General features: G+C 42.5%; 1 protein-coding gene and 1 pseudogene across 3 annotated transcripts; one reads left to right on the forward strand and one right to left on the reverse strand.

Annotated features, from left to right (window-relative positions):
• Positions 1 to 4959: 4959 nt before the first annotated feature.
• NPR3 (natriuretic peptide receptor 3) lies at positions 4960 to 69446 on the reverse strand (the record flags this gene model as incomplete). Of its 2 annotated transcripts, none has more annotated exons than XM_082834898.1 (8): positions 68360 to 69446; positions 58933 to 59055; positions 44153 to 44319; positions 15575 to 15710; positions 9878 to 9972; positions 7912 to 8047; positions 6073 to 6157; positions 4960 to 5071 (listed from the first exon to the last, which is right to left on the reverse strand). In XM_082834898.1, exons 1-8 carry the CDS (start codon positions 69114 to 69116, stop codon positions 4960 to 4962), a joined length of 1611 nt encoding a protein of 536 aa, XP_082691024.1. In that variant the 5' UTR covers positions 69117 to 69446. The 2 variants fall into 2 exon arrangements, with proteins under 2 accessions (XP_082691024.1, XP_082691023.1); XM_082834897.1 differs by having other exon boundaries at positions 6073 to 6160.
• On the forward strand, positions 37785 to 38232 carry LOC309959149 (coiled-coil domain-containing protein 167-like; annotated as a pseudogene). The gene has a single exon. The product of its transcript is annotated as a coiled-coil domain-containing protein 167-like (transcript).
• Positions 69447 to 144179: the final 74733 nt, after the last annotated feature.

The following is a 144179-nucleotide window of genomic DNA, read 5'->3' on the forward strand; positions in this document are numbered from 1 at the left end:
ATCCTGTCTCAAAATCCAAATTTTCCTCTTTCTCAACCTTCTCTGAGCAATTATTATGTGCTATGACAGCTTTGTTCTCCTAGCAAATAGAATACACTTTGGTAGCCTATGTTGTGACTTACCCTGGTGAATGGGCCCTTTATTCCTTGCACGTAGAAATTTAGGTCTTTAAACATGTGAATCAAAGCAATGCAGCACTTTAGCTAACTCTTAATTCTGCTTGTTCAAATATGTCCCCTAGGAATCATCCCACACCTGATACATCAAAGAGTTATTGTAATATATGGATTTTTACTTCTGAGACTCAGCTCCCACTGAAACCCTTTCACCGTGTTTGAAGTGGCTTAAAATATGAACATCAACAGCATCAGCTGGTTTAGAATTGCTTTGCCTTTGGTATGAATTCACATTAGTGGTTAATGAGAAATTTGAACAAACTGCAATCCAGCACCTTTCGAAAGTCGATGTAATCCTGGAGTCTAGCTATGGGGCACACCTGCAAGCTCTACATGCTGAAAACCGAAGCCAGGTTTGTTGGAGCATATGCACATCAGAGGCTTGAACTGCCCTGGGAGCGCGTGGTCAAGTTAGGTAAGGGTTCTGATCAAAAGCCAGCTGCATTCTTACAGCCAGCACATGGTCTTCTTTCCCCCCGAGGAAGCATGGAGGTACTCACAAGCTGCTACCTGCATGGCACGATGCTGATGCATCTTTGCAGCCATGGTGGACAGTGGAAAGGGTGTTGGCGGGAGGGGTGGTAAAGATGCTGGCAGCTGGCAACACTACCCTCTTCCGTTTCTTTCGGAAGAGCTTGATCCTGATTCTTCTTGCTGGGTGTGTCCCAAGCTTCTTACTGAAGAGGAACTAAATTATAGGTTATTCTATAGTTCTAAAGATCAACTGAAAAAGAAACAGATTCCTCTGAACAGCGCCACCTCATTCTCTGTGCTTCCGCACTGCCCCCAAAACATACTCCATGTTATTAGTTTCCTTTTTTTCTACTGAAGAAGAAACTCAGCTCGTCTTCAGCTTCCTCATGAAGCACTGAACCACACGGCATAACTAAACCAACCCCATGAAACGTAGACCGAGGGACCTGACTTTGGTTGGTGTTTGGCTTTATGACTGCATCCACTCAGGATCTGAATGCTTTGTGTCCCAAGAAACACAGGTATGTGTTCCTTTCAGTTTATAAACACTCCCTTAATACCAGTGGCATAATATTCTATTTGGTCTCCTAAGAGACTTCCACAAACAGCTACTTTATGCTCACTCACAAGAAGGTGGTCAGCCCACCGGACCTACTCCGAATTCCTGTCTCTGTCTGAATAAGGTCTATACAATGGCCTCACTTTCACGGTCAACGGCAAATCTCACACTCCCAAAATCAGCGGCAAGCAGAAGTAAAGTGGTCAATTAGGGGAGCAAAGGGCACAGGTGCCTTGAATAAGTGAATGATACCAGGAGCATGTGATTAGGGAGAAGTGCTTGACATTCCAAAGCAAAAGACTTTGAATTTACGGAAGAAGAGAAAAGGAGGCATTAACTTTCCCTACCTTTCTCCCCTTCCTCCATTAAATATAGCTTCTGAAGTGTAAAGAACCATTTTAAAGCCTGTGGAACCATGTCTGCGGTTCAGGAAAGGACAAGCTGATGGTTCTTCCAAGAAATGTAGTGTTTACAGGGACTTCATTGTGGAGCCTGTGGCCATTCTGGGGGAAGCTCCACACTCTACACAGAAAGTTCTTCCTGGATAGAAGTGATCACCTAGAGAAAGCTTTTATTTCTGAGTCCAGAAAAGAAAAAATCTAAGATGATGATGATGACCATAAAAACCTATACTTATTTCCAACACCAAGAGTATACACACAAAAAGCATATACTCATTCTGACCTGTATCAATGTCAGCTTATGTTTGGCCAGATAAGAAAATACTGATAAAGTATCCCTTTTGAAATCTGAACGCCCTGGAGTTCAGGATAATAATTTATGAACGATTTAAGAACTAAAGTCCTATTTATTTTACCATATGATATGTGGCTACTGGTGAAGTTGCCCCATGAATAACTAGTTGTCAAACATGTTAGCAGTTAGGAATTTCAATCCCGATTTATAACCTCCAGAAGTCTTAACCCAGGGTAACCTTGGGCCAAACACCTACACTTTTAGCAAAGGTTTCCCAACTTAAGGGAGCTTTAAAAACTTAATAAAGTTTTGTAACTCATGTGACAATTTCAAGGAAGAAAGGATAGCAAACAGACATGTAAATAAACAATCTTAAGAACACTAGAATCACTTTAAGATTGGAAGAGAATGGCATCCAAATATCAGAAACCTTATGATTTGCTCTACCATTTTTTTTTTTTTTTTTTTCAGTACGCGGGCCGCTCACTGTTGTGGCCTCTCCCATTGCGGAGCACAGGCTCCGGACGCGCAGGCTCAGCGGCCATGGCTCACGGGCCCAGCCGCTCCACGGCATGTGGGATCCTCCCGGACCGGGGCACGAACCCGTGTCCCCCGCATCGGCAGGCGGACTCTCAACCACTGCGCCACCAGGGAAGCCCTGCTCTACCATTTTTAAAAGACTAAATTCTCACTTAAAATTTTTAAGATTTTACCTGGGAATATAATATTAAGTTTAGAACTATTCCTCTACCTGAAGTAGAAATAAAAGATATTTGCTTTAAAAAGGTTAGCGTTAACAGTCCCTATATAAATTCTAGAAAGGTTAGAAATGTTTCTACCCAAAGACTGCAGCCAGGTAAGAGTGTTTTTTCCCTATAATAAGCACATAGGCTCAAAATTTTAATGTTTTTTTACAAACACAAGATAATAGAGAATGAGTATCTCTAAAATACATGGAAAACATCACTGAAAAACATAAATGAGAGAGAAATAGTCTCTCAACTCACAAAAGTAAGATGGATGCAACGCTTCCATTCTGTTTTCACGTTGAGTCCTGAGATGTTACACGCGTCACTTTCCTGGATTTTACTTCCCAAACTGTCTTCCTGTGTCAGAATTTCTGGCGCTGGCCTCTCTTGCCTGCTTTTTCCATCCTGTTTTGAATTCAGCACTTTTTCATTTGCACCCAGCATGGAGAACTACAACATAGTCCCTTGAGTTGATCAGAGTTCATTCTTTTATCATGTTCTCCAACTGCCTGCGTTCCATTTTTAAACAATAGAGGGGGAATGTGCCTCACGCAGAAATAATCCATTCACTTTGGCTGAAGTAGGAGTGGCGGACGCCTCCAGGGAAGCAAGCTCAGGCCAACTTCCAGGACATGCGGCTCTCACTCGCCCTGCCTCACCTCCACCATTACCAGTGTGAGCCACAGCCTCCATCACTACCTAGGAATTGCTCCAATTCTGGTATTCCCCTATTTTCTTAAACTGCCCCATTTTCCTCCTATAGATGGTCTTTTAAGACATTAAGACATTAAGATAATTTTTAAAACTATTTTCCGGCTGCTCAAAACATTATTGAGGAAAGACCCTCGTGACGTCATGATAAGATGGTACAGTGATCTGGCAACTTCCCATTCTTCCCTCATTGTCTATTTTCTCCACAAATTATACATGAAAGCGGCAACCTGAGTTTAAACCTATGAGCAGAGTACTAGGCACAAAGTAGAGATTTGGTGTATACTTATTCAACCCTGTCCAAATTCCTCATATCCCTACGCCTGTTACATGGGTTACTAGTGGATGACTGCAAGCCTCTCTGGAGTTTACTAAAAGGGAATATAGTAGCTATTTAGATTCCCTCTTTTAACCAAAATCATCATTGTGAATTTTGGTAAAATGTCATCTATTAAATGTATCGTTTCTGTGCTTACTGTCAAGTTCTAACTCTATAAAGTTCTTCTTGAGAAAAAAGGACTGCCTCCCTTTTATAAAACCTGACTTAATTCTATTAAATTTCATCCTTGGTCTTGACACTCATCACTGGCCAGAACTGGAAGGAGTCTATCCCTAAAACAAGTTGCATTTAAAACAGGTAAATTGATGTATTCCTGTAGAGTCTATAATCTAAGTACATTTCCAGATCTCTGTAATTAAAGCAGCAATTTGTATTGGGCTACAGCCACGGGGAAGAGAAAAGAGAGAGAAAAAGAGAGGCATCTTTCATCATTATTGGTTTGTTGTACACTTTACCCATGCTTTTAAAATAGAAGTGAAATTTAATCTTCAAAATGAAAAAATAGACACATTTTCTAATAGTAAAATATAAGATTAAAATACTTAAAAATAAAGTGTTAGTGTGAAATAGGGCTTTTTTATATTAAAAAATGAAACATCTTAGATTTGCTTTTCTTGTATAAATCCTCTTAACTTATTAATAGTTACAACTTTCCAGAGTAGCTTTTATGAGACGCTGAAGGAGACAGGGGGCAGGGGGGGATTCTTTTTCGAGATATGAAGTCAGGACCTGAATGTATACATCGGACAGAGCAGTTTTCAACTTCAGATCTGTCCACCAGCACTAGAGAAAGGAATGATGTATTTCCTACCTTGAGACTTTTCATTACGTTTTCTTCTTCTTGGGGTTAAATTCTTTTCAAGGATATTCTACTTGTAAAAATTATTTTATTCTAGCTATAAAACATCTCACTTAAGAAAAACACATTTTATAGGCTTGCATAAAATCCCCGCAAAAGCCATCAAGATATGGAGACATCAGACCTTCAAAACATAAATCTGATCATGTGCCCTTGAAATAGTATGAACATTTAACAAAGTGACGTTATATTCTTATATTTGTTTGTCATGAGATGAAAGGCCGGGAGGCATATGGTGATTAATAACAGTTCCTGAGCTTCTAAAGAAATTTTACAACGAAATGACTAACTGCTTAAAAGAATGAGTTTTTCAAGAGCGCCCCTTCTGTTCCATTGATGTTTTTCATCCCATTTATCTCCTTAAAGAATCTCAAGCCAAAAGAATAGGCTTCCTTTTAAGCCACCGAAAAATGGGATCTGATGGAATCTTCCCGTAACTCCCGATGTTTTCCAACGTTGCTTTCTTCTTGCTGGTTTCGCCTCTCAATGGTTATTCTGTATTTCTTCCTGGGTAAAGGGAAAGCGAATGTAGTAATAAAACCTCGCTTGGCTACAAAATACTATGGTTTCTCTTACAAAGAATGCCCTCAAGGGACATCTGGGTTTGGGTTAATAAATGAGAAGTGACACAATATGAAACCCTGGTCAAAGATTAAAGTAGTGTGCCCTAAGGCATTGTGCCCTTATTCAAGGAGGAAAATTGGCCTGCTTTCCCAGACGCCATAGAACAAGTCTTCCCCTTCTTCCCTGGGTGCCTCGTGGGTTAAGTCTTGTCTATTCTGCCACAGAAGCTCTCCCCAGCTCCCAGGATATGCCCTAGATAAAGATCAGATGAAGCGTACAGGAATACAATTGTCCCCACAAAGAGTCACATACACCCGCAGTTACAGTTCCATACAGAAATGAAAAAAATCACGGTCCGCTGACTTAAGAATAAGCCACAAACTCAACCACCAAAGATTGCAGAGGAATGAACAGGTCTCAAGATGCGAAACTATCGGCATCTTGAACACACATAAATATTACAACTTTACAAGACTCGGGGCTTAACCACAGTGGTCACTAAGCATGTGGGTTCTCAAATACTGAGCACAGATGTCCTGAGAGCATAGGCGGCTTGGAGCCACTACGTCCTCTACAGAAGGTGAGCCCAGCACCTGTTTCTAAACTGGAGGAAGCCGGAGACTGGGGAAGTTGATTCTCCCTTTGTCCAGATTCCCTCTCCACTTTCGCATGTGGTGGGCAGTAGGAATGGGGTCAGAATATTTGTAAGCCAAAGACAGCAGTGGCTCTGTGGCCCATAGGGGGAGGCAATAGAAACCTTGACCCACTGCCTGGTATGCTAACCCACTGACCGCCAAACCAGCGTCACACCAAAGGAATGGCTCAGTTCTTCTCACCACATGCTTTTTGGGTAAGAGCAAGATAGGCACAGGTCACAAGGAGGATCGTTCGAAGGCAAGTGGCAAAGGGGAGTGAATTTTAAAACCTTATAAAGTGGTCCTAACCTGAAAAAGTAGAAGGCCATTAGCAAACCAGCTCCTAGTAAGGCTCCCACAACAATTCCTGTCACCGCTGACTCTTCTAGGCCACCTGCTTGAAAAAGAAACAGAGATAATCTGAGTTCATGTTGAGAAATAGCTAGAAATCCCTCATTCTGACGTTTCAGTCATTGAAAATTTTCATTCATTGGAAGGTGTTTCTCAATTTCCCACTTGGGGCAAATTTTCCAATTTTCCTTTCTTTTTGAGAACTATTTTCTAGGGGATCCTGTTCGTTGTTGTGGCAGTGGTGGTTGTGGTTTGGTTTGGGGTTTGAGGGTTTTTTACCAAGTGCAAAGCTTAAAAAGCACTTAAGGGCTTCCCTGGTGGCGCAGTGGTTGAGAGTCCGCCTGCCGATGCAGGGGACACGGGTTCGTGCCCTGGTCTGGGAAGATCCCACATGCCACAGAGCGGCTGGGCCCGTGAGCCATGGCCGCTGAGCCTGTGCGTCCGGAGCCTGTGCTCCGCAACGGGAGAGGCCACAACAGTGAGAGGCCCACGTACCGCAAAAAGAAAAAAAAAAAAAAAAGCACTTAAGAAAATACTAGATGAATGACTGTTACAAAAAAAAAAAAAGTGAGCACAGTGGGAATAAAGCAGGTTCAAGGAGGATTTGAAGAAAACTGGAAACTGAAGTTTTCAGATCTAGCCACACTCTTGAGTTTACAGGCAGAGAAGACAACCATGGAGACCATGGGACTGAGCCGGATCTCCTCATTTTCAGTGTCACTTGGATGGTGACACTTCCAAGTGCTGGAAGATTTGGTGAGAAAATTCGTTGGGTTAATGTTCTGTTTCTAGATGTTCTCTCACCAAAGCCAGAGTTTCATGTCAAAATGTCTTATATAGCTCTGTGGAAATGTAACAGTTTGAAACAATCAAGTTCAGTAGTGTCCCAGTTATTATATAAAAACGATAAATAGCTAGCTTGTGTAGAAAGAGTTTAGGACACAGTGTTATATGCATTCGTATTTAATCCTCAGAGCAGTCCTAAGAGTGGGATACATTTCTTTCATTTTACATATGAGAAAACTGAGGCTTAAAGAAATAGAAGAACACTCCTGGGTTCACAAAACCAGTAAGTGACAACGGTGGGATTCCAAATCCAGGCCCAATAACTCCAGAGACTGTGTTCTTAACATATTTCTGCCTTATGCCTTCCCGTAATTATTGCATATACAAAAATACCTCACAGGTTAAAGACTGTTCCCAAGACATAAGGAGCACACATACATTAGCCTAAAGTGAACAAGTTCCCTGAAAGGTCGATACTCACTTTGCCCTCCCTCAGTAGCTTATCAAAGGGTCTTGCTAAAACAATGATTTCCAACCATTTTCCTACTTTTAAGCTCCTTATGAGACCCTCCACTTGCTTCTATATTTATGACAAGGCTGCTCATAAATAACAGATTTCACACTTATTTGCCAATTTGTAAATTTTCAGGTGCCTAAGGGACACTGGTTCTGAGGGATAAGAGAATAAATACGAACTCTGAAACAAGAGATGAATAAGCGAGTGACATTTAGTATTTGATATTTTAATCCTCCCTAAAAGTGTAAACCTCAAATACTAAGAAATTATAGTACAAGATGTAAAAATAGGGAGATGCCTTCTACCACTTTGGAAAAGGATGGAAGGGAAGAAGGACCTAGAAGCCTCTGCTGAAGGCGGATGCCAGTTTGTGAACTGTTCCCATGGGTTTTATCACATCAGAAACAGGAATCTGCACTTTCAGGGCATGACCCCTGCATTATACTGATACCATAGATGATGAAACACAGAGCGAATTAAGTCTCTAAACTTACATGCTTTGCAAGGAGAGCTGTTTGTGTGCTCCACCATTCTGGTTTCATCTATTCTCAGCTTTAAAGGTCCCCAAGGATATTTGACGTTCGGTCGCATTTCAAAACGACCTTCTTTTCCAAAGTAATCACCAATAACCTATATAAAGGCAAAAAATATATACATATACACACTGAAAGGTCAAAGTTATCTGGTTCCAAAGGAGGCACAGAGTGGGCTCCCCTGTCGTTCACACTGACTACAATGGTGTGTTTCTGAGGACTTTGTAGGTCAAGATTTTCAGGCGCCAACAGCGCTCTTAAGGTGAGCATAATTTATGGAGAGCGGGCTCCCCATGGCAGGGAAGGTGGTTATACAGAAAGCAATAAGCTGGGAAGGCATGGCTTTTCCCTTGCTCACGGGAGAGGGCACTGCTTCTCCCACCTGCCACAGAGCAGCCCACGTGGTCAGCCATCTGTCAGGCCCAAGTTCCTTTCAGGGATGAGTGATGTCAGGACCCATCTTAAGGGTCCCAGGCTAAGTGGGCCTCACACCACTCAGTTAGCTTGGCATATAATTCAAGCATTAAAGAGCGTCTTCAGGAACTTCCCACTTCACCCTCCTCGGGTTGCAAAACTATTCCCCATCCTGACTTCGGGGGTTACATTCTCCTCTCTGATGAATTTACCCTATTTACACCCCACTTCCAAGCTGAACTCCTTTTCAGTTAGCTCCTGTGGCCCCTGAAAAAAATCAGTATTCTTTTATGGGTCAGTTCCAGGTTCACTCTCAGTTTCTGGTTCAACAGCCGTTTCATCAGCTCCCTGAGCCCTGACCTAGAAGTACCTTCGCACCCAGGTTCTCGGGATCCGTTTCCCTCTTGTCTGGGCACCGGCACCCTGCTCCTGAGCGGCCTGTGACACTCCCTCCCCCTCTCTCTCCTGAAGGAGGCCCAGCAAGCTCTCATAGGCCATTTCATGTCAGAATGAAAAGAATTCTAGATAATCACCAAGCTAACAATCACTGGCATGTACTGAGCACATACCAAGTACTTTACACACATGCACTCCTGACTCCTCACCACAACCCTATCTATAATAGACGGTTACTATCCACCTTTTATAGAGGGGGAGACTCGAATATACACGAGACCCAGACCATCGAAGAGTAAAAAACCGTGCAGTAAATGCAGCAAGTGCGGGTCCTGCCGGCTCAGCCCCTCCCACAAAGGCCAAGTACGTGTGGACTGAGAGAAGACAGTCCTTCATGCAGGGTCACAGGAAGTGTGACAGGAGCATCAACTCTGGGTGAGAGCCTTCAGAGAAGCAGAGAGGGAGCCGCATTATGGGACCTGAAACACTGCCTATTCCTATAATCTTTATTTATATATTTATCATGTAAAGTTTATACAGTCCTTTTCTAGGTTCCATTTTATCTGGTGTTTGTGATCATCACGTGAGGTCAGCAAGGGAGAGATTATGATTTCCTCATTACAGCCGAGGAAGCTGAGGCCAAGAGCTTGACACCCCAGGAAGTGTCAGAAACTCCTCTGTGTGTCCAGGGCACCCTTTTCTCTTCGTGATGCTATCCTGAAACTCCATCATCTTTTGAAATACTAATGCATGTCCAGTTTGTACCCACCCCTGCCAAAAACAATTTTTTTTTCAAATTTTTAGGGAGGAAGTAAATACACAATTTCACTTTATGTCTCTCAGCTGATGATGCTGTCCTGTATCTTAGGACTGAGGTGTGATTCTTGGCCACTTGAAAGGTAGGATTTCCCCACTTAGGATAAACGTGGAACCATTTCCTGAAGTCTTCCCTGATACCCTCAACCAGAAGGAAGCCCTCTCTTGGAAACTCCCTGTGTGCAGCTCATTTTTATTTGGAGGCTGCTTTCAGGGCAGCTATTTGGACACCAGGACAAATACATTCCTTGGAATTTCCACAAGCAGAGGAGCGGCTGGGGCAGAAGTCCTGTTTGCTTACCTCCTGGGTGCCCGCTTCCGTGTCGGTCATGGCAATCACGGAGAAATCCCCGTACCGGTCTCCATTGGCATCTATGGACACCTGCCCGGCAATACCTAGAGGATGAGATGGAAAGGACTCCAGCTGGTTACTTAAAATGCCTCTGTCCGCCAACAAAAACAAGAAAATGAATTGACAGGACTTTTTTAAACAAACTCATGCCACAGGGAATCTCATCAAACTCGGAGCATTTTTGTTGGCATTTGAAAAGACATTGTAATTTCATCTGTGTCTGCATTCCTAAATTCTTAACATTTCTCCATTTAAAAATGAAAAGAAAAAGAAACAAATGACCTTCTTTGGGGAATATGTTAAAGAAGAAAAAAAAAAGATTAAGGCTAATCCTGCAAGCAGTATGCTTATCCCAGAGTTTTGTATTAATTTTTTTAAAAAATGCAGAGTGAGAAGTGGAGCTGTAGTACAGTTCCTAGACTTGTCATGGGTTCACGTTATCACTGGGCAAACATTATAAAAGGAAACCCATTCCAGGCCCAGGACTCAGTGAATGTGCTTGCCTGTGGGCTCCTTGGACGCCCAGGAGAGCAAAGGGCCTGCTTTGCAGGTCATGGGAGCCAAGAGCAAAGATGAGCTGGTTTTATCTCACTTGTGTTCATTCATTCATTGTTTTGGGGGTTTTTTGTCTTCCAGTTTAATGGAGATGTAACTGACATATCTCACTGTGTGAGTTTCAAGTGTGCAGCATAAAGGTTTGACTTACAGATACTGTGAAATGAGTTTAACATTCATCATCATATAGATATAGTAAAGTATTCATTGTTTTATCCAGTGATAACTAGGGGCTGAATTTAATGCTGAGGCAAAGATGATCTGGACACAGTGTCTGCTCAAGAGAGAGGCAGCCTAGACAAGGGGTTTATTTTGGTGGCGCTGGAATCGAACTGCGCATCTGAATCCCAGCTGTCACATTTCCTAGCCTATGACCTTGGGCAAGGATTTAGCCCACTGAGCCTCAGTCTCCAGGACTGTAAAAGAGGCATAATAGTAGCTCCCTGCCAAGAGGCTGCTGAAAAGATTAAGTGAGCTGAAACAGGTAAAGTACTTTCAACATGGGTTTAAGAGAAGTCGGTCGTTTCCTTCTTTTGTCATTACTTCTACCGCTATGCCTGGAATCTGGGAGAGGACATTCTGACTGTGCCCACACCACTCAGAAGAGGAGCTGGCACATCTAGTTGGAGACTCCTGGGGGACTCAGTAAAAGAGAGCAGGTCTTTTATAGGAATGTTGGTGAAGCCTCTGATTCAGACAAGCAGCCAGCAGAGTGTGGGAGTGTTCTAGGCAGAAAGGCAGCCCTGTTAGTATTTACAAAGCCACAAAAGCTGAAAGGAATCCAAGGGACGGTGAGGTTTTGGGGGAGGTGGCCCATGTGTATGGAAGGGAACGGTGAGATGTAAAGCTGGAACAGCTGGAACAGGGTGGCCAGAGCATGGAGGGCCTTGAGTGCCACACAGAGGATTTGGATTTACTTTGGTTAGCAATGGTGGCTTACAGCAGCTAATCAATAAAAGCAAATAGGTATATACTATTAGTTGATATTAAATATGTCTATATTGCAATTTTCATTAACTAAGAGAATTTATATGTCAGCCACATTCTAAGTATTTGTTTTCTTTCAATTTAAACTGTGGCAAAGTTCAGTGTAATTCTTAATTGGCACCTCTACTGATGTGGTTCTCTCCGGAAGTAAAATGAATGTCTGGGAAAAGGGATCCCAAGGGAACGCTCCATCCTCTAGTGTGGTTTGGAGAGGGCAAGTATTTGGGTTTACTGTCCTCTGGGTTGCTGTTTGAAGGCCCACTGATTTTTCCAGACTTTGGTCTACTTTGCTGGAAACAGAATGGAGCTACTATTCATCTTGATTTCTTTGTCTTCTTAACATAGACTGATTACAAAGGATACACCTATCTCAAGCTAGCTTATCCTTGACAGTCTATACGACTTTTAAGTAATTAATGTCATTTAAATATATATACATTTATCTCCAAACATATTGGCTGTCTAAAACCATATGCCGTTCTGTTCAGAGGTGTTTATGATGGTGTGTTCTGCTACGTGTTTTGCACAGTATTTTATAAGGCAAGGTGGCCCTAGTAATCCAAGACCTCACTACACTTTAAGCTATTACAATTCTGCCAAGAAATGGGGTGTGAACCCTCAGGTGGCTAATTAGCAAGTGAGACTTCACCTGAGAGTATTGTACATAAGGTGAGATCGTCAGGCTGACAGCAGAATTTTCCTGTACATAAGTAATGAGACTTTTCACCCTCATTTCTATTGGCCTGTAGCGGAGCTCAAGGTTTGAGCCACAGTCCTATTTACCTTGTCACTCTGACCTCTCACACAGAGAGGAAATTCAGCTTCTTCCCAGGCCATTTATTGAAAACCTTGAGATTTGGCCATAGGTTTCACGGTAATGAAATCCAAATCTGTCAAATAATGTCCAGAGTATTTTTCCCTTGACAACTTTATGGTCACTTACAGTGACCATTAAAATTTAAATGGTTTTTAATTTTAGAACAGTTGGGGATTTTTTTATAGTTCTTTTGGGGGCTACCCTCAGATTGATCATTGTTTAGCAAATAAAATGGGCTCTTCAAACAATTCAAGGTCAAAACTTACCTTGGCTTCAATTATCTTTACATTTGGACAAATGAGATTCTGAGTTTAGACTGAACTATACAGTTGATTGTTTTGGGACTCATTTCGTATTGCCTGTGTAGACCCAGCCCTAGAATGGAAGCATCAGGTTGGCCTATGGGAAAATTTAGTCCATGTCCTCTAAAGAAAACTGAGTTCCAGCCATTGTGGGCACCTGCCCTTCCCTTAACAACCTCCCTCAGATGACCACGAGCAAATGAACACATCGTGTAGTGAGGAGTAACTAGGAACAGGATGTGGCCTACCAAGGTCATGTCCACACATGCTGGTTTCTCAGTGCACAGGACACAACTTCTGGGAAATTTGACTCAGTCCTAATATGCCCCCTGACTTATCCTATTTGATTCCAACTCCTCAGCTGAAGCAGTCAGAGGTCGAGCAAAATAATCCTGGAGGCTTATTTTATTCGTTCATGTCCTACAATCTGTCCAAAGTTAAAGCAGATGTCACTCTAGTTTTGAGTAAGATGTGGCATCTACTGAAACCACCAAGGAGAAATGAAATCCACCAAATGTCACCATAGCTGCTGCCCAGACAACTCTCGCTGGAACTTGACCTCTCTGTACCGTCCTACCCTTTCTAATAACCAAGGGCAAGACGAGGCAGTGGAGTGGATGGGAGTCCCAAGGGAAAAAAAACCACGTGCCCCAAATCTAGCCTTGATAAATACATATAGGCATAGCCCCAGTGCATTAAAGGACTCAAAGGACGAGTTGGCATGATGCAGAACTGAAAGGGTCTTTGTCAGTCATCAGCTAGTCCAGCCCCCTTAGTACTGGTGACAAAGAAGAAGCCCAAAGGACTGAGGTCACAGCCAGTGGCTAGGTTGTGGGTTTCCTGACCTCTAGTGAGTGACCTGTATGGCAGCGGTCCTCAGATGCTATCCACCAGCATACTACAGTTTATTTTCCTCAGCCCCCAGAAAGCCCCCATCTAAAAAAGACTCAAGACAGATCCTGACCCTCGACACCCTCTGGTGGCTTTCCATCTCACTCAGGTGGAAACCCAAGGTCCTCAGTGCAGCTTCCGGGCCCACAGGATCTGGCCCCACTACCTCTGACTCTGGCTACGATCACGCTGCGGCTCACATACTGCTGCAGCCACACCGGCCTCCTCGCTCTTACGGGGGCCCTCAGCACTCTCCTGCCAGATACACTCAGGGTCTCTGTGTTTGCTGCTGCCTCTGGGATATTCTCTCCTAAACATCCACATAATTTCTTTCACTACTCTGAGGTCTCTACTCAACCACCGCTTATCAGAAAGACCTTCCCAGACAACTCTATTTAAATTAGCAGTCCTACCACACCCCTCCCATCACTTTCCAGCCCCCTAACCTGCTTTACTTTATAGCCCCTGAAGTGGTATATTTATTCATTTATCGCCAGTTCCCCCTACCACCATGGAAGCTCAGTTGATTGCAGGGGATTTCCCTAGTTCACCGCTGAATCGTCAGCACCTTGACCGGCGTCTGGCACATAGTAAGTGCTCAAGAATATCTGATGAATGAATGAATGAGTGAATCTGAAGTTGATATCCGCAGGGCTCCAGCAGCTGGATCATTCTCATATTGAGTCTCATGTTCATTTTTTTTTCTTTGACTGATGGGGAGGTGAGAGGAAACTAGCACTCCACATGCTGTTACCAAGAATATGGACTGGTAGACCTTTCCAGAAGATATTTGGCAATACCTAATGCACTTTAAAAGGTACCAACATACTTTTGGACCCAGATAGGCCATGACTGAGAATGTTCCCTATTGGATGTACTCACAAAAATTCATCAAGATGTGTAAGATCATAATAGCATTTTGCATAATAGCAAAACCTGTAAACAACTGAAGTGCCCATCAATAAGAGACTGGTGAAAGAAATACTTGTACAGCCAAACAGTGGAAAAATATGGAACCATCATGTAAAAATGTGCTGAATCTATGAGCGCTCATATGGAAAATTCTTCTACTTGACATACAAGTGAAAAAGCTAAGAAGAAGAATGGCATTCATAGTATGGCCCTTTTGTGTAAATTTTTTAGATAAGATATACAAATGCATATGTGCTGGCAGAAGGCATAAAATATTTTTAGGCTGAATCATAGGAAATTGTTAATAGTGATTACACTGGGGACAGGGGACTAGGGTGTGAAGGGAAAACTTTCACTTTTCATTTTGTACATTTTTGTAGCATTCAAATTTTCCAGCCAAGAATGGTCTCATTCTTGTACAATGTTTAAATGTCAACGGAGATTGCTTGAGTGATGAGATGACGAGCCATTTTGTTGTTGTCATTGTTCTTATACTTCTCTGTTCTTAAGCAACAGCTGGTATTCACCATTTTAAAAAATAAAATATAAGCAGAGAGCTCAAATGGACCTGCTTATCATCTCAAACCTCCCAGTTTTGAACAGAGGAATGTATATCTGGGATTATTCCTTTTAAAACTGATCACAGGGCTTCCCTGGTGGCGCAGTGGTTGAGAGTCCGCCTGCCGATGCAGGGGACACGGGTTCGTGCCCCGGTCTGGGAAGATCCCACATGCCGCGGAGCGGCTGAGCCCATGAGCCATGGCCGCTGAGCCTGCGCGTCCGGAGCCTGTGCTCCGCAATGGGAGAGGCCGCAACAGAGAGAGGTCCGCGTACCGCAAAAAAAAAAAAACTGATCACAGAACTCTTCACAAACTGATTATTTGTTGTGAATGAGGGTTGTGATTAATTTTAAGAAGCCTAGAGCTGTCATCTAGTAATCAGGAGACAAGGCACTTCCTATATCAGTGGGACTCTTTCAAAGCACTTTCACAAGCCTTATCTCATTTAATTTTCACAACAAGCCTGTGAAGTGGGTTGATCTTAACTTATTCTCCTTCTTCTACAGCTGAGAAAAGTAAGACACCGGCAAGGTCCCAAGGTTGTAAGAGAGAAAAACAGAACCAGGAAAGAAGCAGCTTGATCAGCTGCGGAGTGTTGTTGCCTTGTAGACTGAAACCTCACCTTCAAATGTTCTGTTCCAAGTCTGCTGGATAATTTTCCCTCCATCCTTCTTACTGTAACCAGCTCTGAGTACTTCATGTAAAGCCAGGACGTAGAGGAGGATGGCATCGTGGAATCCTTCAACAAACATGTTAACCTGGAAAGGAAAGCCCAGCTGGGTGAGCCCAGACCACAAACGACTCACATTCGGGAATAATGTGGGCAAATCCAAGTGGTTAACAAGTTAGACTCGAGGCCCGTAAGCGATGGCAGAGGTGTGCGAAAGAGTAGCTAACAAGACTCATGCCACAATCTTCCTGGCACTGGCTTCATCAGGAAAACCCTTCCCCCGTTTGGGAGTTTGGAGAGCAGACAAGATATTACAGAAGTCAAGAACATTGTACCTGTGGGCCAGGTTAAGTATTCCAGGTGCATCAGCCTTTGCCCATAGATGCCTCTGCACACGTGCCCTCCTTCTTCCCACATCTGCTCTCTACCTCAGGCCAACTAGAGTCCAACCTTCCCCCTGAGGTCTTCTCCATCTTCACCAGCCCCTGTGATCTCCATGCTCTGAATGTAGAGCATGGCTAAAAACACAGTAGGGGTCCATTCATTCATATTCAAATACTACTGAACTCCTAGTAGAGCGCAAAGGGGGCAAAGAGGAACAGACGCTGCCATCTCTGCCTGCCCAGCATTTCTGTCCTCTCCTCTACCAGCATCAACATCTCAGTTTCTCTTTCCAGTTTGTGTTCTGAGTAGTTCCAGGGCATCTGACAACTCCCTACCTCCAGTCCCTGCCAAGCTCCAAGGACAAGAATGGAAACGGGCCATTGGTTTATCTCAGTTGAGTCCTGGCTCAAGTAAGATAGCCCTTGCGCTCAGAAACATACAACTTCATGTGAAATTGGAGAAGTCACTTAATCCTTCTGAGCCTTGTGTCCTTCTATAAGCACCATTTGGCAAGTTCTGATACCACATTTAAACCCACTGTAACGTTCACTGAACATGAACTGAGCAAACACAATCTTGAAACACTTAGTAGCTTACAGATTAGGTATAAGAGTACCCCCAAATTCCAGCCTTCTTCTTTCAGAAGAATAGAATTCCATGCAGCAGAGTGAATTGGGCATCCCACAGACAACCACGGTGAGGCATTGAGAGAGGCATTCCTGCCCCAGTCGTAGAAAGAAACCCCGGAGGAAGAGAGCCACCTGGTTCAAATACACAAACATTCACAGAAGACATGGCTCAACGTCCAGTTCTTCTTGGCCTCATCCCACCCTGAAGGACAATAAGTCCTGTTTGCATCAGAGGAGCGAATATTTCAGAATTGCCAAAGCCTAGTGCCGAGAGGCAGGCTAGAATAATGGTTAAGGAGCCTGGGCTCGCCACCCAGCTCTGCCACTTCCTGGCTGTGCTGTTGCACCACTCTGGGTCTCAGTTTTCCCCATCTGGAAAATGAGGAAAATATTCGTGCCTATCTCAAGGGGTTGCTGTCATGTTTAAGTGAACTAATAGATGTAAAATATGTAAAAGTCAGCACTCCCTGTTAGCTTTTGTTGTTATTGTCTAGAGACAGAGAATTATAAACCTAGGAATCCTGCTTAGCTTCTAATTCCTAATAGCAGTGTTCAAAAAACAAGGGATCTAATTACTAGTACAACATATCTTATTGACCCACTTTACACTTAATGGAAACTAAGCCTCCTTGTTCATGCTTTCATATTCCAAACAGTTCTCTTCCACAAAGTCACGTCCTTAATTCCACCCAACTGCGATGGGTGCAGCCCAAGCTAGTCAATTCCACTGACCCTCTGGGAGAGGCAGAGGACAGAAGAGTATGGTTTACAGGAGACCCCTCACTTAGCTGCTAGACCCAGAGTCTAATCCTGGCCCTGACATGTTAGTTGATCTCTCAAGTCTTCAATATCCTTATCGACTAAATGTGAGTTTAGTATCTACTCATCTCACAGAGCTCTTCTGGGGATTAAATGAACGAGTGCATGTAAAACATCTAACACAGCTCTTGGGACTGTGAAAGCAAATGGTAGACATTAGCTCTTACTGTTAGCCATCAAGTCTCAGAGTCATTATTTTTTTAGGCAAAGCAGAATGGCGTAGAAATAAAATCTACTAGTCAAAGATAATTTTCTGCTGATTGTGCTATGCTAATTCCATTTTCCAGAGGAATATGAAATTTTCACTTAGGCCACGAAGTCATCATGGCTTGAGAAAGCAGCATGCTGATGAGTTAATGAGTTTTAGTGAGTGGACTGTAGCTGTGTAACTTAATCCTCGGGCCACAATAAAAGCTATTTTTTCAAAAGATCAATCTTCCCTTTGATAATTGCATAAAAACCACCCTGCTCCAGAGGGAAGCATCATAGAATCGTGGAATATGGGAAACATAAGATGCCTTTGAAAAGCCCTGGTCCGATCCACTCCTTACTTTGAGAACCTAAAGGCATCACTCACCTGCCATCTCCCTGCATTCTGTAAGTGAGAGTTGTCCCATCTATAGTCCTTGTTCTGAGGGAGTCTAAGACAGCCCCTGCTTAGACTGTGAAGTACCAGCTGCTGGACATCACCTGTCCACCTCTCTCCCTCCTCTTTCTCAAAATCCTAACCCTGGGCCGCCACGCTGCCACTGGCCACCCAAAGCACTGGACACGTGTCCCAGCACCACCCTCTGTCTGGCTCTTGAGCTCCCTTCCTTCTTGATACGCCCTCTGAGCTGCCCCCTCTACAATCGGGATGGGAAGAATAATTATCTGGCTGAAAAACATGAACTTGGATTACTTCTGTCCTAACAGGCTTAATGGTAGAAGAGAATAGATAGGCTCTCAATACCTGCTCGCGTCCAAAAACTCATTTTATCTGGGTTTGCAAATGAAACGCAAAATTTACCTTCTTTCCTCTCAAATTGGCTGAGTGTCTCCCTCTCCTGCCAAAATTAGCAGGAGAGCTGCTGGCCCCCACTGAGGTTCACTCACACCCCAGCCCGCTGCGGGGGACGTTTCATAACACCTACCTCATAGGACCTCAAGCCAGAAGCAAGACCCCAGAGACCGTCTTTTCTCGAGGAGAACATTCTCACATCCACACGTGTTTTTTAATGGGAGGAAAGCCCATTAGCACATTATAGACACTGAAAATTGGAAGTGCCAATTTTTTTAAAAAATGAGGGAGAAAAATAAATCCAGAGTATTAAGTTGCCTTTGGAACACTTTCCGCTGGCCCCCAGGCTGAAAGGAACGAGGTCATCTGGTCCATCCCCCCCCACCCCCCCACCCCTGCCTCTGGCCAGAACAACACTGGGACTTCAAACTCCTGCCTGACAGATCAGGCAGTAGTTACTAAAGGAAGAAAACAGCGTTCCCTCTTCTGACCGACCTGTTCTAGTAGTAAGCCTCATTTCTAGCCAGAAAGCCCTTCCTTACTGTCATTAGCCATGAGTCTTCCTTAAATTCCTAAATGCAGCCATTCCCCTGCTCGATGGCAGAGTTAAGAGAACAAATACAGTTCATGAACCATAGGAGTTTCGTCTCCACCAGACAGCACCGCCGCCCCCCACTGGTGCGTAGATGGACTCCACGCAAGGCAGCTGGTGAAGTCGACCCCCGTGAGGGACCAGCTCCAGGATGATAATGATTTGCGCTGTGCATCAAAGTGTCTCTCGTTCAAACAAGATGGAAATCGTTCACCATCTTCCGCTCATTCTGGGGAGTTTGCCCAGAACAAGGAAGCATGCTCTCCTGTCATTTCGTCTCAGTTCCCTTGATTTTGTCCTCTGGTGCTGGCCAGTGGCAGCTATTCCACATAAAAGAAAGCCATTCTTGCCTTTGGCCTTTCTCCCTGATAGCACCTGTCAGCCACGTCTATTTGTTAGTGTAGTTTCTTCTTAATTCTCTATCATGGGAAAAGCTGAATACAAATCTAGTTCCTTTCCAAAGCGGACTCACAGATACAGAGGACAAACCAGTGGCTACCAGTGGGGAGAGGGAAGGAGGGAGGAGCAATATAGGAATAGGGGATTAAGAGGTACAAACAATTAGGTATAAAATAAGCTACAAAGACACATTGTACAATGTGGGGAATACGGCAAGAATTTTATAATAACTATTAATGGCATATAACCTTTAAAAATCATGAACCACTGTATTGTACACCAGTAATTTATATAATATTGTACATCAGCTATCCTTCAATTAGAAAAAAAAAAGAAATCTAGTTCTTTTTTAACTGAGCATAAAGAGTTGCCGTTCCTGACATGGCTCTTATCTGTGACAGTGAACAGAGTCTTTCTCATTTCTCTTTGGGGAGACAAATTCATAGGTGAATTCCTCAATGCCTGTGCTCCAAACAAGACAGCAGAGAATGCTACATGCCTCAGCTGTTCTTGTAAAGTGAGAGTGGACCACCCGGCAGTAATCTCGCTCCCAGGGTCGTCTGGATACCTGAGAAAGCCTGTAAAGCTCTCAGATGGAGACCAGTGGGAGAAAGCTACCAAAGTTAAGCACAAGGCTAGGCTCTCCCAGGGCTTCGCTCGTGGTGTTCACATGTACTCAAGCATGTCGTGAGGGGGTTCTGTCTTTCTCACCACAAACCAACGGTTCCAAATGCAAATCAGGAGAGCACAGGGTTTGGGGCAGTGTTTCTTAAGAGTCTTTTGAAGAGACATGAGCCTTAACGTCCCCATCAGTTAAAGGGGAGATCAGGGACAAGGACATTTTGATGGCAGGCAGATAAGAGGAGGGATGGTCCAGGACCTGCCTCTCCCTATCACAGCAGAAACATTGGCAGCTTCATCTTCAATTATTAGTAATAAGACCCTGAAAATGAACCTTGTCCTGCCCTCTTAGGCCACTGGAGATGGTAGACACAGAAGAAAGTGGCCTGGCCATGCTGCATGGGGAGGCCGAAGGTTAAAGGACATTATGCATTTGATGAACACTGCACACATGACCTCCATACAATAAAAATATAGATCCTATCTGTTTTCATTCCATTTGCTTTCGAAACATAAAATTTTAAATCTACAATATAGAGTAACAACAGCAGGAACTTCCATAAATCAAGTGATATCACCAATTCTTCAACATCAAAAGAGGGGTTCTCACTCTTACTGGCATACACCCCTCTTCTATACTGGGCCTTCTATACTGCTCTTCTATACTGGGCCTGCCTTCATGGAATTCACACTTGGTCACTTGCTGACTTGTTTTAGCCTTGAGGAAAGTGAAGTTGTACATTTTTACCCTTATCCTAGTAACTCTGAGAAAATGCAAAGGGCAAGCGACTTACCAAGAGTCAGGCAGCAGACCTGGGAGAGAGCCAGGGTCCAGCCCTGTGCTTGGCCGAAGAATTGCCATATCGTCTGGCAGACTTTTTTGGGGTGGGGATGGGCCCTAAGTCGCCCAAATGACTGTCTCCATCCCAGGCTCAGCCCTGCCCCTATAGTAATGCCCTAGACTGGGAAACTAACTTGGGTCTCCTAGCCTAAAGTGTGGCTGCCTGCAAAGAGAAGCAGCATTTTTCCTCTCTCTCATATCCTAAAACAAAATGGATCATTAAACAAAAGCAGCCCCGGGAAGATCATTAAGTCAAGTTCTGACCCCTCAGGTGTCTCCCATGCTACCGCAATCGGCTGCCCTTCTAATGACGGGAACAGCAGCGCAGGCTGCGCGCAGTGCGCGGTGCTGGTGGACGGCATCCACTTACATGAGGCAACCTCAGCCAGGAGAGCCGCCCAGAGAAACGAGGTGGAGGAGAACTCCGTGGAACTGGGCTGCTGGAATTAGTGGGTGTGGAGCGCAAGCATGAGAATGACTTTTTAAAATTCTCCCAGTGCTCATACAGGGAATTCGGTCATCTGATACATGTGCCCTTTGAATGTGTCCCACACACACGTCATATGAGGATGCTTCTCATCACCTATCACTCTTGAAGGCTTAGTTGAGAAATGCACATACCTAATGACATAATCGTCTCTGGCTTTCAGACGAATCAGGTGAGCAATGTCTGTCCTTGGCCTTCATGTCCCACCAGTGCCCGACCAGATGTGCCTCCGGAAAGCCTGGGGACCCGACCCCCACAGACTGCTCTGGACACTTGCTGGCCTTCCTTCCAGGGGTCTATGTTCCTATCGGGCACAATGTCGAGGTGGGTAAACACACACACCAAACGCAAGGGGGAAGGGCCGAGGCAGGCAGCAAGTGTCCCGCTCACTCTGCCAGACGGTGGGGCAGCCCCGAGACTGCAAGTGGGGTGACCAAGCCAGAGTGAGATGGAGACCGGGGGACACAGGGGGACAATTTCTGGCCTCACTCCTTCTGAAAGGCCAAAATCAGAAGAAGCATATAGACTATACTTTATCCACCTTGACGACATCCTTGAAAGCTGAGCCTGAGAACTTCAGACAGCTTTCCTTAAATCTCTTGAGTCACCTGGAGATGTGATTACAAGGAAGAGATAAGCAAAAATCTAGGCTTTGTATCAGGATGACTTTCTTTTTCATTTCTGTCTTGTGTCTTAAAATGAAACCTCTCCTTCTTATTCAAGCAGTTTCAAGGTATGGTGAGGACTGAGTTAAGATCCAGAAGCCCGACTCCCAGTTCAAGCAGCTCTGGTTTATTCACTCACTGTGAACAGTCAGCAGCTTAGTTTTGTTCAATTCTTAAGTCAGAGTTTCCGAAGCTGGATTCCATACAGCAGCAGCATTCCTTAACATGTTAACAGATGGCTCTAGAAATAGCGCTATCATGGTTAAACAGGTTTACAAAATGCTAGATTGAACGAAGTCAAGCAGTTCTCTTTACTTCCAGGTATTAACTATGATATTGAACATCTCCTATATTCTAGGAGCTGAACTTAATAGAATTTAAGTTCTACTGTGTTTAGTCCTTACAAAACCTTCATAGACGGACACTGTTATTATCCTATAAGAGACACTCTGACTAACATCCTAAACAGAAACGAGAGATCTTTGTCGGTGGATGGGGTCAAAACTGCAGAAAATGTTGGGTGGGCAAGTTCTTAAGTAGGGGTCCAAACCAGGCTTGCCTAGTTATGACATCTATCCAACTGGCACATATGTTCAGCCAGCTAAGGTTGTAAAAGAGTTTTGTGCTCTGGTTTCTGCTTCTAACCGGCTAATAGTTGAGGAGTTCTACAAGTTGAGCACGTAGGCTGGAAAGACCAGCGAGGGTCTATAAAAGAGAAGACTAACAATGTACTGGAAGATGAGGGAGGGACAGAACCCGCACCTAGAGACAGAATGAGAGGGCAGAAGATGGAAGAAGAAACGAGGAGAGGGGACATGAGGCAACACACTAACTGTTAAGCAGATATTTAAACCAGCAGCTCAGATCAAGTGAATCAGGATTTCTGACCCATCTGTGAATAAAAAGGCCTATTAATCCTATTAATCCCACTTCTGGGTATATATCTGAAGGAACGGAAGTCAGTGTCTGGAAGAGATACTGCACTCTGTTCATGGCATCTTTTTTCACAATAGCCAAGCTATGGAAACAACTGTGTCCACTGGCAGATGAACGATTAAAGAAAATGTGAGAGAGAGAGAGACACATAGAATTTAGTCATAAAAAAATATGGAAATCCTGCCATTTGTGACAATCTGGAGGGCGTTACGCTAAGTAAAATAAGCCATACAGAGAAAGACAATGCTATATGATCTCACCTGTGTGGAATCTAAAAAAGTCAGATTCATAGAAAAAGAGAGTTGAACGGTGGTTGCCAGAGGCTGGAGAGTGGGAGAAATGGGGAGATGTTGGTAAAAGGGTAAAAACTTTCAGTTATAAGATGAATAAGTTCTGGGGCTCTGATGTACAGCATGGTGACTACTGTTAACAATACTGTATTGTACACATGTAATTTACTAAGAGAGTAAATCTTAAAATGTTCTCACCACCAGAAAATAAAAATAGAAAAGGTAACTATACGAGGTCATGGTGTGTTAACTAACCGTATTGTGGTAATCACTTCACAATGTACACACATAGCAAATCACTATGTCGTACACCTTCAATTTATGTGAATTCATTTGTCAATTATAGCTCATTAAAGATGTGGGAGGAGGAGGGCGGTTGCTTATGGGGGTAGAAACTGATTGGGAAGGGACATGAGGAAACTGCATGTGGTCCTGCAAATCTCCTGTATCTTAACAGGAGTAGTAGTTGCTTGGACATACACGTTTATCAGAGGTGATCAAATAGCACAATCAAGAGCTATGGATTTCATTGTGTATAAATTTTATTAAATAAAATAATAAACTTATCTTTGAGATACATATTAAAATGCTTAAGATGAAACGAGGATGCCTTAGATTTGCTTCAGAATTACTGGCGCCGAGGGGTAAGGGTGGGAAAAAAGTTAGAGATGAAATTAGACTGACTTGGTTAATTATTGAAGCTGAGTGGTGAGGACACAGAGTTTCACATACTGTGCTCTCCATTTTTGTATGTATTTAAAATTTCCCATAATAAACATTTTCTTAATTCCCTAAATGAATATCCCAAGTCCGGAAAATTGTGGAAAACTTTCCACAGTAGCTTCTATAAGAACATATGAAAATACATAATCATAAGGTCAACATTCATGTTTTGTCCAGTCCAGTTCTGTTTTCTATCACTGAACTAAATTCATTTTTAATTTTTAAATGAATAAGTCTTTAAAGGTATTTGTATATCGCCAATATCAACTTTAAAGAATAGGGCCTCACACCAAAAGATCAACACGCTCTGAATCCCATTTGGGATCCAGCATAATGAACTGATCGAAATCATTCTGGAACCCATGTTAAGACAGCCTTTGGAAAATATGCAAGTAATGAGTTTCATATGCTTACTAACTACCAGGAAAAATAGTCATTCCTCGTCATTATCCTGAAAGTATCCCTTCAGGTCTACTGCTTGAGAATTCAGTTAAGTCTTCAGATTTCAAGAAATGCCCCATGGTCTTCACAAGGTTGGATGGTGCAACATTTCAAAGAGATGGATCTTTTTAAGCCTATTTTGTAAGAAAATTGTTTCACTCCCTTGGGCAATTAAAAGATACTCTATTTCTTTCTAAAAACATTTAGGGCTAACATATTCTACTAATGTGAGGAGACTCGTTTCTCTTAAGAAAGTTACCAGAACTATGCAGAGTACTCTAGATGCAGATGTATCATGATTTTGAATCATGGATAGAATGACACTGAGTTTCATAAATATATTGGCCACAATACAAGAGAGACCCTTGGGTACACATCTTAGGGAGCTGCATCATGTTAAGCTCACAGGCATTCTTAGCCTAAAAGAATTACAGAATCACAAGTTTACAACTCGAAGGGAATTTACAGCTCATATAGTCCAACCAGCATATTGTGTAAACGAGAAGCTGAAGCCTGTAATAGTTGCCTGATTCACTCAACGTTGCACAGATAGTAAGAACAGAGCTGCGACTGGAGCTCAAATCTCCTGGCTCCAAATCAGTACCTGCGTCATCAGTGTTGATTTGTCTATCAAGCAAGGCACCTCCTTAAAGACCAAACTCACACCCAAGGATAGAGCATCAATATGAGTTCTCTAACACGTATAAGATTTCCAAGATGTTATATGCACATCAAGAGAGGAAAGAAGAACGAAGAAGTTTGCCCTAGCAAACACATTTTTAATTACCTGTCAGGAAAGTATAATCAAAGGAGGGGGGAGAAAAGGTGATATTGGATACCAGATTGTTTAAGTTAGCTCCAGGTTCCCTTTAAAACAATGTAAATTGACCAAAAGGCTTAATCTGTTTAAGCCCACTGCTCGTAAAGTCAATTCATCATTATTTAAGGATCTGCTATATCTTTTTTAAGAGCTGAGGCACAGAACTTAAAGGGGAAAAATCCTAATCAGAGGCTCTGTTCTCAAAGAACTAAGACGTCAATAATCCTACGTCAAATATCACTGTCATCTGACGCAAGGACCCTCCCTCACTCCCAGGGCATAATGAATGCATTAAGGTTGGCAGTCAGCTCACATTCTTCCTCTCCACCCACATTATTGCATTCGTACTGAACCATTTCAATCTCCCTGTGCATTATCCATTCATTGAACATTGAACATTGAACACTTCATCTCCACTGAACTTCATCAATTCACTCTCATGCACATACCCTAGGCCAAAGCTTCTCAGAACTGTGCACACAGTTCACCTGCAAATCTTGTTCAAATGCAGATTCTGATTCAGCAGGTCTGAGGGATAGAGCACTACACCTCCTCATTTCTACAGTCTCCCAGGTGATGCTGGTGCCACTGGTCCATAGACCACCCTTTGAGTAGCAAAGATCTTATCATCACCCAGAACTGCTCTACTTTCAAAATCCTTGAAAATCTCTTTTTGACTACAGTCTCCTACTTTCTACTTTCTTCTGCATGCAGAATAAGTTCTTTGAACTGGGAGCTCCATCCTCCTTGACTCCCCCTCTAGGCTTGGTCCAGCAGAGCTCAGAATGGAGCAGTTCTGAATGAAAGGATGAGGCAGGTAGACACAGTGTTATTCAGGTAGAGGTGCCAATGGGCAATTGGAACTCGGGGTCTGCCACTCAAAGACAGGCTGGAGTTGGAGATAGAAATTTGTTATCCACATCAAGATGAACATCCCACCCAGGCGAGTGGATGTGCTGCCCAGAAAGTGTTTAGAGAAGAAAAAGGACCAAGGAAAGAATCTGGGAAACACTAATATTTGTGGAGCAAGTGGAAAAGGGGAGTCATGAAAGGAGACCAGGAAAGTCTACAATGTAGGCAGAGAACTTAGACACGGTGGTGTCTTGGCAGTCAAGGGAGGAGCAAATTTCAAAAAAGAGAGACCTTTCCAAACTCCTCCTCTACAAAAATCCCCTCATTCAAGGCAGGTGATTTTGCTCACTATTCCCTAAATGTGTCTACTGCCTCCTTCTTCTAAGCTGGGATTCCCTATATTAGCCTCTCTGAGGAGGCTCTTCTGCACCCACCTCTTCTTACCCATCCTTCAAGAGCCACCCACACAAGTGATGAATTGTCCTCACAAGACACAATGCCTTGCCTGAAGGAGGCGCTCAGTAAGTGTGCAATGGTGGGCATACAGGTTCAATGAACAACCGTCTGCAGGCTTAACTGTATGCCTGGTGATACATAGGGTCAAATGATCAACAAAAACGCATGTGCATCTAGAGGGCGTATGTGCTGTATCTGAAATCTGTTCTACCCAAGAAATTCTTAGACATGGGGCTACCATAAATATACTGCTGAGTATATTTCAGTCACTGCTGAGTTACGAAAAGAGAAAATGGCCCCAAATTGAAATGAATGTAGTTTGTAGAACAACGATGGGCAAATTAGAGTGCCGATCTGATGCAGGACTATTTACTAATGAATGAAATCTCTTTAAGAGCTTTAGGATAGGGTAAAAACAAAGCTGGCTGACTTCAGTGATTTGGTAATTATCCCACATAGAGATAACGGTAAAGGGAATAATACAGGTCCCCAAATTTAGGCCAATTGTTAAATTGTTCATTATACACACACAAATTCTCTGCTCACCTCCTCCCTATCTGTAAACCACAGTCTGTGGGAGCAAGATTTTTAGAACCAGGACTTCCCTGGTGGCGCAGTGGTTAAGAATCCGCCTGCCAATGCAGGGGACATGGGTTCGATCCGTGGTCCGGGAAGATCCCACATGCCTCACAGCAACGAAGCCTCTGCGCCACAACTACTGAGCCTGCGCTCTAGAGCCCGTGAACCACAACTACTGAGCCCGTGTGCCACAACTACTGAAGGCTGTGCGCCTAGAGCCCGTGTTCCGCAACAAGAGAAGCCACCGCGATGAGAAGCCCGCACAATGAAGAGTAGCACCTGCTCGCCGCAACTAGAGAAAGCCTGCGCGCAGCAACGAAGACCCCACGCAGCCAAAAATAAATAAATAAAATTTTTTAAAAAAAGAAGAGAGAGGGACACGGTGGCTGATGCCTCTTGTTTTAAAAAAAGAAAAAAAAAAGATTTTTAGAACCTTATAAAATGAAGCAAGTTCTCTCCAGGGGGGAAATCAGATGATAAAGACTAATCCAAAATAATTTCCTACAGCTTAAGTCACTTTCGAATTTCATAACCAGGAAGGGGTTGAGCCCCCAGCAATATATTATTCTAGTTCCTCCCTTTTAACAATTGGCTGGACCCCAGAAAGGATGCCATTTGACACTGCTGCTGCACACTGCTCACAGGGCCACGGAGATGCTCTGCTCTCTGCAGCTGGGGCTGTTTTCTTCGGACGCTATCAGTCAAAGCGCTTAAGCTTCGAAAACCCCTTTACAATCATTCTTCATAACTTCCAAGAGCAACCTGGTGTGGTTTTCTCCATTTTACAGATTAACGTCTTCGGCACACAAGGTGGTATGCCCCCGGGTCGCCGATTGTTTTAATGCCTATCAATTAACATTTACTGAACCACTACCTTGGGCTCCTCCGCCATACCCACTCACACGGACAGAAGCATCAATGGCCAGGCCTTATGAACCCAACTCTGCCCACGGACTTTCAAAACTGTGGCTGCAGTCAGCATCAAACACCAAGAGTACTCTGTTAGTGCAGCGGCCAACGAAGCCGACGGGGCCCATCGGCCTCCCTCCCCTCTTCCAAGCTGGAAGGCTGAGCACATGGGCACTCCTTTCTGGTTCCTGTCAAATAATGGGAAATGCAGCCATTTTGCTGCTGCTCTATTAGTAAAATGCAAAGCTTCACGTAAGTTTGGAAAGTACCACGCTGCTCTAGCCACAGGGTGGCCCGACTAAATAGATGTTTCCTGAGCAGAGCTCTCTGGCAGGAAGACTAAAGCCTGGCATTTGAAAGACTCACTCATCTCCTCCACGGAACAGAAAAGTATCACCTTTAGGTTTACTTATGTTGTCTTCCTTTTCCATTGAAATGAAATATCCCGGTAAAGCTAATCTACTGAACCCCCAATATCTTTGTGGAAATGAGTTCCTCACCAAGTGGAGAAAGAAGGACGCTGAGGCCCCAGAGCACAGAGATGTTGGAAGGGAGGAGAAAGGCAGAAAAAAGAACTCTGAGCTTTCATCCTCTCCAGTTTTGCCCCATGCTTCTTCACTTATGCTAATGGGTATAACTGTTCGAGCTGATGTATGTTCTTTCTGAAAGCTGAACTGGTAATGCATCTCTAGTCCATATTTTAAGTGATCTGACTCTTGTAGAAAGAATGTGCTTCTGCTGTAAAGAGTTTGGCCAAATGCGTGAAACGCCCTTCTACTCCATTCAGTGACGATACAGGAAGAAAAACAAAGGAAAATAGCTTGGCTTTTGGATTGTGAAACTTATTTCCACACTGCATTGCTGTTTTAGTCACGCGCATTTGAGTACATTGTCACCATTATTGCAAAATAGCTTTCTAACTGAAACTACATCACTGCATATAATGGGAAAAAAAAATGCAGTGATTGTCTTTTGAAAGGTCAAAATGAAGTCTACTGCTTGGAAACTCATTTCCAAGTGGGGAGCTGTGGATTCTCCTTGAACATTTTCCACTTGCACCAGTTCAACAGCATTTTTGCAATTAATAAATCCACACCTGCCAATATGTAGAAATCACAAGTAAATGGATACCTATTTACAATCAAACAAAAATACTTTAGCCAGGAGATTCCCAAGTTGTTTTACTGTTCTAATTTAGCACAACTAAAGCTATTTAAAAGTTACAGAAATAAACAATTTTAAAACATTTTTCCCTTTTATGTCAAGAAAGTGAAATTGATGTATTTTTTTAGATTTCGGTACATTTTTCTTTAAATGTGTTTTGAAAGCCGACTGGTATTTCTTTAGCTAGAAAATAAAAGAATGGCTTTTAAAAAGCCATTCCTCTTGCAGTCCTTATTCTGCCTGATTACATCTTCCTAATAAAACTAATCTTATTAATATGTTGGTATGTGAACACATTACTTTTCTCTTGTTGAAAGCCAACTTGTGGTTTGCTTTGATTCTTTCAAATACAATTAGCAAAGCCCTCCAGTGCCGGAAAGGGCATTTTCATTTGGACAGATTATTCCCTGGCTGACTTTAAAGAAAGGGGGTGAGGGCCCAGGGCAGGGTGGTGTTGGGGGTATTTTCCTATTCTGATGCAGCTCTGGCAGACACAGAAGGCTGCCTGTGCACACCCTCACCAGAAGTGGGGCAAATACTGCTTGCGTCCGCTGCATTTTTTTTTTTTCTCTTTCATTGGTTTTACTGAAGAGCTAACTGAAAATTTTCAGTAAGAGTATCCAGTTCCGGGCTTCCCTGGTGGCGCAGTGGTTGAGAGTCTGCCTGCAGATGCAGGGGGCGCGGGTTCGAGCCCCGGTCCGGGAAGATCCCACATGCCGCGGAGCGGCTGGGCCCGTGAGCCATGGCCGCTGGGCCTGCGCGTCCGGAGCCTGTGCTCCGCAGCGGGAGAGCCCACAGCAGTGAGAGGCCCGCATACCGCCAAAAAAAAAAAAAAAAGAGTATCCAGTTCCAATTAAATGATATTATATAAGACAATAAGGGGGGAAGTGCGCCCGGCCAAGATTTCACTGATGAGCTGATAACTTCTCAACTGGTAACACCTCCCACACTGCATCTGTGGAAAACCAGTGTCAAAACACAAGCTGGATTAGACAGCTTTACTGCTGGGCCTTCCCCTCATTGAAGGAAATGAGAGTGTTGTTTCTCAACATTTTGGACTTTCCAAAATGTAATGCCTGGCCTATCTAAACAATGATTTATTAAACCTTGACTCTTTTCAAATACTGTGGCTAGATAAGATGCAGGCTCCAGGCTCCCATTTCGTTTTCGAGTGTCAGAGGGAAACCTGGGAGGGAGGGATGGCCCAATACACATCCCACCTCCCTAACAATTCTGCTGTGCATCAGACACTGCCGGAATATTTGTTTAATTAGTTAAATTTTCAACTTTTAAATAAGGAGAAAAAACAAGCTATGGGTGGCCTGCTAACCTCAAATGAGCAAATATCCAAGGTTATAAAATCACCTCCTGCTCAGAATACCTGGTTAGAAATAAAAACAGCATTTACCAAATTCTACCCCAAGTCAAGAACAGAGGTCGCATTAAGAAGTATGAAACTGAATTTGAAAGCCAGAGTACCAAGGATGCAGCATTATTTCATTAAAAAAATGGACTCTGCACATTCTCTATAACTAAAACACCTTTCTTTAACAACAACATCAAAAAGCCATCGCTGAGATTAACTGGAGAAATACTTTTTTAAAAAATGCATCTAAACCACTCTTAAAAACCAGGCTCTAATTTTGTGTTTGCAAAACGACACTTGCAGCTGGATCCCTGCAAATGCAAATTGGACGCAGAACATTGCAATTACTTAGTTTGTGTACACAAAGATGAGTTTTGCATATACAAAGGGTTTCAGGCTGCAGAATGGTGACCAGTCTGGAGCTGAAGAAAAGTTGGTCCTTTGTATTTTAAAGCTGGAGTAATGAAAATTTCCAAGAGACTTTTATGATATAATGTTATAAGCAGCAGAATACTTTACTGGAATAAAATTCTCCTAAAATGCAGGTGGGTGGGTTGTGATGATTGTTACATTGTGATTTTTCAATAAAGGGTAAGTAAATTCCATATCCGGATATTGACAATGAAATAACAACATCTAAATTAAGACTAAAGTTAGAAAAACACTTTCAACATATAATAACAGAAACCTGGGAATGGGAAAGCCCCTTGAGGTGGTGGCCCCAATCTTTGGTTTTACAACAGAGGAAGCCCTAAGAAGTAAAGGGACCCAGCCAAGGGCCTTCTCAGCCCAAGTCCAGGGTCAGGAGCGCTGCCTTCTCTCCTACAGCTCCTTTCCCAGCTGGATTGCCTTTGGTTCTAGAATAATGCTGTCTGCAACATTGGAGATTACTAGGGAACAGATCCTCTTCAGAGGAGATGGTCTCTACTACCCAAGGTTGCACTGGAAGGTGACTGAGTCCCATGTTGGAACCCTCTATACAAGTTTATGTCTTCCAATGTTTTCACTTTTTTCTGAAGTATTTTGTTGTACAATAAGAGAGTCCTAAGAGATTCTAGAAAGGGTGCAAAATTGCTACCACTGCATTGTGATAAATTACAAATAACCCACCAGGACACAAACAGGTCCCATTATTTTTATGTAAATATTCCATTTTTTAACCTTAAAACTTAGCTTTTTAAAAAATCCACGTTAAAACCTAAACTTCTACTTACACCGGCACCAGGATTCCTAGATGATATTCCTATACATGTTCCTTTTTCAAATGACACTGGCATAAGAGCTGTATTAGAAGAAACAGTTTAGCCCTGGACACAGAGTAAAATAAAGTCTTCATACACTAGTACGACAAACCTGTAAAAGAACAAGCCTTTTCTTAGTGAGTATATATTATTGTTCATGTGTGTTGCTTCTGTACAACTGCTTTTGAAGAATCACAGAGGGCAGGCATATCTGTGAGGGTAAGAAAGAAAGCACTGAGCTAATAAATCAAGATTAAGTAGCCACTAGAAGAGAAGCTGTAACCAAGTGGGAATTTCTAAAGCAGCAAGAGCATTCTGGACTAAAAGAAATACACTGACCCCCTCTCTCAAACACACACTCTGTCTCTCTCTTCCTCTTCCTTCTTTGCTTTGAATGTAACCAGATCACCACAACCACCACCACCCCAAAAAAATAAAGATGGCGCCACCATCTCTGCATACTTGCCTGGTACTGAGAGACTTCAGTAAGTCACAACCATTGAAACATACATTCCCTGCAAAATCCCCACTAAAATGACAATGAAATTTTTAAGATGTAAGTTTACCAGTTGAAAGAGTACAGGAAGAAAATAGTAGATGAGGAAAGTCAAAAAAAGTTTGGAAGTTGGAAAGGGGTAGGTGACTCAACAGACCTGAGAAACCTAAATCCAAGTGTGCATGGGAGCGTGACAGGGAATTCCAATAAGAAGCAAAGAACTCCAGTCCAGAGGCTGTAACCTGGAGACACTAGTTACCTCTGGAGGCAGGGATGCAGTGGGGTTGGAAATACTGGGATTAGTTGAAAATCTGTACAAGAAGCACTTAAATGTCAGATCCCCCCACCCCCAAGGCTTAAACAGAGAAGAAACTGTCCCTTCCTATCCAGGCAGAAGACAGGAGATTTATTGTCTGAATATGTTGACACAAAGATCCGACTGGGAGGGTACAAGGCACAGCTGGAGATTGGGTGAAGCATAATACTGAAAATTGAGGTGTAGGTGAAAAGTCCTCAATCCTAAAGGTGAGAGTCCTCCCTTCCTAGGCTCCCAGAATGTAGGGCAGGCTTATGACTCTCAAGAAGTTATTTGAAGGAGAATTATTTATTGAAACTGACCAGCCTAAGAGAAACAACCCTCACATAATCATATTTGGGATAACCCTTTGAAAAAGCCAAATTGACATGTTATTACCCTACAATAAAGTCCACCACTAGACAAGTTCCCATGCACATAGAACTTAGATAAGGATTACCAACAGTTTAAGGAAAGCTTATAATATGAAAGAGAAAGAATTCAAAATGAATATGTTTAGAAAGGAATTTGAAAGAAATAGGCAAGCAGGAAGTAAAAGAAAACTTTAAAAAAATCTCAACAAAGATGAAATATCTGCAATTATATGAAGCACCTTTATTATATGTGCCCTTAGAAAGAAAAAATTATGACAGCCCACCAATTATAAAATGAATCTCAACTTTAGATAAGTTAAAATGTGAACGAAGTATATTCTAGAACTGATGAAAGAGTATATTCAGGAAAAGAAGATATTGCATCCAGGAAACAAGGTCAGTGTGTTATTTTTTTAAAAGAGAACAAAAAAGAGGTCTTGTAAATTAAAAATATGATATCAAAAATTAAAAATTCAGTAGACAGGTTGGAAGATAAAGTTGTGGCAATCACAGAAAATAAAAGAAATTGGAAGAGTTGAAAAAATGGGGGAACCCAAGGAGAAACACTTCGAGACACATATTAATCAAACTAAGAAAAATTAAATTCAAAGAAAAAATATTAAAAGCAGCAAGGGAAAAGCAAAAAGTAACATACAAGGGAATCCCCATAAGGTTTTCAGCTGACTTTTCAGCAGAAACTCTGCAGGCCAGAAGGGAGTGGCAGGATATATTCAAAGTAATGAAAGGGGGAAACCTACAACCAAGATTACTCTACCCAGCAAGGATCTCATTCAGATTCAATGGAGAAATCTAAAGCTTTACAAACAAGCAAAAGCTAAGAGAATTCAGCGTCACCAAATCAGCTTTACGACAAATGCTAAAGGAACTTCTCTAGGCGGGAAACACAAAAGAAGAAAAGGACCTTCAAAAAAGCCCATAACAATTAAGAAAATGGTAATAGGAACATACATATCGATAATTACCTTAAATGTAAACAGATTATATGCTCCAACCAAAAGACACAGACTGGCCAAACGGATACAAAAACAAGACCTATATATATGCTGCCTGCAAGAGACCCACTTCAGACCTAGGGACACATACAGGCAAAGTGAGGGGATGGAAAAACATATTCCGTGCAAATGGAAATCAAAAGAAAGCTGGAGTAGCAATACTCATATCAGATAAACTAGACTTTAAAATAAAGACTGTCACAGAGACAAGGAAGGACACTACATAATGATCAAGGGATCCATCCAAGAAGACATAACAATTATAAATATTTATGAACGCAACATAGGAGCACCTCAATACATAAGGCAAATGCTAACAGCCACGAAAGAAGAAATTGACAGTAACACAATAATAGTGGGGGACTTTAACACCTCATTTACACCAATGGACAGATCATCCAGACAGAAAATAAATAAGGAAACACAAGCTTTAAATGACACAATAGACCAGATAGACTTAATTGACATTTATAGGACATTCCATCCCAAAACAGCAGAATACACTTTCTTCTCAAGTGCACACAGAACATTCTCCAGGATAGATCATATCTTGGGTCACAAATGAAGTTTCAGTAAATTTCTCCTCTCTCAGCAGGAGAAAATTGAAATCATATCAAGCATCTTTTCTGACCACAACACTGTGAGATTAGAAATCAATTACAGGAAAAAAAAAACTGTAAAAAAAACACAAACACATAGAGGCTAAACAATATGCTACTAAATAGCCAAGAGATCACTGAAGAAATCAAAGACGAAATCAAAAATTATATACAGACAAATGACAATGAAAACACGATGACCCAAAACCTATGGGGTGCAGCAAAAGCAGTCCTAAGAGGGAAGATTAGAGCAATTCAATCCTACCTCAAGAAACAAGAAAAATCTCAAATAAACAACCTAACCTTACACCTAAAGCAATTAGAGAAAAAGAACAAACAAAACCCAAAGTTAGTAGAAGGAAACAAATCATAAAAATCAGAGCAGAAAATAATGAAATAGAAACAAAGAAAACAATAGCAAAACTCAATGAAACTAAAAGCTGATTCTTCTTATTCTTCAATTTGTTAATATGGTGTATCACATTGATTGATTTGCATATACTGAAGAATCCTTGTACCCCTGTCCTTCAAAACTAAGGTGAAATTCAACAAAGAAGGAGATTTGATATCCAAGAAAAAGAGGATCCAATACAGGAGAGAACTAAAGGTTGATACTGAAGAAAGCAATTACTCTAAACTAGAGCAGGAAGACAAAGGGGGGAAAAAGAAACGTCATTATCCAAAATTTTTGGCTGAGGGAATAAGAATGAAATAGTGAGAATTACATGGAAGCAAATAAAAACCAAGGAAATTACTAACTGCAGAAAAAACAAAAAGCTAGGCAGGAAAAGAAATGTAATCATAGAACACTACATGATTCAGTTGTAAATACATATACATATATATGCATGTCATAATAATAAAAGCTCTATTTTTTTAGCTTCAAATTTTATTTTGTGACTATACCTTTAACTAAAAATTATGTCACAAAATATTGGGAGGATGGGAGGAAAAAGAAGTATTGGTAGAGGAAGAGTGTATAAAGGAGCTAAATCTTTTTCCATTTTACAAAATCACAAAATAATATCAAAATTTTTAATATTCAAAACATCAATATAGATAAGCTATTTTAGAAATATAAAGGGAAACAGCAGAGGCCAATAAAAACGTTAAGGAGGGCTTCCCTCGTGGCGCAGTGGTTGAGAGTCCGCCTGCCGATGCAGGGGACACGGGTTCATGCCCCGGTCCGGGAGGATCCCACATGCCGCGGAGCGGCTGGGCCCGTGAGCCATGGCCGCTGAGCCTGTGCATCCGGAGCCTGTGCTCCGCAACGGGAGAGGCCACAACAGTGAGAGGCCCACGTGCCGCAAAAAAGGAAAAAAAAAAAAAAAAAAAAAAACGTTAATGATTATGGCCTCCAAAGAATGGCAGTCAGGAGTGGAGAAGAGCAAAATGGGAGACTTGTGTTTGCCTTAACTCTCAGAGTATTATGAATTCATATTTAATTCAGTGTGGGTCTTCTTTCATTGTATTCAATCTAAAAAATCATGTATCGTTTTGATTTAAACAACTACAACATCAAGGAAAGAGGGTGAGCTTCACCCAAGGGCAGAGCCAACTGCTAAAGGGCCAGCCAGTGAATGGGTCTCAGAAGTGCCAAACATAATAGGAGAATGGGGCAAAGCCAAGAGTGGGATTTACAGGACCGAGAAGTCAGAGCAGCTGCCAGAGGGGAAAAGAGGTCTCCAACATTGGCTCAGTCTAAACTGAGAAATAGTAGCTGGGACAAAGTTAAGTCTACCTCTTAAAGATCTCATGTGAAAACACTGGTAGTTGTAAAGACTGGACTGACTCCCTAGTTCAGAATGAAGGAATAAATAAATGAATTAGTATCTCTTTCATCTCAGAAATAAAACTAATGGTTTTAGAATATAAGATTAAAAAATGTTAGCGCATTCAGGTGTCTCTTCATTTTCTTCCAGGGGAGTGATTTTTCAATGCAACCCTGCTTGCACAATGTTGTACCCTATCCGTAGGAATAAATAGGGCTTGGGACAGTAACTGGTCAAACGGTATGCTGACTAACTCTGGTCTAGTTCAATGATTCTTACCTTTTTGTGACATGGACCCCATTAAAAATCAGATGAAGGGTGCTGGCCCCTCTCTCCAGAAATATACACATGTGCCCTTACATACAAAATTTTGCACAGAATTGTAAAGAGTTAATGCACCCTAACTTAGGAAACCCTCATCCACTTAAAGAGGTCGTGGAAAGCTGGATGAATTTGGAGGGAGCCTCCTACTAACGAACTAAGTGAACCCACTCCACCGTGTTTGATTTCATTTCTCTAGAAACATGGATATTTTCACACATGTGCCACATTTGGTCTACTGCAAGATAAACTGTCCAGACTTGCGTGAATGCCATCAGTGTGTCAGAGTGCTGACACTGAAGTGAATGATGTTTCCAATCTGTGCTGGCACAGGAATGCAGCTCTTGTAGCCTCCCAGAGCTCATGGCCATGGGTATTTATATACTTGCTCAAGTATTTTTAGGTGATGAAGATCCCACCCAAGATGGGACCAGTACATGGTCCAGGATCATGTTCACAGCCATGGTCCCTGGGGTGCTCAATAAACAGCATCTGCTGATTTAGGAAACGGTGGTTTACACTTCAGAAGAAAACAGGCAAAATAGATCGCTGCAGATGGAGAGGAGACGCAGTCCTAGCCGGACTTTGTCAAGTATGTGAAAGAGTAAAGAGAAACTGATATGTTAAAAGTGTGTGTTTGGGCAGGCAGGGGGCAGGAAAAGGAAGGAAGCACTCCTGCCTGTGCCGCCTGCCGGGCTCGCTTGTAGGGCCTGAGACACTTAATCTTCGGGTCATGGGTTTGCCCCCATATTGGGCACATTGTTGTTAAAAAGGTCAGACTGATGTAGTGGATAAAGAAAGCCACTGACCAGGAGTCAGGGGATGCAACTAATCTTGGCTTGGCCACCACACAGCGCGTTCTAAAACCAAATACCAGTGCTCTAGAATTGGAACAATTCGGTGGCAGAGGCCAAACAGCTCCATCCAGACACCCTGGAGTGAGAGCCACTGCACATGTGGGCGACCCAATATAAACCACCAGAGAGCGTCCAGTAATGACTCCGGGAACCCGGCAAGTAACATGACTAAAAAGAAGCTGGAGGACTTCCCTGGTGGCGCAGTGGTTGAGAGTCCGCCTGCCGATGCAGGGGACACGGGTTCGTGCCCCGGTCCGGGAAGATCCCACATGCCGCGGAGCGTCTGGGCCCGTGAGCCATGGCCGCTGAGCCGGTGCGTCCGGAGCCTGTGCTCCGCAATGGGAGAGGCCACAACAGTGAGAGGCCCGCGTACCGCAAAAAAAAAAAAAAGAAGCTGGAGAATCTGGGCATCGCCCTAGAGATCGATGGGCTGGAGAAGAAGCTGTCACGTCGGAGGGACCTGGAGGCTGTGAACTCCAGGCTCTACGGGGCGGAGCTGGGCTCAGAGGCCAGGAGGTTTCTGGAGAAGGAGAAAAGCAGCCCGATGAACAAAGCCTCCGACTATGAGAAGGAGCTGCAGCTGCTTCGGCAGGAGAACCGGAAAACATGCTGCTGTCGGTGGCCATCTTCCTCCTTCGGACCCTCATCGACGCCTACTGGACCCTGTGAGCCTGAGCTTTCTCCAGTCAGCACAGGCTTCCCCTCAGCGCCGTGGTCACGGCCAAGCAGGCCCGTCAAGCCTCAAGAGGGCCAAGGTACAAGGGCCATTTCTGCCTGACCCAGACATCGCAGCAGGGCTTCCTGTCAGCCCAGCCCCTCTCGCCTCCCATTCCTGCTGTGGGGCTTGAGTCTCCAGAAGGACTTTGTGCTGGCTTAGCCCAAGGGAAAGGCAGTAAAGACCACCCTGGCTGCAAGACAAAACCCCACCAGAGGAGGCTAGACAGACACTTGGCAAGCACTTGTCTGAGCCACGCTGGGAGTCCCACTGATATCTGACGGCCTCTCCAGTGGGGCTTTACTTCTAACTTCAGATTTCTGATGCCGCCCACTAGAAGGTCTTCAGAATCCCCACTGTAAAAACCCATTACTACCCCCCAGTACCATCTCCCACAGTATAAGTGGATCTGAACTCCTGGCTTTGTGTACCTGATAAGGTCTAAGCACAGGACTCTGTCACCACCCAGCATTGTTGTACTGACTGCAATATAGCGGTTACATTTGGAAAAGCCACCTCACCTCCCTGGGCCTCAGTTTTCACCACTGTACAGGAAGGGGCTTGGATTTGATGTCTTCTGGTCCAGTAATAACCCCAAATAATAAGCATAATAATAATAGATTACATTTATCGGCTGCGTCCTATGTGCCGAGCATACAGTAAGGGGGATGCAAGAGTGAACAGAAACAGACATGGTGGCTGCTCTCATGGAACTTACTGTCTGGCAAAAGAGGCCAACGTTAACTTAAAAAAATCCGACACATAGACATGTGGTTACAACCAGAGAGGCATGCTATGATAGAAAGGGGCGGAGTGTGTGAGACTCGTCTGGAGTGTCAGGAAAAAACATCCTAAGAAAGTGGTGTTTGAGTTAACTTCTGAAGGATGAGCAGCGGTGCTGGGGAGAACATTGACATGCAGAAGCCTCATAAACATTGGTTACGTTGGCCTGCAATATGAGAAACAAAAGTAAGAGAAATCATGGCTACCACGTATTGAATATTTACTTAGTGCTTGGCATTGTGTTCAATATTATTTATATACAATGCTTGAGTTCTTTCAGTGACCTTGTCAGTTAAAAATTATTTCTCCCCATTTTAGAGTCAGTAAACTAAGGCACAGTTTCAGAAACATGCTCAAGACCAAAACAGTAAGACGCAGAGCTAGGTCTGTGAAACCCCACGCCTTCACACTTCACCATTAGGCTATACCATCTCCCAATATAATGGGCCCTATTAAAAGATGATGCATCAGAATAGATAAGGTTTCCACCAGGTTCACTAGTAAAAGGACAAATATACTTTTTTTTTTTTTTTTTTTTTTTTTGCGGTTCCCAGGCCTCTCACTGTTGCGGCCTCTCCCATTGCGGAGCACAGGCTCCGGACGCGCAGGCTCAGCGGCCATGGCTCACGGGCCCAGCCGCTCCGTGGCATGTGGAATCTTCCCAGACCGGGGCACGAACCCCTGTCCCCTGCATCGGCAGGCGGACTTTCAACCACTGCGCCACCAGGGAAGCCCGGACAAATATACTTTTAAAAATACTATTATAGTACCCAAAGGAATGGCGGAGACACTGTCATAGATACATGTGGTAATAATGAGACAATTACAGTACATGCAACACCCAGAGCCCCAATGATAGCCCAGCCCTAAGCAATCCTATTTTCCATCGCATCGCACATGTGTACCCGCCCAACTACCCACCAGAGATGAGTGAAACAGGAGTGGACTTCCAACCTAGAGAGCCTAATCTACAGGCTGCCAATAGCCTTTGAGACAACCCAGCATGGAAATCTCCACCAAGGCAAACTTGTACAGGTTCAACCACAATTATATTCTCCAAGATATGAACTGGGAAATCGAGGAGTTTAAGACTTGGTATAGAGAGAGAGCAGAGTTATTCCAGGAGTGCAGAGATTATTAAAGTTAGAAAACTCTAGTAATGAAGGTGGTTCAAAGATACAAATGTCCAATTATAAGATAAATATCAATACGTTCCAGGGATGAGATGTACAGCAAGATGACCATAGTCAACAATACTGTATTGTATATTTGAAAGTTACTAAGATAGTAGATTTTTATAGTTCTCATCACCAGAAAAAAAATTTGTTTGTAACTATGTGAGATGATCAATGTTAACCAAACTTATTGTGATGATCATTTCTCAATATATACAAATATCAAATCCTTATGTTGTACTTACACTTATACAATGTTATATGTCAGTTATATCTCAATAAAACTGGGGTTCAGGGGGAAAAGCCTGGTAATGCAACTCACCACATTATAACAGAATAAAGAAAAAAATCTGATTATTCCAATAGATATAGAAAACGCATTTGATAATATTCAAACACCCCAACCTACACAGGTGATAAAATTCCACAGAACTGAATACCCACACACATGCACATACACACATAAGTACAAACAAAATTGAGGAAATGTGAGTAATATTAGTGCATTGTATCAGTGTCAATATCCTGGTTGTGATCTTATATATAGTTTTCCAAAATGTTACCACTGGGGAAAACTAGGCACTATATACGAGGAATGTCTCCATATTGCATCTTAAAACTGCATGTAAATTTGCACTCATCTCAGTTAAAAAGTCACTTTAAAAAAAGAGAAGGCAAGAGTTGGAGATGAAGGTAGGGAGAAAGAGAGAAGGAGAGAGAGAACAAGAGAGGGGGAGAAAAAAAGCAACATTAATAACAAAATTTGGTAAATTTAAAATATATAATAATAATTTTATTAAAAAATACCATTGCCATTCCATCCTTCTAATGTTTCAGTATAGCCTTATAAAATTTTTTAAGCTCCAAATTTTTGCATCTTGAGAAGATCCCAAGCTTTCCAAAGACGCCAACCACATGCTAATCTGATGACTGTGATACTAGCATACATGACATGGGGTCAAGGATATCATTTAGTTTACAATGCCTACAATCAAAAGCTGTGTCCTGACATAGAGAACAGAAATGTGGTCGCCAAGGGGGAGGGGGGTGGGGGAGGGATGGAGTGGGAGTTTGGGGTTAGCAGATGCAAACTTGTATATATAGGATGGATAAACAACAAGGTCTTACTGTATGGCACAGGGAACTATATTCAATATCCTGTGATAAACCATAATGGAAAAGAACATGAAAAAGAATATATATATGTATAACTGAATCACTTTGCTGTACAGCAGAAATTAACACAACATTGTAAATCAGCTATACTTCAATTAAGAAAAAACCTGTGTCCAGATCCTTTCCTAATCTACATTATGTGAATCTTTATGTTTTCTGTGCTATTTTTGTTTCAGTTATCCTAATAAAGGGTATCATTTTGCCAGAACAGAACCTCACCAACAAATAAAAACAAATAAAAGAGAACTTCCACATCTAATAAAGACTCTTTCCCCAAAACCCCACAGTAAACATCACACTTAAATGGTGATGTGAACAGATATGAAATCTGTTACATGCTGTTCACTTTAAAGTTCCGAACAAGGCAAGGATGCCCACTACCACTACTTATACTCAATACTGTATTGGGATCCTAGCCAGTATCATTAAGTTTTAATTTAATTAATTATACTTAATTTAATAGACAGTGTAATTAAATATCTCTTGATTAAGCATACTTAAAAGAAGAACTGAAAAGAAACAAAACTGTTACTGTTCACAGGTCTTGTGGTTGTTTAGAAAATGCACGGTAAAACTTTAGAATAGAGTCCACCAAAGTTGCTGGATTTGAGATCCAGTAACAAGGACTGAAGAGCTCACGATGGGTGTCACTAACAGAAATTCTAAGTAGACGAGACAACCCATGAGTTGTCTCAACCCATGAGAAGCAGCAAGAATGAGGAAAGAGCTGAGGCTTAGGATGAATGAAGACCACTAAGCCTTGTTACTCCACTCCAGCATCTCCCGCTGCAGGAGATCAAGCTCTAGCCTCCACGAGGCCCCGTATCTCCCTCTTCCGCGATACTCGCCACAACCACCTGTCTAAACTAACCTGATAAACAGCTGCAGTGGTACTCAAAAGAGCACAGCTAAAACACACATAACTACGAAAGACAGAATAACTCATTATGAGGCGCTCCAATTTCTACATTATCATTTTTATTTATGTATAAAATCCGTTTTAATGATCCCACCATCAGAGGGAAGCGATATTGTAATCTACAACTACAAATAATCTCTAAAGCAGCAGTATTGGATTTGGAATGTATTATGGGTCTTTGGAGTAGGTACACCTTCCAGGGAGATTTTGCCTAGACTACCATTAAAATAAGATTTAACATTCTGAACACAGGATAACTAATGACCAAGAAGATGTACCTGATAGTGTAATGGAATGCCAACTTTTGCCCACTAAGTATCATCATGTTGGACGACCTGTACTGAAATACTTGAACTTCAACAACCTTAGGAAAGAGGTTAGACAAAAGGACACCATTTCTGAGTTTTTAAACCAGAAAATTAATATGAACCCAGTAAAGTAAAGTAACATACAGTGGCATAGGTAAAAGACTTGGATGTTTTCAATATTGACACAGGCCACCTCTGGCAGAACTACTGAAGAGAACTACAATGTCCTTTGTGTCCTTTCACATTCCTGAGGCAAAAGATTCGGATGATGACAATACTAGCATAGGTTTCTGCAAACTTGGGCTCTACTTCTTTCATAATTAAGAACACCCTGTCCAACATGACAGCCACTGGCCACCTATTGCTACTGAGCACTTGAACCGAATTAAGATACTCTGTAAGGGTAAAATACACACTGGATTTCAAAGACTTCATACAAGAAAAAAATATATACAATCTCAGTCATAATTTTACATTGATTAAATGTTGAAATGATTTTTTTCTATTTAAGTGAAATAAAATGTATTATTAAAATTAATTTCATCTGTTTTTTTTAACTTTTTCTAATGTGGCTACTAAAAACTTTTTAATTACATTTGTGGCTCACATTACATACCTAGAAGACAGTGTTAATTTAGAAAGTCAAAAGGTATTTTAAATGATACGTGTATAATATATAAATCGCATTTAAGACATTAATACCTGTTTATAAGACACTTTGTATGTCGTTTAGTAGCAAATTCCTATAAAGACAGGCATGATCTTATAACAATAGTACAAAAGAGGCACCATTCGTTGAGTTCCAACTTTTTGACCTGACGGTGCTAAAGACTTCAGCTCTTCTTCAGCTTCATCTGAATGAGGGAGACTGAGGAATCTGCCCCAGATCACACAGCTAGATGTCCCTCTACTTAATCCTGAGCCTGGCCTGAGCTCCTGACTCCAGTCCACTCTTGGAAGAGGCATGAGTAACAACCTCACTAATGGTGTGCGACACTCTGGAATACTTCAGTAGGGAACAGCCTGCAGCAGAAGGAGGCGACAACACGGCCACAAAAGAGAGAAGCAGACTGGCCACGAAGCTAAGACAGATTGCCAAAAGAAGGAGCCTTCTAAAATCCAAAATACCTTCCTCACCAAGCTCTGGAAAAATCAGGCATGCAAAACTTTGGCAATCCTTCATCCGTCTTCTCCCCCAACACGCTCCTAGCAGAATAGGTGATGGAAGTCTCCAGATCTCTGCTCAGCATGACCACAAGTACCCACAGAAAGCAATTTCCCTTCCTTCAGCAGCGGGCAAAGTGTAAGTGAAGCGTGGGGTGATGGCTGCCTGGTGGGGAGGAGGGAGGAGAGCTGGCCAGAAAAAAAAAAAAAAAAAAAAAACACAGGAAGCAACAGTGACATTCAGACGAGAACCTAGGAATGGTTCAGAACAGGACGCTTTATCACACCTGATTTAATTGGAAGACTGTTTTCAGGATGCGAAGGTCTAGACTCATAATCAGGTACTTACGTAATCCTCCTCACTGAGCCCTTGCTTCTCAACAGAACTTTTCACCTCCATGGAAAACTTCTCAAACTCAGGTTTCACTGTCCTCAGTAGAGTGATTGTTTGGAGGGATGAGTACGCCTGCTTAGCTTCAAAGTCGTGTTTGTCTCCTCTCTTCCATGAGCCATCTCCTAGGGAGAAGGAAAAATATTTACAATTCCAAGCCAGTCACCATAAAGGGGCCATTCTCCCTTTTCAACTGCAAAGTGTCTCTACATGTTTCTTTTGGGGGCTGGGGCAGGAGGTATTGTCACAGTTTTGCACTTGGATAGAAAGTGACAATGTCAAGATCCTCAAAGGAGAAGAACACGTGTTCCTTTGAAATGTGAGGAGAAACAAAAGCACTGTTGGGTTCATTGCCTTATAATAACTCTGTAACTAATTTTCAGCCCCCGAGAATTGCAGCACTGCAGGAGTAAGCAGTAGGTCTATTCCTTTCCATTCACACTTAGTTTTTAATATTTTTTAATCAACTGTGGAGGTCAACCAAGATGTTACTGCACTACAGTAAACCCGACACTATGTAGATGTGGAAGGCAGGGATGGCTTCGTACGACAACACGAGTATTATAAAGTTGGTGCTAAAAGGAAAAGGTTTGAGGGCTTCCCTGGTGGCGCAGTGGTTGAGAGTCCGCCTGCCGATGCAGGGGACACGGGTTCGTGCCCTGGTCCGGGAAGATCCCACATGCCGCGGAGCGGCTGGGCCCGTGAGCCATGGCCGCTGAGCGTGCGCGTCCGTAGCCTGTGCTCCGCAACGGGAGAGGCCCCAACAGTGAGAGGCCCGCGTACCGCCAAAAAAAAAAAAAGGTTTGAGATTATTGATATTTCTTGAAATGTTTCTCGAATCTCTTCAGACTGAAAAGTAGCTTAGGTGAACTTGAGGATTTATATCTCTCTAGTGCTGGCAACATCAAAAAGATTATTTATTGGACAAGTCGATCTGTGCATCAATAGTAATAAAATAAAAATTGCTAACATTTATTGAGTGTGTATATATATATGTATATATAATAATAAAAGCTTAGTTATTGAACACTTTATATTTATAAACTCATTTAATCCTCACAAGATCCCGTGACTGTGGGTACAATTATCCTCTCTATTTTACAGATGAGGAAACTGAGGCATTCAGAAGCTGGGTACCCCGCTGCTTCACAGCTCTCCCTTTCACAAAAGCAAAGGCAAATTACATGGATAAGAATAATTCCTCTTCTCCTTATTATTTCATTTTTGAGAAAACATGTGGCTTGCAGGACCCCAAAAGGAAACATGGACCTCTAACTTTTGACCATAATAATAATAATTCTGTGAACTATCATTATGAGTTCTTGAGATCTCTGCAAATACAACAAGGCATTCAACCAGCTGGAGTCCAACATCACAGTCATTTGTTTGCCCTGAGCCCAGAGTCCAGTGCAGATGCCCAGAGCCCAGCGGCTAAGAGAAGATGCTTCTGGAATGTGCAGCCAGGGCTCCATGGCCCTTGCTCTACTCTTACAGAAAAAGTTCAGTTAGGAGCTGGTGGTTTTGGAATTTCTATCATAGCTTAAATCAGACAAACATGGATTAACTGAACTACGTGCAAGTTTCTGTGACAGCCAGCACAGTGGGCACCATAAATGTTTTGAACAGTCTCCACCACTTCAAGAGGGGGATTTAGGGATGGGCATGTAAACACCTGAAGTCATTACAGGGTAACAGTTAGCTTACTATGCGGGGGCGGGCGGTGGTACATGGAAACCACGCAGAGTACAGAGGAAGAGGTAACCAGCTCCAAAGAGGGAAATTTCATGCCAGGAGGAGGCATCAGCCTGGCCCTAAATGTGTGAATAGGATTTTAATAAGAGGAGAAGGGGATGGAAAAGCATGCTTGGCAGAATCTACGGCACGGGCAGAGGTGCAAATGTGTATGACATCCAGTGGGCAGCTGGGAACCTCTGTCTGGAGCATGAGAAAAGGCAGAGACAAAGAATTTGTTTGTGGAGGCATCTGTTTAATCATAATCCTAAAAATAGCAGCCATTTATTAATTGCTTAGTATGTGCCAGGGAGCTGTTAAAAGACAAATAAGACAGAGTCAAGGACAGAATTCATTAAGGGCTCGATCCATTCGCAATGAGCACAAGAGTAAATTTCAAGCCACTGAACAAAACTTGATGAAGTCCTCCTCCTCCACTATGAAACCTCCCAAACCCCAGGGGGGCCACAGCTATGCCAGCACTTGCTCAGAGGGCAAGTGAGCTGTGTGGCACTGTCATCCGCCAGGGCCAACCCCTCTGGGTGCTGAAGACATGGACAACGCAGCCTTCTGTCAAGGGGCCAAATCCATTTGCCAGCAAGACCCCAAATTCTAAGAATGTCCATCTTCAACCCATGAAGGAACCCATTTCTTCTAGGTGTGCAATCCACATGTATTAATTCTTTTTTAATTGACTCGAGGTATCAAGAATCAGCAGGAATGGTGTTTCTTAGGCAATGAGGGTCAGAGTTTCTCGGCTTTGGGTAAGAGAACCCTCCGGGCACAAGAAAGGAAATAACGCTATAGGGTATTATGCTGTGTAATTCACATAGAACTGGAAACAGCAACTATCTTAGTTACTAATATGGAAAAAACTTTTTTTTTTAATCTTGAAAGAAGTGAAATACAGTACAATAAATCTGTCTACCACAATCTAAAAGGTAATGATCTTGGGGTTTCGTTTTCTAGAAAAAAAGAAGGGACTTCCCTGGCGGTCCAGTGGTCAGGGGGCATGGGTTTGAATCCCTGGTCGAGGAACTAAGATCCCACACTACCGTGTGGCACGGCCAAAAAATAAAAACAAACAAAAATTTTAAAAAAGAAAGAAAGAAGAATGGAAACAAAAGTGCTTAGTAAATGTAAGCCAAACTAAATAGGTATCTAGTCACAACCATAACCAATACTATGACTTCCTGCTTCGTGTGTGTTTCTTATTGTACTGTGTCAGTAACCTCTCGGGGCCACTGCACCCTAGGAAAAGCAGAGGTCGGCTTGGCATGATGTCCCATCAGTGGGGACAAGTTTAATTCAGCAGACACTGGGTGCCTCTGGAGATCTACGAGCGGAACAGAAGAATGACATGATCAGACTCATGCCTTGGGAAATAGCAATGGATTAGACTGGGGAGACACTGAGGGTTCACAGCCACAGTAATCCAGGCAAGGGGTTACCAGAGGTTAGATGTGGGAAGTCACACACCCCCAAAAATTGAACATGGCTCTCCGGGTGGTTAGAATTACAGGCATCTTTTCTTTTCTTTTCTTTTTTTATGTGCTTTTCTGACTTTAGCAAATTTTCAGCAGTATATTTACTGCTTTTATAATAAAAAGAGGGAGGGCCCTTGAGAATGAATGCAGAGGGCTGTGCAAGAGGAATCTGAAGACTCTACAAGAGTGAGGGAGTGAACGACAGCCGAGAGGGACGCGCGTCACCAGTGATGCCAGAGGGGAAAAGCAAATGGTTGTCAGAAGAAATAGCAGAGCCAGAGGGAGGAGGAGGGGTTACGTGGACACGGAAATGACAGTGATTTCAGTTAGGGTCATGGTCAATCCAAGGTGACTGACTACAGAGCACCCAAGGGGCAGCACCAGGCTGGGGTTGGAAAGAGGGGTCTGAAGCCAGCAAGAGAAGTGAGGGCTAGAGAGAATGCTGGCTGTCACGTCCATATGTCTTATACTTAGTACCCAGAAGCAGAGGGCGGAGGGTGAGCACACACACTTTGGAGACGCTGTTTTTCGTGGGCAAAGGACTAAAAGGAGACAGAAGAGCTAAGAGAAAGCCCGAAGAATGCTGTGCCACCAAAGCTAAGAAAAACAGGGTTTCCGGAAAGAAATGGACGGAAACAGTACGGCAAGGACTAGAGCTGTATATAGCTCTACTATAGCAGCCACTAGCTCCATGGGTGACTGCTTACATTTCAATTACTGAAGATTAAATAAAATTTCAGTTTCTCACTCGCACTGGCCACATTTTAAATGTGCAATAGTCACATGTGGCCAGTGGCTCCTGTACTGGGCAACACAGTAGGACACAGCCAGCATCATAGAAAGTTCCCCTGGACAGCACTGCTTTAGAGGCATGTAGGCACGGTCTGCACTAAGGCTGATGGCTTTGGTGATGAGAAGGTCAGCGGCGACCTAACACTCTCAGAGGAGTGGTGGGTCTTGTTGTCATACTCTTACAATGGTCCTGAACAAGGGATTAAGACGAGGAGAAAGAAGTCGGCTAATGAGAAGTAGGGCAGAGAAGGTGATGCTTGCGGTTGCTTCAGGAAAAAGGGAAAGTGAATTTGCTTTCTTTGTTTGGTTTGGTTTTAAACATCATGGAGCCCCAAGCTTGCATTTAGAGTGAGAAGGGTACAGAATATTTGTGAAAGAGGAAATAACCTGTTCAGCACCAAGCCCTGTGCTTGGCAATCCTGCGGCCAGGGAGCTGGTGAGAGCCGGCAGTACTGGGATAACTGTGTCATCCTGTAGCTCTCAGTACTTACCGAGGACCCAGCACATAGAAAGCCTTCGGTAAATGTGCGCTGAATGACGGAGCTGAGACATCACAGACTACATCCAGAAAATGATGCCTGGAGTACACCTGGGCTGACTGCAGAGTACGTGGCTCTTGCCCTCTGGAAGCCAATTAAGTGAGACAAAAGGATTGGCCACCCTGCCTCACCCCAACCTCTCCAAATACCCAGGAGTTACCTGCTTGCCTTGAGCGAGGCTGGTCCAGATTCTCCCATCAGTGATAACAGCACCACTTACTGAGCGATGCCATTGTGAATGGCTTTGCCTGGAGCATTTCATTTTTTAATCCTAATGAAAACTCTATGAGGAATATTTAAGTATGATCCCCATCTTACAGATAAGGAAACTGAGGCTCAAGGAGATTAACATGCCCGAAGTCACTTGGTTAATAAGTGGAAGCAGGATTCAAACGCAAGCCAGCGGGCTTCCCTGGTGGCGCAGTGGTTGAGAGTCCACCTGCCGATGCAGGGGACATGGGTTCGTGCCTCGGTCCAGGAAGATCCCGCGTGCCGCGGAGAGGCTGGACCCGTGAGCCATGGCCGCTGAGCCTGCGCGTCCGGAGCCTGTGCTCCGCAACGGGAGAGGCCACAACAGTGAGAGGCCCGCGTACCGCAAAAAAAAAAAAAAAACGCAAGCCAGCCTCCAAACTCCAGTGCGGTGCCTGCTCTTCATTCATCTCATCAAAGTTTGGTGCGTTCTAAGATTTAAAACTTCAAATTCAGTGGAGAACAAGAATGTTAAAAATAAAAGTAACAGAGGAAGAAAGATCAGAGGAAGAAGTGTCTAAACGTGGTATAACAACTCTTACAGTTGAAAGACTGTGTGAGAATTCCTTCTCTTTTCTCATTACCCTAAACTGACTATAACAGGAATATATCACTTTAATAGCAAAATATAAATCCAACCCTTCCCCAGTTTTTCTGCCATTTTTCTACTTTTAGCGAGTCAAGTAATTTATGTGCATGACCAGCCCTGGAATTCTCCCATCCTCACCTTACTGAGTGCCTCTGTGTTCTCAGGAAGTCAGGAAAGCTCTACAATAACCTTACAGTCCCAGACAAGATTGCGCAAATGACTTTCCACCTAACTTACATCCAAAGAACATAATGCCAGCGAATGAAAATGCCAACAGGTGCTATTCAAAACCCTGCAGCGCAATATATATCATCTTCACTCTGGATTTTTTTAAAACCTATCCTTTCAATCTTATTTTCCATCACTTGAATTCCCTCATAATATATTCAGAACTCCTGTAACAATATAATTGGGGCAGATCTGAGAATTTTTCTGAGTGCTCACCAAGACAATCTAATAATCAGTAAATATGGACACGCTATCAATATGTTTTCTTAAAAAACCAATCTCAAGTATTATTTAAAACAGAGCCTTTTTCTAGAACTGGTGTAGACTTTGATGTGAGGAAGCACAGGGAGAAGAGGACGTTGGAGAAATTTTCAGGGTAATATATCCGATTCTTAGAGTATAAAAATCTCAGAGAAAGTCCTTAATGAGCGACAGACACCAGAACCTTGGTCTAGGTCACTGTGCCTGCCATAAGATTCTATTTACTGCTTCTACTCTGAAGAGGAAAAGTGCTTCAGGCTCTGCGGCAAACCTCCCTACATCCATTCTCCCATCCATTCTCTCTGTTACTCCCTTAGTAACAGATTCTTGAATTGATGTGGGGGGTAGCAGTGAGCCGAGCTAAAAGCACACATTTCCTGGCCCCCCTCCCAACCACGGGTAGCAAATGATACGTAAGCGAAAGTTAATGAGTGGGGCTTCCAGAGAGCCCTTCAAACAGAACTGAGTCAACTGAAAAGGATCTCTTTTTGCCTCTCATCTTTCCCCTTCTGTCTTGCCTAGAATTAAGACATAATCCCTGGAATCCTAGCCACTATCTCATGATCTTGAGGATGGATGCCATTCACTAGGATTGAGGGAGTAGAAAACAAGAAGAAGCTTGGGTCCCTGATGACATTATGGAACCATCATTCTGCCCCGGACTGCCCACCTCTGCACTTCTTACAGTTGAGAGAATAAACCTCTACATTTGTTTAAATTACTATAGCTGGAAGTCTTGGTTATTTGCAGGCAGATATAATTCCTAATGCACCCAGGTCCTTAGGATGTACTAGATAAAAGTTGACTAATTTGGTAACAAAAAAATGCATGGCCTAGGGCTTCCCTGGTGGTGCAGTGGTTGAGAGTCCACCTGCCGATGCAGGGGACACAGGTTTGTGCCCCGGTCCGGGAAGATCTCACATGCCACAAAGCGGCTGGGCCCGTGAGCCATGGCCGCTGAGCCTGTGCGTCCGGAGCCTGTGCTCCGCAACGGGAGAGGCCACGACAGTGAGAGGCCCACATACCACAAAAAAAAAAAAAGTATGGCCTAAATCAAGCTATATAACTGCACCACAAGAAAATGTACAAACTTATCACTTTTAAAGTACTATATATGTAATGGTCAAAGTAAACTAAAATTAATAGTAAATATAGTGAACATTTACTAAGCACTCATCATGTTCCAAGAAGTTTTCTGTTTCTCTCACATACACCACCTCAGTTATTACTCAGCCTGATGCCATGAGATAAGTACTATTATTATCATTAGAAGAAACTAAGACTTGCAGGGGAAGGGCAGGGTTATGTCAGTTTGCCAAGAGCTAGTACATGGCACAGACTCTCAGGCAGGCTGACAGCCGAGCGCAAAGCCTAAGCAACCAGGCTGTAAAAGGGAAAAGAAAGGGGATATAATCAGAAAAACCCTGACACCACAGAAATACAAAGGATCATGAGACACTACTGTAAGCAACTGTATGCCAATAAAATGGACAACATGGAAGAAATGGACAATTCTAAGAAAGGTACAATCTCCCAAGACTGAACCAGGAAGAACAGAGATATGACCAGACCAGTCACAAGCACTGAAATTGAAACTGTTATTTAAAAACTCCCAACAAACAAAAGCCCAGGACCTGATGGCTTCACAGGCGAATTCTATCAAACATTTAAAGAAGAGCTAATACCTATCCTTCTGAAACTGTTCCAAAAAATTGCAGGGGAAGGAAAACTCCCAAACTCATTCTATGAGCTCACCATCACCCTGATACCAAAACCAGACAAAAATGTCACAAAAAAAGAAAATTACAGGCCAATATCACTGATGAACATAGATGCAAAAATCCTCAACAAAATACTAGCTATCTGAATCCAACAATACATTAAAAGGATCAGATACCATGATCAAGTGGGATTTATCCCAGGGATGCAAGGATTTTTCAAAATCCACAAATCAATCAGTGTGATACACCACATCAACCAATTGAAGAATAAAAACCATATGAGCATCGCAATAGATGCAGAAAAAGTTTTTGACAAAATCCAGCCCCATTTATGATAAAAACTCTATAGAAAGTGGGTACAGAGGGAATATACCTCAACATAATAAAGGTCATATATGACAAAACTACAGCTAATATCATACTCAATGGAGAAAAGCTGAAAGCATTTCCTCTAAGATCAGGAACAAGACAAGGATGTCCACTCTTGCCTCTTTTATTCAACATAATTTTGGAAGTCCTAGCTATGGCAATCAGAGAAGAAAAAGAAATAAAAGGAATCCAAATTGGAAAAGAAAAGTTAAACTGTCACTGTTTGCAGATGACATGATACTATACGTAGAAAATCCCAAAGATGGTACCAGAAAACTACTAGAGCTCATCAATGAATTTGGTAAAGTTGCAGGTTGCAAAATTAATTAATACACAGAAATCTGTTGCATTCCTATACACTAACAACAAAAGATCAGAAAGAGAAATTCAAGAAACAATCCCACTTACCATCACATCAAAAAGAATAAAATACTTAGGAATAAACCTACCTAAGGTGACAAAAGACCTGAACTCTGAAAACTATAAGATGCTGATGAAAGAAATCAAAGAAGACACAAACAGATGGAAAGATATACCATGTTCTTGGATTGGAAGAATCCATACTGTCAAAATGACGATACTACCCAAGGGGGTCTGCAGATTCAATGCAATCCCTATCAAATTACCAATGGCATTTTTCACAGAATTAGAACAAAAAAATCTTAAAATGTTTATGGAGACACAAAAGACCCTGAACAGCTAAAGCAATCTTGAGAAAGAAAATGGAGCTGGAGGAATCAGGCTTCCTGACTTCAGACTATATTACAATGCTATAGTCATCAAAACAGTATGGTACTGGGCTTCCCTGGTGGCACAGTCGTTAAGAATCTGCCTGCCAATACAGGGGACACGGCTTCGAGCCCTGGTCCGGGAAGATCCCACATACCGTGGAGCAACTAAGCCCATACGCCTCAACTACTGAGCCTGTGCTCTATAGCCTGCAAGTCACAACTACTGAGCCCGTGAGCCTAGAGCCCATGCTCCACAACAAAAGAAGCCACCGTGATCAGAAACCTGCACACTGCAACGAAGAGTAGCCCCAACTCACCGCAACTAGAGAAAGCCCACGCACAGCAACGAAGAACCAATGCAGCCAAAAATAAATAAATTTTTTAAAAAAACAGTATGGTACTGGCACAAAAATAGAAATATAGATCAATGGCATAGGATAGAAAGCCCAGAAATAAACCCACACTCCTATGGTCAATTAATCTACAACAAAGAAGTCAAGACTATACAATGGGGGAAATACAGTCTCTTTAATAAATGGTGCTGGGAAAACTGGACAGCTACATGTAAAAAAAATGAAATTAGAACACTCTTTAACACCATACACAAAAATAAGCTCAAAATGGATTAAAGACCTAAATGTAAGACTGAACACTATAAAACTCTTAGAGAAAACATAGGCAGAACACTCTCTGACATAAACTGCAGCAAGATTTTTTCTGATCTGTCTCCCAGAGTCATGGAAATAAAAACAAAAATAAACAAATGGGACCTAATTTAACTCAAAAGCTTTTGCACAACAAAGGAAACCATAAATAAAACAAAAAGACAACCCACAGATTGGGAGAAAATATTTGCAAATGATGTGACCAACAAGGGATTAGTCTCCAAAATTTACAAACAGCTCAAGTGGCTTAATATCATCAAAACAAACAACCCAATCAAAAAATGGGCAGAAGACCTAAATAGACATTTCTCCAAAGAAGACATATAGATGGCCAAGAGGCACATGAAAAGATGTTCAACATCGCTAATTACTAGAGAAATGCAAATCAAAACTACAGTGAGATATCACCTCACACCAGTCAAAACAGCTATCATCAAAAAATCTACAAACAATAAATGCTGGAGAGTGCGTGAAGAGAAGGGAACCCTCCCACACCGTTGGTGGGAATGTAAATTGGTACAGCCACTGTGGAGAACAGTATGGAGGTTCCTTAAAAAACTAAATATAGGACTACCATATGATCCCTCTATCCCACTCCTGGGCACATATACAGAGAAAAACATGGTCTGAAAGGATACATGCACCCCAATGTTCATTGCAGCACTGTTTACAATAGCCAAGACATGGAAGCAACCTAAATGTCCATCGACAGAGGAATGAATAAAGAAGATATGGCACATATATACAATGGCATATTACTCATTCATTAAAAAGGATGAAATAATACCATTTGCGGCAACATGGATGGACATAGAGATTGTCATACTGAGTGAAGTAAGTCAGACAGAGAAAGAGAAATATCATATGATGTCACTTATAGGCAGAATCTAAAAAGAAATGAAACAGATGAACTTATTTACAAAACAGAAACAGACTCACAGACTTAGAGAACGAACTTATGGTTACCAGAAAGAAAGGGTCGGGGGAAGGGATAGCTACCGAGTTTGGGATTGACATGCACACACCGCTATATTTAAAATGTATAATCAACAAGGACCTACTGTATAGCACAGGGAACTCTGCTCAATATTATGTAACAACCTAAATGGGAAAAGAATTTGAAAAAGAATAGGCACATGTATATGTATAACTGAATCACTTTGCTGTACACCTGAAATTATCACAACATTGTTAATCAACTATACTGCAATATAAAGTAAAAAGTTTTAAAAAATAAAATAAATAAATTTTTAAAAATTTGAAAAAAGAAAAACCAAGGATTTGGTAGATTGTATCAGAGCACATTGTATAACTCCATGCAATTCAGTTTTCAAGAAGCAGAAAAACTGAACTAATGGAAAAATAAGTTTTAAAAAGTTGTCCCAAAAATCACCAACAATAAGTCATACATAATAAAGCCAATAATAAGTCATATACATATGTATATACATATACATGACTTCTTATGCACTCTTATTTTGCACTGAGAAGGATACAGCACCACTATTGTAGTATTCTTGCCAAAAATGTGTAGACTCAACTTATCATTTGAAAACACCAGATAAATCCAAATTGAGAGACATTCTACAAAATAACAGACTTATCCAAAGTGTCAGGTCATAAATAACAAGGAAAGGTTGAAGAACTATCACAGACTGGAGAAGATTAAGAAGACACACAACTGGGCTTCCCTGGTGGCGCAGTGGTTGAGAGTCCGCCTGCCCATGCAGGGGACACGGGTTCGTGCCCCGGTCCGGGAGGATCCCACATGTCGCGGAGCGGCTGGGCCCGTGAGCCATGGCCGCTGAGCCTGCGCGTCCGGAGCCTGTGCTCCACAACGGGAGAGGCCACAGCAGTGAGAGGCCCGCGTACCGCAAAAACAAACAAACAAACAAACAAAAAGAAGACACACAACTAAATAGATTGGATCCTGGAACAGAAAAAGAGCATTCGGAGGAAACGTAGTAAATTTCAAATAAAGCCTGTAGTTTAGTCAGTAGTATTGTACTAATGTTAATTTTCTTATTTTGATAATTGTACTATGCCCATTTAAATTGTTAACATTAGAGGAATCTGGGTAAAAGGTATACACAAACTCTATTTTTTTTAAAGTTCTCTGTACATCTAAAATTATTTCAAAATAGATTTGTTTTTTAATTTTCCAAAAATTACCTCTGAAAAGAAGTTAGGTCCAGATCGAGAGTTGAATTGTTTCAAGGAATATTCTTATGGTATATAAACTGTTCTAGAGCATAAAAACAATGGAAAGTGTCCCAATTAATTTTATAAAGCTAATATTAACCTGATATTAAAATCTGACACTACCACCTGAATGCAAGAAAACTGTCTAATCTCATGAGTATAGATTCAAAAATCGTAAATAAAACACTAAAAAGTTAAAATCAGCAATACATCTAAAAAAATCATGACAAACTATGCTTAATTCCAAGAATACTATAATGGCTCAATACTAGGAAATTTATTAAAAGTACAGATAAAATATATTTGATAACACTCATCACTCACTTCCAATTTTTAAAACCACACTTCATAAACTAAAGAATATTTTAACATCTACTTCTGACAAGATATTAGAAATTAAGTATCACCATTGTTATATAATATTATTCTAGAGGCTATGGCCAATGCAGTAAGAAAAGAAAGATAAATATAACATTCAACTATCAAAATGGAGGCATAACTATTGTTATTATTTGAAAGTGATTAAGAAAATCTATTAGAACAGAGGATTTAATATGTGGAATTCTTGTTTTCTATATAACAACTACAGTTACAAAATGTAATAGGAAAAGATCATGAACATAATAAAAACCAAAAAACATAAAATGTCTAAGAATGAACTCAGCAAGAATGGTGCAGAATTCAAATAAAGAAAACTGAAAAACTCTGCTTATGGACATAAAAAGAAATTCAAATAAATAAAATAATTTAAAGTTAGGGCTTCCCTGGTGGCACAGTGGTTGAGAGTCCGCCTGCCGATGCAGGGGACACGGGTTCGTGCCCCGGTCTGGGAAGATCCCACATGCCGCGGAGCGGCTGGGCCCGTGAGCCAGGTTCGCTGAGCCTGTGCGTCCGGAGCCTGTGCTCCGCAACGGGAGAGGCCACAACAGTGAGAGGCCCGCGTGATGCAAAAATAAAAAAATAAAAAATAAATAAAAGTTAGATGATACAGGGTTGACAGAGATACAGGAAAACAAAATATCTCATACACCATTGCAAAAATGTAAATTGGCAAACCTCTTTAAAGGACAACTTTGGCAATATCTATCAAAATTTAAATGCATGTAACATTTGACCCAGAATTCTACTTCTAGAAGCTTGTCTTACAGATTACACACACATACATACGTGTGTATGTATGTGCACACATGAATGCACATGGCAAGGCAACTCAATATAGCATTGCTCTTACAGCAAAAAGCTGGAAACAACATAAATATTAAAAAACAAAAGACTGATTAAGAAAGATGGCATATCAGCATTATAAAATACTACGTATCCATACTATAGATAGTATGATCATTTTATTGAACATTTTTCATAAATATACAATTTTTAATAAATTAGACAAGACGGACATCTAAATATTATCAATGTACCTTTATCTGCATGGCAGAGTTTCAGTAACTTATTTTCTTCCCTATGCTTTTCTATGTTTCTCAAATTTTCTATAATATTTGTGTATTTTAATGAGCAGGGAAAAGTAACGCAAGCTCTATCCGTGGATGAAAGGAATTCCAGTACCTAATTTGTACTTGCGCACTTACAATATGCATTCACATGCATTGCCTCAAAATGCTATGCTTGCAGTAGCCAACTTGCAAAACTCAGAATAAATTTTTTTCATTTTTCACCAGTCTCTACCACTGTCTCAATGAATTCAATACCGTAACCAATGATGTAATTACATTCTGATCTTGGGTCAAGAAGCAAAACTGCCACTCTGCTTGTGTAAAGATAGGGGGAAAGACAGTGATGGGAGCAAGCAGGGGAAAACTGGGTGTTTATCCTGCAAGCCTCAAATCTTCAATTTTATCCGCTACAGGAAGAGAGGTTACTTTTGCTTCAACAACTTTGCTTTATTCCCGTGAGAAGTATGATTCGTTATGTTTATACACAATGATCTACTGCTTAAGTAAGCCAGGAGCTTATCAGAGCAGGAAACTGAGGCATATGCTTTAAGGTTTAGATCCCATCTAACTATATCTCGACCACGATAACTGAGAAGTGGAGCTCAGCGTGAACATGCTGTTCGTGATACACACACTTACAGTTCCCCTGTAACTGCCAATGTGCAGGACTTGAGAAAATGGTCCATAGCCCTACACTCTTTACTTCAGAGAGAGCCCTAACCACATTTGGGGAAAATGTTTTATACCTGCGATCTTGATGACTTCCTAGAACACCCTCCATCACAGGAACCCTGGAAACTTCCCCAGATCCATTTTAAGGAGTTAAATGCTTTTGATTGTAACTGTTAGTGGCTTCCCAACTTTTTTTTTTTTTTTTTGCAGTCGCTGGCCTCTCACTGTTGTGGCCTCTCCCGTTGCGGAGCACAGGCTCCAGACGCGCAGGCTCAGCGGCCATGGCTCACGGGCCCAGCCGCTCCACGGCACGCGGGATCCTCCCGGACCGGGGCACGAACCCGTGTCCCCTGCATGGGCAGGCGGACTCTCAACCACTGCGCCACCAGGGAAGCCCAAGCTCCCCAACTTTTTATAAGAGAAGCTAAGAGACAGTAATCTGGAAGGAGGAGGGACTGGGAGCAGCACCTTTCAAAATTTTTTACCTCGATTTACAGTAATGGTTATTTTATTTATTTCACATTGTGGCCCATTACAAATACACGTGTAACATGCATAAATATATACACACAAACATGTAATCATATTCCTAAAATAAAAGTTGTATGAAACCATACATATGCTATGTGTGACACACTTTGACATGTTCTATTCTATTACGTTGATGTGTTCGAGTCTATTCCATGCTACTAAAAATTCTGTCCAAATCTCTCTAAAATTACTCCAGCAGTCCATCATGGTGGCAACCCAAAGTTGGAAATGCACTGCAGAGGGGTCCTCAGGGCCTGGATTTATGATCCTTTGGAGTGCTGGAGTGAGCTATGTTCTCCCCAAGTCCCTTGGCATCACAGGTGGTGGTAACTTTTTGCTCTGAGTTCTCAGAGAAGGAAAGCTTGAGACCTTATGAGAAGTGGGAGCGTTCAGAATCACAAATTTCTAAAACCCTATCTATGGAAATCAAATCTACAGAGATGACTCAAGTTATTGGCCCTGTCTCACAATCCCTTTTTGACACCCTGGCAGTGGGAGGGGAAACCGGAGGCAGAGTTACCGTAGGAAGAGCTGTTGAAGAGCTCGATGTTGAAGAAGGCGTAGTCTCCGCTGGTCATCCCGTGCCTGTGCGCCGCCAGCATGATGCCGCGGATGGTGTCGCTGCTCGCACACATGATCACCACTGCAGGGAGGAACAAACAGACGCGTGAAACGCCCCTGCACGGAGGACAGCATCTGATGAGGAACAGGGCACGGCTAAAGTCCTAAAGAATCCTCACAAATTATTCATGAATTACAAAGGGCAGAATAATAGTTTGACAATGGAGAAAGCTATCCATCGCCACCATAACAAAGTGATGGACATCAACATCACCCACCATGGGAGCAGACTCAGGAGTCCCCTGGTGTAACACACCCCGGGCCCCAAACCTCACAGTGGGCGACCTGAATCTAATCAGAAGGAAGGCTCTGCAAACCCAGCTTGGGGGACAGTGTATAGAATAGCGGACCTGCGCCCTTCAAAGTGGTCACTTTCATGAAAAACAAAGATGGCCTGAGGAAATGTTCTAGACTAAAAGAGACTTAGAGAAACAGAAAGCTGACTGCAGTGTGTGGTCCTGGATTGGATCCTGGACCTTAGAAAAATAATAATAAAAGTTTTTCTACAAAGGGCATTATTGAGACAACTGGAGAAATTTGAATAAGGTCTGTAAATTGGATAATAGTATTGTGTTTGTGTTAAAGTTCTTGCTTTTCATAATTCTACTGTGGTTATATGAGTGGATGTCCTTGTTCTTAGGAAACACACACTTCAGTTTTCAGAGGTAAAAGAGCATGATAGCTCTATTTACTCTCAAATGGTTCATAAAAAGATAGTAATATTTGTGCATGTATATGTACATGTGTATATATTTGGAGGGGCAAGGGAGGGAAGGGGGAGATTAGAATGACAAAGCGTACCAGCAGAGCGCTAACCATTGGTGAAAATCTGGGTGAAGGCTATAGGAGGTGCTTTATACGTTCTTACGTCTTTTCCAAACATACACAATTGTTTCAGAATGAATTCCTTTAAAAAAGTACTTCAAATAAATTCCCAGATTTGCCCAATATAAGATAGTGAGGCTTGTCAGCTGCTTTTTATGCTTTTACTCGCACAGTAAACCTACTTTCCTGAGACAGCTTTCATTTGGCGAATCAGAGGATGCAGCAAGCGCTACAGGCTTTCTGCAGTCTGAATGTAGAACCCTTTTTCTCAAGCTGTCTCAACATATATAGGAAATAGTTACCAAGACTCCACGTCCCTCCCCACGTGCTCTCAGTTCACAGCCACACTGTCAGAGCTGAGAGGCTTTAAGCAGCTGCAGAATAGTGTTGTCTGCCACGTAAGAGCTGCAATGGCCTCGAGGCAAGTGGGGACCTGGCCTTCATCCAGTTATTTTGATCACTGTTGATGGCCCCTGGCCCCCAAGACAGTGCCCGCTGTGCTTTTCTGCACACATGGAGGAGAGGAGAAGCCTGGGCGCCATAACCACATTATCGCCATGCGTGCCAGCCCTGCAGGTTGTGTATGTTCTTTGTAAAAGCATGGGTGCTGAAAGATGCAGAACAAACTTCAGGCTGTGCCAAAGCCTCCTTGGCAGCCTGCGCGAAGGGCCAGGCGCTTGCTGACATTTCGTTTACTGCACAGGTTAATTCAGTGTTAGATCATGACTCTGACATTTCTTACGACAAAAGGGCTCAGGCGACAGGCTCAAAGTCTGCAGAACAAGTTTTTAAAACAATACAAAACTCCGTCCGATAGATTTATAACTGTGGGAGTAGGTGTTGTTTGTGCCTGCAAATATAGTTATATATTTGGGATGAATAGTCAGATTTCAAGATGTCTCAGTAAGGAAGCTTTTGAAGAAACTCCTCATTACTCACTGTGATCTAGACACTTGTTTTAGCTCCGATTTGATTCTAGTCCTCTAAATGACAAAAGAGCCAAGGTGTCTCCCAAAACAGCCTGGGCTAAGGCTGGACAAGTTTGAAGAGTGGATTCCAAGGGTGGGCATCACCAGGAGGCTCCCGGAAGCTCTGGCTGACTCTCCACTGGCAGACCTCATCATCTTTTGATCACTTGACCATAGTCCAGAGTCTGGCTCTAAACCTTAAGACACAGAACCTGATTCTGTCAGCACATAAAGAGTAGTCATTGCTTGGGGGAGCAGAGTCCCAATAACCTAACTCAGATATTTTTAGATAATCTGAAGTGAAGATTAATTTCAATGAGGACCACAGTGGTCACAAACACGTTTGTGCCGACATAGACCTGGGAGTGCTCATTGAGGAGCCAAATTATAAGCAGAAGGATGTTAGTGAGGGTGACGTCAGAATCAGGGAGATCAGCTGCAGGGTTCAAGCATCCAAAGGCATCAGGTCTTGATAACCCAAAGCATCCGTCTAAGAGCTACACCTGGCCCAGGCCTGAACAGGCTGTGTCCTCAGGCCAGAGCACAGGCTTCCCCAAGTCCTGGATGGGCTGTGCCCAACACTGGCCTCTCTGTCACTTCTTTTCTATGTTTACAGCCCTGGCCCTTCTCCTTCTCTCTCTTCCCATCACCACCAAGACCAACCCCTTGTGATAGACACATTCTTTCTTTAAATGTCAGTACCTGCTTGGACCAAGCAAGAGTGACACAGAGCAGCACTGAGCCTATCTGAGCAGACTGGAATTATTGTAGATTCCATCTGTTTTGTGTGGACGATGTGGTCCAATTCTGAAAACGAAATCCTAACTCCCATCTTCATGGGTCAGGTATTGTTTTTCTTCCACAAAACAAACCCATAGTGCACATTATCGCCCAGTTTAAGTTGGAGCAAGCATTTAATGACACTGGCCGGGCAGTCAGAATGCAGAGTCCTTCTACATTTGTAGAATGTTCCTTAATCTCTTATGGCTTTTTCATTCATGCCTAATTCAACAGCAAGTATTTTTAGCAACATGCCTCTATACAATCTTTCGGAAGGTTGAAAATAGTTTTCACTGAAATAGCTTTCTCTTCTTACTCATGTTTCATCAGTTTACATAATAACTAATTAAATTGCATACTTATAATAATAAGTACAACTGCTTTAAACAGATTTATGAGAAATGTGCTGGCAAACATGGGAGAAGTATACCGGCTACCAGCGTTCACTGACAGCCAATAAAGTTTATAGAGAAAAGGAGAGCATCAGCTAACGCTGCAAGCTGCTTAAGTGGAGGTCAATTAAAATAATTTCTGCTGCACTTAAGTATATTTAAATATATAAATATTTAAACATATATTAAGTATATTTAAGTATATTAAATAGATATTTAAATATATAAGTACTAACATTTTTGGTCAAATTGTTAAACTTCTAGAAGAGGAAATGATGACGCGATTCCAAGTTTCTGGATAGACTTTTCATCATTCTGCTCTATTTTTTCCCCCTTGCCAAAGAACATGTGATATTCCATGTTACCCTCCACTATCTGTGATATTCCATGTTACCCTCCACTATCTGATTCCCACAATGTCTTCTGTTAAGTGGCTTCTCCCTACTGCAACACGTTCTTGCAATCACTCTAAGAACAGCAGAGAGAAGTACAAAGGGGTGGCTAGAGAAGTCAATTCAGAGACCCCAAAACAATCCAGGAAGCATACCTGAGTTAGGGTGATACCCTTTCCCCCTTTCAGGTTTACATTTGGAGCAACCTCTAACAGAAGGCCACTCTTCATCTCTCCATGTGCCTTCATTTGTCCCTCTCCCCCCATTCCCGTGGGGGAGGAGAAAGAGGGAACTGTCTGATTGCTGAGTCTGGAAAAGACAACTGGGCATACTGCACTCAGCCCTTTCTTCCGTCCTCTTTGGGGTGTGTCTGCTTGCAGAGAGTATACATTATGGGCAACTTTCACCCTGTAGTAAGGGGCGTGTCCTGGAGGGGGGCCTGCAGCGCTACCTGTGATTTAGTGGATGACCCTGCCTAATTATGAGGGGAAGTAATAGCAGGCAGGCCCTTTTGGCAACAGATCTAAACCCATGTTCTCCAATAGGTTATCAATAATAAAAATGACATTTTCATATTCTCCATCTGACTCTTGTATCCATCTTCTATTTAATTCTAAACTTACAAGGGAAAAGAGAGGTTATTCCATGGAAGCAAAACAAGATATGCCATGTACTGCAAATTGAAAATATGACAGCAGAAATTTAAAACTAAAACTCAATAGTAACTGTGGGAGTAGCCAAAGAAACATCTAAGTAAGAGGAACTTTTTTTTAAAAGACAGGTGGTAAATAGGAGAAAAAGGATGAGAAAAACAGAGTCCCAAATCAGAAAGCCTAACATACAAATAAAACAAATTGTAGAAAGAGAGAACAGAGAAAATGAGGGGATATAAGAAATAATTTAAGACATTTTCCCGGAACTAAAAGACATGAGTTTGTGAACGGAAGAGACTTACCCTTCAATACCCTAAAGGGCATACGGCAAAATATGGGCACACAAGTACAATCAAAATGAAATGTTAAAACACTGGGAGAAAAGGGGGATTCTAAAAATTTACAGAAAAAAAAGCAAATAGCAAACAATAGGTCAGAAATCACAATCAAATCAAGATTTCCAATAGCACCACTGGAACGTAAATGACAATTCTTCAAATGTTGAGGAAAAATTATTTCCAACCTGGAATTCTATAGTTATGTATAAGGGTAGGAAGAAGAAATTTCAGTCATGAAAGGTCTCAAACTTTAGCTCTCATCCATCCTTTCTCAGAAAGCTCCTGGAGGATGTGCTCCACCAAAACAAGGCCATAAACCAAGAAATAGGAACACATAGGGATCTAGTTCAAAAGGGAGAGGTGATAGAGTTGCAGAGGATGTGGAAGAAAGAATCCAGAGTGGCAACCATGTGGTATGCTTAGAAAATAACCAAACTGGAGCAACTCAGGAGGCTTAAAATAGAGAATTGGTAGATGATTTAGTTATAAGTTCATAGGAAACTAAGCAAAAATAGACTATATTTTTAACCCCAAGGAAAACAAGTAGGGCAATAAAGAAATATCATTGTAGTAGCTTATATGGCTCAACTACATATAGCATTTAGAAGGTAATAATAATACAGACACTGAATACTGAGCTAACCAAAAAAAAACCTGACACGATCATATTGAAAGGATGACTGGAAGGAAAGCTTGAGTGTGTGGTTAACAGACAGTAGAAGAAAACTAAATCACTATCTTCCCCTGGGATGGCAAGAAATAAGACCTAAACCTGAAAAAAATAAAAAATAATGTTATTTAGAGGTATGAAGTCAAATACCTACAGACATAGCTACAGGAGTTGAAAATAGTTGCCTCTGGGAGGTGAGATATGGGGAGCAGGAGATAGGAAACTCTTACTCCTAGTAAGAGTTGTGTCATTTTCTGACTTTCTAAACTACATAGCTGTATAACTTTCATAAAAATAAAATCTATTATTTAAAAATATATATTTCTCTCTGGCTGTTTTTACTTTACATAAGCAATAGGTTTCATTTGCAAAATAGAGACTGCACCTTTATATTTTTTGTTCACAAAGTTCCATCTACTCCAAAGGCTTTCAGAATTTCTACACTGCAGCCTACAATGCTTCTTTTACCCCCTGCTATGAATTAGTTATTTTACATTTATCATGGGTTCTTTGCTTAAAAACTCTGACCAAACTCTCTGTCATTTACCCCAGCCTAATTCTAAAAATAAATGACTCTTCTACTGATTAAATACTGTTATCACTACAGTTGTTATGCAGGCCAAGAATAATGACATATTAATAACTAAAAAGATAAAACTACAGTTCTTCATACAAAAATGTTGTGTGCACACACTTCTGGCTCTGCATCTTATGAGATGTATAGACAAAACAACTGCTGGCTTTTATTGCTTAAAAAAATATTTCTTTTTAAACTTCCCTTTTTAAAAATAAATTTATCATTGAGTATAGAATATTGAGGGTAGTAGTTGACTTTTTAAAAATAATACATGCTCAGGTGTGTGTATTTTAGTGATATATGTTAGCTAAAAACATGAGAGAAAAAATGTTAATTATTGATTTTGATAGTAAATCCCTAAGAAGAATAAATAATACCCCTCAGTTTTTCATTCTATAGCACACACGTAGCCAAATGAAATTTTAGTTATATTATTATTAGAGATGGTGGCATTATCAGTTTTACCCTTTAAGAGACCAAAACTTTTGGGACTTCCCTGGTGGCACAGTGGTTAAGAATCCGTCTGCCAATGAAAGGGATATGGGTTCAAGCCCTGGTCCGGGAAGATCCCACATGCCGCCGAGCAGCTAAACCCGTGCGCCACAACTACTGACCCTGCGCTCTAGAGCCTGTGTGCCACAACTACTGAAGCCCGTGTGCCTAGAGCCTGTACTCCGCAACAAGAGAAGCCACCACAATGAGAAGCCCGTGAACCCCACAAAGAGTAGCCCCTGCTCCTGCAACTAGAGAAAGCCTGCACACAGCAACAAAGACCCAACACAGCCAAAAACTTGATTAATTTTTGTAAAAAAGAGAGATTAAAACTTTTGTGATCTGATTTTAAAGATGAACTTAAGTCCAAAAAGATGCTAAAAGCATTATCTTCAAAAGGGGGGGGTGACTCTCTAGTTCTATGATATTTAATATGGAATTTTCAAAGACAAAAATAGAGTCAGTTCCATTTTACACTTGAGTGAGCAGAAATCAGAACCACCAAATACCAGTCTGAAGAGGCCCGATTCTCATCCCACCTCCGTTTCACAGAAGAGGAAATTCGGCCTCTGAGAAAGTAAGTGACTTGGGCAGGCCCTGCAGCAGCTGAGTGCAGTCGCCAGATCCAGAGGGTCTGCTTCTCACCCTTGACATGGTCTCGCCTTCCGGTAAAGGAGATTATCACCATATATATAAAATAATTATAACAACTCTAATAAAACCTAGGTTTATTGAGCACTCAGGAAGCATCTGCACTGTTTCAGAGCATTCCTGTAAGATAGCTCATTTGCTCTTCCCAGCATCCCCCCACTTTACCTGAGGAGCCTGAGGTACAGAGGTTTATGGCAGCCCAAGCTCCCTCCCCAGTGAATGCCTCAGCCAGGCCAAGAGCTCTGAAAATTCAAACGCCACTAAATCCTTGTACTGGACCCCTATTTAACCCATTAACCACTTATGGTGAAATAAAGGTGATTAGTAAAACTGAAAGACCCCCAGAGAGAGCTCTGTTATCAAGCAGCTTTCTCTCCTGAGAGTAGGGAATTTCAGGGGAGGGAGGAGGGCTTAGGGGAGAAATTATTTTGTTTCATATTTCTGAACAACTGCCAAGTCACTGTTGGAAATGTATTTTAGAGTAAGAATGGTAACCTTCTCACCTGTAAAACATACCGGTCAGTCAAACAAACTTTCACCGCTAGATTCAAACTTGGGGGGAAAAAAAAGTAAAGAGGCTTGGGAACATCTACGAGGCTTTCGGAATTAAAAAATAATCAGCAGCAAGACTGTAGCCCAATCTCTTTGAAGCCCCCAGACCCACTAGGGCCCTGACGCCCTCCCTACCCTCTGGCTCAGCCACACCCTTGTGAGGCTGAGGGTCCCCCGGTGGCCTCGATCTGCCCTCTTCTGGGCTGACCTCGGCCACGAATCCCAGGCCACGTGCGAGGAGATCACCGCTGGCACTGAGACCTTCAGGGCAGTAGCATCACGGACGCATTGGCAGACCGCGGATCTCGCCCGTAGGGGGACACACCCCCATCCCCAGCCCAAGCTGGGAAGTCTCCAACTCCTAGCTCCAAGCCCTCGAGAGCGAGAGCTGAATAATCAGGTTCGGGGGCTAGAGCAGCCCGAGGTGTGCAGGGGTCTGCCGTAACCTGGGGACTGGGAGTGGGAGAGCAGATGTGGCGTTCTCAGCCTGGCGTGGCGAATCCGCAGCCATTGTATACAAGTGCCCTTTTTCATAATCAGCAAAGCCGGCGCCCCGCCTGCTTGGCTGGCAGGAATTCGGCGCAGACAGCCTGGAGTTCGAACGCTCAAAACTTGGCCGTGCATCCCCACTGTCAACACTTCCCGCCTCCTCGCTCTAAAGAGTGCGTTCACTCCGAGTCCGAAGTAGTCAAACTGGGAAGGGGGATGACCGCAGCGCCATCCTCTTTGGAACCTTTACCCACTCTCACCTGTTGCTGAGGCCCCCTGCCTCCGCTTGTGCTGTCTCCCACGGCCAGCGCCCAGGTGCCCAGCCGTGCCAAGTCGTGGGCTAGCCCCGCGCCCGGCTCGGCCCCTCTCCCCTTCCGTTTCCCCGCGTGGGGTAGTGGGCCCCTCTCCCCTTCCGTCTCCCCGTGTCGGGTAGTGGGGAGCTTTGCTGGGGTTGCACCCCACTGACAATAGAGGCGCGTGCGCGCCGAGCGGGAGCAGGCGGGATTCCCTGAGTGATATGCACCCAAACCTGACATCGGTAAGGAGGGAGCTGCGCTATGCTGGCATCTCCGCCCGCCATCCCGCAGGTCTACTCTGCAGTACAATGAGGCAGCCGCACTGGGGGATTCCGCGATTATATATCCGTGACCTGCCGCTTCTCCTCCCATTCCCTGTAGCCATAGACACTACCCTCAACCTTGAGCTCTTTGGCCAGTTTGGTGGTTATTCAAACTCCCAAAGACCCGCGGATAAAACTTCAAGGGGGCGGGGGCGGGGGGACGTGGAAAGGAGGTTCCGCGCCCGCTTCCCCAGCGCGCGCGCTCTAGCAAAGCCTAGCTGCCGGCGCTTTAGACCGCGATGCCGAACGCGCCGGGGGCAGTGAGTGTCGCCAGAGTCCAGACACTGCGAGGCATTTTTGATGGAAACCACAGAAGCCCGTTCATAAGCGGCTGGAGGGGCCAGGGAAGGAATGAGAAGGGCGATACAATGAGCCTTTAAAAGAAAGCTGGGATCTGTGCGAGGAGCAGCCGGGAAACCCGGAGACCGGAGCGGACCGTGAGGCGGAGCGTCTGCTGTAGAGCGTACACTTCCGCACTCGGAGGGGGCGCACGTCGGCAAAGACCGGGTAACAAATTCCTTCGGCCTCGTCACGCTTTCAGACCCTGGTTGGAGAAGGGCACCCGTAGTGAGCCCCTAACCACAAGCCCGGCGCCGGAGCCAGGGAAGCGAGAAAGAAAAAACCCAGGAGTTTTGACAGCACCTGTTGGACCAGAGCACTAGCGAGTTCCGAGCTCACATGCCCCTCCCCCAGGCTCCACCACCTCCCCGGGACGCTCTGCGTACACCCCACCACAGCCATGGATGATGGTCAAAGGTCGTCGCAGCCAGACAGCGCACAGCCCGGCGAGTCCAAGCTCACGCGCCCTCCCCGGGTCCTCAGTGCCGCAGCGGGTAGTGGGGTCCCCAGAGGAGCGGACGAGCGTGTAGCGAGAGCCGCGGAGAGCGGTTGGGTTAGGGCCTGGGGCCCGAGGCGCACTTCTGCTCACCTCGCTCACTGGCCTGGATGTAGCGCACGATGTCGTCCACATCCAAGTCTTTGGTCTCATCAAAATTGTAGGCGGACGTGTGCAAGCCTTCCTCCTGGAAGACCTCATGGACCCCCTCGAGGGTGAAGTAGCAGTTCCGCTCCAGCTTGTCGTCGCTGTAGACCAGCACGGCGCGGCTCCACTGGTGGTGGCGGAACAGGGCGAGCATCATCTCGCCCATCTTGGCGTACGCGGGCGCCACGCGCGTGAGGTGAGAGTACTCCGTGTCCTTATGCCGGAAGCCGGCTGCCAGTGCCCCGGCCGACAGCATGGGTAGGTCCCAGTGCGACGCTAGCCGGGCCACCGGCGCCGCCGCGTACTCGCACACAGGCCCCAGGATGAGGTCGGGCTTGGCGCCCCGCGCCGCCGCCACGCGGTCCACCAGACTGAAGAGTGCGCGGTTGCCGCAGTCCGAGTCTTCGTAGGCCACCTGGAAGCGAGTGCCGGGTGGCAGAAGCCGCCGCCGGGTCCCGTTGCCCTCCACGCTGCGCAGCGCGTATTCGATGGCCGGCCGCACCCGAGCCAGGGAGAACAGGTACGAGTCGTCCTGGGGCAACAGCACCAGCACCTCGATCTTCTGCGGCGGCAGCGCCTCTCTTTCCCGGCGCCCGCCGCCCGGGCCCGCGCCCCCGCCGACACCGCCACCCGTGCAGCCGGCCAGCAACGCCCAACCGAGCAGGACGCACGCGGAGAAAGTGAGCACCAGCAGGGACGGCATCGTGCCGCAGGAAAGCGCCTGCCCTCGGTGCGGACTCGCCCTCTGCCCCCCACCGACCCTTCCTCTTTCCTCCCCACTCTTCTCTCCGAGGTCCCTGCGCCCCCTTGGGCGCTCTAAGAAAACAGAATACCCCCTTCACTAACTCGCCGAAAGAGAGAGGAAGAGTCCTCCTTTGCAATGCCACTCGTTTAAAAAAAAAGAAAAAAAGAAAAAGTTCACCGGGTGTAAACCTGTACGTCTGTAATATATTTATATATATACTTCTTATAAATATATATATTCGCCCTCCCTTTATATATACTATTTTGCTTAGAGGTGGCTTCTTATTTGGGCATTGCTAAGGTTGCTTTTGAAAGCGTATTTGTAAAAGAAGAAAAAGTTAGACTTGTCCAAGTGCTTGTAATTGACGGTGCATCTCCCTCGCGTTTGATCTCATTGATTCGCGCCGGTTCCTGGATCCATAACCCGCGTTTAAATAGCGTGGCAGCGGCGGAGCGTGTTACCACACAAGGCGCGCCGAGGCCCGGCTTGTATTTCCAGCGGGTGGGGAGGGTGGGGGGGGTGGCGGCTGGGCTAGGGGAGCCTCTCATTAACATTCTTACATCAGGACTCCTCCCCGCACCCCTACTCTTCCCACCCCTCCCCTGTCCCTAACTCCCCGCTCCCCGCCAGACCTGGGCCTTTTCCTTAAAGCCACAGTCGCTCACTTCTGTACCGGCGGGAGCCCCCAACGCGCTACACAGCCACCTGGGTGTAGCGGGGTCCCCGCCTCTCCCTGGCCCCGCACGCGGCAGCTCTCTTTCCAGTTCCGGGCTTTAAAAATGGAAATATGTCTGAAAGTAAAGAAACGCGCGCAGGCACACACACACACACACACACACACACACACACACACACACACACACACACACACACACACACACACACACACACACACCACGCCGTGCAAAAAACAACAGGATTAAAGGAAGGAGGTGGCCCTGGAAATTGGTGGTTTCGTTGCAAAATAAAAAACAAAAAAACACCCTAGGGTCCCGATGACTCTCACCTCTTTCTCAGTCCAGCCACATTCCCTCCTGATGCGCCCACTCGGGGCGTGCACTCGACCTTCCCGGTCCCCTGGCGCAAGGTCAGGGAACAGGGACCGAGGTCCCGGGGCAGACGGCTCGGTCGCGGACCTGGAGCGCCCAGCTAGCCCAGGCGTCCCAGCTATCCCTCCTTCCCGCGCTCCCCACCCCCGCCGGCCTCCTCCCCCAGAGCCGCGCGAGTTCGCGCCAGAGTCGCAGTGCTGCCGGGCATCCAGGGTCCCCGGCGCACTGACACCTCCGCCGGCGCGCTGCGAGCAGAAAAGTTAAACTTGTTGCCTCCAAAGACGAGAGAACATTTCTTCTGAAGGTGGCAGAAAGAAAGCTTGAAAAGCATCTCCAAGGCGTCGTCTGGGCTTTACTTGCTAAGCCAGGTAATTAAATAAAGAGACCTTCGCCCTAAAGCTTTACCCCGAGGGTCCCCTGGGTGGAGGCGCGTCCTCCGCTCCAATCCGTGCGCTCGGAAATCCCACCGCTTCTCCTGCGGGCAGCGCGAGACCCTGTGCTCCGGCTTCGGTAGTGCCGAGGAAGGTCCTGCGTCCAAGACCCAGTCTTTACACTTGTCACAGGCACAGCAGCGGTGGAGACGAGGGTGGAAACGGCCGTGGAGAAGTCCGTGGCCAGAGGAGCCTCGCCGGAGTCCGCTGCGCTGCAGGGCAGGTCCGAATGGGAGCTTGACCCTCTGAACGTGGTAACACACCGAGGTCATTTGCAGTGGGAACGTACTACATTGGACGGGTGAATTCTGACACTGAAGTCCCACAAATTAAAATAAATTGAAAATGGTCTTTCATTTGGGCGTCCGTGTCCACAAATTTCTATTAGTCTATTAGACCAGCGCCCTCTTTCGGCAGAAACTTGTAGCCGACTTGTAACCCCGATGCCACCACCCCAGGCGCTGAGTTTGCTTTTTGGTCTTTGTTTTATTTTTCTTTGTTTAACGCCGAGGCCTCAAAGAGCAGTCGCTCTCATTTGTGACGATAAAAAGGCAAATTGGGGTTTCCGGAGATGTGGCAATTTCAGGCATCAGCGCTCGTCACCTTTAACAGAACCCTCCTTGTCGCTCTTTCTGGCGCCGTAAATGTAATTATGAGTAACGTCTCATCCTCCGGGGCATTTAGAGTTCAGATTATGCACTGTGATCCCTGAATCTTCAAGTAGGACCTTATTACTCCTGCGAAAACTTTCATTTATTTTATGACAGCTGCTAACCAGTAGCAAACGAGGCATCTGTGTACAATTTAATTCCACACGAAGAGTAGTCCTCACATACTGGAAATTGAGATGTAGAGCTTCACAGCGATAAAATCCCCCCTGAACTCCTAGGAAGGGGGGAGGGAGGGAGGGAAAGAGGGAGGGAGGGAGGGAAGAGGGAGGGAGGAAGGGAAAGAGGGAGGGAGGGAGGGAGGGAAGAGGGAGAGAGAGAAACAAGCTAAATCCCGAATTCCAAGGGTCTTAATGGATTTCGAAACTGGTTGCCAGGAGACGTGAAGGAACCAAGGTTTACTATTACTGCTCGCTATGCCCCGTGTCTGGGGAACACTGGCCAACGGCGATATGATTCCGCACACTGTGTAACGTGGGCTTAGTCGGAAAGGCTGGGGTTTCAGTGGCACCGGGTGTGAACGCCTCTCCCCTAACAGGCGCTGCCCGTTCGCGCCAAGGGTCACGGGCAGGGTAGTCAGTGCATTTGTGTTCGAGCGAGTATCGCAGCCTCTCAGTGGCCTTTGGATCAGAGCTCTCAACTTCCAGTTTGTCATTCAAGAGCACTGACAAACCGTGTAAGGGAGAGCCCCCAAACTAGGCAGCAGTACCAGAAAAGCCAATGTTACCTCTCTTGCTAATGCTCAAAGCACCCCTTACATTTTTCCATTGAACAGAAATGTTTCCATTGAGCAGGATTTTTTTATTGACGTATAGTTGACATATGACATTATGTTAGTCTCGGATATAACACAATGATATGATATTTGTATATATTGTGAAATGATCACCACTGCAAGTCTAGTTGACATTTGTCACCATAGAATTACAAAAACTTTTTTTCTTGTGATGAGAACTTACAGATCTGCTCTTAGCCACTTTCAGATATGCAATACTGTATTATTAGCTATAGTCACCATGCTGTACATTACATCCCCATGACATCATTTTATAGAATTTAGGATTTTTGAAGAAAGTTTTTCAAATGAAAATAGCCACAAGATTATAGGAAGACCTGCCAAGTAATATATGTGTATGGATTTAACATTACCAGTTTTATTCACTTTCCATCAAATTAGATTTTCCCAGGCAACTGAAAGTGTGCGTATCATGAAGTTCTGCAATCTTAGGGCTGGAAAAATTTTAGAAGTCACCTAGCCTGAGACCCTTCACTCTCTATGTGGAGAATCTAGGCCAAAGAATATAAATACCTCTTCATCCCCAGAGAATATTTTTACATGGGATTGGATTAGAAATAAATACTTATTATACCATGTAAAAGAGTGTTGGGAACAAAGTTAAATTTCATTAAGGAGTAACATGCTTTATATCAAACTTTGATTTTATACGAAGCTGCTTTGAAAATATGCAGCATAGTAACACAATTACTAATAGATTATAGTATAACTTTAGCAGCGTCATAATCACAAAGATGAATCAAATCAAGAAGGTAGGAAAAAAGAAAAAATAGAAATAACTCATCCCTTGGACTCAATTTTTCAATATTGTTCCCTTCAATTCTGTAAAACTTGAAATGGGGGGAAAAAGAAGCACTTTTTTTAACATTCAAAAGATTGCTAACCTTTTCACCGAGTGCATTCTTTCTGACTACAATTACTGAATGAAAACAAAAGGAAGTTACAGGGAAATGCTGCAAAATAAAATAAAATTAGCCAAATAAAAAGCAATGTTAGCCCTAAATGTGATATTACAGAAAACATCAATAATAGACTTTTTATAGGATTTAGAACTCTCATCGATATCCACAAATCATATTTTTTAACTTTGTTACTAAAATCAAGTGGCAAGTTTTCTATAAAGTATTCAGCTGTTTGCTTTCCATCTGTGAAATGAAATCATGTCTCTATGGCATTCCTTTTCCACCAGGGAAGACAACATTCTATAGGGAACCTCAACCGGTGATACTTTGAAATGTGTTAGAAATGCTATATCAGAAGGAAGTTTTCTCTACCAACTGTCACAGTCTGTGTGATCTCCCTCAGAATTCGCACAGCAATCTCTAAAGTGCCTTTCAAAGAGTATCTCCTCTCCCTTGTTAAGCCAGCCCTGAAGTCATATTGTAGAATAACCCTATGAAGCCTGTAGCCCACAAAGAAAGTGTCCTCTGGGGACAGAATTGTTGAAAACACACTTCCCCCTAGAGGCAGAAAAGATGAAAGAATATTACACATAATTCAAGAACATTTCTGTAATTCCATAAGTGTTGAGATTTTGTTTTTAACATATAGTTGATCTTTTAGAGGGAACCATCCATTCAAGACATGGGAGGAAAATCAATAAAGGGCAAAAAATTAAATTGAAACCTTGCCTCTAGGTTTTAGCTTTCCTTAGCAGGGACTCTGTTAATTGATCTCTTTTCTTCTTTTATACAAATCTACACTTTTTTGCCAGCACTGTAAGTAAAAGCAATTACATATTTTTTCTATTTAAACTTATGATTTACTTTCATCAGAAAATGCAGTTAAGTGTGACCTCGAGGGATTCTTTTGAAAATGCCGCTCTGCCAGATTTATCTCCTTGTGATCAGATTTGTTTCTGTATTACTGTCCTCCTAGGTTTCCGTCAACCGCAATCTCTCTTCATTTCTCTGGAGATGTCCTGAGATAAAATGACATTAGAAACACTTCCGAAAAATGTAGAACTCATCTGTGATTTAACCTGAGTTGCTGGCATGAGGTTTTCTAGGATTTGCAAGCTACATCAAGCATTCTCACCGTTGATTTATAGACAAGTCATTTAATATAAATCATTAGATTCACAAAAACAAGTGTATGTGCCTCAACTTTATCCATAACAATTCTGACTCCATTTAATTGGTTTATTTAGTTGTACATGGCATTACTCCAAAAAGGACTTAAGAAGGTATGTAAAAATATAAAATGGAATTTTAGAGAATTTTTCTCAGGGCAAAATGCACAGCCATTGCATCCTCCTCTCCTACTTTTTTTCTTAAGGTTTTACTAACGGTTGCAAGCCTCGGCAATGGTCACCTCTCCCGTCTGAGTTCCCACAGCATCCCTCGGGGTCGTGATCACACTCAATTTTATTTCCATTTACAAGGAAGCAGTCTGGATAGGGATCAAGTCCTCAGAGCGGTGTCCTGCGGGAACAGCACGCATCTGGAAGCCTCACAACATGTCCCGAGATTATCTCCTCACTTATTTGCCCTTCAGTTTCCTCGTTTCCCTCAGTTTTCTCCTTCTAACTTGGAGATAACGGTCTTGCTGTAGAAGTAAGAGTCAGAAAAAAAAATATTGATAGACTCACAGTGCTTTGTATACAGTAGGAAATTAATAAATGGCAGCTCTTGCTATTACATTCCCTTCAATGCCTGGTGAAGAGTACTATACCAAGTAAGTGTTCGATCAATGTTCCATAAATTCATTATGGAATGAGTGAATGAATGAATTTAAAACCCAAAACCAAGATGGTTTATGCGTACCTTGTTTGGAATTATCTATTGCCTGATCACAACGGTGGCTTTTTTGGAGGAAACTTTTTGGCAATCACTTTGATATTGGCCCTGGATTCCCAGACTCAGGTATTTCCTGATAAGCTTGAGGCAGGAGCTTGTTCAGTGTTCTTTCCTCTGCATAGTGGGGCAAAGAAAACAAGAGCTCATGCGCATAGCTACCCTTCACAGCTTTAAGGCTCCTCCAGAAACTCAGGCTAAAGGGAGCAAGGGGAAATGGGGCAAATCAGAGAGCAGTTTTAAAAATGGAAGAAATAGAAGTGGCTGGTGCCTGCAAGGGGCCGGACCTTCAAGACAAAGGGGAGCAAATGCTGTATGGAAGCACAAAGAGGATTGTACTGGAAGGAATGTATTTAATTTATAGATCATGGATATTTCCATAAGTAATGAGAAAAGAGTAGAATGTCCTAATGTATTAAAACCCAGGCTGTAAAAATGTCAGACCCAGGGCTTAATGCTCTTGTCCAATTCAAAAAACCTTTTTAAACATCTACAGTGTGTCAAGGACAATGGTGTTCTCTAGCTTAAACCTATTGCATCAGACATTCACTTGTTTTATTTGGGGATATGATTTGACCCAAGTTATATTTGAATCTATGTGATAGTCGCGTGTGCAAAGTTTAAGAGAAACATTATCAGGACAAAAATATATCAAATTTCATCTTATAAACATAACATTTTTTTAAAATCTTATAAAAATCATTTTCCTGATGTTATTACATCACAATATTGAGCAGTTTATACTCCAAATTAATCAGCATTAATCCACTAGAATGTAAACTCCATGAGGGCTGGGATATTTTTTTTTCTTTAATCCTGCATTCTCTCCTTCAAGAATGATGTAGTAGGCACTTGAAATTTCATTTCACCAATGATAAATCCAAAAAATGCAAGTTTCCTATAAAACAGAATTTAGAAGAGAAATAATAAAGCAGTGAAAGGAAAAAGATAATTCAAAGAGAAATTAGCTCATATATATTCATATACATAACTTCTAAAATAACTTTTTAAATATTCAGATATCATCACGTTGGAGTTACGATTATGCAAATAATATCATAAGCCAAAGATCCTAAATACTAACTTCAAGAGATCTTAACACATTGACATACCAGCACCTCATCACTCATACCTAATTCTTGATTATTTCCTCGCTAAGAGAAAAATGCAGTATTCTAAAAAAAAAAACAAAGAAAAACTCAGTACATTATCTTTTGTAACGCTGTGAACAGGAATTAAAGATTATGAGGAAAATTTGTGTTACCACCGTGTACAATGTTGTGAGATATAGTTTTTTATTTCTTTCCAGCAAGTACATTCCAAGAGGTATTATATCTTGGAAAGCTGATGCATGAGACTAAAATAGAATAGAATGCCATGAGGAAAACATCAGGAAAATGCTTGACATTTGCCCTCTCATATTTTTGGTGATCATGTTGTGACATCAAATTTCACCCTGACATTAGTGGAGAAAACTGTTTCATCAAGTTAACATCGTTACTTTTCAGTTGTTGGTAATTCCTCTACATGAAATGCTCTTCTTTTCTCTTCATCCTTCCCACAAAAATGTTCCCTTTTCAGCCTTTATGTTCTTTTTCCCTTTACTAACTGCCTGGGGAAAATAGTAAGAATTATTTTAACATAAACCCTGTTGCTTTGCAGACTTTTGGAAGTCTGGAGGTGAGATATGGAAATGACTTTCCACTTGGGCGAATTGTCATATTCAAGTGTATATAAGTGTACAAATTGTCTCAAATTGCAAGTCATTCATGTTCTAGTGAATCATTTTGGGGTTTTTGTTTAACCTCAGGTACAACTGTTTTAATTAACTATAGCCTCAATTCTTGGCACATTCATGATCAATCTGTGCGGTTCTTGTCTTATTTTAAGTTCTCCCCTTCACTGCTCCCTTCATATTCCTTTCACTCTATAAGATCCCCTTTATGTGTTTAATACATGCTGTAGATAAGTCTATATTCTCAAAAAAGAGTGTGTCTTGTGCATACATGTGTTATTCTAATACAGAAACTGTATTATGCTACTTATTTTCACAGACAGTGTCATGGATTGATCTTAACAAAACTATTAGGGGGAAAATCTACATCATTAGTTTCATTTTGTTTAGTTTTTAGAACTAGTCATCTCTTCATTGACGAATAATTGTCAAATATAATTATACATATTTAATGTACAACGTGATGGTGTGATATACATTGTGGAGTAGTTACCAAGATCAAGATGATTAGCACATATATCACCTCATAGAGAACTCATTTGTGTGTGTGTGTGTGTGTGTGTGTGTGTGTGGTGAGAATGCTTAAAATCTACTCTCAGCAACTTCCAAGTGTACAATACCAGACTGTACATTTGATCCTCAGAACTTATTCTTCTTATAACTGAAAGTTGACACACTTTGACTGGCATCTCCTCAATGCCCCTCCTCCTAGCTCCTGGCAATCACTATTCTATTCACTGTTTCTCTATGGAATCAACTTTTTCTTTATTCCACTGATACCATACAGTGTATAGTAATTTTCTTTCTCTGGTCTTATTTCACTTAACATAAGGCCCTGAATTTTCATCCATGTTGTCGCAAATAGCAGGATTTCCTTTTTTTATGGCTGAATGATATTCCATTGTATATTCATTGTAATACATACATACATATACATATACATCACATTTTTCTTATTCATTCATCCATCGAAGGATATTTAGGTTGCTCCCATATCTTTGCTATTGTGAGTAATGCTGTGATGAACATGGTAATGCAGATATCTCTTTGAGATACTGATTTTATTTCCTTTGGATATATACCCGGAAGTGGCATTCCTGGATCATATGGAAGCTCTATTTTTAATTTTTTAAGGAATCACCACACTGTTTTCCATAATGACTGTACCCATTTACATTCCCACCAAAAAGTGTATGCGTTCCCTTTTCTCCACATCCTCACCATTTGTTATCTCTTACCTTTTTGGTAAGAGTCATCCTAATAGGTATGAGGTGATAATCTCATTGTGGTTTTGATTTGCATTTCCTGATGATTAGTGATGTTGAGCATCTTTTCATATACGTATTGGCCAGTTGTATGTCTTCTTTGGGAAAAAAATGTCTATTCAGGTCCTTTGTCCATTTTTTAATTGGATTATTTGCTTTCTCCTGTTAAGTTGTATGAGTTCTTATATATCTTAAATATTAACCCCTTATCAGATATATTGTTTACAGGTATTTTCTCCCATTCCATAGGTTGCCTTTTCAATTTGTTGATTGCTTCCTTTGCTGTGTAGAAGCTCTTTAGTTTGATGTAGTTCCACTTGTTCATTTTAGCTTTTGTTGCTTGTGCTTTGGTGTCTTATCCAAGAATCATTGCCAAGACCAATGTCAAGGAGCTTTTTCCCTGTTTTCTTCTAGGAGTTTTATGGTTTCAGGTCTTACATTTAAGTCTTTAATCCATTTCAAGTCACTATTTGTGAGTGGTGTAAGATAGAGTTCCAATTTCATTCTTTTGCATGTGGATATCCAGTTTTCCCAACACCATGTATTGAAGAGACTCTCCATTCTTGGTGCCCTTGTCAAAGATTAGTTGACTGGGCTTCCCTGGTGGCACAGTGGTTAAGAATCTGCCTGCCAATGCAGGGGACATGGGTTCGTGCCCCTGTCCAGGAGGATCCCACATGCCGCGGAGCGGCTAGGCCCGTGAGCCACAACTACTGAGCCTGCACGTCTGGAGCCTGTGCTCCGCAATGGGAGAGGCCGCAACAGTGAGAAGCCTGCGCGCCGCAATTAAAAAAAAAAAAAAGATTAGTTGACCACATATGCATGGGTCTATTTCTAGGTTCTTAAATCTGATCCACTGATCTATATGCTTGCTTTTATGCCAGAACCATACTATTTTAATTACTATAGCTTTTTAATATAGTTTGAAATCAGGAAGTATAATGCCTCCAGCTTTGTTCTTCATTCTCAGGATTGTTTTGGCTATTAGGGGTCTTTTGTGGTTTCATACAATTTTAGGACAGTTTTTTCTATTTCTGTGAAAAATGCCATTGGAATTTTGATAGGCAGTGCATTATATCTATAGATTGCTTTGGGTAGTATGGACATCTTAAGAACATTAATTCTTCTAATCCAAGAATATGGGATATCTTTTCCATTTATTTGTGTCTTCTTCCACTTCTTTCATCAATGTCATAGTTTTTAGTGTACTGGTCTTTCACCTCCTTGGCTATATTTATTCCTAAGTATTTTATTGTTTTTGATGCCATTGTAAATGGGATTGCTTTCTTAATTTCTCTTCAGATAGTTCATTGTTAGTGTAAAGAAACATAACTGATTTTTGTTTGTTGATTTTATATCCTGCAACTTTATCGAATTCATGTACAGTTCTAACAATTTTTCAGAGAGCCATTAGGGTTTGCTATATATAAGATCATGTCATCTGCAAACAGAGATAATTTTACTTCTTCCTTTCCTATTTGGATTCCTTTTCCTTTCCTTTTTCTTGTGAGAGTGGCCATCTGCTGTTCCTGATCTTAGGGGGGAAGTCTTTTTAACTTCACAATGTTGAGTATGATGCTAGCTGTGGACTTGTCATATATAGCCTTTATTATGTCACCACAGTGACAGTTTCAACCCTGGGGAAGACACAGCAGTGGGGACACAGCAGTGGGCAGCTCCATTAGCTGAGTTTGGTGCTGGTGAGGACTGCGGGGGTCCTCAGTAGCAAAGCCTGCAAACGTCCACAGCAATGAGGCTTGCTGGGTTTCTACTGCTGTCCCTTGCCCCTTGGGGTAAAATCCCTCCAAGGGTATCCCGCTCAGTGCCAAGCTGCTTTGGTCTGGGGCATGGGTGACACAGGTAAAATGCTTCCTACTCTTTTCCATGTGGCCATCCTCCATTTTTGAGCCCTGCAGAGTTTCTACTACTTCTTCACTACAGTCCAGAGCTTTCTCAGAGCTATTTTTATCAGTTTGTAGTTGCTCATTTATTGTTTTGTTGTTTTTGTTGAGCAGGCAAGCGTTGAGACCTCCTAGCCTGCCATGTTGCTGGCCTACATCATTACTTTTGAATGCCACATAGTATTCTACCATATTTTACTTGTTCACTCCTCCAGTTTCTTTTTTTTTTTTTTTTTTTTTGGCCTCCCTGTGCAGCTAGCAGGATCTCAGTTACCCGACCAGGGATCGAACCCTGGCCACTGCAGTGACAGTGCCAAATCCCAGTCACTAGGCCACCAGGGAACTCCCATTCTCCTAGTTTTTGATACCTGTGTCCGTTCTCTGCTACCAGAAACTGCTCTGATGATGATTTTCATCTGTGTCCCCTTTTGGACTTATATTAGAGTTTCCCTGGGGTATATTTTGCTGCATCAACATGTATATGTGTTTTTACTTTACTTATTATGGTCAGATTACAACAGAATGGCAGCATCAATTTATACTCCCTCCAGCTATACACGAGGGTTTCCTTTAGGAACTTCTTTACAGTAAAAATTCAGTATGTTTCCAGTGGCTATTTGGTATGTCTCCATTACCAAAGAGGAGGGCCAAACCAGTTTCCTCAGATCTTTCATAACTTCAGAGTCTGCTTTCTAGATGAAAAGAGAGTTTGAACAAAAGTCCTGGACCAGACATTTAATTGTCTGAATTAAGTCACCTACTTCTTCCTGTCTAAACACTGTGGCCAAAGGAATCACATGTGAGAATTGAATAATTGATTGCCCTGAGTAAAATCCTAGTGTTCTTACCAAATGAGGGGGGAACAGATGCTGGGTGGCCAAAAACAACACATGCTTACTGAAGAGCACATTCTTAAAACCATAGCCTTGTGGTTAGGGGATATGACCAACCCATAACCCTAACCCTAGCCATAACTTCTCTGAGCAATTTCCAATATGTCTCAGTTTTCTGTTTCTACATAAAGGATCACCTCAAAATATAATGGTTTAAAACAGCAACCATTTATTTACTCATGATTCTGCAAATGAGCTCAGCCGGGTGGTTCTGGGATTTTTCTCATTGATGATTTCTCATGTGGCTACAATCATCTGGTAGTTTATTTAGGGCTGGAAGATCCAAGAGGGCCTCACTCACATGCCTGGAGATTAGCTGGGGCTGCTGGCTGTTAAGTCTCAGTTCTCATCCATGCAACCTCTCCAACAAGATGACCTAGCTTTCTTACACTTTCTTACAGGTGATCCAAGAATACAAGTCCCAGTACAAAAGCACATATCAAGTCTCTGGCTTGACATTTGCTGATGTCTCATTGGCCAGAGCATGTCACATGGCCAAGGCCAGCCTCAGTGTGGGAAGGCGATACAATACATAAGGGAGTGAGTACCAGATGCATGATTCATTGGCAGCCATTAAAATAAGAATCTACCATACTAGAGGACAGAAGATTCCACAACATACTACCCTAAAATGGTGAGTTTTACTGAGAGTCACCTAGGGAAGAGGTATGACTCCCTGGCCAAAAACTGAAACCAAGTAGGAGAAGCCCAGAGAAAAATTTGTCTCTTCTGGCTTGAGCCAGCCTGGGAGACTGAGGGAGCACTGAGGTGATGGGTTCTAAGATGAAAACTCCCCATGGATTCTGGAGAGGAGCTCAAGGTACAGACAAAATACAGGCAATGTGGCTTTGGATTTTTCCCAGTTCTTTAAAGCTGAAGGACATCTACTGAATATAGCTTCTGAGCCATGGATGCCGTCTATTGTCCATCCAATGTCCATTCTCCCCTTTGTTCTTAGAACCCCACTTTATTCAAGGAAACAATCTTCTCTGCTGATAAACTATTATTGATCATCCTCCCTTGACACTTAGCATGGCCATGTGAAACAAAGTTTAGCTAATCAAATGTAACTACAAGTTACGTTAGAAGTTGGGTAAAAATTTCAGGAAGGCTCTTTTTAAAGGGAGGGCATACACTAAGGCGCTTGTTCCTTTCTACTCTTCCTTCCTGGTATATGTACATGATGGCTGGAGCTCCAGCAATCATATCAGACTATAAAATGACCTTGAAAATAGAGCCCTCATGTTAAGGATGGTGGAATAGAAAAATCAGTGTCTGAGTCCCCTATGATAGACCTGCAGGCTTCTTTTACAAGAGTGAATGAATTCATATTTTTATGCCATTCTTTGTTTGAGTTTTTGGTCAATATACATGAACCTAGTCCTAACCTAGTCCATCAAGGTAGGTTGAATAACTTGTATTATGTAAATTAGGCTGTTGTGGTTTCTTGAAACTTGGTATTTACTTTCCTTTTATTCTTTCTTGTTATACAGAAAAGTCCTTTGAAGACTTTTCTCACTGGTGGGTCTATAGAACCCTCAGATCCACTGTGAGATGGACCTGAGTCAGGACTCCATTTATTACCTGGTCTCCCATTTGCCCCCACTATAAAAGTGGTCCACAAAAATGTTTTGGTTCCCTGGATAGCAATGTTAAATTGTACCCCAGGTCCAACAGTCCTTGTAATGTTTGGGTATTGCCTTTTCCCCAGTGATTGGTTATCTGCGTAAATGCCATAGGTGTCCTTGGGAAAGGACTAGGGGGATTGTCACCATATACACTTGCCATGGTATTTCAGGGTCCTTCCTCCTGGAGATATGGCCTCTCCCTTAATTCAGGGGTTCTAGGTCTTAAAACAGCTCGGGGTCTGGAAACTGAGCAAAGGATCATGACTTTTGGGTCTGGCTGCATTCAGCCCTTTTATCATCCATCCTTGATTTCTCTTGTTGCATAAATTAAGCAATACCCTTATTGCCTGCCTTCTGTCTTGCTCCTAGGGAAGACATCTTCTGTTAACCAACCCTGAGCCTTCTTAGAGGTCAAACCCACTCACCCCATGCCCCTCTGATTTTGTAGTCTCGTTTCTTCTGATGATTAAAGACCAACAGGTCTTTATTATTTTAGAATCCTATTATCCCCTTGTTACCAGGAAGCTCAGTTCTATATCAGCATCTCCTATCATCAAGGACAAATACCAGTGAGCATTTCAGTGAATCTGGTGCCCTCTCACCAGAGCATTTGTTTAATACATTGATAAATAGACTATTCTCTGGGCCCTTTCCCAGAACATAATCAGCTAATGGGTTCGCTGACCTTAGACTGTATGTCTATTCTAGCATGCCCTCTTCTCTGAAACTTCTGATCTGTTTTTCACTGCCTACCACAGCAGCTCTGGAATTTCTATTTCGCTTGGTGTGAGCCTTCCCTTTCTTTTCAGGGTCATTGCCAATATTGTTAAATCATGTAACATGGAAGCGTGCTCCCGTGATAAACTCCTTTATTATGTTCTAACTTCCCTTCATGCAGCACCCTCAGGACCCAGTTCCATACCCATCCTCCCAGCAGCAGCTTCCATGTTGGTAAGTTCTTGCACTTCCTTCCAGGTAGAGTTGCTATCCTTCCTTAGCAGGCCAGCACTTCCACAGATGAGTTTTATTGTGATTTGACCCAATTATTGACCTGGTAGCCAGGATGTGAGATGGGTGTGGATCCCAAGGGGACTTCTTATTGTCTTGCGTGGCAGAGGCTTCCAAGTTGTTTTCAAGCAAGAGGGTGGGAGGGAAGGTCCTTTAACAGGGAGTAGTGGGCCCTTTCTGCAGCCCTAGGAAGTTCCGATTTCCCCATTTCATGTCATAGGCTACTACTCTTTCCCAGTCAGGGCCATGGCCTTGGTGTCACAGACTTTCTAATGTTAAAAATTCAACCACCTCTGGAGCACTAGTATTCTTATATGCACTATGCCTGATCCCTTTGATTTTTAAGCGTCTGCTTATATGCTGCCCCAAAGGCCTTCTGACTTTCATACTTAACCTTTAATTAATAATTAATATGCCTCAGTTTTCATTGTCTTACTCTATTTGATTAATTCTCCTCAGGAATAGCCATCCAATTCCACCGTTCTTATAATAACTACTTCCACCAAACTTCTCAGACACCTGTGGTATTGCCCCTACCTCTGCATTCCTTTCCACAATCCACCCATAAATTCCTTTCCGTTGGTATCCCATCCCAGTACACCAACCGTGACAGTTTTAATGAATGCATTGCTACAAGCCTGGGGTGATCTGTGTTCCACTTGCCACCATTGATGCTGTCCTCAGTGCCAGTCAGCTGGAAGATGATCCGGCTCCAAAATCTCATTGTAGGGTTGGCTTCCTCATACCACACCTGGCACCAACTCTCATAGATGTGGTTCTCTGGGAAACACACTCTAAGAGAAGATTCGTATGCAGGAAATTTACTGGTAAATGTTTCCATGATGAGAACATCTGTGGGAGAGTGAAGCAGGAGAATTAGGCAGAGAGAGGGGTTGAGTTGCAATACAATCCCACCAAGAGTTCTGGAGCTAGGATGCCTAAGTTTGAAGCAAGGTATCCAGCTTCACCTTGAAGTCTGACCCCTACGAGATGCATGACCTTGGATGAAGTGGCTTTCTTCAGCTTATAAAGGCAATTCCTGGAGAGCAACTCAGCTGACAGTCCTCAGCTAGCAACATTCCCAGAAGCTGATGGAATGAGTGTGTCTCTGCCCTAAAACGGGGATCTGGAAAGCAGAGCACACATTCACCATAGCTGGGGAGACACCGCAAGTGAAATGGTCTCTTCAATATCAACAGGAATGAATGAATCCAATGTGTTAGAGATGTTGGAGACCCAGAAGCAGTACTTAGCAATCCAAGGTAAAGTAGAAACACATGATTACTATTCTACAGGACTGGGACTAGGGCGAGGCAATCAAGACACACCGGACACAAAATTTAAGGAGACATTCAGTCTCAGGGTTGTGGCAGTGAAGAGCTTAGCACTCATGTTACCCCCGAGAGTGAGTGCCTCCTTAAATTTTGTATCCTAGGCACCTTGCTTGCCTTACTTTCCTCCCCTTCCTGCTCTTATAGACAGTAATGTCATCATTGTAATTAAAATGTTCTGATCCGTGTGAAACTTTAGTGACTTTTAATTTATTATTTGGTCCCTGGAATAAAAATATAAAGTTAAACTGCTAAGGTCCTACTTGACTTGAATAAAAAACACAAAGTCCTAAGAGTAACAACACTTTGCCCAATTTTCAGTCCTGAATCCATTCAGAGTTGGTGAAGAAAAGTCTGGGTTCCATTGAGGAAAGAAGGAACCTGAAGTAACACCACAAGTGGGTACTGTGACTCTTCTTCCGATTCTTCTCCAAAAGGACCTTTAACTATTCATCAGCATAACCATGCACTAGGAAAAAAGGGAAATACCCTAAATTTTGGAAAACTATTGTTACACTGAATCAAGGGTAATTCTAACTCCCAGAGCGCCCAGATATCACTACAGTCTACCAATCACAGTAGAGATAATAAAGGACACATGATATGCTGGCTTTTTCTTTAACTTTATCCACCTCACCAGAGGTCCAATGGGACTGTCATACTATCCATGATTACCAAAAATATAGATATCCTCAGCAACTCAAGAATACTTTCATTGCCTTCTAACCCATAGAGTAAGGACTATTTTAGTAGACAAGACCAAGTGGAAACTCAAGGATTTCCCCTCCTTTCCAAAATTGAAAACCAAAAGCAATTCTGCATTTCTGAGAAATTACCAAGATTGGGGGCATCATGAAATATTTTTTATATGTGAGGGAAGAAGATGATTCCTATCACATGTCCATTTATATGTCCAATTTGGCTGGAATGAAAAGAGTATAATCTTGGGAAAATGACAGTGAATTATTTGATGTTCAATCTCGTAGAGACAGCATTTGTAGTCATCTAAACAGATGTGGGCAAACCAAACAGCCCCCTCGAAACTGTTTTGCAACTACTGACTTAACAAGTTATTTCTCCAACCCAGGATTTAGAAAATTTGCCAATAAAGATGGTAAATATTTCAGACTTTGCTGGCCATATAGTATGTCTCAACTACTCCACTCTGTCCTTGTAGCATGAAAGCAGCCATAGAGAATCCATAAATGAATTCATATCACTGTGTTCCAATAAAACTTGATTTACAAGAACAGAAAGCTGTAATTTTCTGACCCCAGCTCTAGCCTAATAAATTAAAAACCCCAGATCAAGTTTCTTTGACCTGGCAGGGAAAGCAGTATACTTTTATGACAGCACCTCAGGTGTATTTCAACTCACTAGCTTGAAACATAATTTTGCAGGGACCTTGACTGTCTTAATATCTCATAGGTCATCACACTGATCAAGTACTTTTGTAACATATTAAGTGTATCTGGAAACATAAAATGACAAATACTATTCAGACCATTTAAAATATATGCTTAGGTGAAGACAGAAGATAGAGCCCATGAAAATACATGTATTTGCACTGTAAAATAAAGGACAAATTTATGCATCTTATACTCCATACCCTTAAGAAAGAAAGATGCATTTCACTTGCTGAGGCTCTTTGAATTTTGGAGGCACTGTATACTGTGTTTGGGTTTGCTACAGTGACCCAGCTAAACTGAAAGACTGCTAGCTTTAAGTGGGGACCAAATTAAAAGCAAGCTCTCCAACAAGTCTAGGCTGAAGTATAAGAAGTCTGCTACTTGTCATTATGTTGTAGGAGATCCTTGAAGTGTCTGTTGAAGATGGAGATACTGTCTAGATACAAGCTTCACTAGAAGCATCACAATAGCTGGCCTTGGAGTTGGAGCAAGTAAATACTCTCCTGTGAGGAGCATTCCTTGGCTTGCTGTTGGACCCTGACGAAGACAGAATGTCTGACCATGGACCACCAAGTGGCCATGTGTCCTGAGCTGTCCATCCTGAACTGAGTTTTATCTAACCCCTTCACCTAAAGCCAAACATGCCCAGCAGTTCCCCACATCAAATGGAAGAAGTATGTATAAGTTCAAGCCCACCAGATACCGGAGGGTCATGGGAAAGATTTTTACTCTCTCTGAATAAATACTACTCATTCCATACTGATACTCCTTCCTTAATTTACACCTTTGGTCATAGGAAATGTATTCCAGCCAACTCACTGGTGAAGGAGAGAAAAACAAGCCTGGTTTAAGGATAATGCTGCAAAGTATATTAGCATCAGCTAGAAGTAGACTCTGAAGTTACAGCCCCCATCTCACCCACCTGCAAGTGGCCTCGAAGAGACAGTGGAAAAGATTTTACCTGTCTACTTTACCTTGAAGGAGATATGGCCTGAGTAAGAATATTTGATTTATGTATATGGGAGAGACTGTTAATTGCCTTTCAAGATGCACTGTCCCCTTCAGTCTTGGTGATTTTAGCTAGGCACATTGCTTGATGTAGACATGTGATTAATGATGAGATGTAAGCAGTAATGTCATGTGTCATTTCCAGAGAGGCTTATGAAAGAAATCAGAGTTTGCTATCCGCCCCCTTCCTCCTTTCTCCAGTTAGAAGGAAACATGATGTCTAGAGTTCAAGAAGCTATCTTGGATCAAGGGATGAGGATCACACCTAAAGAAGAAGAGGTAGTGATAGCTCTGAATGGTACAGCTGAAGACTTCTCTAGGTTATAAACTTCTTTCTTGCTTAAGCCACTACATTGAGTTTTTCTGTGATATGCAGATGAACTTAAACCAAATTCACGTGATGGAAAAAGATTAATGTAATGACTCCATGGTCAGAGCTCTGGTCGGAAGAAGATTTGAAGATTGCAGACAAAGAGATGTAGGGATAAGGTATGTTGATAGACATTTTGAATGGGCCTAGAGTGTGAGAATATTTGTGTTCCATGTCAATGCTCAGCAGAAATTTCCTACCCTGGAGGAGGGTCTTAGTTATTCAGATGGGAAAGATGACCTTGTCTAGCAACTTCCTTCCCCAGCCACTCCATTGCTGTTCAAAGGACTCATAAACAAACTATCCATGCTGTCAGGAGCAGAGGTTATACATCTCCTCCACAAAACAGACTTTGCCTTAGCAAAACTGGCTTAGCTACTGCTACTATGAGTATCCAGTTTGACAACAGCAGGGACCAACCCTGAGATAACCATTCTCTGGGTGAAACATCCACCTCTCTGAAGGGAAGCTAACTACACTGAATCCCTTCCTCTGGGTAGCAATGTAGTATTTTCACTGAAATGTATACTTATTCTGTATTTGGATTGATTTCCTTATCACAATGCTTCTGCCAGCTCCATCATCTATGGAGTTACTGTCATGGTATCCCACACACCATTACTTATGACCAAGGAATTAACTTTACAATAGGTAATAATCTCATTCCCATGAGATCTGCAGGTTTTATCACATACTCGCTATCTGTCAGAAGCAGCTAGTTTTAAAGAACATAGGAAAAACCTATTTAAGGTTCAATCAAAATACGTTGCTGTTGCTTCCACAGCCAGAATACATGGCTCTAGGAATGAAGGGACAGAAATGGGATTGTCACATGTCATTATTACTCCTAATGACCCACTTTCAAATGTTATGCTGCCATCTCTGTGACTCTGGGTTCTGCTGGTTTTGAATCCAGGAAGGAATGATTTCACAATTGACAATGGCTACTTGGGATCTGTGTACCAATGAGTAAATAAGCAAAATATAGGATGAGTCCGAAGTTGGTCTTACATTGTCTAGAAGGGTTAATCCTAACTATTAAGGGGAACTAGGTGTGCCGAAACACAGAAATATGAATGGGATTAAGGGGCTCCCATGAGGTCCTCCTCACATGAAAACACCAGTGATAAGCAGACAGGGCTGACTACCAGAACCCTCAGAACACAGGCAGCATACCTGAGCCAAGGAATCAGACTCCAGTGGATTAAAGGTTTGGGGGTCAATTCATCAGGTGAAGAGCAGTAACAAGCTGAGATACTGGCTGAAGTCAAAGGATCCACGGCATGGCAGAGTCCCTAAACCCAATGAGAGCCTCCTGATTTGGTACAGATTTGAGGGTTCTGATCTCTACTCTTGTTTCCATCCTCATTCTATCCCGTGTATGTTTGTATATTTTACCTACTTTCTCTTTTTCTCTCTGTTTGCTCCACTGTCACATTGATAACTTTACAATGTGGTCCATCAGCTGTGGAATATTGAGATGGGATCATCACAGAATTAGAGAAATAATGGACCCTATCGAAAACTCCTGATCCAGAGTCTGGTTACTATCACCAATGTGATTTGAGTTGCTCTTCCTCAGAAGAAAGAGTGAGTGCCTTTTTAGGCACATGAGGAATAACTTATCATATGAGGTGATTTTCTTGTTTGGCTGTGAGGTATGGGGATACTCTTGAGGGTGAAAATCGAGAGGCCAAAGTGATGGCTGCAATGAATATTTGTCAGGCTTTTCTTCCCTTAGCCTCCCCAACCTTCACCCCTTCCGATTTTAGGGTGATATGGGTGGGGTTCGGCGCTCTGCCTCCTGCTGTGGAAATCAGGTCATTTTTCATTTATTACAAAATGTAAGTCCATGCATCTATTTTTCAGCATATATCAAAAGTGTTAGGTACTGCTAATAAATTAAGGGGAAAGGTCTCTACTACTGGGGGCTTCTATTTTAAGACCTAAAGATGGGCTTTGAACAGTCATAGAACGAATCCCAAGTAAATTATTAACATGTCAAATTTTTAGAAGAATTCAGCCAGTCCCATCTTTCATTTCACAGATGAAGGAGAGCCTAGAAATTTCCGTGAATGGCCAGTGCCACCAAATAAAGCCAAGCCAAGAAGCAAGGCATCACGACTCTATCATCCCTCGGTAGGATGTGTCTTATTGCGTTATCATACATTATTATTAAGAACTTTGGAGATTTTTGTTCTGAGCCTGAAGTGTGTGGAGGTGTTACTCGGTGATTGTTTAGTATTTGACCTAATTTTCTAAACTTTCTATATTCAGCCTTTTATCAAGTAAGTCCTTTTTTAAAATCTACACATCTTATTTTTCAGGAATAATGGTTTTAATTGGGTTATATTTCTATTTGGTTTATCCTACTAATGAATCACTCATTCTTAAAAGTTCCTGTGTTTCCTAGGGTCATCATGAGTAGACACTCTTCTATTTCTCAACGGGAGTTATTTTTAAGCTGCCAGAGCCACAAAGATCAAACGGAAGCTTTGGCTGACACATCTTTTACATGACTAGTTACTGGACTTTGGGGAAAGATTCACACTGTGTAAAATTTGCATAGCCGTAGACATATCTTCGTCATAGAAAACCCAGGGGGCCTCTTGTTTCATTCAGCTATTCAAAGATGATGAAGCAAAGTAATAGATTGTTTTCTTCTTCCTTTGAACAAGGAAGAACCATGAAGACACAGTTAAAAAACAAGAAAAATAAAAAACAAATTGCAATATCCAAAAGGCATTCTGTATTATGGGAAAAACTCTGCCCACACAGTGTGCAGAGCCTCAGGGCTTGGGCAATCCTAAAACCTCAGGTGCACACTGACCCTGCCTGGATGTTGCTATAAACTGGAAAAGTGCGCTGAGGATAGGCATAGAATTGGGACCCCAGGCAGCTTTGGAATGTTTATGGTTAAGAAGAGAAAGAAGGTGTTCTAAAATGTACCCGGGATCTGTTTTAATCAGGTATGGTGAAGTGACACTGCATTTGAAAGAAGAGTTTATTGCTTACATTTCCCAAGAGAAGGGGGCTTGACACACCACGCAGGACCACGTGGGGAAGCACTGAAGTGGGTGGGTCAGGAGGCAGAAGGGGAGAAGGAAGAAGTATGGCCAGAGATTTTTTTGTGATTTCTGAGGGAAGGAATGGGCAAGGCAGGGTTGGCAAGTTTGAACAAGCGTAGAATTGAATCATTTGAATAATTTGTAGGGCTATGGGCTGTTGGAGTGGTCTCCAGTTGTCCAGTATCTGATTTTGAGGGCAAGGAAATTGGTTTGGTGTGTGAGTTAAACAAAGGAGGTGGCCAGGGACAGGGTCTTCGGATGGGTTAGTGTGCATACGAAAGTTAAGCTCACGGAAAAGTTGTTTGCTTTCTCTAGGAAGCAGCTCATCCTGGAGGGGCCGTCTCTCCCAAGCCAGCAAGGCGGCCAGAGATGTCAAAGCAGATAAAGATCATGATTAATACAAAAGGCAACTATTAGGCAAGTTGTTCTTTGGTGGAGTTAACCAAAAACAAAATATCATGGTAGAACTGCTCTTGAATATTCATTAAGTCTTACGGAAAAAAAAAGAGGAAATCTATACAATCTCTGGATTTTATATGTGGTTCTGTCCCAAACATTGATCAATGCTGGTAGAATATATTACTGAACTAATAACCTAAATCACAGAAGTATAATCAAGTTCAGGAAGTTTTACATTATTGTGAGGATAGATGGATGCTTTGCTTTCCTCCTCTCCAATTTAGAATGTATATATGGATAGAGGCAGACATTGGAATGAGGCTGCCACCAACCAAGGAATGCCTGGAACCACCAGGGCTATAAAAGGCAAGGAAGGATCCTCTCCCTACAGCCTTCAGAGGGAGCACGGCCCTGTTGACACCTTGATTTTGGACTTCTAGCCTCCTGAACTGTGAGAGAATAAATTTCTGTTGTCTTAAGCCAAAACAAACAAAAAAACAAAATAAAAAACTGTACATATGTACATATTTCTTTCTGCATTAACATTTTTTATTTAAAAGTATATTACTTTTCCAATAGCAGTTTTCCTTCTTTTCTAGGCTGTGGTTTAGTTGAATAGAATAAAAATTAACATGTGTTTATCAGCAAAACCTATCAGAGTAGCTAGAAATTGAAAACAATCTAAATACCCAAAGCTAAGAGATTAAGTAAATGATGAGATATCCATACAATGAAACATGAAACAGGTATTTCAAATAATGTTGCTGAAGAACAATGAATATTTTCAATACACTTAATGAAAAATGTAAGTTACAAAATTCTGTGTTCTATGTGATCTGCTTTTCTGTAAAAAGAAGTATGTACATGCATTAAAAAAAAAGAGGCTGGGAGGATACAGAGAATGTGCACCAAGATGGGATCCACCGTAGATATGGGCTGTGAGATTATAGTTGATTTATTTTCTTCTTTCTCCATATTTATATTCTTAAAATTTCTATAAGTATGTATTATTTTATAAAAATGAGAAAATAATGGGAAAAGATGAGACAATAAAAACATTTATTTTTATTTTATTATACTGGAGTTTCTTTTCCCAAAGAAATTTTCTCCTACTGCTGGTTCTGCTGGGTCACAAGGCTCCAGTGGCAGGGCAGCCAGGGTCAGCTGGGGTCAGAGCCTAGACCTTCTGCAGAGCCATTTCTTATTCCAGGTCCCATTCAAAACTGTTGCCCTATGGGATATGCCTCCAAAATCCACGGAAGCTCACCAGTTCTTATTGGTGAGCAAGGCGTGGTGCAACAACACCTCTCTCACTGTAGAAAGAATATCCCCAAATACCCAGATCTCTGGACTCTGGAAATTCACCAAGATGGCAAAGCCCTAATCTTTCTCAGTATTTATTTTTCATACCGGGGCATGCAAAGGCATCAAAAGAATTTTCTACTTCTTGATCACCAAGTCCCATTAGCATAATTCCAAGGACTATGGGAATATCAAAATGGCCACTATTTCTCCAAACTATACTGTGATAGCAAGAGAACTGACATATACGGGATGGGGTATATATTCCAAACACCTTGGACAATACACCGTGCTGCCGTACCATGGCTGAGTCTACCCAGCACGTGAAATCTGGAATCCTGTAAGAATGCTCCAGCGTTAATCAGTTCAGGCCAAAAGCGCCTTCAATGTTGTCTTATTTGGTCTAACACCTTTAGAATCCACTCTCATGTATGTTCCTCAGACTCTTGCCAAGCCTGATCAGTGACATCTTATAACTCTGTATAAACTCTCTCTTCCAAGCCTGGCCTTTGTGCCTCTCAGTCAGGGCTCTGTTGGATTTTAACTCTTGTTACAGGCCTCAAGGCAATAAGTGGTAACATTAGTTTAGGAGGCCATCACCAGATGTTTCCATTTTAAAGGCTTTTAGCAGAGGAAGGCTTATTCCCTCGGGGACGGGTGAGGTTTTCTCTGCTGGCAAGGGAGGGGAAGGGAATTTACAGGTTCCAAGTTCTCAGCCTTGTCCTAATGTCTTCAAGCCATGGCTCCTGTCCCACTGGAGCCCCACGAGTGCCCTTACCCTAGGCTAAGAAGCCTAGCAATTTAAGCATTTAATTGACTTACAATTCTTCATCCTTTACCCCTCAGCTGTATCAACCCTGAAGTTAGAAGGGATGGAGAATTCCTTCAAAGCTGTGTGGAGGGCTTCTGGGTCCCTATGAGTATTCTTAAGTCTATGATCATAGCTTTTCATTTCTCTCGTACTGTCTAGGGTTCTCAGAAGCCAAGTGACTCCACAGTCTTTACAAACACTACTGTCACTATAGCAACTAAGTCCCACGGCCACTTGATCTCCCCCCGCCTTTCCTGCCACCTGCACTTCACTCCTGGATATCACGCAGTGATGACTGGAATAGTCATGATGCCACTCCAGGCCACGAACTACCCACGGCCCATACTCCCCTGACCCCTGTCAAGGAAGTAATCTCTGTGCTCCTTGAACATACACACAACCCAATCCCAAAATCTGTTTCAAGGATCTGTTTTCTATGTATAAAGAGAACGAATATAAATTATAACTGGGTTTGTCCCTTAGTTCAATAATCCCACATAGAACGCCAGAATTAAACACAGATGGCAATTGTCCCCTCATTTTACACGGGCTGGATCATATTACATCATTTTTCAGTCTAAAATCTCTAATCTGTCATTCCCTGGCTAATGTCTCTTCTCTCTCCATGCTCACTCGACTATTAATTAAGCATTTCCTTGGGGGTACTTAATTCCTTGCTTTCTACCTGAAATAGAATATCAGTGTGCTGCTTCAAACAAAGTCAATGCTTTTTCCAAGAAGAATATGAGTGGATTTAATTTCTTTTATTATTTTTGCAGCCCCAGCATGTAGCTCAATTGTGGCCTCATAAAACGACCTCTTGTGATATCAAAATTATCGTAACAATAATCTTTATGTTTTGAATGTTTACTATATGGTTTATATACCTTGTCTCATTTAATCTTCACATCAATTCCATGTGGTATACACCATTTTAATCCCCCCATTTATCCATGAAGAAAACTGAGGCTTAGAGAGTTTAACATAAGTAACATCCTCAAGGTCACACAGCTGGTAAGTGAAAGAACCAGCTCTTGGACGCTAAAGCCACAAGCCTCCATGGCTCCTTTCAGTAGTGTTTATAGAATGAAGAGCCAAATGAGGAGCCCCAGTAAATGTTATCCATAGCATTTCCACATTATTTTACTGACCCCGAACAAAATTTCCTGGAATTATCACTAACCCTTTATATCAGACTTCACTCTTACATCCCCATCAATGGTGGCTTGTTAAACAGAAACCAACTCTGGCTAAATTTACCAAAAATAAAGGGATTTGTTGAAAGGTCAGGTTAGTCCACAGAATTTAAGCAGCAGCTGACCAGCAAATCTTGGAAAGGACAGAATCCAGGCGAAGGCAGGGAATAAGGTAACAGGAAGTAGTAGACAGACTCCACCATTGGGATGAATCAGCTTCAACTATTTTCAGTCCTTGTGTCACTCTGCTTCAAGCCTCAAATTCCAGGGAGAGTATGACTGACATCATCTGGATCCTCTGTCCAGCCCTACGCCAGGGGATGGGGGTGGAGGAAGGATGGGGCACTGTGATTGGCAGCTCCACCAAGACTGCATTCCAGAAAGGAAAACAGAGGGGAAGTAACCAAAAGAAGGCTTCGCGGGTGCTAGGCAAGCAAGTGCAAAAGGTCTGCTGCAATAACTTTAACACACCCATGATCAGAGAGAAAGATTTATACTCTTGAAAATATAAAAAGAAATGCGCATAGAGGCAATTGATAAAGAGTCCAAAACATTTAGAGCACTGTTTCTCAAAAGGACCACTTTTTAAAAAATACATAAAAGATTATAAAACAAACACCCTCGTGGATCCTCTAATGTTGTCTTCAATTACCTTTTTACTGCAATGTTACTTAGATGTGTACCAATATAAAACTAGGGGTAAAAATCTTTGGATTTATAGCACTTATAAAATTATAAAGCCACAACAAGGTTTAACACAACGAGCCACTCAATTCAAACAAAATGACAAAACCAATATAATTCAAATTACTTACCTAAGTTTAACCTGACAGGTGATATTTTTCTGAAACTGAGCTGCGACTCCCGACGTGAACGTAGTACTGATGGCTATACTGCGGGCAACCTGGAGCTCAGCATTGCTATGCCACTGCGTGCCGTATGATGACTCAATTCCCCCAACATTTATCCCTTCAATCCACTGGAAAACCTTGCGACAGGTTGGGCCAGTTCATTACTTTGCCTTCGTTTGGTATGAAAATATCTCTCCCTATCAGCCCATGATAATTAGAGTACTGTTACTTGCTGTTAATGAATTGAAAACCCAAATGCAAATAGAGGTGTAACAATTCTTGGCACTTCTCAGTTATGAGCTGGTCACTCAGATGATCATAACTGAGTGCTGATATGAAATTTTTGAGATACCTTAGAAATATAAATGCGACTTTTAAACTATCTATTGGAGGATCTGAGACTATGTCCTTGGAACCCCAGGAATCATGACCCCCAGTTTGAGAAAAAGTGGTTTAGAGCAATGGCATCCCCCTTAGTATAAATGTGTACCCTCCTAAGATAAACCCTTTGAAGGGTATGGCAATGATTTGCTGCTATAAATTCCTAGATAGGTATTTGGTGTAAAATTTCCACATGCATTCTGATAGTTCTTAGGCCCTTGATATTCTGCAAATGTATTTTAAAAAGAAAAATACCTTACAGCCTTCTGATAATCTCTATTAAGTAGGTGAAAGCTCTACTTTCCATGAATATATTAATATATATTTTTCAAATTGTATAAAAAAGCATGTAAATTGAATCCATGAGTACAGTTTAAGATTTAGACCGTTCTTCTAGTTATGAAATTGCTAATAATTAGCTATTCTCCTGAATAAATGCACATGTGGAGAATTTCACTGACTAGTGATTGTGAAACACAGTACTTGATTTTGAAATATTTCTCATCCAGTAAGATTAAATGACATTCTGCTCTATTTAAAAAGATCAACTCAACATAACCAAACATTTTTTCATAATATTCTTCTTTTCATCTTGTTTATGGTTTCCTTTGTTGTGCAAAAGCTTTTAAGTTTCATTGGGTCCCATTTGTTTATTTTTGTTCTTATTTCCATTTCTCTAGAAGGTGGGTCAAAAAGGATCTTGCTGTGATTTATGTCATGGAGTGTTCTGCTTATATTTTCCACTAAGAGTTTTATAGTGTCTGGCCTTACATTTAGGTCTTTAATCCATTTTGAGTTTATTTTTGTGTATGGTGTTAAGGAGTGTTCTAATTCCATCCTTTTACATGCAGCTCTCCAGTTTACCCAGCACCACTTGTTGAAGAGACTGTGTTTTCTCCATTGTATAGTCTTTCCTCCTTTATCAAAGATAAGGTGACCATAAGTGCATGGATTTATCTCTGGGCTTTCTGTCCTGTTCCATTGATCTATATTTCTGTTTCTGTGCCAATATCATACTGTCTTGATTAATGTAGGTTTGTAGTATAGTCTGAAGTCAGAGAGCCTGATTCCTCCAGCTCCATTTTTCTTTCTCAGGATTGCTTTGGCTATTCAGGGTCTTTTGTGTTTCCATACAAATTGTGAAATTTTTTGTTCTAGTTCTGTGAAAAATGCCATTGGCAGTTTGATGGGGATTGCACTGAATCTGTAGATTGCTTTGGGTAGTATAGTCATTTTCACAATGTTGATTCTTCCAATCCAAGAACATGGTATATCTCTCCATCTGTTTGTATCATCTTTAACTTCTTTCATCTGTGTCATATAGTTTTCTGCATTCAGGTCTTTTGTCTCCTTAGGTAGGTTTATTCCTAGGTATTTTATTCTTTTTGTTGCAGTGGTAAATCGGAGTGTTTCCTTAATTTCTCTTTCAGACTTTTCATCATTATTGTATGGGAATGCAAGAGATTTCTGTGCATTAATTTTTTATCCTGCTACTTTACCAAATTCATTGATTAGCTTTAGTAGTTTTCTGGTAGCATCTTTAGGATTCTCTATGTATAGTATTATGTCATCTGCACACAGTGACAGTTTTACTTCTTCTTTTCCAATTTGGATTCCTTTTATTTCCTTTTCTTCTCTGATTGCTGTGGCTAAAACTTCCAAAACTATGTTGAATAATAGTGGTGAGAGTGGGCAACCTTGTCTTGGCCCTGATCTTAGTGGAAATGGTTTCAGTTTTTCACCATTGAGAACCATGTTGGCTGTGGGTTTGTAAAATATGGCCTTTATTATGTTGAGGTAAGTTCCCTCTATGCCTACTTTCTGGAGCGTTTTTATCATAAATCAGTGTTGAATTTTGTCAAAAGCTTTTTCTGCATCTATTGAGATGATCATATGTTTTTTATCCTTCAATTTGTTAATATGGTGTATCACATTGATTGATTTGCTTATATTGAAGAATTCTTGCATTCCTGGGATAAACCCCACTTGATCATGGTGTATCATCCTTTTAATGTGCTGCCGAATTCTGCTTGCTAGTATTTTGTCGAGGATTTTTGCAACTATGTTCATCAGTGATATTGGCCTGTAGTTTTCTTTCTTTGTGACATCTTTGTCTGGTTTTGGTATCAGGGTGATAGTGGCCTCATAGAATGAGTTTGGGAGTGTTCCTCCCTCTGCTATATTTTGGAAGAGTTTGAGAAGGATAGGTGTTAGCTTTCCTCTAAATGGTTGATAGAATTTGCCTGTGAAGCCAACTGGTCCTGGGCTTTTGTTTGTTGGAAGGTTTTTAATCACAGTTGCAATCTCAGTGCTTGTAATTGCTCTGTTTATATTTTCTATTTCTTCCTGGTTCAGTCTTGGAAAGTTGTGATTTTCTAAGAATTTTTCCATTTCTTCCAACTTGTCCATTTAATTGGCATATAGTTGTTTGTGGTAATCTCTCATGATCCTTTGTATTCCTGAAGTGTCAGTTGTTACTTCTACTTTTTCATTTCTAATTCTGTCGATTTCAGTCTTCTCCCTTTTTTTCTTGATGAGTCTGGCTAATGGCTTATCAGTTTTGTTTATCTTCTCAACGAACCAGCTTTTAGTTTTATTGCTCTTTGCTGTCGTTTCCTTCATTTCTTTTTCATTTATTTCTGATGTGATCTTTATGATGTCTTTCCTTCTGCTAACTTGGTGGGGGGGGGGTAGTTCTCCTTTCACTAATTGCTTTAGCTGTAAGTTTAGGTTGTTTATTTGAGATGTTTCTTGTTTCTTGAGGTAGGATTGTATTGCTATAAACTTCCCTCCTAGAACTGCTTTTGCTGCATCCCATGGATTTGGGTTGTCATGTTTTCATTGTCATTTGTTTCTAGGTATTTTTTGATTTCCTCTTTGATTTCTTCAGTGATCTCTTGGTTATTTAGTAGCATATTGTTTACCTTCCATGTGTTTGTACTTTTTACAGTTTTCTTCCTGTAATTGATATCTAGTCTCATAGTGTTGTGTTCGGAAAAGATACCTGATATGATTTCAATCTTCTTAAATTTACCAAGGCTTGATTTGTGACCCAAGATATGATCTATCCTGGAGAATGTTCCATGAGCACTTGAGAAGGAAGTGTATTCTGTTGTTTTTGGATGGAATGTCCTGTAGATATCAATTAAGTTCATCTTGTTTAATGTGTCATTTAAAGCTTGTGTTTCCTTATTTATTTTCATTTTGGATGATCTATCCATTGGTGAAAGTGGGGTGTTAAAGTCCCCTACTATGATTTTGTTACTATCGATTTCCCCTTTTATGGCTGTTAGCATTTGCCTTTTGTGTTGAGGTGCTCCTATGTTGGGTGCATAAATATTTACAATTGTTATATCTTCTTCTTGGATTGATCCCTTGATCATTATGTAGTGTCCTTGTCTCTTATAATAGTCTTTATTTTAAAGTCTATTTTTTCTGACATGAGAATTGCTACTCCAGCTTTCTTTTGATTTCCATTTGCATAGAATATCTTTTCCATCCCCTCACTTTCAGTCTGTATGTGTCCCTAGGTCTGAAGTGGGTCTCTTGTAGACAGCATATATATGGGTCTTGTTTTTGTATCCATTCAACCAGTCTCTGTGTTTTGGTTGGAGTATTTAATCCATTTACGTTTAAGGTAATTATCGATATGTATGTTCCTATTACCATTTTCTTAATTTGGGGGGGTTTGTTATTGTACATCTTTTCCTTCTCTTGTGTTTCCTGCCTAGAGAAGTTCCTTTAGCATTTGTTGCAAAGCTGGTTTGGTGGTGCTGAATTCTCTTAGCTTTTGCTTGTCTCTCAAATCTGAATGAGATCCTTGCTGGTTAGAGTAATCTTGGTTGTAGGTTTTTCCATTTCATCACTTTAAATATGTCCTGCCACTCCCTTCTGGCTTGCAGAATTTCTGCTGAAAGATCAGCTGTTAACCTTATGGGGATTCACTTGTATGTTATTTGTTGCTTTTCCCTTGCTGCTTTCAATATTTTTTCTTTGTATTTAATTTTTGATAGTTTGATTAATATGTGTCTTGGCATGTTTCTCCTTGGATTTATCCTGTATGGGACTCTCTGTGCTTCCTGGACTTGATTATTTCCTTTCCCATATTAGGGAAGTTTTCAGTTATAATCTCTGCAAATATTTTCTCAGTGCCTTTCTTTTTCAAGTCTTCTTCTGGGACCCCAATAATTCGAATGATGGTGCATTTAATGTTGTCCCAGAGGTCTCTGAGACTGTCCTCAATTCCTTTCATTCTTTTTTCTTTATTCTGTTCTGTGGTAGTTATTTCCACTATTTTGTCTTCCAGGTCACTTATCTGTTCTTATGCCTCAGTTTTTCTGCTATTGATTCCTTCTAGAGAATTTTTAATTTCATTTATTGTGTAGTTCATCATTGCTTGTTTGCTTTTTAGTTCTTCTAGGTCCTTGCTAAACGTTTCTTGTATTTTCTCCATTTTATTTCCAAGATTATGGATCATCTTTACTATCATTACTCTGAATTCTTCTTCAGGTAGACTGCTTATTTCCTCTTCATCTGTTTGGTCTGGTAGGTTTTTACCTTGGTCTTTCATCTGCTGCATATTTCTCTGTCTTCTCATTTTGCTTAACTTACTATGTTTGGGTTCTCCTTTTCACAGCCTGCAGATTTGTAGTTCCCATTGTTTTTGGTGTCTGCCCCCAGTGAGTAAGGTTGGTTCAGTGGGTTGTGTAGGCTTCCTGGTGGAGGGTACTGGTGCCTGTGTTCTGGTGGATGAGGCTGGATCTTGTCTTTCTGGTGGGCAGGACCACGTCCGGTGGTGTGTTTTGGGGTGTCTGTGAACTTATTATGATTTTAGGCAGCGTCTCTGCTAATGGGTGGTGTTGTGTTCCTGTCTTCCTAGTTATTTGGCATGGGTTGTTCTGCACTGGAGCTTGCTGGTCGTTGAGTGGAGCTGAGTCTTAGCACTGAGACAGAGATCTCTGGGAGAGCTCTCCCCAATTGACATTACGTGGGGCCAGGAGGTCTCTGGTGGTCCAATGTCCTGAACTCGGCTCTCCCACCTCAGAGGCTCAGGCCTGACAGCCAGCTGGAGCACCAAGACCCTGTCAGCCAGGCGGCCAGGTATGTGGGGAGTTTCTTGCCTTTTGAGAAGTCTGAGGTCTTCTGCCAGCATTCAGTAAGTGTTCTGTAGTAGTTGTTCCATATGTAGATGTATTTTTGATGTATTTATGGGGAGGAAGGTGATCTCCACATCTTACTCCTTCACCATCTTGAGGGTCCTCAACATAACCAAATTTTACATGCATTGTCTTTCTAAATGCATTCTAACAATTATTCTAAATTATATGGCTGAGTTACACTAAGAATTACAGCATCTTTTTTTAAAAAAAGGACAGAGCACTGATAGCTGTGAAGAAATGTTTTCATATGTGAGATAAGAGTGCCCCAAGAATGTTTAAATTTTGCATTTATATATCTAAAATAATCTCAAAAAACTATATATTAGTATGTTATGGTTTATTTGGTTGATCACCTGTGTTATAACAATGAGAAATCTTTTTATTTTCACTGGTGAAATCAGTCTCTTTAATTTATAATTATGCCTGTTTACAAATATATTGGAAACACGAACAGATAGCACTAAGAATATTTTGGTGAAGAATAGCTCTCATATCATCCATATAAGAAAAGGCAATCTTGTGTGTACTGATTGTATTATAAATGACAGAATGATTCTGATGACATATTAACAGAGCTATCAATAAAGTGCTAGGTTTGTGAAGAGAGGCTATACAGAAACCTCTTCTTAATATTTAGTTTCATTTTATGAAATATAATTATCTTTAACTTCCACGGTCAGCTATTCAAAGAATTGGCCTTTATTAATAATACAGTTAGGGTAAAATGTTCCACTGACATTTTATATCTCTGTATGAAAACTCCTGTGATGAAGTTGGTCATACTGAAAGAATGTAGGATTGGGCAAGTTTATTTGCACAATTCAAAATGAGATAGGTAGGTAATAACAAAAACAAATTCTCTAGAGGTTTCTATATTATCTATCACTTTTACAGTAACTTATGAGTGAAAATTACAGTAACTTACAAGAGAAAATTAGGTAATTTTCAAAATACCAGAAAATCTCTGGCTTATCCCTGGGTTAGTTGTGAGTTACGAGTGGGGGAAACATCCAGCAGAAAGTGTCAAGCATGTCAGGGTCTTCATTTTCTAACTGAATGTGAATCAGCTTATGAGCACCACATAATGAAGTACAATGTGGGCTTTGAAACCAGCTGGGTCTGGGGCTGAATACAGGCTTTGCCATTTATGAACTGTGTGATGTAATGCATGTCCTTAACCACTCTGAACTTCAATTCCTTTATCCAGGTAAAGAGGGTAATAAGATTTACCTGTAGGTTTCCTTTCTAGCTCTCTTGTCTGGTCTGTAATTTCAACACATCATATGACTTCACCAGCCCTACCTATCTTCAAGTGAAAATGAAAGTTTTAGTGGTTCTCAACAGAACGTTATTTCCTTCCCCCTCGGGGTCATTTGGAAATGTGTGGGGTGTTCTTTGGTTGGCACAAAAACTAAGGGAATCAAACACGCTAAATGCCCTGTAATAAGGTGGGCGGATGAGCAGGGGGAATAGTCCCATAAACAAAACTTTGGTTTGTTTTTGCTTTATTTCTGGAAAACCATCAGAGCCCTATTGTGGAACTGAACTAGATCACCTCTAAGTTCTTTTCACTCGGACATTTCATCACTTTATTTTCTGTCATTGTTTCTTTACATTTATGTCGGATGAACCAGATAATTAAATGCTGCGAGCCACCCTGACACATGAGCACGTTTATCAAAATTAAGAATGTGGAGTAAGGAGTTGGCTTTGGTTGGTTGGAGTGAAGGACTCAAGGCAAGTCTAAGAGTCTGGGAGACAGAAGCTTCCCTGGAGATAGTTCCTAAAGCAGCTCACTGTGCAAAGTAGAGGAAACTCACATTTAATGAGCACAGTTACAGGTGTTCTGAGGTTACCCCCACTTAATCCACACAGCAACCCTATGTGGCCTGTCGTATTTTCTTTAATTTATAGGTGATGAACTCTACCCATAGCTCCAGGGATTTTTTTTCCAACCTAGGTGACTTAAATTCTGTGTGTATGTTTCTGTCTGTGTGTCTGTGTGTGTTTTCAAAATCACAGAAAAGAAGTACAACATAAAGAATAGATTCGAACACTTCACCTGTCTGGGTCCTTCCCCATCTGTGTTCAGGTCACATAGCCCTGCATACCCCACCACCACACAAGGTTGCTTCCACTTGTCAGCATCCAGGCCTGACTGACCCAAGGCCTCGGAGAGAAAGGACGTTCTTCCCCCTCCTCTTATGCTCCCACCTCCTTCCCCAGGACTAACCTCTTCTCAGGATGACTAGTGGTCAGACTCTCCATTCGTTTCAGGGGAGACTCCAGCCTCCACCCCCGGGACTGGATAGAGTTCCTTAGCTCCGAAAGACATCAGAACGTATTTCTAGATCAGGATGTTTGCCAAGTGGGTTCACTCTTTAATCACACCGTGTGGGGTCAGCCATAATCCCATCCGGTCCCTTTACTCCCAGCAAAGTTCCTTGACACAGTCTCTCCTCCACCACAAGGGAAGGGAAGATGTGGCCTGTGTGTGTTCCCAGGCTCTTCAGGATCTCTACTGAAGAGACCCTGAAGAACACACATTGCTCCAGTATCTGGAGCAGCGGCGTACAAAACAACACAGCCTGGATCTGGACCTAGAAAGGCCTCCCCTCCCTGAAGGGAAGAGAGCAGGGAGGCAGCTTGGCCCAGTAATGGCCCTCGTGTCCCCTATTCGACAGATCATTTAGCGCACACCTCTCCATTCCAGAAGAGGGTCTTTGCTCCACCTTTCATTGCTAAAGGCCATTCTGACTGGTTCTCCCCGGAACAAAGGGACAACCTACTCAAAAATTTACAAGTCAGAAGACTGAAAATGACAGTTTTTCTAGTTTCGGTTCAGGTGTTGGAACATTGTGGGCTATAATATCAAGCAAGATCACTTGTTATAATCCAACAAACATACACTGACTGCCTGTTATGTACCAGGTACAATGCCAAGTCTTAAAAGACAAAAAAATTTACTTTAAAAAAGCTTCAGACTCAGGAATAAACACGTATAGAAATTCAGTCACGAGTTCCTGGTAGACGAATTCTAGCAACAAACCTTGACTGCTATCCATCTCTTTGGCAAGTCTGAGAATTTTGATTCCAGTAAACCCAAGTCATTCCTGACGGGCATATTTAGATAAGGAAGAACAGGGGTGGAAGTGGGATTGTTGAAAATAGAAAACGAAGGTAAATCACAGAGCATTTCTGCAGTGAGCGCTTAAGAAGATAAAGGAAGCTGAGAGAAGCCTACTTCCTTAGAATTGTGCTCTGGAATCGTACAGAAGGAAGGAACTAAGACATACATAAGAGGGCTTGACAGCCAGGGCTGAGCAGGGACACAAGGTGCCCGGGAAGGCCGTCAATGTAGCATGTTTTCAAACCAATGCTACTTTTAAAAATGGCTCAACATTTATTTAGTGAGGTTAGGGTTAGGGGCGTTTTATTATTAAAAAGTGCATATAGGGCTTCCCTGGTGGCGCAGTGGTTGCGAGTCCACCTGCCGATGCAGGGGACGCGGGTTCGTGCCCCGGACTGAGAAGATCCCACATGCCGCGGAGCGGCTGGGCCCGTGAGCCATGGCCGCTGAGCCTGCATGTCCGGAGCCTGTGCTCCACAACGGGAGAGCCCACAACAGTGAGAGGCCCGCGTATCGCAAAAAAAAAAAAAAAAAAAAAAAGTGCATATAACTCCTCCTCTTCCCCCTCCTGCTGCCCTTCTCTTTCCTTCTCAAACAATGCAGTTCTAAGGCTTTCAGGTGAGGCAGGACAAGGCAGCTTTGCACCAGAAGAGGAAAGAGCCGTGATGACCCAGAGCAGGTGTCAGAGCTCAGCAAGGAGAACACAGTACCCACACACGGGGACAGCCAGGGGGGAATCAGAGCGCTTGCACAGGGAGGAAAGGGTGTCTCCGCAGAGGAGGTGCCAGGTGGGGCATAGGGGCAAGGGTGAGAAGGATGTCTTTGTGGAAAGGCAGCCCAGCAAGGGATGTCGGCACCAGTAAGGAGGGCCTCTGGGCAGGGGAAGGGATAGCAGCAGAGATGGTAGATCGACAATATACAGGAGGGTTGATCAAAGGAGTAAATAAAGATAACGGAGCCAGGTTTCTCATGTAGAAGAGAGGTGTAAATATGGAAAGGGATGAATGAACTCAATGGTGATGGATTGGAATTGGTGATATTGGTGTGAAGTCATGGTTTTCAATAAACTTAGATGGAAGTATGTGTTTATATACATACATCAATTGAGAGAGAGACATACAGACAGGCAGAAAATCTATCCACTAAAAGGGCCTGGGAGCAACAACACCCCAATAGCAATGAGCACACCTAAGTCCCCAGTTCTTGAATCCTAAACACCATTCTCCACTAAAAGGAACCAGGACTCTTTGAGGAAATGGTGACTCTAAGCTGGGGCAGGGAAAGTATAAGGTAAGCCTGGAGCATCTTATGCCAGAAAAGTAAGAGGTGCTCAAAGAATGAGGGGACATGCCAAAAGGACACAAAAGCCAGCTTGAATGGGGGCAAAACAGGGATAATATATCAAGATAAATTATGGTAGTCATAGATCGTTACCCAAACACATGTACCCATATTCATATTGATAAAACAACCAATGAATTGTAAGTTTACAGGTAGAACATATTTACATAGTTTCAGATTCTCTTCCCACAAAATACTCATTAATTACAAAGGGGAAAAGAGACGTTTCAGAGGTAAAGAAGTTCTCTGTGTTGTACTTGCAATTTTTCTGTGTGATGGTCCAAAATTATGTATATATATGTGTGTGTGTGTGTGTGTGTGTGTGTGTATTATGTATACACATATATATTTCTTAAAGTGCATATAGAAACACTAATTCAATTCTGATTGAAACAGAGACAATGGTCTGAAAAAATTCAACAGGACATTTCCAGCTTTTCTTTCCTTTTGGAATTTTCTAATCCCAGCCAATTATAGGGAGGCATATTAAATAATAAAAGAAATCCGTCACGTATTCCATCCACAAGAAGCTCCCAGTGCCATGCTTTCCTGAGTTTCAGAATTCCAGTCTCCTGGGACTGCTGACTTTCAGCTGACGGGAGGAGCCTTCATGTGGGCATTGCAAAAATATTTAGGAGATATAGCTTGGCGCACAGGTTATTTTGTTTCTGCTCAAGGGTGCCGTCTGTGTGCAGAACCAATTTACCATTGTACTACTCTGTTCCCATGCTGCTGGAGCCCCACATGGATCACTGCCCTGAACACATGCCTGCTCCCACCACCCCTCCCCAGGCTCTATTGGGGCCATCATGTTGGAACAATGGGTGAATGGGAGAAATGACTCAACAGTCCTGACTCAAAGACCATTTGAATGGACATGCAGATGCAGAGGAACAAAAAATGCCTTTTATTGCACATGCCATCTCAGCAAAGCAAACACATTTGCATGCATATTGTTGCAAGTTCAGAGGAAAGAGACCCTAAAAAATTTCTGCCAAGCAAGGGGTTGCACATTTAAATTGTTTGTAACATATCCACAATTTTAGGATGTATAAAACACTATGGATAATCAGAGCTGCCATGTGTGGTTGGGCAGGTTGTGCACTGCACAAGGGCATGTGGCCAGTTGCGGCTGTGTCCACCCAGAGAAAGAGTGCATTTTAAATTTTGCACAGAGTAGCTGTATGACCTGGCAGCAACCCTGAATGTATTATCTTTACTGCTCTAGTGAACAACAAAAAATTGTATAAGAACTGTTACATGTTCACTTCTGACTACACTCTCTCAGCTCTTAAAATCTTGTTTTTCAACTATAAATTCTCCTTCCCTGCAGAATGTCAGGAACCTCACCCTTGTAATTTGGGAAGACTGGAGAAATAGGACAACATGATACTCGCAGAGTAAAGACTGTACAAAGTACCAGGTGACTGGAGAAGAACGGGCAGTTGCTTTTACACTTGCCGGTAACATTTTGTATGAGGCAGAAATGTAGAACTGGTGAAGCTGGATTTTCATATTATCATTTGGATAAAGTCATATTCAATATTATCATAGTGAAGAAATTCTGTATTCAATATAAAAATTTTACCTAACATATGTCTGCATCTAATTCCATGGAAAAAATTAACATCTGCTGCATAAGTCCCTGGGGAGGAAATTCTGGAACATTGATTTACCCTGCTAAAGCAAGCCCTTGCTGGAATGACCATACTAGAGAGGTTTTCAGTAAGAATTACTGTTGATACAAAAAAAAAACCTTTATCCCCTTTTCACGTGGAATTTTGTATAAAAGGAAAACAAGAGAATACATTCTCACTGACCATGCTGTTTAGAAAGACAAGTAGGCAAATTACTAATTATATAATAATTGAAGAGTTGAAATTTGAGTCAAATCAATTTTTAAGTCGGATACACTGTTGAAAAACTATAAATCATTCATTGGTTCGGTATGTAGTTTGACTCCATAATGAAACTAGTTGAAATTTCTTTTTAACGTTTTATTATAGAAAAAAAATGTTGCTTTTAAAAATAAAGCGAGAGGGCTTCCCTGGTGGCGCAGTGGTTGAGAGTCCGCCTGCCGATGCAGGGGACACGGGTTCGTGCCCCGGTCCGGGAAGATCCCACATGCCGCAGAGTGGCTGGGCCGGTGAGCCTATGGCCGCTGAGCCTGCGCGTCCAGAGTCTGTGCTCCGCAACGGGAGAGGCCACAACAGTGAGAGGCCCGTGTACCGCAAAAAAATAAATAAACAAATAAAAATAAATAAAAAATAAAAATAAAGCGAGAGAGTGGCATGGACATATATACACTACCAAATGTAAAGTAGATAGCTAGTGGGAAGCAGCCGCATAGCACAGGGAGATCAGCTCGGTGCTTTGTGACCACCGAGAGGGGTGGGATAGGGAGGGTGGGAGGGAGGGAGACGCAAGAGGGAAGAGATATGGGAACATATGTTTATGTATAACTGATTCACTTTGTTATAAAGCAGAAACTAACACACCATTGTAAAGCAATTATAGTCCAATAAAGATGTAAAATAAATAAATAAATAAAAATAACCCAAATAACTACATTGTGTCTTATGCTTAGATTTTTAAATTAACTATTGCTCTATTATTAAGTATTTCAAAACATACAGAAGAGTATAGAGAGTGTCCCTACCATGTGGCTATAACAAATATTTCCATTTTGCCATATTCACTTCAGTTTTTTTGTTAAAGAAGTGAAACTTACCTATGCAGCCGCTGTTCTCTATGTGGCTTTATCCAAGGCCATTTCCTCCCTCCCATCCAGAGGAAGCCACTATTCTGAAGCTGGAATGTTTCCATCCCAAGCATACTTTTACACTTTTACCTCCTATGTACATAAACAATATAATTCTATAACTTGGGGTTTTTTTCACTTAACCTTATGTTTTTAATATTTTTCCATATCATTATGCATACTTCTAAGTCATTCATGCTGATTGCTGTAAGGTATAGCAATAGTTTATCCATTCTGCTACTGAAGGAAATTTTAGTTGTTTGCAGTTTTTCACCATTACAAACAAGATTTTGGTGAATATTCTCATGCATTTTTCCTGGAACACAGGCAACAGAGTTTTTCCAGAGAGCTCTATCCATCCCATTTGCTTTTCCATAAAGGTTCCTTAAGTATGGCAATATATATATAACTGTAGCTAGCAACCAGAGGTTGCTGAGAAATTCTTCCCTTCGTGGAGGAGAACATAATGGTCCCGGAAGCCTCTGGGTAACCTGGGCTTCCCCTGTATGCAATGGCTGTTACAGAAGCCCACCTCACTAGGGGAACAGCATGGCCCTTCCAGCCCTATCCTCCTCCACAAGGAGACCTCATACATCCAGGGCGTGCAGCTCTCATCCTGCAGGCACCCGGGCAGGTGCTTCTAAAATCTGCAACAGACCAATGGAAGCACTGTGGCAATGACATAGGTACATGACAAACAGCCAAAGCTGTCTGGAGGTTTAAAGGTGAACATGACAGCTGTGGTAGGCGAATTAATCCCCCCCACCAAAGACGTCCATATCCAATCCTCAAACCCTGTGAATATGTTTTCTCACATGGCAGAGGGACCTTGAGAAGAGGTGATTATCCTGGATTATCTGGAAGATTTGGGGTCCAAGGTAATCACAAAGGTCGTTATAAGAGGGAGGCAGGAAGATCAGAGTTAGAATGACACTGGAAGATGCTAGGCTGCTGTCTTCGAAGATGGCAGAAGGGGCCACGAACCAAGGAACGCGGGCAGCCTCTGGAAGCTGAAAAGGGCAAGGAAAGGGACCTTCCCCTACAGCCTCCAGAAGGAACACAGACACCTTGATTTCAGCTCAGTGGTTTTAGCCCGTTTTCACTTCTGACCTCCAGAACTGTGAGATAGTAAGTTCATGTTGTTTTAAGTCTCTGAGTTCATGGTAATTGATCGCAGGAGTGGTATGAAACAATGACAAAGTTGGATGAGAATCGCAAAGAAGAGGCACCCCACTCCTTACGCATCCAGAGAACAGAGTGACTGCTGCGGAGACTGACCTGAAGACTGCCCACCAGAACCCAAGCCCCTGCACCAAGGGCCCCATGTGGATCACCATCTGGGATCTGACAACCCATTCCTACAAGTAGTCCATGGAGACCTGTAGAATTAGTGAGTATAGTTGGTTGAAACAAATCAATGCGTTGTCTGTTTTGACTTTCCCTTCAAGGCATCGGAGGAAATTCTTTCTGGCATCCCTTGGCTCTCCAGTGAGTCCCAGACTTTGGAATCTACAGCCTTGTTCTCTGTCTCCCTGTTCTGCATCTGGGGACTGCTCCCTGGCCTCCACCCCCCTGGCATCCTACACTCCAGCCCAAGTGGGCACATCCAGACCTCACTTTGGGCTGCCTGTGGCTCTCACTGAGGTGGGACCTCTGGAAGCTGACTCCTGCCCTGTCTCCTCTGAGCATGGTTGTGTTTTATGACAAATTTGGATCTCGCTGTCCCATTCCCTGGACTTCTAACCTGGTTTTGTTTGTCCTCCAGCTTGGCCTGACCTCTGAGACCTAGACCTTGACCTGACAGACACGTCTTGTTATAACACCATGGCTTCATATGAAGCACACTTCACAGCTAGTTCTTCCACCTGTTTAGTTTAGCATCATCGCTCAAAGGAGAATAATTCTCTTCTGCAACCTGCATAGAAGAGTAGCCACGATAAACTGACAACCTACTCCAGTGCCTGGAGCTATGTGGGCAGCTCTACATACATCTCCCCTGTGATCCTAAAAGTTCCTGGGTGTGTCAGAGCTCAGAATGTCAGTGCCCCAGGCCTCTTCTGGAAAACACACCTTCACCTTTCAGAGCTGCTCCCATCACCCTGTAAAGACCATGTTGATAGAGCAGACGTGGCTAATTGTGGTTCCCCACTCTCCTGGCCACAGTAGCAGCACATGAGGTGAGCTAATAGAATACCCCACCCACCTGCCCACCAAGATCAGGCACCTGACCTCAAGTCAGGGGCTAATCGCAGGTCTTCTGCAGAAGGTTTTTAATAGAACATTAAGGGGGAAGAGCCCTTTCTTGGAAATGAGGTGAGGGGGCAAGCTCAGAGGTGGGAGCCGGGTCTCTAATCTTATGGGGAGCGCTGAAGAGAATGAAATAGACTCAAGGACACAGGAGTCACACAGAGAGAATAAACTTTAACAGCATTTAAGTCCCTGGAGACACACAGTGAATAGTGGTTCCAAGTGTGGGCTTAGAGACAGACTGCCTAGGCAACCCTAGGAAACAACCTCTCCGAACCTGAGTTTCTACTTTTGTAAAAAGAAGATAATAATAGTCCTTAACTCACAGGGCTGTTGTGAGGTTGAGCAAATTAATGCACATGAAGCATGTTGAATGGTGTCTGGCACATGGTCACCCCACAATAAACATTAACTATTAGAAGCTTCTCCAGTTGGCCATGAGGCTACCTCCACCCATGTCCTACCTTTGATTTGGTTCCCCGAGCAAATGGTTTCTAAGTTGATGTTTGGTCTCTATTATTTGAAGCCTGAAGAGTCCTGAGGAATATTGTCATTATTCCCCTGAATTCCATGAGATGCTCTAGGAGAAAAAGTTTCCATAGATAAGTTTGGGCAACTCTTGGGTATTCATTGTGCTTTAATTTATCTATTGCTCCCCCTCTTTGATAGTCTCATTCTATTTTAATATATTAAAGGCTCTGAGTGACCCTATAATTAAAAAGTCAGTTGAGGGACCTCCCTGGCAGCGCAGTGGTTAAGAATCCGCCTGCCAACGCAGGGAACACGGGTTCGAGCCCTGGTCTGGGAAGACCCCACATGCCGCAGAGAAACTAAGCCCGTGCACCACAACTATTGAGCCTGTGTTCTAGAGCCCATGAGCCACAACTACTGAGCCCATGCGCCTCGAGCCCATGCTCCACAACAAGAGAAGCCACCACAACGAGAAGCCTGCACACCGCAACGAACAGTAGCCCCCAGTCGCCACAACTAGAGAAAGCCCGTGCACAGCAACGAAGACCCAACGCAGGCAAAAAAATTAAAATAAAATTAATTAATTAATTAATTTTTTTTTTAAAGTTGAACTTTATTTAACCCAGCACCTTCCAAACTTAATTAACTTTTGTTCCTTTTTCTTTCCTGTGATCTTTTTTTCCTATTCTACAAAATTAGCAAGATACACTTTGGTATAAGGAACAGAACATAAAGATGAGAAACCTGAAGAATCTGCTGAGTGACAAGTTGAACCCAGATTTACTTAAATCTAAAACGTACGTTCTTTCTACGGTTCCATGCACATATACATACACAAGTGCCATTAAATCATTTGGAAGGTAAGTGTTAGACATTCTGGTTTTGAGTTTACGTTTCCATTTTAAGTGTTACTTTCCTAGAGAACAAAGTTATTATTATTATTTTGCAATTGACAAGGAAAATTAGTTATTTCTGAGATATACATTTTAAAGTAATAACTAGAATTATGACTTATAACATTATACCAGAACATATAAGATTTTTAGAAATTTCATGTAATGTCTGAAACATTTATATTAACATATTTCCATACAAATAACCCAAAGAAAGTTTAGTATTAGTTGTTTTGTTTGTTTGTTTCTTTGTTTATACTGCAGATTCTTATTAGTCATCAATTTTATACGCATCAGTGTATACATGTCAATCCCAATTTGGAAGGTAAGTGTTAGACATTCTGGTTTTGAGTTTGCGTTTCCATTTTAAGTATTACTTTCCTAGAGAACAAAGTTTGTTTTTTGTTTTGTTTTGTTTTTTTAGTGCTTGCTCTTGCAGATCCGTACATACCATGCAAAACTAAGTAGGATTAAATATTTTTAAGACAATTCTGAATAAAAATTATATGAGATACGCAACGACCTCTCCTTTGAAAAGTTACAAGAAAGCTGGCTTTTCATTTTTGGTTGCCAGAGAAAACTGTGGAAGAAGCACTAGCTTGGGAGATGTTTTCACTACAACTGACACTGTCAGTACCTTTGTCTTCATTTGTAGGATGGCCAAATTATTGCACAAGTACTCACATTTCCCTCTGGACCAGATCAACTTCTGATTACCCAAAACTGTGTGTCTTGAACTGTAGGTCAAATCTGGGCAATGAATGTTATTATCATTATCATTTTTATTGTTATGATTTGATAGTGTTGGGCCCTAAGAATTGCCAGAGGGGACTTTTGGACCAAGGGAGAGACCTGGTTCCCTCTGGAAGCCTTACAATCTAAATTAGACTGAGTTGTATAACAGTTTTAGGCATCTGATATGGGACTTGCCAAATTTCATGGCTTCAGGCACACGGAATGCACATCCCTGTTCCAGGGAGGCTAAATATTTTTCCAAATCAGTAGATAAAACAAACTCCCTGACCTCAACTTACTTCCTGGCGCCTGGAGTCCTGAGTAGCTGATGAAGAGTGCCTGTCTGCGATCAAGTGACAGGACACACTCAGACTGGCTCCTGCACTCAGGACCTTGTGGTACCTGATCCCATCTCCATCTTCGGAGCTAAGATTTTGGCCACAACTTCAAGATCTAAGTCCAGAGGGCAATGGGCCAGGGTTAGATACTATTAGATGCCATTGAATCAGCCTTGAAGGGCAACTGTGGCTTCTTGGGGCATGAGGCAATGTGCTGCAGCTGGCAGCCGGTGAAAGCCAGGGATTGCAGACCCCAGGGCAAATCACATCCCGAACGTCATATCTGAAATGAAGAGGTGGCCACACCACTGTCAGGTTTTAGACCTTACAGAGCCAACCAAGTAAATCCATCCAAGGGAACCTGAAGCTTCTGGCCTAAGATTTGGTGGGGAGGACTCTGTAACTACTCAACAGTGACATCTGCTGACCGAGTTAGACACAGCCACCTCCCAGACAAAACTGAATGAGCTCAGCTTTGAAGACTCAGAGGAATGTAAATGACGGGGGAAATTCCCATGGGTGGTTGAGAGAGAGACTAATAGCAGAAGCAAGATCGCAGAGATTTTAAAATATTATAGAGTGATATAGACAATAAAAATTCATTTCATAGTATCACAAAGGCCTTGGAGTGTTTTCCAGGAGAGATGCTGGCCCTGCTAGGCCCCGTACCAGAACATTTCTGTGTTCATCAGCTCACTCTGGTGGTGTTTACTTTGAGGTTTTCCCTATCCAGTCAATTCCATTTGCCTTTTAGACTCTTCTGCCTTTGCACTGATGTACAGATGCACGCTTTTCTCCCCAACTTCTTCTCTCCCTGCCCCATCCTCCTGCGAGTAAGTCATGTTTGATTAAGAGGTTTGGGTTCCTGTCTCTTCTCTTTATTGAGTCATCTAAATAACTTTCTTTCTGAAATCCCCTGCTGAACCTGGGGAGCCACGAAGCTGCAGTCTCCCACTTGTTACCGAACCAAACTTGGGTCACTTGCCCACACTCACAGTAAAACCAATCTACTGACACCAGGTGGTGGTGAAGGAAAGTGCAGCATACATTGCAGGACACCAAGCAAGGAGTCCAGGTAGCTAGTGCTTAAAAGGCCTGAACTCCTAGAAGGCTTTCAAGGAAAGGTTATCAAGACAGGGTGAGGGAGGGGGTTGTGGGGTGTGTGATCAGCTCGTGGACATTCTTCTGATTGGTTGGTGGTGAGGTAATCTGGAGTCAACATGTTCAACCTTCTGGTTCCAACCAGTCTAGGGTCTACATGCTTGTGGGCAGCAGACAGTTAACTTCTCCCACCTGGTGAGGGCTTCAGTCTCTGCAAAACAGCTCAAAGAATGTGGCTCAGAATATTATCTATAGTCATTGAGAAGGAACTAAATGTCCTTGACTTTGCTTAATGGCTAAATTATTATTATTTTGTCTTGCTTGACTGTTTTCCTTTCCTTCTGCCTTTTCTCACTTCTTTGATTAAATTTACTCTTTGAAACTCAGGGAAGGCCTAGGAGGCTAAAGCTTTCCTACAGACAAGAGGCATGTGGAGGACATGGGGGGTGGGTGTCTGTTCCAGGAAGCCCCCATAGGGCCCTGCTTAGTCACAACCTCACATCCTGCTTCATAGTGCTGTGGATCAGCCAGCAGCTCAGGTCCTAAGGGACAAAACCCCACGTCATTCCAAACTGCTCTAAACCTGGTAGCCACCCTTCTCCCCACCAAGGCCACGAAACTGGCCACACTACTGAAGTGGGCCCCTTCAGGGCACTGTTCACCCCACCGTAGGTCCTGACAGTTTACCCTTTGAAGGCTAGGAGGGCACCCCTTCCCACTCTGCATCCCTCAGGACCTACCTGGTACACTGCTACCCATACAGGTGGCCCTTGATAAATGCTTACTGTAAGAATGAATGATTGAGAGGCTTGTTTTAATTCAAGGACATTAGCGCATTGAAAATGTTTCGCTCATAGCTATCGCCAGGCCCAAATACTCAAAACCGGAAACCTGGAAATTAAACATTTTCGAAGAAAAACTGAGTCTGTCTTCCTGGCCTTTTCTATCATTGTCTGTTTAAAAATAAAAATAAAAACAAACAACCACCACCACCAAAAACTCCTTTTGGACATTTGTCTCAACTAAGACCACAACACAGTGCTCTAAGTTTCTGTAATTTTCTCTTTAAGAAAGTAAATTAGTTTAAGTTCTTCAAGAAAATGCTCAAAGAAGACTCCTGTGCACGAGAGTCAGGAGTTGAATCGGGAATTGGCGTCATCTCCCAGATCTCAGACCGGGGACCAGCTTTGAAGAGTGACATCAGAAGGCTGAGAATTATAGCTTCAACTGATTCAGGAAAATAAATGAAACCTTGGTGGTTTGCTGTTAAAACTCTCCTTTACAAGAGGAAATTTTTTCTCTCAATTTTCATTTGGTAGTTAAAATGCATGTATAAAAATCAGTATTTTTTTTGAATGTTGTCATAAAGATTAGACTCACATAATGTCTAGGTATAGATATATGTTTTTAGTCCTTTCATGATTGCCATGCAACTCTGGGGGAGCCTATAGGGATTTTAGGGTGGATTTTCATGTTATCTGAGGTTGTTTAGTAATTATGAAAACTAAACTCTCTAAGCAAGATCTGTATTGTGCACATGGATGTCTGTCATTTGGAAGGAAGGATGATGCAAGAGTGACTTAGATGGAGTAAAGTGGTGACTATCTAGGACCCAGAGAGAAAGATGACACTTGAGCAATGTAGTCCATAAAGGGTGCCTGGCACATCATGGTGTTTGGTCTGGAGCACTGGGGAGGTACAGCTGAGACACCATGGAGCCACATCCACAGAGACAAAGGGGTGACGACTCCCGGCAAAGGGCCATCCTCTTCCAAAATGTTGAGGGGCCTCCTGACAGGGGCCTCATGACTTCCTCTGCAGAGGGGTAGTCACTGCTGGGAGAGCCAGCTGGTGGGGCAATGGGAAATAGAAAAAATGGAGCTTAGAATTCTCTCATGGGATAGAATTTGGAAGCTTTAGTTATCTCTCATACCCTGAGAATCAGGGAACAAGGCAGCTCACTCCAGTGGACCATAAACAGGGACAACTTGGCCAAAGGACTATGGTGCTTCCTGTTGCAATCAGTGATCCTCTGCCTTTTGTCATGTCCTAGCTCTTAGGAAAGCCTCTCTCCAGTGACATGACCTTGGCTGTGCTATCGAGCATGAGTGGAAGGGTCATGCTTCCCTGTTGAGGCCAGTTTTGTCAAAGGGGAAATGATACTCCCCACCTTCACTCCTACCCCCATGGGGGCGCTGGTGGTGCTGGGGCTGCCTATGAGAGATCCCCCCAGGATAGTTGAACGTGGGGACAAACAACAGAGCTATAAGATCCAGCTGTCCCTCTTCTCCAGGGTTCACCTTGAATGATCTGGTTATTGGGTTTGGTTTGTTTTTTTTTAACAAAATTGGGGGTGGGGGACAATTATATACAGACACCATTTCCTAGATGAAATGATCTGATATGGAAAATGAAAGAAGTTGTTATAGACTGAACTGAACCCCAAACTCATATGTTGGAACCCTAACCCCCGCTATGACTGTATGTGGAGATAGAGCCTTTAAGAGGTGATTAAAGTCAAATGAAGTCATAAGGGTGGGGCCCTAATCCTATAGGACTGGTGTCTTTCTACCAAAAGGAAAGACACCAGAGATCTCTCTCCCACAGGCCCACAGGGAAGAGGCCATGTGAGGGAACAGCTAGAGGGCAACTTCTACAAGCCAGGAAGAGCAGACTCACCAGAAACCAAGCCCAATGGCACCTCAGTCTCAGACTTCTAGCATCCAGAACTGTAAAGAAAAATAAACTTCTGTTGTTTAAGCCACCTGGCCTGTGGTATTTTGCCATGGCAGCCCAAGCAGACTAATTCAGAAGGCAAGGTCCCTAGCTCCTGGAACAAGTCTTGCCTTTTGCTGAGGTGCCTGTTAAAACTTGACATCTTCACAGGATAATGTAAGTTCTCCAAGGACCTGGAAAAGAGGCAACTATCAAACTTGCTACTGGTTTGAACAAAGTGCAGTACATGCTCCAAGTTTCCCAGGGGAAAAGGCACTCCATGATCAAAAGATGACAGCATCTTTGTGCTTTAACAGCATTTCCTTTTCCAGAAAACATCCACATTTTGAGAGACCATCAATTCTTGTATCTGTAAACACCGTGGTGGCTTTTTACAGTATTACTCAGCAAGCTACATATTCCTGTCTGCATCCTGTAGGGACTTTCAAATGCTTAGCATGTTGCCTGGAACATGCTAGACCCTCAGTCATTATTCGTCAACTTCAACTGAACTTCAGAAGAAAATATTATGAGTGCATTTCTGAATCTTGAACTTGCTAAGGGCAGGAATGAGAGTGTTGAATTTATCCCTATGTCCCATCCCCAGGGTGCTTAATAGAGGGTATGCAATTGTCGCTCAATAAATGTTGGCTTACACGTTGACATTTAACAAAACGAACACCCAGCCATTTGAAATATTTGGTGAAAACTGCTAGTTCTTTTCACATTCGGAGGAGGCTGCTCGTTTGCCTCAGTTTGACTCAGGTTTCTCAATCTGGTTTTTTTTTTTTTTTTTTTTGGTTGGTTGGTTTGTTTTTGCAACATTCCTGGCACGGTGTCAGAAAAACATTATAAAACAGCAGTCTTAAGACAATCAGCAGAACATCTGAGTCATAACTAAGACATAACCCAGGAATTTGAAATGCAAATAAACCACTTTTTTCTTAAATTTTCTGAACCAGAAACACATAGTAAACACAGTCTAGTAATACAGATGGTTAAAGAGACTGGAACTTTAACATACAGCTTTTTTTCTCTGCAGTGTTGAATTCATAAAACAGATACTTTCTGTATGATGCGCTTTACTTTTGATAATTTGAAGGCTGTCTCTAACCCTTATAAGTGAGAACAACGGGCTGAATTGGAAATGCAATAACTTTCATCACATAACAGCACGATGATCATTAGTTAAGTGATGTCTCTATAACTAACTAAATTGTTCCCCCTCATCCACTCCTTTTGTTGAAATGTCTGTATTATTTTGAGTTGTTTTCCTGTACTATGATTTTGAAGCCCGTACAATGAAGATTTGCAGGGTGTGGCAGGCAACTAAAACTGTCTACACTGGGGTATGGAAACTGTTGACACGTAAAAGTTATGGTCAGTGGGGAAAGTCGTCACCTCTAATTCAGGCTCCTGGACTTCCCTGGTGGGGCAGTGGTGGAGAATCCGCCTGCCAATGCAGGGGACACGGGTTCGAGCCCTGGTCCGGGAGGATCCCACATGCTGCAGAGCAACTAAGCCCGTACGCCACAACTACTGAACCTGCGCACCTAGAGCCCGTGAGCCACAACTACTGAGCCTGTGCTCTAGAGCCCGTGAGCCACAACTACTGATCCTGCGCACCTAGAGCCCGTGCTCCGCAACAAGAGAAGCCACTGCAATGAGAAGCCTGCGCACCACAGCAAAGAGTAGCCCCCACTCACCACAACTAGAGAAAGCCCGTGTCCAGCAACAAAGACCCAATGCAGCCAAAAATAAAATAAATGAATAATGATAATTCGGGCTCCTTGATGTTTGGAGGCCGATCCCCATTGTTCTCCATCAGCCAGTGCAAACACTGGAAACTTCTCTGACTTTTGATCCTTAAAAAGAAAAAAAGAGCAGCTTGTGTTTTTGTTCTGAGGGTTTGGGATTTTTTTCTCCTGCCACGATCTCCTTTATTTAGTCTGCCCATTTCTAGAAGCTCAGGCCCAAGTTCTGGACTCTTACAGACAACATTCCTACAATCTCCTCTCTCCACACAGAAGGTGATTCCACGAAAGTTGTTTGTTTCAGGTGTTTGGTCCATCTGCAGAATTTGAAATCTGGGGGGTTGTGGGCTCATCTAACATCGAATTTTTAAAAAGTCATTATCAATGTCCAAAAAAAAAGGAACGATCTGGCGCCCCTGGGTCTCCATTTTCAAATGGCAACTTCTGGCCAAAGTCAAGCAGCAGCCACTTTCTGGACCACGCGTCCACTCTTCAGTTTGCCCGTCCCCACCGCTCCCCTAGGACAGCCGGCCCCCCCACTCCTTTTCCTTCCCTGTCTGGCTCCCAAAAGCCTTTGAGTCTGTGGCCTCTTATCCGCATCCAATGTTGGTTAGCGGACCAGGTGAGAACAATAACGCCCTCCCATGTTCGCAGGTGGCCAGTCTAACCTGTGTGGTCCAGGACAACGGCCACTAGCCTCACTGAGCACTTGAAATGTGGCTAATGTGGCCACAAACAAACTTTAATTTTTATTTAATTTTTCGTAATTGTTTAACATAATAGCATATTGGACAGTGCAGGTCTAGACCAAGAGAGGTTATGAGATTGAAAGATTTTGTTACCCACATGCAAGTGCTGGTCTATTATTATTTCCCTTGGGATCAGAGCAGGCATCTTCATTGCAGGTGCTCGTTCGTTAGCGCATCTCTAGCACAAGGACATCACCGCCTCTGAGCACAGAAGCTGATCAGCCCCAACGATTCAGTCCCCAGGCTGTCATCCTCTCTCTTCTACTCCCAATCGTCAGTGCACAGAAAGTCACTAAGTGTGTAAGTCATGTAAGTGTGGAAATTTAAGAGGAGACAAAAGTGACCAATCTTCAGAGCCTTCCCTCTCTACCTCTTGCCTCTTGCCTTCAAATCCTCCGACCATGGGAAGCACAGAAGGGAACTGGGAGGCATAGATATTGGCCCCTCCTCACTTGCCGGGCTGAACTGTGCTAATACATATTCTACGGACTAGCTTAGAAAACAAAGTAAACCCTTGAAAGAAAGGTTTTCTATAAATGGAGGATGGGTTAATCTTAAGGCCTTTCCTGAGAGAGCCCAGAGCCTCCTTAGGATGCCAGTGAAGGCAGAGACCCTCAAGGAGCAATGGCAGTGGAGCGGATGGCCCCCAAGGCGTAGAGGGCTGCTAAGAGAGGTGAGGAGATCAAAGGAAGAACTGAGTTATGACTCCGTCTGGACTGGCTGCTATGATTTCCTAAAGCTGGCAGTGCTTGTGCTTCTGTCCAAATGCTTGCAACAGAAGCTCGTTCTCCACTTCCCCCTCTGCTTCTAAACATGACCCAAACCTCTCCTCTCAAACCCTGCTGGATGGTTATAACACAAAATCCAACCGATATCCAAGGTGGAGGACAAGCCCGTGCACACTGGTGCATGAGGGAATACAGCCGGTTGCACCACACAATGAGCAGGTTGGATCAGCCACTTGCCTTACTATGTCGTCCTAAGATCCTAGAAGGAGAAAAGCAAGAATAATCCCTTGTACAGTGTTTACTGTACATGCTCATATATGATAAATCATTCATTTCACTTTCACGGTGCTATTAGTAATATCATCCCCTTTCCACAGATGAGAACATTGAGGCTCTGAGAAGTTAAGCAGCTTGATAAAGGTCCCACTGCTCGCGGGTGGCAGACCTAAGACTGAAATCCAGGGCTCCTGACTCCAAATTCTATGTTGATGTCACGGTGAGGACAGTATAAGGAGACAACACTGGACAGGCGAACAAAGTCGTCCTGTTGTGAAACACGGAGCCATTTCTGAATGCAAACACGACTGAAGCTCTTCAGATGAGTTCTGTAAGGTGTTCAACATGCTAGTGTGCAAGACAGGCTTGGTCCACACAGTGTGCTGAGGTCCACACGTGGCTTCTCCAACTACCACGGGGCTCTAGTACCGTGGCCTCAGTTCCTGGAGATAAGTCTCCCTTTATAGACTTCAGAGAGGCCTGTAACTCTGAAGCATGTGCAGTTCCCCAAGTTTTTATTTTCATATTTTCAGAGTTTTATTTTCCTCCTTCCTTTACAGCATTCCAACCGCTGGGCTAAGAATTCACATTTAGGGCTTCCCTGGTGGCACAGTGGTTGAGAGTCCGCCTGCTGATGCAGGGGACACGGGTTTGTGCCCCAGTCCAGGAAGATCCCACATGCCGCGGAGCGGCTGGGCCTGTGAGCCATGGCCACCGAGCCTGCGCGTCCGGAGCCTGTGCTCTGCAACGGGAGAGGCCACAACAGTGAGAGGCCCGCGTACCGCAAAAAAAAGAAGAATTCACATTTAATGAGCTCCTAGATGCAGAGAAGCATCCTTTCATTCTTGGTTCTCTCACAGCCTCTCCCTGGTTCTCCTGGGTTCTCATCTCCGCACACTGAAGAAACCTCACCCTGTGCACATATGCTCGGAAGGGTGCCATGGACCGTAACTGATTTTCTGAGGATTTCCACAAAATTTCCTGACTCTTAAGACTTGTGAGACATTGGAAATTGAAGCTCTGTTGCCAAAGGCATCTGTGGAATTTTGTCCAGTGGAAATAGAATGACAGAATTTTCAGGCTACAAGAAACCTTCTGAGTCTGCTCCCGCCCAAGGCAGCCCCGAATTTAAACCTCTACTGACAGCACCTAACACGCTGCCCCTTCTGGATCTTTCACTCCCCAGAGAGACATGTGTAAGAAGAAAATACATAAATATTTCCTTTACTCACTTCTCTTCTTCAACTTTTCGTTCTTTTCCTTTTGGAACCAGCAACTAGGCCGTGATGGGGTTTTAGATTTCACCTTGTCCTTGACAAATCAAGAGAAGGAAACAGCAACTGGGATATGACCGAGAAGGGTGGGTGGTGGGAAGGCTGGTGAGGACCCGGCCACGGACCTGCTGTTGGCCTCCATGCTTCCCATCGCATCTTCTTGAGCCCGGCTACTTAGAGCACCTGCCTGCCGGCCTGAGGGGAACCCATGGTCTGGGTCAACCTGACGGCCTTTGCCTTTGGATGGCTGGCTCCCACTGGGCCTCGGCCAAAAGCTGTGAGGGGGTGGGAGCAGGATGGAATTTGGAAGCAAACTGGGCTTGGGATACAATCTTTGAGCATGCCCTCTTTCCTCGGCCTCCTGGGAGCAAACACAAGACGCTGCTGAAAATCACTGTGTTTACGAAAAACCTATGAATGGTGGGAGGGACCTGTTCTTGGTCTTGGCTGTACTGCGGGGAAATAAGGGCCATGGATAGGAGCACTGAAGTGCTGGGGTGGACACAGCCCCCCTCCAATAAGTGGAGGACACAACCTCCCATATGGCCAAAGAGGTAGTGATGCTGTAATTAGTAAGGGGGTCCCTAGGGAGAAAGGCATGGGCAATGGAGCCAGTATCCTGTGGAGACTCCCTCCGCGCAAACTCTGGGGACCCCCGGGTGGATTTTACCTGGGTGTTGATGGGTTTCCTGTCAAAAGGAGCACAGATTCTTCCTTTTTAGATCTCAAAGCATAAAACTAGGTGACCCCATCGAGCAAGAGACTTCAGCTTGGTATACAGAGAGTTACTTAGACGCATCCACTTCCAAAGACAGAATTGTGTCATGAAGTCACAGCGGCCTCCCGTTGTATCAAACGTTCCAGAGCAACACAGATCTGACAGGCAGGTAAGAGAAGGGATCCCTGGGTTGGGTGAGAGCTTTGGCTGGTTGGCCTGTAAGTGCCTTACATAAATTAGAGAACATTGGAGCTAGAAAAGTACATCTTAAAAAGTAATCCTTTGAGATAGATTGTTCTAAAACTTTGGCCCACTTTTTTTTTTTTTAAGTTTATTTAATTTATTTATTTATCGTTGGCTACATGGGGTCTTTGTTGCTGCGCAGGGCCTTTCTCTAGTTGTGGGGAGTGGGGGCTACTCTTCATTGTGGTGCACAGGCTTCTCATTGTGGTGGCTTCTCTTGTTGCAGAGCAGGGCTCCAGGCGTGCGGGCTTCAGTAGTTGTGGCTCGTGAGCTCAGTAGTCGTGGCTCACGGGCTCTAGAGCGCAGGCTCAGTAGTTGTGGTGCACGGGCTTAGTTGCTCCGTGGCATGTGGGATCTTCCTGGACCAGGGCTCAAACCCGTGTCCCCTGCATTGGCCGGCAGATTCTTAACCACTGAGCCACCAGGGAAGTCCTGGCCCACTTTTTTTCTTGACAACTAGACTTGTTTCTCATTACTGAGCTAAAAGGCATTTCTCATCCCAATGTCTGCTCCACAGATGCCTCTGGCAACAGAGCTTCAATTTTCAACGTCTCACAAGTCTTAGAGTCAGGAAATTTCGTGGAAATCCTCAGAAAGTAAATTATAGTCCATGGCACACTTCCGAGCATGTGCACAGGGTGAGGTTTCTTCAGTGTGTGAGGATGTGGGCTGTGAGGAGAACCGAGATGAAAGGATGCTTCTCTGCCTAATCCCATGACTACATGGTCAGCTCTGAAGAAAAACCATAAACAGAAAAGGAAAGAAAGACCCTGTGTGCAACTGATTCTTGCATTCATGTCTAGAGCACAGAGGAATGCAATCATGCCTTCAACAGGAGCTTGTTTGTTGATTGACAGCAAAAAGAGACTAGGTTTCACAAAATTCTAAAAGTCTAGTTAACACAAAGTTTTAGGTGATAGGCTTATCCTCTGAAAATATTAGATTTAAATTTTTCTGTTTTAGTCTTTGTTAAAAACCAGTAATATACTAGGATGACTATAATCAAAAAGACAGATGACAAGTGTTGGTGAGGATGTGGAAAGGCTGGAATCCATGTAACATATCTAACATGAACATAAAATGGTTCAGCCACTTTGGAAAACAGTTTGGCATTTCCTCAAAATGTTAAACATTGAGTTCTATGACCCAACAATTCCACTCCTAGGTATAAATGCAAGAGAACTGAAAATACATGTATGCAAAAACCTACCCACAAATGTCCATAACAGCATTATTCATAATAGCCAAAAAGTGGAAACAAACCAAATGTCAATCAACTTATAAATGAATAAACAAAACGTGGCATATATCCATACAATGGAATATTATTTGGCAATAAAAAGGAATAAAGTACTGATAAATGTTACAACATGAATGAAACTTGAAAACTTTATGTCAAGTAAAAAAAAACAGACACAAAAGTTTACATTTTGTGTGATTCCATTTATATGAAATGCCCAAGATAAGCAAACCCAGAGAGACAACCAACAAACATAAAGGTTGCCGATGGCTGAGGGGAGAGGAGGAAGTGGGAGTGACTCCTATTGGGTACAAGATTATCCCTCCATCCAGCACCTTTTCATGAACTACAACACTTTTTCTCTCCATTTATCTCATGACTGGCTTCTCCATGAGGTCTTACCTCAGTTGTTGTGCATATGAAGTCCTTCTCTGACCACTGAAACTAACATTGTCTTCCTTTCCAGCTTTCCATCCCATTAACCAGTTTGTTTGTACTGCTTATCACTTTCTAAAATTCTCCAGTGTATTTGTTTATCAGCTTGCGCTAGAACTTATCTGTCCAATACACTCACTAGAACTTCTCTGTCCAACACAAAGGCCACGTTTCAAGTGTTCAGTGGCCACATGTGGCCAGCTGCTGTGATGGACGCACAGAGAACATTACCCACACCTCAGGAAACTCTGTTGGGCAGCGCTGCACTAGACCGAAAGCGCCATCAAAGCAGGGTCCTTATTTTCTTTGTCACTGAGACTTCTCTAGCATCTAGAAGACTGCCTACCATATAGTAAACTCAATAAAGAATAAGTGGGACTTCCCCGGTGGCGCGGTGGTTAAGAATCTACCTGCCAATGCAGGGGACACGGGTTGATCCCTAGTCCGGGAAGATCCCACGTGCCGCGGAGCAACTAAGCCCGTGCACCACAACTACTGAGCCTGTGCTCTAGAGTCCATGAGCCACAACTACTGAGCCTACATTCCACAACTACTGAAGCCCGTGCACCTAGAGCTCGTGATCCGCAACAAGAGAAGCCACCGAAATGAGAAGCCCGTGCACACGGCAACAAAGAGTAGCCCCCGCTCGCTGTAACTAGAGAAAGCCCGTGCGCAGCAACAAAGACCCAACGCAACCAAAAATAAATAAATAAAATTTTAAAAAAATTTTTTTAAATAAAGAATAAGTAATGACTGACTTGAATGAATGAATGATTCATCAGATGGGCAACAGTGGAAAAGGAGATAAGGGAATGCTTAAAGTAGCCTGAACTGGACAGAAAATAGGAGCAAGAAAACAACATATTTGTTTAGGTTCTTCTCAACATTCTCTACTCCAATATTTCATAAATTAATTATGATAGTCTCCATAGAGAACATTTTAATTACTAGATCTTAATTTCTTTCCCAACCTTTTCCTGTTGCAGAACATGTTCAATATTATAATCTGACACCAAATAGCATACCATTGTGAAAATGTATAGAATGCAGTGAATTTTATGGGTTTACTATTAAGTTCATTTTCATATCCAACCTCTTAATTCAGTGGAGAGTACTACCGACAAAGTAGAAATTTAGTTTGAGGGAATTCCTGGGCAGCCCAGTGGTTAGGACTCGGTGCTTTCACTGCTGTGGCCTGGATTCAATTCCTGCTCGAGGAACTAAGATCCTGCAAACCACATGGCACAACCAAAAAAAAAAGAAAGAAAATTTAGTTTGATAAAGATCCTCTGACTCCTGACGAATTTTTAAATAATCATTTGTTTCATCAAACTTACAATGTAAGAATTGTATTTATAACTTTTTCTCTTTTAATAATACTGAGTTCTACAACAGGACTATAAGATAAAAATCAAATATTAAATAAGTAGGTGACATTTCATTGTTTTCCCAGTTTGTTCTTGTTGTTTGTTTTCATTTGGTTTGGTTTGTTTTTTGTTGAGTGTTGACAGTTTGAAAATTTTTACCCAAGGTCTGATTGTAACTTTGCTACCACCTTCTGGCAAAATAATGAACATCTTATGATCTTTGATTAGAATGAGTTTCCATAGTTTTGTTTACTTTACGTTGTATATTTATTTCACCCACATCTATCATAACAACAACAACAACAAAAAAGCTGTTAAAAGGCAAAGATAGAAGAGGAATGCAAGATCACAGACTCTCTCTTCTCCAATACCTAAAGAAATGAATTTTTTTTTAATGTCTTTAACACACAATATTCAACAGTGGCAATAAAAGAACAAAATGGTGGCCAAGAAAACAAGCAGAAAATCTGGGAGGAATCATTTTAAGTGAGAATGTGGTGCCCCCCTGAGGACAACGACCTTGCAGCCTTCCTCACTGATGCTGGGGTTTTCCCTCACTTGCCAGGTAGCTTGGAGGCAAGAGGCTGGGGAGAGGTCCTCCTTCCTCCCAAAGTATGCCCCTTGTCACACCACATTTCCTTCCTCGCCCCTTGAAAAACTAACCTGGCAGTATCTAGCAGACACCACTTTAACCAAGCTGTCAAATTTGGTACCAGTAATAGGACAAATAAACATCATGTACCTCCTGATAAAATGTACCGAGAAAGCTACATCCCTACTGTGGTATTCTTGCCAAAAATGCAGAACTTGAACTTATCATCAGCATACATCGGACAACCCAAATTGAGTGACATTCTGCACAAAATAACTGGCCAGTATGTTTCAAAATTTCAAGGTCAAGAAGGATTGAGTGTTTCAAATTAGAGGAGACCAAGAAGGCATGACGAAAAATGTAATGTGTGATCCTGGATTGGATCCTGGACCAAAAATGAGGATACTGGTGGGACAATGGTGCAATTTGAATAATGTCTGTAAGATTACATAATTGTATTGTATCAATGTTAGTTTCCTGATTTTTATAATCATACGGTTGTATCAGATATTAACGCTGTAAGAATCTGAGTGGAGTGCTTACAGAAATCCTTAGTGTTGTTTTTGTACCTTTTTAAAGTCTGAAATTATTTCAGAAAGAATTAAAAGGTTTTTAAGCTACAGATTGCAGTCTGCAAGGCCCTCACCAAGCCTCCGTGTTACTGTCAGTTACAGACTTCCTGGTCACTATCAAAGATGACTTCATCCACTCGATATCCTAGTCTCTCCTTTCCCTGACTATCTAGAGCAAATTTTCTGCGTCTCCTCAGCCACCTCTGAAATCTTGAATTCAAGTACCCAAATTACAGCTTATTTACCCAAAGTCCCAGCCCAAAAATTCTTTTTTTTTTTCCTGGAAAACCAAACGATTAATTCCAACAAGTACTGCTCCCAATTAGACCAACTGAAAGTGGCTCTTGACGAAAAGCGTCCAGAATTAGTCAACAGAAAATGCATAATCTTCCATCAAGATAACATAAGACCACATGTTTCTTTGATGACCAGGCAAAAACTGTTACAGCTTGGCTGGGAAGTTCTGATTCACCTGCCGTATTCACCAGACATTGCACCTTTCGATTTCCACTTATTTTGGTCTTTATAAAATTCTCTTAGTGGAAAAAACTTCAATTCCCTGGAAGACTGTAAAAGGCACCTGGAAGAGTTCTTACCTGGCAAGATAAAAAGTTTTGGGAAGATGGAATTATGAAGTTGCCTGGAAAATGGCCGAAGTTAGTGGAACAAAAGGGTATGTCGTTGTTCAAAAAAGTTCTTGGGAAAATGAAAAATGTGCCTTTTACTTTTACTTAAAAAACTGAAGGCATGTGCTCACTTCAGCAGTACATATACTAAAATCGGAACGATACAGAGATTAGCGTGGCCCCTGCACAAGGATGACACACAAATTCGTGAAGCATTCCATATTTTTAGAGGGAGGAGATATGGGGATATATGTATATGTATAGCTGATTCACTTTGTTAATAAAGCAGAAACTAACACATCATTGTAAACCAGTTATACTCCAACAAAGATGTTAAAAAAAAACCCAAAAAACTGAAGGCACTTTTTGGCCCACCCAATACGATTCTAAAAAATGTAAGCATTTCTTTTTATAACTGTAATTTTTACAATAATGTTAATTTTTAATCAGGTTAATTTTTTTCAATTTATGGTTTTACATTACCACCTAAACTAGTGAAGCAATTTATGTTATTAGCTTGTACCATTTTAAAGGATTTACTATTTTAAAGGATTTAATAATGTTTACAGTCAATGATAGTAGACAAAATTTTAGCAGTTTGGTTACTCTCCAAATAATCATTTATTTTTACTTTTTTTTAGTTTGAAATAATTTCAAACTTTCAGAATAGTTGCAAGAATAGTGCAAAGAATTCCCATAAACCCTTTAACCTAGATTCACCAATTTTAAATATTTCACCAGTTTACTTTATAAATTTGTGTGTATACATATAAAGTCAGATGTTCTTAGTATGTTTATTCACAGAGCAAAAATTGTGAATGACGTAAAAGCTAATGCTTTGACATCAAGAATATTACCTTTATTATGTGGTAATATAGAAGCTGATCATAAACAACTATTTCTGTTTGCTGAAGTATGGTGGTTACTGAAATAGGAATGTTTGAACTCAGGAACAAACTCTTAATTTTAAAAGTTGGTTTCGGGCTTCCCTGGTGGCGCAGTGATTGAGAGTCCGCCTGCCGATGCAGGGGACACGGGTTCGTGCCCCAGTCTGGGAAGATCCCACATGCCGCGGAGCAGCTGGGCCTGTGAGCCATGGCCGCTGAGCCTGCGCGTCCGGAGCTGCAACGGGAGAGACCACAGCAGTGAGAGGACCGCGTACTAAAAAAAAAAAAAAAAGTTGGTTTCTCCTTTTTAAAGATACAATTTTTTTTTAATTAATTAATTTATTTTTATTTTTGGCCGCACTGGGTCTCGTTGCTGCACGCGGGCTTTCTCTAGTTAAGGTGAGCCAGGGCTACTCTTCGTTGCAGTGCACGGGCTTCTCATTGTGGTGGGTTCTCATGTTGCAGAGCACAGGCTCTAGGCGTTTGGGCTTCAGTAGTTGCGGCACGTGGGCTCAGTAGCTTGTGGCTCGTGGGCTCTAGAGCACAGGCTCAGTAGTTGTGGCGTGTGGGCTTAGTTGCTCCACAGCACGTGGGATCTTCCCGGACCAGGGCTCGAACCTGTGTCCCCTGCATTGGCAGGCGGATTCTTAACGACTGCGCCACCACGGAAGCCCTTAATGATACAATTTGAACAGCCATGTTTACTTATTTGCCTAATAGCTTCAGTACTTTTAATGGTTTTAATACTTTCATGCAACATGTTTTTCAATGGCAAATAAGATCTAAGGGTTATAATTTGGGAAAACAAAATTTATATAGACTGTAATAACATTACCATAATTTAACAACAATTATCAATCAATAGTTTAGATACAGGATAGAATGTTTTTAATTATGTTTTTCATCAAAAGATGGAAATGTAGCTTGAATTCATCTCTTTCGTGTCAATATACAATTTAACTGCAACAATACAGAATAAATTGTTAGAATTGACTACTTATGAAGAATTAAAGATCAATTTTGGAAATATAGCCTCACTTGCTTCATTATACATAAAAGTCAAAAATTAGTATCTTGAACCTGTTCCTGTGAACTGGTTTCTCTACTACATATGTTATTAAAACAAAACACAGAAACAGTTTATATATACATTACCCCCATCAGTAACACTGTCATCAATGCAATCTAGATTAATTTTAACGAGTGAGAAACAAGTTCATTTTACACATTAAAAACCTATTCTTTCTACATAACAAACATTGATACATATTTACATCAAATACTTGGTAGAAAGCTTGAACGTTGGTACATATAGTGTTTGTTCAAAACTGCATTTAGGCATTTAACATGGGGAAAGAGCTGTTTCACTCTGTTTAGTTTTGTTTACACTTGGAATGAACTACGTGTACAGTTTTTATTTTCATTTCCCTGTGTTTTGTTTGTTCTGATTACATTTATTAAAATGTTGTGTGTTAAAAAAAAAATGTGTGTTGAATCGAATAAAAAATTGCAATTTGCATTTTGTATTTTTTACATAACTTTCCTAACAATTTTTTGTTGTATTTTACAAAAGTAGTGGTCCACGACCGGTTGGAAATGACGTCTTTCACCGCAGATAATTTGAGCATTACTGCTATCACCCTCGACATTCCCTAGATGGCCACTAGGTGGTGACCAAGGATCTTCTCCCTGACTGCTTGCGTGACCTCTGGAACGGCACCTCCAATGGAGAAGTAAAAAGGCACTTCATATGCTACAAACGTTTCCAGTGTAGCCTGGCACAATTGTCAGAACTTTCCTATTTGTCAAGCCCATAGAGAAGGCAATTCAGTCACCCTTGCATGGGACATTTGTAAATGCTGAGATTGACTGATACAAAGGAAGACGCGGATGTTCATATAGATATGTTTCGCCAGTTGTTGATAGGCCTCCCGCATGCACAGGAACACATCTATACACTAAAGCTGTTAAAACAGCTGTCATCATGGCTCCCCGTGACACTTACTGCCACTCCCTCGGAAGCCACTCACAGAATATTCCTGTATTTAGAAATACAGGGCTGTAGGAATTCCCTGGTGGCCTAATGGTTAGGATGCTGGACTTTATAAACTGCCAAAGCCTTGGCTTTCAGTACATTCCTCCCCTGTAAAAAGACTTGTACCCATGTGGCAGACAAGGAGAATGAAAACCTGTCTGCGGCCAAAAGTTGACATCACCTCATGTAATAAATTATCCAGGCTTCCAGGTCTGCCACTTGAGACTGGGATTCTGATGTCCGACTTGGGTGCCCGCCTTGGGGATTTACTCTGGCCATGCTTCAAGATGGCCAACATCTCCCACACCTTTCAAGCACTCAGAAACGTCCTCGTCTCCCTATCTAACTCTGACCACGTTGGCTTGAGCCACTTGGCAACCAACCTTGGGGGCTGAACATGCTGGGAACCGCTTCTCTGTCAAGGGATGTGTGCAGTGGAATGGCAGCCCCTGGCATTCATCCCTGCACAGCAGCAGGCAGTCACCCTAGTGATTGCCAGTAATCTCGTGTTCCCCCTGACAGCTGTGATTCTCTCTGGTACTGAGATGGGCCAAAGAGAATATGTAGCTTTGGAGTAGAGAGGAGTTTGCCTAATTCAATTAGGGGACTAAACTTTGAAAAACTCTTCTTTCTTGGATTGATTTCTGGTTGATGATTTTAGGAGATATTTATGGCCATGTATATGACTGGTGTTTTTGTTTTTGTTTTTTGTTTTTTTGCAGTACGCGGGCCTCTCACTGTTGTGGCCTCTCCCGTTGCAGAGCGCAGGCTCCGGACGCGCAGGCTCAGCGGCCATGGCTCACGGGCCCAGCCGCTCCGCGGAATGTGGGATCTTCCCGGACCGGGTCACGAACCCGTGTCCCCTGCATCGGCAGGCAGACTCTCAACCACTGCGCCACCAGGGAAACCCAATATATGACTGTTTTTAGATGCCACATAGCACGAGAGGAACAAATACTCTAAAAATAAGTGAACAAAGTTTTTTTGCTTTAAGACCAGAGATTTGAAGACACACTCAGAGGGCCAGGCAACAGAGATTCTTCCCGAAAACAGTTCTCTCTGCTAATTCTATTGCCAATTACCAGTTTCCCAATTTGAAAAGATATACTCAAATTAAGCTAATTCAAGGAGTATGTTTATTAAAATAGATTATTTACAAAAGTGTGGGTAAAGGTCAGGAAAACCAAAGGGTAACCATGCTATAACCCTGGACTACTAATAATGGAGGAACTGTCACCATTCCACAGCCAAAAGGTGAAGGACAGGAGCAAGTACTGGAGCCCAACACAAGATGCTCACATAGGAGGAGCCTGGTGTGACCCAAACTCCACCTCAGTCTCCTCTCCCCGTGGAACAATCCCAACCAGAAATGAGAGGGCACAGCCCACTGATGTAATCTATACATAGCAGCCTCCCAGGACATAGAACAGGTACAGTGGATCTGGAGAGATAGAACATATCTACATATACATATGTGTGTGTGTGCTGTGTGTCTGTGTGTGTATGTATGTATACACTTCACAGTATAGATAGATGATTGGTAGATAGATATGAGATACAGAGCTAGAGCTAGAGATACCACCCACGCCTTTTTTGCCCTCAGCATCCTTTCTGGTCCTTCATCTAATGGAAAGATTGAGCCCCCATCACAGAGTGGGCATGAAGTTCTATCAGCTACCATGTCAGATACCAAATTGGTATCAATTTTCTTATACTCCCATCTAAACCTAAAACTTGGGACTTCCCTGGTGGTCCAGTGGGTGAGACTCCACGCTCCCAATGCACAGAGCCTGGGTTAGATCCCTGGTCGGGGAACTAGATCCCTCACGCATGCCGCAACTAAGAAGCCTGCATGCCTCAACTAAAGATCCCGTGTGCCACAACTAAGACCTGGTGCAGCCTAAATAAATAAATAACAAAACCCTAAAACTTTGCCAGCATTGCTGTTATCCATATAACTTATTTCAGAGGAAAGGGAGGGAGACAAGAAACAAGTTACATAAAACATTGTTGTGACACTCCTGACATCAAAAGGTCCGTGCTGGTCATTGTTGCTGGCTTTTCCCACTGCCCATTCCATCTGCCCCTTAACCTCTCCCAGCATCTTGACTGGACTAGGGTTCTTTACCAGATGGGGAGTCCAAACTCTTCATTGCTACAGTGTCTGTGTTCTTGGAAGTCTTTTCTCTGTGAGTCATTGCAGTCTTTTACTCACCAGGACAACTGGTCAAGGGAGTATAAAATAAAAGATCAATAAATCCCTGGTTTCCAAACATAGTTCTCCACAGCCTAGTTTCCTCGAGACAATCAAGATCAATCAATTCAATCTATACAAAACCTCCCTATTCTGCCTATTATTAGTCAGTGGCATGAGAAACACGAGATGGCCAGCGGGTAATCTCCACTGCCAATTCATTGGAACCATTCCTCCCCTCCACACTAAGTCCCCAAAACTCACATATTCTTCAAAGAATTTAATAAAAAGGATGAAGGAAGAAGGTATCTTAATTTAAAATGGAGAGATCTGGCAATCCCCACCTTAACTAGCCTAGTGATCAAACAGAGTGAAGCAACCTGGCCTGATGTGCCTTCCGGCGTGAGGCAAGAAGTGCAGAACCTCACCTCTGTAGTATTCTTGCAAAAGACATTTAACCTGACTTGAGTCATGAGGAAATAGACAAATCCAGAATGTGGGATATCCTACCAGATACTTGGCTTGGACTCTAAAAAGTCATGTTATGGAAAACATAAATAGTAGGTAATTATTCTAGATTAAAAGAGACTAATAACCAAATGAATGGCATGAACCTTGATTAGATACTGCATTGGGGAAGAAACAACATTTGGGGGAACAACTGGGGAAATTTAAATACAAACTGATTATTAGATAAAATTACTGAATTTTTCCAAGTTGTGCTAATAGATTAAGTAGAAGAATGTCTTTATTCTTGGGAAAGACACTGAAGTTCAATGGCTGAAAAAGCCTAAGCACAGGAAAAGAAACACAGCTGTCTGGAACATGAACTGAACTACTGTTTCTTTCTACGGAGCACCACTTTTATTTGCAAGAACAATTGACAAACTATGATTATTCTGACTTGTGGAATTAGCAGACATTTCTCAAAAAGGAACAAACTGAACTCCTCACTTCAAGGAAAACAACTGACAGCATTTGTTGCCAATGGTGTAATTCAAGCTTTGGAGCAAAAATTACATAGTGCAACTGACCTTTGAGAAACTACCACTTGTCAAGTTCTGTGGTTGTTATCAAAGAGTATCCACAATTATCTGAAAAGTCTATTAAAATACTCCTCCCTTTTCCAACTACATATTTCTGGGAGGCTGAATTTTCTTCACATACTGCAACCCAAACATCATTACAAACGGTCCAGCAAAAAGGGAAACAGAATGTTGCCAATTAATACTTGAAGGATATAAGGGTGTTCCTTTTACTATTCTTCGACTTCTCTGTAGGTTTGAAAAGTTTCAAAATAAAATATGTGGAGGGAGATGTTCAAGTCTAAGGTCACTGGGATGGAACAAACACTCTTCAAGTGGTCACTAGATGTAAGGAGCCACTCCCACCTATGACCCCCCTGATCTCACACACTTGGCAGCTACTCCCACAAAGGCTCTCTAGGCTCCTCCAGTAGACGAGAAATCTTCAAATGTCTTCCTCTGTTTATAGGTTCTCCTCCGGGAGCAGGCCCTGTAAGTCTAACCGGGACATGTTGGGAGTTATGGAACTAGAGGCAGTAGGGGTAGTGTGGCCTGCCTCTGCAGGCAATAGAGGCCCAGGGAGATTTGGAGCCCAAATGCCACCTCCTTTCCCAACTAGCGCACTTAAGAGGTCTCATAGGACTGAGCATTTAATTGGTGCTACAACTATGCAGCCCTTGCTACCAAGCCTGGGCTTGTCCCCGAACTGCTGTGACCACATATGAGGGACCCCTTCAAAGCTGCCATAGGGGCTCTCTAGCTCCTCATATGTCTTACTTCTTCTATGTTCACAGCTTTTACTTCTTCTTTCCCCAGGTGCCTTCTTAGGACTGTCAAAAGCGAGGTGTCTGCAAAATCTTTATAGTCACAACTAGCCATAGTGACGAGGTGCCACAGCCATTTGGTCTATCGAAGTCTTGCCCTCCAACTGGAAGCCTTCCACGCTACCACACTAATTAGCTTAAGTGGTTGTGACACCACCATATACCACAGTTTACTAGTGTCCCATTGGCCCACTCTGACGTTTCCTGGGGCCATCTCTGGTGCCTATTACTGTAGCAGTCACAGTATCAACAGGAAGCAGATGGCACACAAATCACGACTTGAGGAGACTTTTTTTTTTTGCGTTACGCCAGCCTCTCACTGTTGTGGCCTCTCCCGTTGCGGAGCACGAGCTCCGGACGCACAGGCTCAGCGGCCAGCGCCCATGGCTCACGGGCCCAGCCGCTCTGCAGCACGTGGAATCTTCCCGGACCGGGGCACGAACCCGTGTCCCCTGCATCGGCAGGTGGACTCTCAACCACTGCGCCACCAGGGAAGCCCTTGAGGAGACTTTATGAGACCAGTTACAAATATGAGTATAGGAAAACCAAAGGGATAGTTAATACATTAGGCTCAAAGGGACAGGGAAGGGAGTGACTACTGGAAATCAGAAGAGAATTGGGCAGAGGTCCCCTTAAGAGGCCATATTTAGTTGAGGGACACAGCCAGCCCAAGGTGACCTTGAAGGGAGAGAGCCAGAGGAATAAATATCTGACCTCCGTTCCTCCATCTCTCCAATTTCCTAGTGGGGCTCTGCACTGGCCAAAGCCAGCCAGGAGCCAGAAAGCAGGGGAGCCTGTTGCCATGTCCATCCAGGCCAGCCAACCAGAGCGGGAGGGTGGAGAGTGGATCTGAAGGTGCCCAGAAGACAGCCCACATACGGTATACGAAGCCTCTAGGCTCCAATTTCATTATAACCATTAAAAAGTTGGGAGGAAAGAGAATCAAGTCTGATTTTACATAATTCTCTTCTTTTTCCCAGTGTCTTCATAAAAGTTAAGCTTTTCCTACACAGTCACAAGGCCTGTGGTACCTCAAGTTGGTGGCCAAAAGGAAATCCTAGTCACTATACTCAAGAAGAATTCAACCTGTTTCAGGAGTTGTGGCTAGTGGCAAAATCTAACTGTAGCAAACCAACACCAACTTTCTTAGAGTTTAGCCTTGATTAAAGGGTTCAGCAAATTAACCTACCCTGACACGCTACCAGGTGCTGAGGATGCAGGTATGGACAACAGCCCCTTCTGCTGCTGCTGGGAATGTGGGAAAATGGTTTTGAGAAACTCAACAAGAAGTGCTGGGTCAGGCACTAATTCTAGCTTATGAGCACCGGGGAAATCAGGGTGAGGGTTACTTCCAATAGGGTCCATTGCTGAATCAGTTAACCACGAGAGAATTCTGCCACTGTCCAAGGTATATACCATAGGAACACAGTGAGGTAAACACAGCCTCAGGTTTTGGAATCAGCCAGATGTGGATTCCAATCCTGCTTCTTCAACTTACTGTGTCGCTTTGACCAAATCAACTATTCCCTGGAAACCTTCATTTCCACCTGTAAAATGTGAGTAATGAGAGTACCTCCCTCACAGGATGATGAATATTAAATGGAAAAATAAATAAAATTCCCAATATCTGCCACCATCGACACTTCTCCACCTCAGCACTCAACAAATGGGAGTTATCATTCCACTGGGTAGTTTACGATAAGGGATGGTTTAAATAAACTTACAGTACAGTAAGATAAAAAAGATAAAAAATTTTCAAACATGGGAGGGTCTAACCTAAATCCTTTCCAATACTTATAGGAAAGAGTTGTAAGCACTCTAGTTTTTCCCCCCTTAGAGATTGCTAGAGTTTAAAAGGTTGCAAAACCCAGGTCTTCCCTGGTGGCTCAGTAGTTTAGAATCCGCCTGCCAACGTAGGGGACATGGGTTCGAGCCCTGGTCCAGGAAGATCCCACATGCCGTGGAGCAACTAAGCCCGTGCGCCGCAACTACTGAGCCTGTGCTCTAGAGCCCACGAGCCACAACTACTGAGCCCGCATTCCATAACTACTGAAGCCCGCATGCCTAGAGCCCATGCTCCACAACAAGAGAAGCACCGCAATGAGAAGCCCGCGCACTGCAACGAAGAGTTGCCCCCGCTCGCCGCAACCAGAGAAAGCCTGCGTGCAGCAACAAAGACCCAACGCAGCCAAAAATAAAAAATTTAAATTTAAAAAATAAAAGGGTTGAGGGCTTCCCTGGTGGTGCAGTGGTTGAGAGTCCACCTGCCGATGCAGGGGGACACGGGTTCGTGCCCCGGTCCGGGAGGATCCCACATGCCACGGAGTGGCTCGGCCTGTGAGCCATGGCCGCTGATCCTACAAGTCCGGAGCCTGTGCTCCGCAACGGGAGAGGCCTCAGCAGTGAGAGGCCCGCGTACCGCAAAAAAAAAAAAAAAAAAAAAAGGCTGCAAAACACAGACTATAAAGTATTTTTTAATTTCTTTTAAAGTTATCACACCCATTAACCTTCTGGAGGCAGTTTTCTAATGGAAGTGGCTCGCTGACAACACTGTTTTGAATACTTCTTTACAGCAAGTAATAGCTTTCTTTAAACTTAAAAATTCAAGAACCATTGTTACAGGACTCCAAAGCGTTGGAAATGTTCTCAATTGTTTCTAAGAGCTTTCTCTGCCTCCCAGTTAACTACTCTGCAGTGAGCAAGAAGCATTTCTCCATATTCAGGAGAAAAACAGTTACAGATCAAAAAAGAACCCATTTATGAGTGCTTGGATACCAAAGGACCTTTGTTTCTGAACCAAGAATTTTAAGGAAAACCATAGGGCTTCTGAAATTATTTTTCAATTAATGATTTTAAAAGGGACTTCCCTGGTGGTCCAGTGAGTAAGACTCTACGCTCCCAATGAAGGGGGCCTGGCTTCAATCCCTGGTCAGAGAACTAGTTCCCACATTCATGCCGCAACTAAGAGTCCACATGCCGCAACTAAGACCCGGCACAGCCAAAATAAATAAATATTTACAAAAAAAAATTTAAAGAGTTAGTCTTCAAACCTCACCACCACGATCCTAGATCGAGGGCTGAAATTCTTAAACTCCTCAAAATCCTCAGATTTCTGCTATATATATTCTCACTACCCTTTCATCTTTTTGGATCACTCAGGTGTGAATAAATGAAAATGTTTTCTTTCTATCTTCCAAGGCCAATAGTGAATAGAGGCAACAGAGCTTATGTTTTAAAAAACAATAAACTGGGGAGGCTCATGACTGGCTCACACACCAAATGACCACACAGCTGCCCAGTGTTAGGCAAGTCCATGGTCTAAAATTAAAAAGTGCAGGGTGTGTGTGTGTGTGTGTGTGTGTGTGTGTGTGTGTGTGTGTGTGTGTGTGTGTTGGAGAGTAGCAGGGAGTGGTTTGAGAACCAAAATGATCAGATTCCTGATGTTAAAACAGGGTAAAGTAGGTAATAAATTTGTCCTTAAAATTATTAAAAGTAGGGAACCTTCAAGATGGTGGAGGAGTAAGAGGTGGAGATCACCCTCCTCCCCACAAATATATCTACATGTGGAACAGCTCCTACAGAACACCTACTGAACGCTGGCAGAAGACCTCAGACCTCCCAAAAGGCAAGAAACTCCCCTCGTACCAGAGTAGGGCAAAAGAAAAAGGAAAAAAGAGGCAAATGAATAGGGAGGAGACCTGCACCTCCGGGAGGGAGCTGTGAAGGACGAAACGTTTCCACACACTAGGAAGCCCCTTCGCGGGCGGAGACTGTGGGTGGCGGAGGGGGAAGCTTCGAAGCCACGGAGGAGAGCGCAGCCACAGGGGTGCGGAGGGCAAAGAGGAGAGATTCCCGCACAGAGGATCTGTGCCGACCGGCACTCACCAGCCCGAGAGGCTTGTCTGCTCACCCGCCGGGGCGGGCGGGGCTGGGAGCTGAGGCTCGGGCTTTGGAGGTCAGATCCCAGGGAGAGGACTGAGGTTGGCTGTGTGAACACAGCCTGAAGGGGGCTAGTGCGCCATAGCTAGCCGGGAGGGAGTCCGGGAAAAAGTCTGGACCTGCCTAAGAGGCAAGAGACCATTGTTTCGGGGTGCGCAAGGAGAGGGGACTCAGAGGACCGGCTAAACGAGCTCGAGACGGGCGTGAGCCGTGGCTATCACCGCGAACACCAGAGATGGGCATGAGACGCTAAGGCTGCTGCTGCCGCCACCAAGAAGCCTGTGTGCAAGCACAGGTCACTATCCACATCTCCCCTCCCGGAGCCTGTGCAGCCCGCCAACTGCCAGGGTCCCGTGATCCAGGGACAACTTCCCCGGGAGAACACACGGCACGCCTCAGGCTGTTGCAACATCATGCGGGCCTCTGCCACCGCAGGCTTGCCCATCATTCCAATTTTAACTACCGTATCCCTCCCTCCCCCGCCCCCAACCCGGCCGGAGTGAGCCAGAGCCCCCCAATCAGCCGCTGCTTTAAACCCGTCCCGTCTGGGCAGGAAAACATGCCTGAGGGTGACCTACACACAGAGGAGGGGCCAAAACCAAAGCTGAACCCCAGGAGCTGTGCGAACAAAGAAGAGAAAGGGAAATTTCTCTGTGCAGCCTCAGGAGCAGTGGATTAAATCCCCACAATCAACTTGATGGATCCCGCATCTGTGGAATACCTGAGTAGACAACGAATCATTCCCAAAATTGAGGCAGTGGACTTTGGGAGAAATTATACACTTGGGGTTTGCTGTTTGTGACTGATTTGTTTCTGATTCTTATGTTTATCTTAGTATAGTTTTCACCGCTTATTATCATTGGTGGATTTCCTTATTGGTTTCGTTGCTCTCTTTTTTATTCTTATTTTCTATTTGAATAATTTTTTTTATTCATTTTTTTTCTTTCCTTTTCTTTCTCCCATTTCTTCTGAGCAGTGTGCCTGACAAGGTCTTGGTGATCTGGCCTGCTACCAAGCCTGAGCCTCTGAGATAGGAGGGCTGAGTTCAGGACATTGGATCACCAGAGACCTCCAGGTCCCACGTAATATCAATCGGTGAGAGCTCTCCCAGAGAGCTCCATCTCAATGCTAAGACTCAGCTCCACCCAACGGCCAGCAAGCTCCAGTGCTGGACACACCATGCCAAACAAATAGCAAGACAGGAACACAACCTCACTCATTAGCAGAGAGGCTGCCTAAAATCATACTAAGTCACAGACACCCCAAAACACACCACCGGACGTGACCCTGCCCACCAGAAAGACAAGATCCAGCCCCATCCACCAGAACACAGGCACCAGTCCACTCCACCAGGAAGCCTACACAAGCCACTAAACCAACCTCACACACTGGGGGAAGACACCAAAAACAACGGGAACTACAAACCTGCAGCCTGCGAAAAGGAGACTCAAGACACAGTTAGTTAAACAAAATGTGAAGATGGAGAAATATGCAGCAGATTAAAAAGCAAGGTAAAAACCCACCAGACCAAACAAATGAAGAGGAAATAGGCAATCTACCTGAGACAGAATTCAGAGTAATGGTAGTAAAGATGATCCAAAATCTTGGAAACAGAATGTAGAAAATACAAGAAACATTTAACAAGGACCTAGAAGAACTAAAGAGCAAACCAACAATGATGAACAACACAATAAATGAAATTAAAACTTCTCTAGAAGGAATCAATAGCAGAATAACTGAGGCAGAAGAACGGTTGTGACCTGGAAAATAAAATAGTGGAAATAACTAACACAGAGCAGAATAAAGAAAAAAGAATGAAAAGAATTGACAACAGTCTCAAAGACCTCTGGGACAAAATTAAACGCACCAACGTTCGAATTACAGGGGTCCCAGAAAAACAAGAGAAAAAGAAAGGGTCTCTGAAAATATCTGAAGAGATTATAGTTGAAAATGTCCCTAATATGGGAAAGGAAATAGTCATCAAGTCCAGGAAGCACAGAGTCCCATACAGGATAAATCCAAGGAGAAACACGCCAAGACACATATTAATCAAACTATCAAAAATTAAATACAAAGAAGAAACATTAAAAGCAGCAAGCAACAAATAACTCACAAGGGAATCCCCATAAGGTTAACAGCTGATCTTTCAGCAGGAACTCTGCAAGCCAGAAGGGAGGGGCAGGACATATTTAAAGTGATGAAACGGAAAAACCTACAACCAAGATTACTCTAACCAGCAAGGATCTCATTCAGATTTGACAGAGAAATTAAAACCTTTACAGACAAGCAAAAGTTAAGAGAATTCAGCACCACGAAACCAGCTTTACAACAAATGCTAAAGGAACTTCTCTAGGCAGAAAACACAAGAGAAGGAAAATACCTACAAAAACAAACCCAAAACAATTAAGAAAATGGTAATAGGAACATACATATTGATAATTACCTTAAATGTAAATGGATTAAATGCTCCAACCAAAAGACATAGAGTGGCTGAATGGATACAAAAACAAGACCCATATATATGTTGTCTACAAGAGACCCACTTCAGACTTAGGGACACATACAGACTGAAAGTGAGGGGATGGAAAAAGATATTCCATGCAAATGGAAAACAAAAGAAAGCTGGAGTAGCAATTCTCATATCAGACAAAACAGACTTTAAAATAAAGATTATTACAAGAGACAAAGAGGGACACCACATAATGATCAAGGGATCAATCCAAGAAGAAGATATAACAATTGTAAATATTTATGTACCCCACATAGGAGCACCTCAATACATAAGGCAAATACTAACAGCCATAAAAGGGGAATCCACAGTAACACAATTATAGTAGGGGACTTTTAACACACCACTTTCACCTATGGACAGATCATCCAAAATGAAAATAAATTAGCAAACACAAGCTTTAAATGACACATTAAACAAGACAGACTTAACTGAGATCTATAAGACATTCCATCCAAAAACAACAGAATACACTTACTTCTCAAGTGCTCATGGAACATTCTCCAGGATAGATCATATCTTGGGTCACAAATCAAGCCTTGGTAAATTTAAGAAAATTAAAATCATATCAAGTATCTTCTCCGACCACAATGCTATGAGACTAGCTATTACAGGAAGAAAACTGTAAAAAATACAAACACATGGTGGCTAAACAATATGCTACTAAATAATCAAGACATCACTGAAGAAATCAAAAAGGAAATCAAGCAATACCTAGAGACAAATGACAATAAAAACACGATGACCCCAAAACCTATGTCATGCAGCAAAAGCAGTTCTAAGAGGGAAGTTTATAGCAATACAATCCTACCTTAAGAAACAAGAAACATCTCAAATAAACAACATAACCTTACACCTAAAGCAATTAGTGAAAGAACCAAAAAAACCCCAAAGTTAGCAGAAGGAAAGAAATCATAAAGATCAGATCAGAAATAAATGAAAAAGAAATGAAGGAAAAAGCAGCAAAGAACAATAAAACTAAAAGCTGGTTCTTTGAGAAGATAAACTAAATTGATAAACCATTAGCCAGACTCATCAAGAAAAAAAGGGACAAAACTCAAATCAACAGAATTAGAAATGAAAAAGAAGTAACAACTGACACATCAGAAATACAAAGGATCATGAGAGATTACTACAAGCAACTATATGCCAATTAAATGGACAACCTGGAAGAAATGGACAAATTCTTAGAAAAGCACAACCTTCCAAGACTGAACCAGGAAGAAACAGAAAATATAAAGACTAATCACAAGCACTGAAATTGAAACTGTGATTAAAAATCTGCAACAAACAAAAGCCCAGGACCAGATGGCTTCAAAGGTGAATTCTATCAACCATTTAGCGAAGAGCAAACACCTTCTCAGACTCTTTCAAAATACAGCAGAGGGAGGAAGACTCTCAAACTCATTCTACGAGGTCACCAACACCCTGATACCAAGACCAGACAAAGATGTCACAAAAAAAGAAAACTACAGGCCAATAACACTGATGAACATAGTTGCAAAAATCCTCAACAGGGCTTCCCTGGGGGCGCAGTGGTTGAGAGTCCACCTGCCGATGCAGGGGACGAAGGTTCATGCCCTGGTCCAGGAAGATCCCACATGCTGCGGAGCAGCTGGGCCCATGAGCCATGGACACCGAGCCTGCGCGTCCGGAGCCTGTGCTCCGCAACGCAAGAGGCCACAACAGTGAGAGGCCCACGTACTGCAAAAAAAAAAAAAAAAAAAAAAAAAATCCTCAACAAAATACTAGCAAGCAGAATCCAACAGCACATTAAAAGGATCATACACCATGATCAAGTGGGGTTTATCCCAGGAATGCAAGGTTTCTTCAATATACGCAAATCAATCAATGTGATACACCATATTAACAAACTGAAGGATAAAAATCATATGATCTCAATAGATGCAGAAAAAGCTTTCAAGAAAATTCAACACATGGGCACAGAAGGAACCTATCTCAACATAATAAAGGCCACATAAGAGAAACCAGCAGCCAACACCATTCTCAATGGTGAAAAACTGAAACCATTTCCTCTAAGATCAGGAACAAGACAAGGGTGCCCACTCATCACTATTATTCAACATAGCTTTGGAAGTTTTAGCCATAGCAGTCAGAGAAGAAAAAGAAATAAAAGGAATCCAAATCAGAAAAGAAGTAAAACTATCACTGTTTGCAGATGACATGATACTATACATAGAGAATCCTAAAGATCCTACCAGAAAACTACTAAAGCTAATCAATGAATTTGGTAAAGTAGCAGGATAAAAAATTAATACACAGAAATCTCTTGCATTCCTATAAACTGACGATGAAAAATCTGAAAAAGAAATTAAGGAAACACTCCCATTTACCATTGCAACAAAAAGAATAATAAAATACTTAGGAATAAACCTACCTATGGAGACAAAAGACCTGTATGCAGAAAACTATAAGACACTGATGAAAGAAATTAAAGACAATACTATTTAGATGGAGAAATATACCATGTTCTTGAACTGGAAAAATCAACATTGTGAAAATGACTATACTACCCAAAGCAATCTACAGATTCAATGCAATTCCTATCAAACTACCGATGGCATTTTTCACAGAACTAGAACAAAAAATTTTACAATTTGTATGGAAACACAAAAGACCCCAAATAGCCAAAGCAATCTTGAGAAAGAAAAACGGAACTGAAGGAAACAGGCTCCCTGACCTCAGACTATACTACAAAACTACATTAATCAAGACAGTATGGTACTGGCACAAAAACAGAAATACAGATCAATGGAACAAGATAGAAAGCCCAGAGAAAAGGTGAACATATGTGTGTGGGTTTACCTTTGATAAAGGAGGCAAGAATATGCAGTGGAGAGATGACAGCCTCTTCAGTAAGTGGTGCTGGGGGCTTCCCTGGTGGTGCAGTGGATACGAATCTGCCTGCCACTGCAGGGGACACGGGTTTGATCCCTGGTCCGGGAAGATCCCACATGCCGCAGAGCAACTAAGTTCGTGCACCACAACTACTGAGCCTGTGCTCTAGAGCCCATGAGCCACAACTACTGAAGCCCGTGTGCCTAGAGCCCGTGCTCTGCAACAAGAACGGCCACTGCAATGAGAAGTCTGCGCACCACACGAAGAGTAGCCCCCGGTCACCACAAGTAAAGAAAACCCACGCGCAGCAACAAAGACCCAACGCAGCTAAAAATAAATAAATAAAATTTTAAAATAAACAAGCTTTACAAACATTAAAAATAAAAAAAAGTGGTGCTGGGAAAACTGGACAGCTACATGTAAAAGAATGAAATTAGAACACTCCCTAACACCATACACAAAAATAAACTTAAAATGGATTAAAGACCTAAATGTAAGGCCAGACACTATCAAACTCTTAAAGGAAAACACAGGAAGAACACTCTGACATAAATCACAGCAATATCTTTTTTCACCCACCTCCTAGAAAAATGGAAATAAAAACAAAAATAAACAAACGGGACCTAATGAAACTTAAAAGCTTTTGCACAGCAAAGGAAACCATGAACATGATGAAAAGACAACGCTCAGAAGGGGAGAAAGTATTTGCGAATGAAGCAACTGACAAAGGATTAATGTCTAAAATATACAAGCAGCTCATGCAGCTCAATATCAGTAAAACAAGCCAATCCAAAAATGGGCAGAAGACCTAAACAGACGTATCTCCAAAGAAGATATAGATTGCCAACGAACACGTGAAAGGATGCTCAACATCACTAATCATTAGAGAAATGCCAATCAAAACTACAATGAGGTATCACCTCACACCAGTCAGAATGGCCATCATCAAAAAATCTACAAACAATAAATGCTGGAAAGGGTGTGGAGAA

The sequence above is a fragment of the Leucopleurus acutus genome, assembly GCF_964270905.1.
Source record: "Leucopleurus acutus genome assembly, chromosome: 3".
In the NCBI taxonomy this organism is placed as follows: domain Eukaryota; kingdom Metazoa; phylum Chordata; class Mammalia; order Artiodactyla; family Delphinidae; genus Leucopleurus; species Leucopleurus acutus.